Source organism: Arabidopsis lyrata (assembly GCF_000004255.2).
Source record: "Arabidopsis lyrata subsp. lyrata unplaced genomic scaffold ARALYscaffold_8, whole genome shotgun sequence".
NCBI lineage: Eukaryota > Viridiplantae > Streptophyta > Magnoliopsida > Brassicales > Brassicaceae > Arabidopsis > Arabidopsis lyrata.
Genome location: NW_003302548.1, coordinates 22,586,369 through 22,718,069, shown reverse-complemented (window position 1 = coordinate 22,718,069; position 131,701 = coordinate 22,586,369). Strand labels below are relative to the sequence as shown.

General features: G+C 35.6%; 30 protein-coding genes, 3 long non-coding RNA genes, 2 other non-coding genes and 1 pseudogene across 54 annotated transcripts in view; 23 read left to right on the top strand and 13 right to left on the bottom strand.

The window, feature by feature from the left end:
• LOC9302826 (oxygen-evolving enhancer protein 1-1, chloroplastic) overlaps positions 1–1,127 on the top strand; it is a 1,720-nt gene extending 593 nt beyond the window's left edge. Inside the window, exons 2-3 of the mRNA XM_002866708.2 lie at positions 125–418; positions 511–1,127. Of these exons, the coding sequence (XP_002866754.1) occupies positions 125–418; positions 511–972 (756 nt within the window). The 3' untranslated portion in view covers positions 973–1,127. The remainder of the gene's footprint in view (positions 1–124; positions 419–510) is intronic.
• A 1,897-nt stretch (positions 1,128–3,024) lies between these two features.
• LOC9302825 lies at positions 3,025–4,289 on the top strand. Its single transcript, XM_021021879.1, has one exon. It carries the CDS (start codon positions 3,589–3,591, stop codon positions 4,057–4,059), a length of 471 nt encoding a protein of 156 aa, XP_020877538.1. The 5' UTR covers positions 3,025–3,588; the 3' UTR covers positions 4,060–4,289.
• Positions 4,290–4,923: 634 nt separating this feature from the next.
• LOC9301134 (STS14 protein) lies at positions 4,924–5,698 on the top strand. The gene has a single exon (XM_021012096.1). The coding sequence runs from the start codon at positions 4,924–4,926 to the stop codon at positions 5,641–5,643; it is 720 nt and encodes a 239-aa protein (XP_020867755.1). The 3' UTR covers positions 5,644–5,698.
• Positions 5,699–5,839: 141 nt separating this feature from the next.
• LOC9301133 lies at positions 5,840–10,774 on the bottom strand. Of its 7 annotated transcripts, none has more exons than XM_021012054.1 (13): positions 10,440–10,774; positions 10,176–10,269; positions 9,381–9,423; positions 9,111–9,288; positions 8,710–8,791; positions 8,225–8,296; positions 8,015–8,140; positions 7,101–7,909; positions 6,874–6,973; positions 6,725–6,784; positions 6,555–6,641; positions 6,346–6,471; positions 5,840–6,261 (listed from the first exon to the last, which is right to left on the bottom strand). In XM_021012054.1, the coding sequence occupies exons 2-13, from the start codon at positions 10,227–10,229 to the stop codon at positions 5,959–5,961; spliced, it is 2,040 nt and encodes a 679-aa protein (XP_020867713.1). In that variant the 5' UTR covers positions 10,230–10,269; positions 10,440–10,774; the 3' UTR covers positions 5,840–5,958. The 7 variants fall into 7 exon arrangements, with proteins under 7 accessions (XP_020867713.1, XP_020867707.1, XP_020867730.1 ...); XM_021012048.1 differs by having other exon boundaries at positions 10,176–10,262; XM_021012071.1 differs by having other exon boundaries at positions 9,381–10,096; positions 10,176–10,774.
• Positions 10,775–12,436: 1,662 nt separating this feature from the next.
• Positions 12,437–13,212, bottom strand: LOC9302824. The gene has a single exon (XM_002865011.2). The coding sequence runs from the start codon at positions 13,028–13,030 to the stop codon at positions 12,725–12,727; it is 306 nt and encodes a 101-aa protein (XP_002865057.1). The 5' UTR covers positions 13,031–13,212; the 3' UTR covers positions 12,437–12,724.
• Positions 13,213–13,527: 315 nt separating this feature from the next.
• On the top strand, positions 13,528–16,953 carry LOC9302823 (protein DA1-related 7). Its single transcript, XM_021016216.1, is given in 12 exon segments — positions 13,528–14,211; positions 14,283–14,356; positions 14,358–14,509; positions 14,512–14,827; positions 14,921–15,041; positions 15,162–15,239; positions 15,365–15,481; positions 15,598–15,810; positions 15,895–15,957; positions 16,046–16,164; positions 16,249–16,307; positions 16,408–16,953. Coding segments are annotated over 12 exon segments (1,371 nt in total). The 5' UTR covers positions 13,528–14,157; the 3' UTR covers positions 16,413–16,953.
• A 687-nt stretch (positions 16,954–17,640) lies between these two features.
• Positions 17,641–21,793, top strand: LOC9302822 (protein DA1-related 6). 6 transcript variants are annotated; one of them, XM_021036041.1, is made up of 12 exons: positions 17,975–18,201; positions 18,523–18,606; positions 18,702–19,657; positions 19,748–19,880; positions 19,981–20,049; positions 20,129–20,230; positions 20,365–20,577; positions 20,661–20,726; positions 20,816–20,934; positions 21,034–21,092; positions 21,192–21,353; positions 21,445–21,793. In XM_021036041.1, the coding sequence occupies exons 2-12, from the start codon at positions 18,565–18,567 to the stop codon at positions 21,462–21,464; spliced, it is 1,941 nt and encodes a 646-aa protein (XP_020891700.1). In that variant the 5' UTR covers positions 17,975–18,201; positions 18,523–18,564; the 3' UTR covers positions 21,465–21,793. The 6 variants fall into 6 exon arrangements, with proteins under 6 accessions (XP_020891680.1, XP_020891700.1, XP_020891688.1 ...); XM_021036021.1 differs by lacking the exon at positions 17,975–18,201 and adding an exon at positions 17,641–17,962 and having other exon boundaries at positions 21,192–21,793; XM_021036029.1 differs by having other exon boundaries at positions 20,673–20,726; positions 21,192–21,793.
• A 147-nt stretch (positions 21,794–21,940) lies between these two features.
• LOC9302821 (pentatricopeptide repeat-containing protein At5g66631) lies at positions 21,941–24,145 on the top strand. The gene has a single exon (XM_002866703.2). The coding sequence runs from the start codon at positions 22,016–22,018 to the stop codon at positions 23,999–24,001; it is 1,986 nt and encodes a 661-aa protein (XP_002866749.1). The 5' UTR covers positions 21,941–22,015; the 3' UTR covers positions 24,002–24,145.
• A 994-nt stretch (positions 24,146–25,139) lies between these two features.
• LOC9302820 (protein DA1-related 3) lies at positions 25,140–27,768 on the top strand. 2 transcript variants are annotated; one of them, XM_021015688.1, is made up of 10 exons: positions 25,140–25,216; positions 25,316–25,481; positions 25,596–25,882; positions 25,964–26,066; positions 26,141–26,218; positions 26,308–26,427; positions 26,513–26,725; positions 26,808–26,870; positions 27,001–27,178; positions 27,262–27,768. In XM_021015688.1, the coding sequence occupies exons 2-10, from the start codon at positions 25,440–25,442 to the stop codon at positions 27,615–27,617; spliced, it is 1,440 nt and encodes a 479-aa protein (XP_020871347.1). In that variant the 5' UTR covers positions 25,140–25,216; positions 25,316–25,439; the 3' UTR covers positions 27,618–27,768. The 2 variants fall into 2 exon arrangements, with proteins under 2 accessions (XP_020871347.1, XP_002866748.2); XM_002866702.2 differs by having other exon boundaries at positions 25,192–25,481; positions 25,973–26,066.
• A 1,985-nt stretch (positions 27,769–29,753) lies between these two features.
• Positions 29,754–32,189, top strand: LOC9301132 (annotated as a pseudogene).
• A 340-nt stretch (positions 32,190–32,529) lies between these two features.
• LOC9301131 (calcium uniporter protein 3, mitochondrial) lies at positions 32,530–33,884 on the bottom strand. Of its 2 annotated transcripts, XM_021015908.1 has the most exons (3): positions 33,221–33,872; positions 32,681–33,123; positions 32,566–32,646 (listed from the first exon to the last, which is right to left on the bottom strand). In XM_021015908.1, exons 1-2 carry the CDS (start codon positions 33,746–33,748, stop codon positions 32,689–32,691), a joined length of 963 nt encoding a protein of 320 aa, XP_020871567.1. In that variant the 5' UTR covers positions 33,749–33,872; the 3' UTR covers positions 32,566–32,646; positions 32,681–32,688. The 2 variants fall into 2 exon arrangements, with proteins under 2 accessions (XP_020871566.1, XP_020871567.1); XM_021015907.1 differs by having other exon boundaries at positions 32,530–33,123; positions 33,221–33,884.
• Positions 33,885–37,626: 3,742 nt separating this feature from the next.
• On the bottom strand, positions 37,627–39,455 carry LOC9301130 (UPF0496 protein At5g66660). The gene has a single exon (XM_002865009.2). The coding sequence runs from the start codon at positions 39,061–39,063 to the stop codon at positions 37,861–37,863; it is 1,203 nt and encodes a 400-aa protein (XP_002865055.2). The 5' UTR covers positions 39,064–39,455; the 3' UTR covers positions 37,627–37,860.
• Positions 39,456–40,054: 599 nt separating this feature from the next.
• LOC9301129 (UPF0496 protein At5g66670) lies at positions 40,055–42,029 on the bottom strand. 2 transcript variants are annotated; one of them, XM_021027654.1, is made up of 2 exons: positions 41,781–42,029; positions 40,055–41,648 (listed from the first exon to the last, which is right to left on the bottom strand). In XM_021027654.1, the coding sequence occupies exon 2, from the start codon at positions 41,619–41,621 to the stop codon at positions 40,392–40,394; it is 1,230 nt and encodes a 409-aa protein (XP_020883313.1). In that variant the 5' UTR covers positions 41,622–41,648; positions 41,781–42,029; the 3' UTR covers positions 40,055–40,391. The 2 variants fall into 2 exon arrangements, with proteins under 2 accessions (XP_020883313.1, XP_002865054.1); XM_002865008.2 differs by having other exon boundaries at positions 40,055–41,643.
• An 88-nt stretch (positions 42,030–42,117) lies between these two features.
• LOC9301128 (UPF0496 protein At5g66675) lies at positions 42,118–44,059 on the bottom strand. The gene is made up of 2 exons (XM_021027647.1): positions 42,400–44,059; positions 42,118–42,318 (listed from the first exon to the last, which is right to left on the bottom strand). Exons 1-2 carry the CDS (start codon positions 43,611–43,613, stop codon positions 42,297–42,299), a joined length of 1,236 nt encoding a protein of 411 aa, XP_020883306.1. The 5' UTR covers positions 43,614–44,059; the 3' UTR covers positions 42,118–42,296.
• A 577-nt stretch (positions 44,060–44,636) lies between these two features.
• Positions 44,637–47,699, bottom strand: LOC9302819 (dolichyl-diphosphooligosaccharide--protein glycosyltransferase 48 kDa subunit). The gene is made up of 13 exons (XM_002865006.2): positions 47,337–47,699; positions 47,117–47,253; positions 46,904–47,029; positions 46,690–46,743; positions 46,442–46,555; positions 46,228–46,283; positions 46,103–46,144; positions 45,879–45,954; positions 45,639–45,710; positions 45,427–45,552; positions 45,173–45,277; positions 45,009–45,092; positions 44,637–44,889 (listed from the first exon to the last, which is right to left on the bottom strand). Exons 1-13 carry the CDS (start codon positions 47,608–47,610, stop codon positions 44,842–44,844), a joined length of 1,314 nt encoding a protein of 437 aa, XP_002865052.1. The 5' UTR covers positions 47,611–47,699; the 3' UTR covers positions 44,637–44,841.
• A 7,395-nt stretch (positions 47,700–55,094) lies between these two features.
• Positions 55,095–56,941, top strand: LOC9302818 (UDP-glycosyltransferase 72E3). The gene has a single exon (XM_002866700.2). It carries the CDS (start codon positions 55,381–55,383, stop codon positions 56,824–56,826), a length of 1,446 nt encoding a protein of 481 aa, XP_002866746.1. The 5' UTR covers positions 55,095–55,380; the 3' UTR covers positions 56,827–56,941.
• Positions 56,942–59,399: 2,458 nt separating this feature from the next.
• Positions 59,400–60,077, bottom strand: LOC110225863. The gene is made up of 2 exons (XR_002330016.1): positions 59,949–60,077; positions 59,400–59,573 (listed from the first exon to the last, which is right to left on the bottom strand). It is a non-coding gene; the product is annotated as an uncharacterized LOC110225863 (long non-coding RNA).
• An 8,491-nt stretch (positions 60,078–68,568) lies between these two features.
• On the top strand, positions 68,569–70,582 carry LOC9302817 (homeobox-leucine zipper protein ATHB-53). The gene is made up of 2 exons (XM_002866699.2): positions 68,569–69,431; positions 70,216–70,582. The coding sequence occupies exons 1-2, from the start codon at positions 68,967–68,969 to the stop codon at positions 70,444–70,446; spliced, it is 696 nt and encodes a 231-aa protein (XP_002866745.1). The 5' UTR covers positions 68,569–68,966; the 3' UTR covers positions 70,447–70,582.
• A 522-nt stretch (positions 70,583–71,104) lies between these two features.
• LOC9301127 (serine/threonine-protein kinase HT1) lies at positions 71,105–73,465 on the top strand. The gene is made up of 6 exons (XM_021011046.1): positions 71,105–71,535; positions 72,054–72,189; positions 72,326–72,521; positions 72,608–72,729; positions 72,819–72,974; positions 73,044–73,465. The coding sequence occupies exons 1-6, from the start codon at positions 71,267–71,269 to the stop codon at positions 73,383–73,385; spliced, it is 1,221 nt and encodes a 406-aa protein (XP_020866705.1). The 5' UTR covers positions 71,105–71,266; the 3' UTR covers positions 73,386–73,465.
• A 153-nt stretch (positions 73,466–73,618) lies between these two features.
• Positions 73,619–75,858, bottom strand: LOC9301126 (probable protein phosphatase 2C 80). 2 transcript variants are annotated; one of them, XM_002865005.2, is made up of 5 exons: positions 75,606–75,858; positions 74,909–75,402; positions 74,519–74,828; positions 74,278–74,427; positions 73,619–74,147 (listed from the first exon to the last, which is right to left on the bottom strand). In XM_002865005.2, the coding sequence occupies exons 2-5, from the start codon at positions 75,400–75,402 to the stop codon at positions 73,860–73,862; spliced, it is 1,242 nt and encodes a 413-aa protein (XP_002865051.1). In that variant the 5' UTR covers positions 75,606–75,858; the 3' UTR covers positions 73,619–73,859. The 2 variants fall into 2 exon arrangements, with proteins under 2 accessions (XP_002865051.1, XP_020866696.1); XM_021011037.1 differs by having other exon boundaries at positions 74,519–74,819; positions 75,606–75,797.
• A 763-nt stretch (positions 75,859–76,621) lies between these two features.
• Positions 76,622–79,428, bottom strand: LOC9302816 (protein indeterminate-domain 1). Its single transcript, XM_021034263.1, has 4 exons — positions 78,772–79,428; positions 78,271–78,667; positions 77,916–78,190; positions 76,622–77,595 (listed from the first exon to the last, which is right to left on the bottom strand). Exons 1-4 carry the CDS (start codon positions 78,893–78,895, stop codon positions 76,901–76,903), a joined length of 1,491 nt encoding a protein of 496 aa, XP_020889922.1. The 5' UTR covers positions 78,896–79,428; the 3' UTR covers positions 76,622–76,900.
• A 221-nt stretch (positions 79,429–79,649) lies between these two features.
• Positions 79,650–81,110, top strand: LOC110228243. Its single transcript, XR_002331810.1, has 2 exons — positions 79,650–80,279; positions 80,692–81,110. It is a non-coding gene; the product is annotated as an uncharacterized LOC110228243 (long non-coding RNA).
• A 1,880-nt stretch (positions 81,111–82,990) lies between these two features.
• Positions 82,991–85,935, top strand: LOC9302815. Its single transcript, XM_002866697.2, has 3 exons — positions 82,991–84,559; positions 84,810–85,151; positions 85,238–85,935. Exons 1-3 carry the CDS (start codon positions 84,272–84,274, stop codon positions 85,718–85,720), a joined length of 1,113 nt encoding a protein of 370 aa, XP_002866743.2. The 5' UTR covers positions 82,991–84,271; the 3' UTR covers positions 85,721–85,935.
• Positions 85,936–92,068: 6,133 nt separating this feature from the next.
• LOC9302814 (ATP-dependent DNA helicase DDM1) lies at positions 92,069–96,444 on the top strand. Its single transcript, XM_021028122.1, has 16 exons — positions 92,069–92,352; positions 92,545–92,623; positions 92,834–93,100; positions 93,202–93,288; positions 93,405–93,751; positions 93,835–94,024; positions 94,110–94,285; positions 94,419–94,485; positions 94,564–94,753; positions 94,822–94,917; positions 94,995–95,089; positions 95,164–95,283; positions 95,375–95,494; positions 95,576–95,674; positions 95,765–95,869; positions 95,960–96,444. Exons 1-16 carry the CDS (start codon positions 92,321–92,323, stop codon positions 96,182–96,184), a joined length of 2,295 nt encoding a protein of 764 aa, XP_020883781.1. The 5' UTR covers positions 92,069–92,320; the 3' UTR covers positions 96,185–96,444.
• Positions 96,445–96,613: 169 nt separating this feature from the next.
• On the bottom strand, positions 96,614–96,685 carry TRNAE-UUC. Its single transcript has one exon. It is a non-coding gene; the product is annotated as a tRNA-Glu (tRNA).
• Positions 96,686–96,945: 260 nt separating this feature from the next.
• Positions 96,946–100,893, top strand: LOC9302813 (succinate dehydrogenase [ubiquinone] flavoprotein subunit 1, mitochondrial). The gene is made up of 15 exons (XM_021028129.1): positions 96,946–97,221; positions 97,424–97,591; positions 97,681–97,768; positions 97,891–98,037; positions 98,117–98,257; positions 98,451–98,536; positions 98,612–98,704; positions 98,801–98,864; positions 98,965–99,108; positions 99,246–99,433; positions 99,536–99,710; positions 99,799–99,969; positions 100,068–100,137; positions 100,234–100,354; positions 100,432–100,893. Exons 1-15 carry the CDS (start codon positions 97,114–97,116, stop codon positions 100,570–100,572), a joined length of 1,905 nt encoding a protein of 634 aa, XP_020883788.1. The 5' UTR covers positions 96,946–97,113; the 3' UTR covers positions 100,573–100,893.
• A 3,118-nt stretch (positions 100,894–104,011) lies between these two features.
• On the top strand, positions 104,012–104,978 carry LOC9302812 (probable carboxylesterase SOBER1-like). Its single transcript, XM_021015480.1, has 4 exons — positions 104,012–104,064; positions 104,331–104,452; positions 104,550–104,657; positions 104,781–104,978. Exons 1-4 carry the CDS (start codon positions 104,049–104,051, stop codon positions 104,784–104,786), a joined length of 252 nt encoding a protein of 83 aa, XP_020871139.1. The 5' UTR covers positions 104,012–104,048; the 3' UTR covers positions 104,787–104,978.
• Positions 104,979–106,236: 1,258 nt separating this feature from the next.
• Positions 106,237–108,716, top strand: LOC9302811 (scarecrow-like protein 4). Its single transcript, XM_021027546.1, has one exon. It carries the CDS (start codon positions 106,621–106,623, stop codon positions 108,370–108,372), a length of 1,752 nt encoding a protein of 583 aa, XP_020883205.1. The 5' UTR covers positions 106,237–106,620; the 3' UTR covers positions 108,373–108,716.
• A 665-nt stretch (positions 108,717–109,381) lies between these two features.
• On the top strand, positions 109,382–110,237 carry LOC9302810. The gene is made up of 3 exons (XM_021027554.1): positions 109,382–109,637; positions 109,739–109,863; positions 109,971–110,237. Exons 1-3 carry the CDS (start codon positions 109,471–109,473, stop codon positions 110,042–110,044), a joined length of 366 nt encoding a protein of 121 aa, XP_020883213.1. The 5' UTR covers positions 109,382–109,470; the 3' UTR covers positions 110,045–110,237.
• A 104-nt stretch (positions 110,238–110,341) lies between these two features.
• LOC9302809 (wall-associated receptor kinase-like 21) lies at positions 110,342–113,038 on the top strand. 2 transcript variants are annotated; one of them, XM_021027536.1, is made up of 3 exons: positions 110,342–111,560; positions 111,677–111,721; positions 111,827–113,038. In XM_021027536.1, the coding sequence occupies exons 1-3, from the start codon at positions 110,852–110,854 to the stop codon at positions 112,906–112,908; spliced, it is 1,836 nt and encodes a 611-aa protein (XP_020883195.1). In that variant the 5' UTR covers positions 110,342–110,851; the 3' UTR covers positions 112,909–113,038. The 2 variants fall into 2 exon arrangements, with proteins under 2 accessions (XP_020883195.1, XP_002866737.1); XM_002866691.2 differs by having other exon boundaries at positions 111,824–113,038.
• Positions 113,039–113,454: 416 nt separating this feature from the next.
• Positions 113,455–116,327, top strand: LOC110227809. The gene is made up of 3 exons (XR_002331494.1): positions 113,455–113,794; positions 114,022–114,105; positions 115,861–116,327. It is a non-coding gene; the product is annotated as an uncharacterized LOC110227809 (long non-coding RNA).
• Positions 116,328–119,526: 3,199 nt separating this feature from the next.
• On the top strand, positions 119,527–120,525 carry LOC9301125. Its single transcript, XM_021010473.1, has 2 exons — positions 119,527–120,180; positions 120,295–120,525. The coding sequence occupies exons 1-2, from the start codon at positions 119,710–119,712 to the stop codon at positions 120,349–120,351; spliced, it is 528 nt and encodes a 175-aa protein (XP_020866132.1). The 5' UTR covers positions 119,527–119,709; the 3' UTR covers positions 120,352–120,525.
• A 468-nt stretch (positions 120,526–120,993) lies between these two features.
• Positions 120,994–124,599, bottom strand: LOC9302808. Of its 4 annotated transcripts, none has more exons than XM_021010451.1 (11): positions 124,089–124,599; positions 123,915–124,007; positions 123,696–123,776; positions 123,453–123,562; positions 123,240–123,375; positions 123,047–123,145; positions 122,771–122,858; positions 122,115–122,659; positions 121,800–121,997; positions 121,363–121,704; positions 120,994–121,260 (listed from the first exon to the last, which is right to left on the bottom strand). In XM_021010451.1, exons 1-11 carry the CDS (start codon positions 124,401–124,403, stop codon positions 121,168–121,170), a joined length of 2,100 nt encoding a protein of 699 aa, XP_020866110.1. In that variant the 5' UTR covers positions 124,404–124,599; the 3' UTR covers positions 120,994–121,167. The 4 variants fall into 4 exon arrangements, with proteins under 4 accessions (XP_020866110.1, XP_020866114.1, XP_020866125.1 ...); XM_021010455.1 differs by having other exon boundaries at positions 122,115–122,641; positions 124,089–124,538; XM_021010466.1 differs by lacking the exon at positions 124,089–124,599 and having other exon boundaries at positions 123,453–123,607; positions 123,696–123,772; positions 123,915–124,006.
• A 662-nt stretch (positions 124,600–125,261) lies between these two features.
• On the top strand, positions 125,262–125,935 carry LOC9302807. Its single transcript, XM_002866689.2, has one exon. The coding sequence runs from the start codon at positions 125,502–125,504 to the stop codon at positions 125,817–125,819; it is 318 nt and encodes a 105-aa protein (XP_002866735.1). The 5' UTR covers positions 125,262–125,501; the 3' UTR covers positions 125,820–125,935.
• Positions 125,936–128,916: 2,981 nt separating this feature from the next.
• On the top strand, positions 128,917–130,199 carry LOC9302806. The gene has a single exon (XM_021015631.1). The coding sequence runs from the start codon at positions 129,804–129,806 to the stop codon at positions 130,107–130,109; it is 306 nt and encodes a 101-aa protein (XP_020871290.1). The 5' UTR covers positions 128,917–129,803; the 3' UTR covers positions 130,110–130,199.
• A 786-nt stretch (positions 130,200–130,985) lies between these two features.
• Positions 130,986–131,056, bottom strand: TRNAG-GCC. Its single transcript has one exon. It is a non-coding gene; the product is annotated as a tRNA-Gly (tRNA).
• Positions 131,057–131,701: the final 645 nt, after the last annotated feature.

Sequence of the window (131,701 nt, the reverse complement as noted above, 5' to 3'; positions counted from 1 at the left end):
ACTGAGAACAGAACAACTAAACCAATAACAGATACGGATTAGCACTATTCCAGTTCTTGTTATCGTTGATTCAATCTTATTGGATCAACTGATTTAGAGTTGTTTGTTTCTCGTGTAATGAAAGGGAGCAAGTGCAGAGGGAGCTCCAAAGAGACTGACCTACGATGAGATTCAGAGCAAGACATACATGGAAGTGAAAGGAACTGGAACGGCTAACCAGTGCCCAACTATTGACGGTGGCTCTGAGACATTCTCGTTCAAGCCAGGAAAGTACGCAGGCAAGAAGTTCTGCTTCGAGCCTACTTCCTTCACCGTCAAGGCAGACAGTGTAAGCAAGAACGCTCCTCCTGAGTTCCAGAACACCAAGCTCATGACCCGTCTCACCTACACCCTTGACGAGATCGAAGGACCCTTTGAGGTTTGATTTCGCGTCTTTGATTCTACCGCAAGAAACAGTCTGCTTAGGGTTAGGGTTTGTGATTGATCGTCTCTTTAATTTGTTTTGAGCAGGTTGCTTCAGACGGAAGCGTTAATTTCAAGGAAGAAGATGGAATCGACTACGCTGCAGTCACAGTCCAGCTTCCAGGAGGTGAGCGTGTGCCATTCCTCTTTACAGTCAAACAGCTTGACGCCTCAGGCAAACCAGACAGCTTCACCGGAAAATTCTTGGTTCCATCGTACCGTGGCTCTTCCTTCTTGGACCCAAAGGGTCGTGGTGGATCCACAGGATATGACAACGCTGTGGCATTGCCAGCTGGAGGCAGAGGAGACGAGGAGGAGCTTGTAAAGGAGAACGTGAAGAACACGGCAGCTTCGGTGGGAGAGATCACTCTGAAAGTGACAAAGAGCAAGCCGGAGACAGGAGAGGTGATCGGAGTGTTCGAGAGTCTTCAGCCGTCAGATACTGACTTGGGTGCTAAGGTACCAAAGGATGTGAAGATCCAAGGGGTGTGGTATGGTCAACTTGAGTGATCATGTTATTATATTTCTGTTGATTGTGTTTGATGATAATGACAACATCTTTTGATGCTTTCTTCGTTTATCTCTCCTATAAAAAATGCACATGCCTAAGATATTGAATTTTCTGTATATTCATGTCCTTCATCGTAAAAACAGTACCAATTTTAACCTTATGGTCTACGATGAGAAAAAACATAAATTTGTTCGTCGCGAACAAAATTTATTTTGGTTAAGAGTGTATTGGAAATTTGTGAAGCACATGTTAAGCAGTTGAGGTGAGTCTCTTTGTGAAGCTGATGATGAGTTTAAACTCAATAAAACCGAACCGATTTTGTTGTATATATAGGTTAGTATATTTTATTTTGTAACCAAATTTAGTCCAATTCGAACCAAGTCAAATTTTTCATAAACAAAAAACAACCCAAAAAGGATAAATTTTTTTATTTCTTGTCTTCTTTTTTGTGTGTACAAAATCTAGTTACTTATATAGATATTTTAAAGCTTTCTGAAAATCAAATCGAAAACTAAACCAAATTTCGTGTGAAACATAAAAACGACCCTAAGTATGAAATGCACATCCCTAAGAACCTTATTTTTTGGCATCTCATCCCTAAGAAGTAATTAAGAACCTGTAATTGTTGATTAGTTGATAGTTGATAGTTAATAGTACAGTCTACATTATATAATGATTGGGCTTTCAAAACATGTTATCAGTACCCAACATGATGGGCTATTGGGCTTTCTTGTTGGTAGTCAAATTCAAAATTTTAGTTTGTATCCAATCGGTTGAAAAAGTTGTTTTCAGTTTGTGTTGTTCATTTTATATATGAACGTAGTAGTTATGTCATATATGCATCGAGTGGCCAATAGCAAGTGGAAATAATGTTTTATTTCTTTAGAATAGTTTAGTCTAATCATCTTGCTCATTACGCTGTATTTAATGTGCATGGGGGTGTGAATATTAAACAAAACTGTGTTTAATTTAACTTATAAATTAAATATATATTGGTCTGCGTTTGGTCTTACATCTCGAAACATGAAAGAACACAGACAATTACGTTGGCATGGGACACAGCACATAACAACTGCAGATCGCAGACAGATTCTCTCTTAAGTATCAAACCATATATTAAACCACTGGCATTAGTATATAATTAGTCAGATTATTTTAGCACATAAAATTCTATTTTATATGTTAGAGAGATCGGATTCATCGCAATGTATAGTACAGATCTTACATTCACTCGGCAAAAATTTCCAGATCTTGTAGCAGCAGATTGTATGAGCGTGTGTTAGTACTACCTAATCACATGTTCGAAATCTAAAATCACCATTGTTTTGTAGCAAATTATTTTCCATTGTAACGGATAATCGTTCAATTCATTTTTAAAAAATATTGCCTCGTGCTCAAAATGGTAGTATATATCGTAAGCAAAATTGTATTATTGTCTTGTCTAATTTCACCTCATGGAATAACTATCGTTGTCCTTACATGTTTTTGTCATTAGTCCTTACCGTGGAAGATTAATATCCACTAGACCTGACGAACCATTATATAAATATTCAAATAAAATGGTTATAGGAACTTGGGACAAGTTTTTACGAATGTAAAAACAAAAGATACATCAGACAATATCAAGTTTAAAAATTAAAAACTGCCATCCGTAAATTAGACCTCAGTGGGAGACGTGGGTGATTTCAGTCCCACAAAAACATAGGGTTTCTTTGGGTGTATGTGTGAATGAATAAATTTGGTTTGAGCTACTCTATATTCAGAAAGTATAAAGTGGTAGGGAAATTAGATATTTACTTGTCGACCACTTAAAAAGATATTTTACTTTATATCGTATAAGCAATATTAATATAGCAAATGATATTTTAAAAGTGATCAGTCCCATTAAACACAAAAAGAAAGACGAAACTCGTATAACGAAAATACAATACAAAAATATCGTAAACACAATACAAAAATCAAATTCTATACAGCTTTTTGCATACCGTCCAAATCCACCACAAAAATATTAGTAGTATAATTTAGAGACTCAATAATTTTGGAGGTTTACATAATAAATGCCACATTCATGCAAAAATAAAAAGTAATAATAAAAAACGTCAAGGTAGGTGACTCTTGTATCTACCAAAAGGGTCCAAAAAGAATCTAAAGGGACCCAATCACACATGCCAGCCTGAGCAGTCCCAATTGTTTTCACGTGAGATCTAACCCACCGGTGACGCTAAACCTCCGGCCAACTCAATCTTGTCTGCTTGCCGGTCATGCCTCTGTCTGCCACGTGGCCCCCTCCTCCTTCACAAGTCACCACCTATGCTCCTTCCCTCTCTCATTCTTCGCCACGTTCTCTCTCCTTATTTCCCGAATTACCCTTCACGTAACCCACCATGCGCTGTCATGTTTAGTTGTTATCACTACACGACACTTCCGACGTGGACTTAGATTCTCGATGCTGTCTTCTTCTGCTCTCTTCTCCTTCCTTTCGTATATATAAACTCGTCATAAGGTCGTCTCTTTCAATTCATCAAGATCTCTCTATCTTACAACTCTTAAGAATAAACTTAAACTCACGAGTCAAGTCAATAGAGTTTAACGTTTTCAAAGACACATAAACAAAAATGGGAGCGTGCGTTTCACGTGAATCTTTGAGGAGCGATTCAGCGAAGCTTATACTGCTCGACGGTACTTTACAAGAGTTCTCATCTCCGGTCAAAGTTTGGCAGATTTTGCAAAAGAACCCTACGAGTTTCGTCTGTAACTCAGACGAAATGGACTTCGACGACGCAGTTTCAGCTGTCGCTGGCAACGAAGAGCTCCGATCAGGGCAGCTTTACTTTGTTTTACCTCTGACGTGGCTCAATCATCCGCTACGGGCGGAGGAAATGGCGGCCTTGGCTGTTAAAGCTAGTTTGGCGTTGACCAAGAGCGGCGGCGTTGGTTGGGTTTCCTGTGACGAAGATGTAGCGATATCGGAAAATACTTACCAAAAGAAAAACATCGTCGGAGTTAAGTCGAACGGTGGTGGCGGAAGAGGTTGTGGTAAAGGGAAGAGGCGATTCACGGCTAATTTGAGCACGATCGCCGAGTAGGGTCAATTTAGTCATTTTCAGAAAAAAATTCGACCGACGTATAAATTGTAATTAGAAATGTTTGACTTTCTTGTTTTTTTTTTTTTTTGGAGAAAAAATTATCCAGTAGATTTTTTTTATTACTCAGTATTTGAGAAATGGGCACGAGGATGAAGATATTCCGTTGATGTGATTCCAATCTTAATAACGATGCAATTTCGTAGCTATATGAATCCTTTCATGCGTAATGATCCATCTTCTTGTTAATTTTATAATCTTTACAATTTCATACCCTTTGTGTTTTAACCTAGATTTGGTCGGATATAATCGACCGATCCAATCCACCAAAGTTAAATCTAAAAATGATAAGGGCTGTTTTGCAAAATGACAAATATGGTGTAACAATTTTTATTTAAGAAACAAGATATGGATTAATCAAATGATCAGATATGCTTTGATGAAGTTGTGGTCCATTCTTACTTCTCTTCTGCATATTTATCACATGAGTTTCTTCTGGTCATCTTATGCATTCGGGACTATAGCACAAAAATACAACGTGACAACAAAAACAACCGAGTAAAAACTAGCTATAAAGACAACAAGATTTCAAATTCTCTGTTGCCACTGATAGTGAAAATCCTTTTTAATTTTTCTTTAGGGGGTTGCATTTGCACCGCGTTAAAAACCCCAATAATACAAGAGAAAGCAAAGACATGATTGGATATTCTTCGATTATGATGTCGAACAACATCAATAATTAACACTTGTATAGTTTGGCAAGAGATGAGGTAAAGAGAGCTGGACCCATTGGCCCTATAAGCATTAATGGGTCTGTCACATGCAACACAGACAACTTGAGAGTGGATCAATCAACATTCACGTGCCATGATCCTCTCTTCCTCTTATTTTGTCTCCTTCCAGAGTTCCACCGATCCATATCTTTCTCCATTATACATCTCTAGTTATCTCCCTTTAACATATAGTTTTTTTTTATATACCTTTAATGACTATATAAACCGAACACTGATCTTTTTCAGGTTGCGAATAAACAAACCAAGAATGGCTTTAACCCATCACATCATCTTCGTGGCACTTCTTGTCATCTCCGTCAGAGCCGTCTCTTCTGCTGCGAAACTGGAACCCAAACAAACCGTCCCTACTTCTCCGGCAATCTCTACGGCGGCTAAAGCTTTCACGGATGCGCACAACAAGGCCAGAGCCATGGTTGGTGTTTCACCACTAGTTTGGAGCCAGACGCTAGAAGCTGCTGCGAGTCGGCTGGCTCGTTACCAGAGGAACCAGAAGAAGTGTGAGTTCGCGAGTCTTAACCCTGGGAAATACGGAGCGAACCAGCTTTGGGCTAAAGGCTTAGTAGCCGTGACACCGTCTCTTGCGGTGGAGACTTGGGTGAAGGAGAAACCTTTCTACAACTACAAGTCAGACACGTGTGCTGTGAACCACACGTGCGGGGTCTATAAACAAGTCGTGTGGAGAAACTCTAAAGAGCTCGGATGTGCTCAAGCCACGTGTACGAAAGAGTCAACGGTTTTGACCATTTGTTTTTACAATCCTCCGGGAAATATAATTGGCCAAAAGCCTTACTAAGCAAATTGGATTCAATAATCAAAGGCTTTAAATAAAAAGAGAATTATATGTCTTCTTTTTTTTGCTAATAGTTTGGTAAGATTCAGTTTTGGAATTATAAATCGAATATTATTATGCTATGATCTGATTGATGTTAAGCTGTGAATTAATGCCAAGTAACTGTGAGGAGACAGGATCCAATGATCTCTCTTCCATATCAGAGAGACAGAAACAACATTATCATAATCAGAAAGTGGGGACATGGACAGCGATATCTTATATATACACACACACTCTCACTCTCTTATATATATATATATGAATCCTTGAATAATTTCATTTGGCAGCTTCTCTAAGAATAAGATATCTAAATGTAAAGCTGTGAGGGATCCAATCAATAGGCTTGCGTGGTTTACTACTAGATTGACATCTCTTTAGACATTTCCTTGAAGATTCCGGTATACTCCGGTTAACCATCTCTGTTAAACCCGTAGGACATAAACCTGAGTCTTTTGAAAACGTTTCCACAAGCTTTGGCAATAGGATTCTCTGCTTGTGTATGCTTAAGTTCATTCTTATGTATTCTTCTTTCGACGTTTCAAGCTCTTGCTGGATTCTTTTTGGTGTATATACACGAACCTGTTTGAAACAAATAAGCAGAGACTTTAAGTTTTATTTGGCATTTCAGGATTTAAGGGTTTCACAGAGATCATTGGTAAGTACCGCGGGATCGGAGTGGCTGCCTGAAGTAAGTGCAAAGTGTAGGAGAGGCTCAGGATGATCGATTGCGTAAGCTAATCTTCCATCTCCTGCTTTGAATTTTCTCGAAGCAAATAGTAGTCTAAGCCACTAAGAAAAATGAAAAGAAGATTTTGTTTACTTTTATGCTCTGAGGAGAAGCCTTTAAGAGTTTCATGACTTCTCTTGTGTACCTGTCCAGGATGAGACATTTTGCATCCAAGAATCGAACTTTGTATAGCTTCCGCGCTAACTGTGTATCCACCAACATTATATGCAGCCTGGAAAAATGCAAAAGCACGATAATTTCAGAATCTAAAAATGATGGTTCATGTGTATTCTCCTTGCAAGAGATGTTTGTTACCTTGAGTAGCAGTAAGACTCTCTTCACATTGTTCTGTGGAATCCCATAAGCTAAAAAAGCCTAAAAGATATTCAAAGAAATTTTGATAAGAAACCAACATTGTAGGCGTAAAGAAATTGAGATTAGTTAATGAAAGCAATAGATTTTACATGCATCACAAGTGCATTGTGCACATTTATCCAAAACGCTAGCTTCTCTTCATGTTTCAACTTCCTTGGATCGACTTCCTCCAATCTACTAATTAGTGACCTGCAAGAGTTTAAACATTTCAAGATTGTGCAATCGACCCCAATTCACTTCCAATCAAATTCCACCCTCATGTGTAACAACAACTCAAATGTCCAAAAGGACCAGCTTTAGTCTCAAGGCGACTCACTTGAAGTTTTGCAGAAGATCTTCGACCTCACTGGCTTTTTTGGCGTCTCTGTAAATGCAAAGCACTTCAACAATGCTGCTGTAAGGTCCACTGAAGTTTTTTTCTCCTTCTACATGGAAAGAGTTGTCTAACTGAACATCAAAAAAGGAGTTGTTTCCGAATCCAGGGCTCGATGTATCGTATTGGTCAGAGGGCGAAAATGCACTCGATGATAAAGATGAGTTTGGAGACGAAAGCCCGCGATGTAGTACAGTAGGTGGCTCTGCAAGCTTGCAGTATATTTCTGACATACACTTGACCATTCCTTCAGATAACTTGTTGGGTGTTTCTGGAACATGATCCGAGATTCGGGTGCCAAGATGTTCAGCTAGACTGATTAGAATTTCTCCATTCTGCACATACAGCGGTTGGGAGTGACAAGAGCGGATGGCTTTACTCCAAGAATCTTCTGGAGAAGCTTTTCTACTCTCAAATGCCGAACGTTGAGAGTGGCTACGACGAAAATTGGGGTCCATCTGGTCTTGGTCAACCGCAGGAATCTCTGTTTTCTTTGATTGATTTTGATTATCATCAAGCAGAGGATCTGTGTGTTGATTTGTTTTCGAGGGGGTATCATCATCTTCAGAAAAATCTAGCCGCCTTCTAGGGGTTGTAACAGGAGGAGATTTGGGCTTCTTGCTCTCTGAATTTGGAGATACAGAAGAGATTTGCTGCTCAAAGGCTTTTCTATATAACGAAAGAAGATACTGTTCCAAATGTATAACTTCCATCTCCAACACCGCAACATCTTTGATTAAATCAGTAGCTGTCTGAAGAGGAAATCAACGCCAAGAAGGCAAGAACGCATCCATATAAGGAACAAAGCTCATTTAAAAAAAAAACATATTCAATTTTGGGAAACGTAAGTAACTGACCTTAGGCATGGCAATGTGGTTTGTTTCAGTCAGTACGTAAGAAGAGGCTGTTCGATAACTTAACGCTTTCTCTAATGCACAACGAATCTTAAACTGATCTTCTAATCTTGTCTCGAGCTGCGTAATCTATAATTCCAATCACAAGATAAGATGATTGAGCCTAACCAACCAAACAAGGACATGAACCAAGTAAAAAACCATACACATTACCTCTTGCTTCAATGAAGTTTCGGTGTTTGAATTATATTGATTACGCTTTGATTCATTTGAACGCCCCATGTCCTAAACCAAGTCAGACAAAATCCATAAACGATAATCTGTCTCAGAAGAGGTTTAATATGAAAATAGAAACAGCTTTGGGCTCACTTCATTTCATTTATAAGAGAGATTAGTATCTAATAATGTGATACCAGAAAGGAAATTCTTTTGAAAAATATAAGACAAATAAGAAGGATACAAAGAAGTATAGCGAAGCATATGTGTAAAAGGCTTTGCACAAAAAAGATGCAAAGAAAAAAGCAGCTTGGGGAAAAATAGAGAGAAAAAGATACTAATTAGTCAAAAAAACAGAAAGATAAATCCAAGAAGGCAAGAGAATCATGTCTCAGCGTCTTAGGCTGTTCTTTAACAAATACCAATACACTTTATCTCAACTTTAACATGTAAAAAAAGCAAAAAGAGATGATCGTACTCACCAGCTTCATTCGTTGAGAGGCTTCATGAGAACTGTTTGAGGTTTTATCTCCCTCAACTCTTTTCTTTTCTGGAAAGCTGGCACTGTTCAGAAACAGCATTTACAAAGAAAGAATCACTCTTAAATCCAATTTGTATCAGACAAAAATTATAAATCGTTAACTCTTCACCCACTACACTAACATATTTAAAAGTTTTAACAGACTCATTATTTTGTTCAGGACCACAAAAAACTGTAACAACAGAAGATCTGGATGATTTTGCAACCATAACTCTCAATATTCCAGTTTCTACCTAAACCCATCGCAGCAAGGGAATCCATTGACAGACAATAGAGACACATTGAGAAGTCTACAAGTTTAGAAGTAGTTGTTAATAACGAACAATAGAGTGGACATTTTACCTCTTTGAACGCTTGTGATTTTGGACAATTCTCAAATCCAACATTCCACCACCTACTCCAAATCCCATTTGTCCACAAAAGGAGCTGACTATTTTCTCCTTAGCAAAAGAGATACAGTAGATGCTTGAAGAGATTGTAGCAACAATTAGTGTCACCAATCCAAAAAGCAGAGCTGCTGCTAGAAACCCATTACAAAAAGCTTGAGCTTTAAGGGGAGATAGATTGAAAAGTTAGGGACTTTAGAAGAAAAGGCAAGTGAATCTTCTTCACCTGTGAGAGGCCAACGGAAACTATAAACTTGCGAATCTTCAATCTTTTTAGCAATAAAGGAGGAAGCTTTTAACATTAAAAAGTGACAAAAGAAGCGTGGTGGGTTCAATTGAAGAAAAAAAAGTTAGCTATGGCTCATGTTTTCATGGAAATGGTAGTGAGAAAAAGAGAGGCGACTCGTGTCAAAAGACCAGTCACCAATGTGTGTACACGACCCCACGAGTCGTCGTCAAATTCTCAACCAAATCGGCCAAAAAAAGAGAGAGAGAGCTAGAAATCTACATAGATGGTCAAAATCAAAATAGACAAAGTGACAAAAGTGTTTTTGCCTTTAAAATAAAAAGTTACTGTGGTGCTTATGGTGACCAAACTAGTTAGAAATTAATTAAACTAAACTATATACTATATTCATGGGTATTAAAAATAATACCCTGTTTTTATAGATTAGCTGATGGTCTATTCAATATTAATTGAGTTTTAACAACTAAAGATAGATGATAATAAGGAAGAAAAGAATATAAAAGTGTCTACAAAAAGTAGAAAAAAAGGAATATTAATTTGATGAGTTTAGAGATTTCTTCAGCTTGTTGGGAAGCAAGTCAGAGTTGTTGACCGTCCCTCTAACTTCTCCACAGTTCTTGAATCACATGGCCCCATTGGCACGAAACTATCTTCTTATCTTACTTAATCATCAACTTATTCATACTTTTAGTTCTCTATTCAATTATACAAAACTTCAACTGAATCATCAATTCTTTTCCAGTCAAATTTGATTGAGTAGATAAAAATATTTACCTCAGCAGTCATAAGATAGGAGATGGGACTACAGTGAGACATTTCAACGAACATATTGTCTGCAATAAACCCGTGAACCCATAGTCTCTCAATCCTGAAAAGCCAAAAATCACCGCTACAATAACATTAAATAAATTCTACCCGAAACCAAGGACATCGTCGAATGCATCCAACACATCATCAAAAGAAAGAAAGTGATAAAATTCCAAATGTAAATCGCTCAACAGAGATAAAGAAGATGGAAGAAGACAGAAAAATACTGACCTCAAAAGAAATGAAAGTAAAAAAAGGGTTAAAAAGGAAACATCAAATTTTTGGAAAGATGATATCTTTTGGGTTCTTGTGACTTGTCTTTCTTTCTCTCTCTTGTGTTTTTTTTTTGGAGAGAAAAATTAGACAAATGCGATGTCCGGAGAATTTGTTTGTGTGTAAGAAGTGGACTTTCGTTTGTCAAAGAATCCACACGAGAAAACTAAAATGGCATTATAAAATTGTAAATGTGAAAGCTTAAAGTTTTTTTTTTTCTCCGAAGATCAATGCATAAAAAAAGGTGTGGGACCATCCAGGTCTTCTCTATAATGTCGTCATGCTTCAACTAGTCGTTATAGAAAAAAAGAACTACAACGTTACGTATCAGATCCGATTTTAGTTTTGAAATCTTTAATTTTTGGAATAATTAGATTGTATACCCTAAATTTTATTGGAAATTTGAAATGTATACTATAATTTTTACCAATTTGAGATGTATCTTATTCTTTGTTCAAAATGACATTTTTGTCCTTAATTAATAACTAAAGAAAATGAAAATAAAATCATTTGATTAGTTAGTTTTTACAAATATTATTTAAAATTCAAAATTAAACTGTTCATATTAAAAAATTATATGCTCAAAATTATTTTTTATTATTTTGTGAAAATGTTAGATAATGATGAAACTAATCTAATAATTATGATATAAATTTTGACTTTTAATCATATAATAAAATTATCTAGATTTTGGGTTGATGTAGTAAATATTTTGGATAATGATTGGTTTAATATTAACTACGAATTTTAATTATATATAATTCAAAAATATTTTTTTAGATTTTTTTATAGTTAATATTTTTGAGATATATAATATATATATGCACTATATTTATTTTAAATTTATTATGAATATAAATTATATAATTTAAAATTAATTCCAAAATAAATTATTAATTTAAATACTATAACTAAAAATAATTATCTCATTGGACTGTATATGAATATTTGCGATTGTTAAGTTTGGTGAGTTAAGAGGAGACAGTAAGAGATTATGGTAACAAACAAAGAGAGTATTGGTAATGGTAAACTAACATATACGTACCTTGTTTTTGGAGCTTATCACTAATCGCCTCGAATTCTGAATAACGTCGGACATATATATTCACAATATCCGAGATATGTTTATCTTAGCCACAGATTTAAGAAATGCGATTGTTTTAAAACTTTTGTCGGATTGATATACTTTTCATTGTGGATTAGTCCTAAGAAAAAACAAAATAAGGGTTTTGAAGTCAGAAGGCCTTCCGTGCTAGGCCTTTTGGGTCTTGTATAATCCATTGTCAGAATTCAAGCCTCATTTACTCAATTCTCCACAGAACAAAAAAAGCCTACCCTCCGCACTCCGCAGTGTTCATTTCAAATTTTACAAGAGAACTAATAAACTATAATCCCAAAAACCTTACACTAATATTTTTCAAATTTTACTATTTTTTTTTTTTAAATGCAAAAATTTCAGTTATTTAAGTTTTTTTATTGCTTTCTTGTTTTTCTCTTGGGTTGGAGATTGCTTTTGAAGTTTGCTTTTACATTCCAACTGAAACTTTGTGATAGTGTTTATGACTCGTTTATCTAAGATTTCTATATACTATCATCACAAATTCACATAGATTTTATTATGCTGCGCCATTGTCATAGTTTCATAAGAATACTCAATAACCAAAGAATCACTGTCAGTACGATTTATCTACTCATTGATCGCGATAGACCAACCTAACCAGTACACGTCTCATTCTATCCTTTTCACTTGTATATTTATAATCTTAATAAAAAGTTGATTGTATCCTTAGAATATTATTCTCATTTTTTCGTAATATTTGATGGCAATGTATGTATATAGAATTAAACATGAGTCAGCTCTCTCAAAAATAAAATACATTACAACAATATAAAGAATTCTTTTTTGAAGAAAGTTTCTGAGAATTCGACTGTTACATGATTAACTAACCTTTATGATAAACAAAATATTCATAACTTCTCATTGGACTCATAAACAAATTTTAAAAACTTTCACGCCAAAGGAAACAGAACAGCTACATTCCGTCTGTCAATTCTCGAAAGTCTATGCAATCAACAAAAGAGAAATACACATTTGATCGAATCCAAAATACGAACGTGATATTCGAATTTAGTATGGTAAAACTTATACAAAGAGTTCGAAATTATTCCAAAGGCAAAGTGAAGATAGATTGAAATTACGTTATAAAGGAAAGAAAATGGAAATTATCGTACATAGAGAAACATTAGACATGGAAGCAAGAGAACAAGAGCCTGAGACAAGACTTGAGCGAGTTTCCAAGTGACTCAGTCGTCTTCTTCATCTTCATGTTCATGACCTTCTTGTTCTTGAACCACTTCCTCTGTTTCTTGGCCGACAAGATTTCTTCATCATCGTAGCTTTTGAACGTGTAGCTTCTGAGATATTTCTGTCTGTTGGATCTATAAACCTCGGGACTTATGAATCTAACGTAATCTCCAGGTGATTGAAAAGGTGCGTCGTTTGCACTCATCTCTACTCTGTTTGCGTTTTGAACATCTTTGATCATCATTTTTTGACTTTTTGTGAATGTACTATATATTTTTTGTCCGACGACGATCTCTATTAAGTCTCTCTACCTTTATATATCGTGGCCTGTTGAAAAAGAAAATGATTATAAACTGTCTTTAGCCTGTTTCAAATAAAGAAAAAAAAGTCCTTTTGAAGATTGAATTAGTAGTAGTCACTGTGTTGTTAATACGACTTTGTAAAAGTTGGTACAGCGTAGGATAATGTTTTAATTCCATTTTATTCGTTTTTATTATTTGACCACACGTGGAGGTGTAAATGTGGGTTTATTCAAGAGAGCCATACGTCACTCAACAACGTTAAGTCGCCGACACACATTTGATATGGGCTAATGGGCCTAGGCCCATTTTGCTCTATCATATTGGGATCGTCACGAAAAGCTGAAGAATTACGAGAAGTGCCACTGAGAAATGAATGTGGTTACGCCACGTGGCAAAAACCACAAGTGTTTATGACTTTCTTCTCCATGTGCCTGCGCTCACTCCTTTTTCTCAATCTTTCCTCATTTGCTCACTCACATTCTCCACTTGTGGAACTCTGGCGAAGTCTCCAACTGAATTAAAGAAAAGGAAAGAGAGTTTTGTGCAGCAACGAAACCCCAAAAGCCATGGCCTTGGAACCTTCTGAGTCATTCATTCACACGACGATTTTTGGGTCACTATTTATCTTCTTTACTTGTTACTTTCACTTGATCCTTTTTTTTTTTTTTTTTTCCTACGCGTCGTTAGTTGTGAAAGTGGAGAGCTTTAGATTAATTCCCACAGTAAAAGCTTCCAATTTTAATTCTCATAGCGAATTTTCACCACAGGTCAACCTCAAATTTGGGGAATTCTAGATTTTTTACTCGTCTATTTTCGTCTGTATCTGATGATGTGCTAATTCACCGATATCGGTTTACCAATTTGATTCTTTAAGTAGAGAAGATGACCATTTTTTTTTTTTTTTTTTTCTGTTTGGTGCTGTAAAACTCACTAAGCTTAGATTAACTTTCACGCATTCTGCCTTTGCTTGGTCAAGTCGATGTGTTAGTGACTTTTTGGTGGTTTTTTCTTCTTCTTTTTATTTTATGATAAAGGTTGGGCAGATTGGTGAAGAAGTTGGTTTCAGAGGATGTGGTGTCTGTCCTGCTTTCAACGTCCTTCCACTAAACATGATCCCTCTCAGGTAATTTTGTTTATTTGGCTCTCTCTTGGTTTCATGAAGATTGCTTAACTTTTGGAGTCTGAAACTTGCAGGATTGTTTTGAAGCAGAAACTAATATTGTTACAGCTATTTCACTGTATGAAGATGTCATTTTACGTCAGAGAAGATGATCAGATTGAATGGGCCATTCAAGATAGCTTCAAGCCCCAAGAAACTACTAGTTGTCGTCAGCGTCAGCGAGAGGAGGACGATCAGATAGCGCGTGGTCTGCAATACGTGGAAGAAACTGAGCTTGATAAATCTGTGGTGGACGAAGAGGATAGCAGCTTTCTAAGATTGTTGACGAGAGTTTGAAAGAGAAAGGCAAAAGAAAGCAGCAATCTGGAGATGATCAAGTGGAAATTGACGAACAACATGCTCTAATTGTTCAGGAGAGTCTATACATGGTGGAGCCTCCTCCTCGACTTGAAGAAGATAAAAACATGCCCCCAATACCTCCGCTGAATGAAGATGAGCAGCTTCAGAAGGTTATTTGGGAAAGTTCCAAGGGTAAGGGCCAAATAGAGCATTCCAAAGATCCAGTGGAAGAAGATGAAATTCTTCCAAGGCCATATCTCAACGTGAACCATCCTCGTAGGTAACAAGTGTTTGTCTGTTGATTTGGCGGTTTCCTTGCATGCTTTGTTACAAGATAGAAATGTCCTGACCTGGTTAAGATTATTTCACTTAGCATATGTCGTGGCTGCAACTCTGCGATTGAATATGGAAGATCTGTTAATGCCTTGGGTGTTAATTGGCATCCTGAATGTTTCTGTTGTCTTTATTGCGACAAACCAATCGCTATGCACGAGGTTTGAAACCATATATGAAAGCCTCCTTATTTTTTATAATATTGAATAGCACTTTAATATACTAATTGAGTTGCTGATTATAATTCCTGATGCAACATCTAATTCCTGAGTACTCCTTAGCTTTTAAACACAAAAGGGAGGTGTCATATAACCTGCTACAAGCAGCGTCACCCAAACTGCTATGTCTGCAAAAAGAAGGTAACTTCCCATTGGGGTCTATGAGTTGAAAGTTAAAGAATTGGTATCTTATAACAGTGTACGACTTATGTATTATCTGTTGTAATTTTCCTGGCAATGATGGATCTTAATGTAATTGTATTCAGTTTCCTTCAACCGAGGAAGGTAGAGAGTATAAACAACATTCCTTCTGGAAAGAAAAGTACTGCCCTTTTCATGAAGTTGATGGAACTCCCAAGTGTTGCAGTTGTGAAAGATTAGAGGTGGGTTTACTTTCACTTAACAAAATGAAATTTGGCAAATGAGCATGGATAAAGAATCAACCGCCATTTCAAAAGAAGAAAGAAAACAGTAAAGCTTTTTTTTTTTTTGTTTGCAGCCCTGGGGAACGAAGTATGTAATGCTTACTGACAATTGGTGGCTATGCGTAAAATGTATGGAATGCGCAGTTATGGATACTTATGAATGCCAACCTTTGCAATTTGAAATCCGTGAATTCTTCGAAAGCCTAAACATGAAGGTTGAGAAAGAATTTCCTCTTCTTTTGGTGGAGAAAGAAGCGCTGAATAAAGCTGAGGTGCAAGAAAAGATAGTGTGTACATTTCCTAAACTTAACATTTCCTTATCTCTCCATCTCTCTTTCACTCATACGTTTTGTAAGTTTCAAAACAAGCAGGACAATCAGCATGGGACGGTAACCAGAGGTATTTGCTTGTCTGAAGAGCAGACTGTCAATAATGTACGAGCTTATATTGGGTAACACTTACTTCAGACTATAACGAAATTGGGATTCATGACTGTAACTCTACTCTGGTCCACATATACAGGTCTTAAAAAGGCCAAACATGGGGCCGAACAACGAGCTAGTGGGCATGGTTACAGAATCTCAAAGGGTTATTGGTGGTTGTGAGGTCATTGCAATTCTTATCATTTATGGACTGCCTAGGTACTATATGATCTCTTAAGCTCATCGCATACTACTAGGTACTCTCGCACGTATAGACTAAATCAAATTTCTCTTCATACACAGGTTACTAACTGGATATATCTTGGCTCATGAGATGATGCATGCTTGGCTAAGACTCAACGGTACTTAGTGGTCAAGAATCTATTTTGTATTCGCCAAGAGACATTGAGAAACCTCTCAAAGTAAAGTCTTTTTTTTTAAAAAAAATTGGTCTGATCACAGGTTAAAGGAATCTGAAGAAGGAATATGCCAAGTGCTAGGCCACATGTGGTTGGAGTCACAGACATACTCCACTTCTGCAGCTGCATCATCAGCTTCTTCTTCTTCTTCGAGCACTCCAGCTGCTAGTGCAACAAAAAAAGGTGCTCAATCTGATTACGAGAAGAAACTGGTGGAGTTTGCAAGAATCAGATAGAAACAGACGATTCACCGGTCTACGGTGTTGGATTCAAGAAAGTTAACCAGATGGTCTCAGACTCCAGCCTCCATAAAATCTTGAAAAGTATTCAACATTCGAAGAAACCAGATTCAAATCTTTGAAGCAGCTAATATAGGACACATCGAAACATACCCCTCTTGTCTATAAACATATATATACAAACGCACGATACGAAGTACATTTTATGGAAGCTGGATACAAAGAGTTCATGTCTATAAACTTATGAGTTATGTCTGGTTTTTATTTTTGGATCCAAGGTACAATTATGTCTTTTTAAAGAAAAGACTTTAATAGGAAAATAGACATGACCAATTGACCATGTCCAATTATATGACTTTCTATTATCAGCACAATATCATTTCATAGTACAATTATGACAAAGTAGACATCGCATTTTGTTATTTAAGTTTTAATATCGGAAAACTATGTTTAACACTGTTCATTCACTTTTTTTTTTTTTTTCTTAATTTTATTTAATATCATTGTCATTTTCACAAAATTTACCCTTTTACTTATTAATCATATAGTTGATGTGGAAGCCTCCTTGGCCCATTGTTTGAACAAGGGTTAATTAATGCTTCTACACCCAGAGGTCTGGGGTTCGAGTCCCAGATACTGCGATTTATTAATAAATTTGCAGATTATTAGAGGCAAGTGTGCAGGAGATCTCCAGCGATGTACAATTATAGCCGTTCGCCAGGATTCTACGCAGAGGGGAAGTGTCCATCAAGAGCATAAAGAAGGAGGTGAGTATGAAGAAGAATGTGAAGAAGGTGTCGTCTGTCGTGGATCTAGTAAGGGTCAGAAGGAATTGTCCGTTGTAGAATCGTCTCTTAATTTTATTTAATATCATTGTCATTTTCACAAAATTAACCCTTTTACTTATTAATCATATAGTTGATTTATCATAATTCTTATTGGATTGTTGTTGACAAGAAAATTATTCGATTGGATATCTGGCATAACTGAGTTAAAACGGCAACGTTTCAAGAGGGAGGGAAACCACAGATTAAAATCGTCTCGAAAGACTGTACAATTACGAAATTGCCACCGTGAAATGTGCTTGCGGCACGTGTACAGAAACAGCTGGTCGTTGGCTTGACCACAAAAGTAAAAGTGTGTTGTGTGTTTCTCTTTCTTCTCCACACGCCTACTACTTTCTTCTCTTCAAAGACCAATTCAACACAGTAGCAGCTCAATGGTCTTTCGAAACTTCTGGAAATTCTGGTGGAAGATCTCGCGAACTTTCCACTTGAGGAAAAGAAACGGAAACCGCTTTGGGCTGCAACGAGACCCAAAAGCCATGGCCTCTGATTACTATTGATGAAGGGGTTTAGGGTAAGTGTTGACTTTTTTTAATAATTATCTCAATTTTGGTTCGAGTCGTTAGTTATTAAATTTGACGGCTTGAAAAAAGAATATCCTTGGTAAAAAGCTTCATCCATCATTAATGTGTCGTTCAGAACCGTGTCTGCACTAAAAATTGGGGAATTTTTAGAAAAACCCATGTGAACACTTTTTATCATTATAGTCTCTGCATTCTACTTTCTGCTCTTGGCGATTCTAATTCGTCCAAGGTTAGATCATGTCCCGTTTCAGATATTTTCAATCGCCTCTAGACATAGATTTTTCTTTCCTTTGTTTCATACTAAGCTGTGTTTCAGGTTGTTATGTCTGTCTTGTTCTGTATCTAATGCCCATGTCTTAACTCACTATGATGATCGTCAACATGTTTCCTAACTATGCTTTGAACTTTCTTAACCTAGATTTCGTTTGTTTGACTAAAGTCCAGGCATTTTGCCTTTGCTTCATGTAGATTGAGATGTTTGGCTTGGACAAGTGAATCTTTTGATGTTCTCTTGATTCTTAGGGGTTCTCAATGATTGATTCATTTGCAGGGAAAAGGTCGGCCTGATCGGTGAAAAAGTTGGTTTCAGAAGATGTGGTGCGTCCCCTGCTGCTTCAAACCCTCCACTTCTGAGGTAAATATGATATGTTTGGTTGTTTCTTTTGTCTCAGCCAAGTTTGTCTTTTTCCCTTTCTAGACTTTTAACTTTTGGCGTCTGAAAACCTGTAGGATCGTTTTGATCCAGAAACTAGTCACGTCATACAAGTTTCACAGCATGAAGCTGATATTCAAAGAGCCAAACAGCTTTCTTTGGCCAATTATGAAGCTCAACAGCTTGATTTGGCCACTCATGAAGCTCAACAGCTTGATTTGGCCATTCAAGAAATCTCTCGTCAAGAGGAGGAAGAGGAAAGAAGGCGCACCAGAGAGTTAGAAAATGATGCGCAGATAGCAAATGCTCTTCAAGACGAAGAAAGAGAAAGGCTGATCAATAAGAAAACTGCATTGGAAGATGAAGAAGACGAGCAGCTTGCTAAGATTCTTGAAGCTGAACAGCTTGATTTGGCCATTCAAGAATCCTCTCGTCTTCTTCAAGAGGAGGAAGAGGAAAGAAGGCGCACCAGAGAGTTAGAAACTGATGCTCAGATAGCAAATGCTCTTCAAGACGAGGAAAGAGAAAGGCTGATCAATAAGAAAACTGCATTGGAAGACGAAGAAAACGAGCAGCTTGCCAAGACTCTTGAGGAGAGTTTAAAGGAGAACAGCAGAAGAAAACTGTTTGAAGAACAAGTGAAGAAGGATGAACAGCTTGCTCTGATTGTTCAGGAGAGTCTGAACATGGAAGAGTATCCTACTCAAATTGAAGAATATAAAAGTATTTCTCCTAGAGCTCCGTCGGATGTAGATAAGCAGTTTAATAAGGCTGTTAAGGAGAGTTTAAAGGACAAAGGCAAAAGAAAGCAATTTGAAGACGAACGAGTGCAGAATGATAAACAGCATGCTCTGATGGTTCAGGTAGAGTCTCCTCCTCGACTTGAAGAAAATAACAACATTTCCACTAGAGCTCCTGTGGATGAAGATGTACAGCGGGTTTGGGAGAGTTTCAAGAGGAATGGTCAAATAGAGCAATCCAAAGATGAGGTGGAAGAAGATGGAAAGCTCCCAATGGTGAATCCCCCTCCTAGGTAAGCTTATGCGTCCATTATTAGTTTTCTTGTGTTCTTTATCGCAACTTATAGATATGTCCTGACCTGTTTATGATGTTTCACTTGTAGCGTGCGTGGTGGTTGCAACTCGGTGATCGAGCATGGAAGATCTGTGAATGTCTCGGGTGCTCTTTTGCATCCTGAATGTTTAGTTTGTGATGCTTGCAACAAACCAATTGCTATCCAGGAGATTAAAAACTATGTACGAAGAATTACTTTTGAAATTGCTTGGTATCTTAATTTACTCCTAGACTTATCATTTGTTTCTGAATCCAAAACTTAAATTCTTGATAATTCCTTAGGTTTCTAACTCAAGAGGCAAATTTCACAAATCCTGTTATAACCGGTACTGCTATATCTGCAAAGGGAAGGTATACATGAGTACTGGTTTCTCTGTTGGTACTTTTCATGGTGAGGCTTGAATGTAAATGTAATATTTTATTCTTTCAGGTCAGAAGAAATTTTGGTAAACATCCGTTCTGGGAGGAATTATACTGCCTTGCTCATGAAACTGACGGAACCCACAAGTGTTGCAGTTGCGAACGGTTAGAGGTGAGTTTTAACCTTTAAGAAAACACAGCAAAGGGGAATGAGATGAGATAAAGAATCAACCAACATACCCAAAAAAGGAAGAGGCTGTAATCCCACAGGTTAGTTCTTATGATCTTGACTAATTTTCTTTGCAGCCTCAGGGAACGAACTTTGTAACGCTTGGTGATGGTCGATTTCTATGCTTGGAGTGTATGGATTCTGCCGTTATGGATTCTGATGAATGCCAGCCTCTGCATTTTGACATGCGTGATTTCTTCGAAGGCTTAAACATGAAGATTGAGAAAGAATTTCCTTTTCTTTTGGTGGAAAAACAAGCGCTGAATAAAGCTGAGAAGGAAGAGAAAATAGTGAGTACATTTCCTACTTGAAACTTCCATCTTTCCCTCTCTCTCTCTCTTTTCCTCATATGTTTTGTAAGTTTTTACACAAGCAGGACTACCAGTATGAGGTGGTCACCAGAGGTATTTGCCTGTCTGAAGCACAGACTGTCGATAGTGTAAGAGTTTATATTGGATAATGCTTACTCCAGACTAAAGAGTAAATTGGAATTTATGACTATAACTCTGGTCTGATCCACATTTACAGGTCTCACAAAGGCCAATCATGGGGCCGAACAACAAGCTAATAGGCATGGCTACAGAACCTCAAAGGGTAACTCGTGAGTGCGAGGTCACTGCGATTCTCATCCTATATGGACTTCCTAGGTACTGTTACATCTCTCCCACCTCATCTCCACCTGAGTACTCTCTCGGCTCAAATCAAATCTATGTTTGCTCAAATAAAAAATCTATGTTGAAACACAGGTTACTAACAGGATATATCTTGGCTCATGAGATGATGCATGCTTATCTTAGGCTCAATGGTACGTAACTAGTCAAATATCCAACATTTGTAACAATGATGATGATCATGACCAAGAAACGTGAGGGATAGGTCTCTAAGCGTTTTGGTTTGATTACAGGACATAGGAACCTGAACAATATTTTGGAAGAAGGACTATGCCAAGTGCTAGGTCACTTGTGGTTGGAGTCTCAGACATACGCCACTGCTGATGCCACGGCAGATGCATCATCAGCTTCTTCTTCTTCCCGCACTCCTCCAGCTGCTAGTGCGTCAAAGAAAGGTGAGTGGTCTGACTTCGAGAAGAAACTGGTGGAGTTTTGCAAGAATCAGATAGAAACCGATGATTCACCTGTCTACGGTGTCGGATTCAGGACAGTTAACGAGATGGTGACAAATTCCAGCCTTCAGGAAACCCTCAAAGAGATTCTTCGCCGGGGTTGAAGACGATCCCAGATTCAAATTTTTGAATTTGCCATACAAGACACGTCGACACATACATACCATATACATATATACACAGACAGAAGTATCACTTTTTTTCGGCGTTTCCTTCTTTTGGTGTGTTCTTTTATTTATTTTGGGATTGCTGCTTCTTTGTTATGTGTGTAAGCTCTTTGTTATTCAATTTCCCGTAAAGTTGGAACCTTTAGAGGAGGATCTTGCGTTAAGCAGCTTTTCGGATTCAGTTCTTGCGGTGGTCCATTCCCCGCTAAAACTAAAGCAAGTGTCTTTCTTTTCCGGTAATTTTCATACGGAAATCGTTTTATACAGTCAAATCTTTCATTGTCATTTTGGTCTTTGGGCAATCCAATTCATTTCTTTGTGTCGTTTCGTTAAAGCACACCACATGTTCGACCATTTGTCCCAACCACGATATTCTTCATAACCATTTGGTTTCTTAATTCCTTTTTCATTTCATTTAGATTGTCACTGTAATTTCAGATGTTTTCTCTCATCTTCTCGAACCCTGTCAAGCCTTTTAACTCTGTGATTATCTATCAAATTCGATTCTTTTCCCGTGACCCATTCCCCAACAAAGTCCAACACTACCTTTACCGAGCAAACCTCATCGACTCTATCCGTCTCAGCCTCCGCTCCACAACAACCTCAGACCCGACGCTTCCTTCTCTTCTAGACCACCGTCTTCTCGACTCCTTTGTCGTCAAGAACGCTTTACGCTCATCTCCTTCCGTCGCTTCTGCTTGGTCTATCTTCAAAACTCTTAGAGGAAAAAAACCTCACTTTTCTTTTGAAACTGAGACACTTCACGCTTTTGCCACTGTTCTTGCAAAGTTTCAGCGATCTTCGGAGCTTAACTCTCTTATTGGACTTGTCAATGCTGGGAAATTCGGCCAAGTTCATTTCAGCTTCATGAATCTCATGAACTTGTACGCGACTGCTGGTGATTTCGACTCGGTTCTTAAGACGTGGGACGAGTATAGATGCTCAGGAGAGGAGAAGAAAGGCTGCACTGAGTCTTATAACATTGTTATGCAAGTTTACATGACTTTAGGTAAAGATTCTGAGGCTGTTCAGACTTTTGATCAGATTACCAACCAAGGAGGGATTCCGAATTCAAGAACATTCACGATTATGATTGAGCATCTTGTGAAATTGGGGAACCTTGATGCAGCCATGAAGGTTTTTGAGACATTGCCTTTGATGAGGATTACGCGGACTCTGAAGCATTATTCGGTTTTAGTTGAAGCGTTTGTCAATGCGCAACGGTTTGGTGAAGTTAAGACTCTGCTTGCTGAGATGAAAGCTGATGGGAAGTTTCCAAGTAGACGCATGCTTGAGCCTCTGAAACTCATGAGGGAGGCTGGTTTTGAACAAGAAACAGAGGAGTTCTTGAGAGAAATGTTGCCAGATGAGAGAATTAAGGATATTTCTATTTATTCTATGGATAATCCCAGTGATAGCGAAGAAGAAGGAGATGAGCACAATGATAACGTTAATGAAGGTCAGGTTAAATTGAAGCCATGGCTGGATCCAAAAGCATTAGCAACTTCGTTAAAGAAATGGAGCTCTGATGCAGTCACTGCTTTGGAAGAAGCTAACTTTGTCTGGACAAATCTACTGGTCTGCAAGATGCTAAGAAACTTCAGATCACCTGAAACAGCATGGAGTTTCTTCTGCTGGGTGGCGATTCAACCCGGGTTCACCCACGATGCCTATACGATTGAGAGAATGATGGCTATGTTAGCACGCAATGGCCAAGTTGAACTGGTCGATAAGCTCATCTCGAAAGTGAGAATGGAAGGGATCAAATTACCATTCAGCACCATCAGACTAATCATTGATCTCTACGGAATTTCAAAGAAACCGGACGCAGCCATCAAGGTTTTCCGCCAAGACAGAACTCTCTGCGGTTCGATATCGGATTTCAACCTCATGCTGTTGTACTCATCCCTCTTGAGAACATTAACAAAGTGCAAGAGAAACGCAGAAGCTTTGGAAACGCTAGAAGATATGATTTTGACGGGAGTTTCTCCTGATATCCAGACGTTCTCTGGTCTGATGTATCACTTTGCATTGCAGGGAGAGATTCAGACAGTTGAGAGACTTTTCTCAATGGTGAGACAGATCGGTCTTGACCCTGATCCTTACATGTTAAAGCTTCTTGTTCAAGCGTATTGCAGATGCGAAAGATCAGTGCTTGCTTACAGAGTGTTCCAAGACATGAAAGATTCGAATCTGATGCCAGACAAAGAGACGAAAGAGCTGCTTGTCAAGAGTTTGTGGAGAGAAGAGAAGCGAAAAGAGGCTGCTGCGGTTGAAGAGAGCTACGAGGAAGAGAATAATAACAAGAATAGTAGTAACGTTTTGCGTTTGGCGTTGAAGGGTCATGTGTGGACCATTAGTTCTACAGACATTTCCCGAGTCTACAATCTCTACCGCGATTGTGTTCTGAAAACTTCGACTTAACAAGAACAACATTTCTATGTTTTGTTTTAATTGGGCCCAATGATCGTTAAAGGCCCATAGAGTCTGTTGCTAATATATATGGTAAATAATGGGTCTCATCCATTCAAACAATCAAACTAGTCAAGCAAGAATATTTTTAGTCAAGCAAGAATATACGACCGTGCCTCACACGCTCTCATTTCTTTTAGATCGTTGTCCGTTGATAGTTACTTTTTCGTCAGTATTCGGACTCTGACTATGAGAACCACGTGGATGGACCCATTCAGATTGGTGTAACATTTTTTTTTATCATTTCTTAGGATCATACTAAGTTAATAACAAGAATCATAAATTCATTGGCAATATTTACCATAACATATAATTGGCAAATCATTTGTTTTTTAATAGTCAACACCTTCTATACTGTATATAGAAGTCTGCAACTGAATTTACAGTATAAATTAATTTTTCTTTTGTTTGAAACCTTAGAAGATTATCTAAAATCTAGTAAACCTAAACCGATCCAGGGATTAGGTTCGAAATAAATAAAATAAAAACAATCGTCATCTCAAAAGAAAAATACTATACTAAGCCTACTTTAACACAAAAAAAATACTATACTAAGCCTAAAAGTGAAAAAATCGCACCTAGCGGCTAGCACTAACATATAAAAAAAACAAAAAACATTTTCCTATATTACCAAATGTTGAAAGCACATGGCAGGCAGCTATAATATTATATTATTATTAATTGACGTTGACCACTAGACCATCTAAATGAAATGGGATGAATTTACGCGGTACCTAATAAAAACCCAAAAAAAAAAGTGCACAATCCTTTTCTATTTCTCCAACTTTACAAAATTAATTATTATAATACAAACAACATGTCAATTATATTATTTCTATATACAATAGTTTACGGTCTCCTCTGTAAAATATATTCATTAGGGTAGCCAAAAGCAAATATTTTTAACTCAGAAAATTTCATTTTTTAAGCTCAAAAACTGTGTAAATTTCGCATATCTACTTTTACATAAGAAAGCTTTACTAGTTTACTGATATGATACTTTAGGATTATACTGATGTGACTGACATTCTATTTGATTTTATATCCTACGGCCTGACAAATCTGAAACTCAGTACCTTCTCCGCAAATGTTGTGCTTTGTTTAACATTTTTATAATACAGGTTTTCTTTTCTTTCCCCTTATAAGAAAAGCTAGGCCACTAGTGCGGTATTCTCCCTCCTCTCTGCTCCCCTAGTATCTGTCTCTGTCTCTCCCTCTCGCGATTCATTCAAACATGAAAGCAAATTGGCTCTAATAATATTTCAGGAAATTTCTTAAACATTTCATTGAAACTTTGGCGAAGTTTCCATTTAGAGTAGAGCAAAGAGCTAGATTTGGTGTTTCTTTGGCATTTTTCCCCCTTGAACGGTGAAGAAGTGAGTTCCAAATTATGTGGTGGTGCTTCTCCTGCTTCAAACATGATCCATCTAAGGTTCTTAGATTCGATTTGTTTGCTTATATTACAAGTTTTTTTATTTGAAAAGCGTGGTCCATTTTGCTTTCTAGGCTTATGTATAACTTTTAATTGGCAAGCTGAAACCTACAGGATCCTTTAAATACCGCCTTGGAAATTTCACGGTATGAAGAAGAAGATCGCATGGTACGCCGGAAAATACAAGAAGAGGCTGAAAAGATTGAGATTGAAAGGGTAAAGGAAGAAAGTCTGAAGCAAGCTAAGCAGGAGGAGGAAAAGAGAAGATCAGAAGAGTTGAACAAGGAGCAAGGCAAAAGAAAGCAAGAGAACGATGATCAGCTTTCGAACACTTCTAAAGATAAGGGACAAATCAATCATTCCAAAGATGATGTGGAAAAAGTTGTGAATCCTCCTCCTAGGTAAAGCTATATGTCCCACACTATATTTTTGTATTTAGAGATTTTTGGCTCAAATCAAATATTGTTTTATTTTACTTGTAGCATATGCAGAATTGATGGAAAATCTGTGATTGAAGATGGAATTTCTGTCAATCCTCGATCTTTATGTTGCTTTCATTGCCACAGACCATTTGCTCTGCACGAGGTTTAAAACCATATACCAATTTTAAATTGATTGTTGCATACTCCTTTTGTCTTCTGATGTATATAACTTGTTAGATTTTAAAGAAGGGAAGGTTTCACATAGATTGCTACAAAGAGTACCGTAATCGCAACTGCTATGTCTGCCAACAAAAGGTAAATAAATTCTCATTAGTTGGTTTTACGCGTTGTAGTAAAGTGAAAAGAATTGGTCTGTATGACTGTAAAATGTGATCTTCTTTCAGATTCCTTTTAATACGGAAGGTATAAGAGAGTACAATGAGCATTCGTTCTGGAAGGAGAAATACTGTCCTCGTCATGACGATGATGGAACTGCCAAGTGTTGCAGCTGTGAAAGATTAGAGGTACTAATATTTGATCGAGTTTAGTAATAACATACATATATAGAAGAAAAGCCTTGTGGTTTTTTGACTTGTTAATTATTTGCAGCCTAGGGGAACGAACTATGTAATGCTTGGTGACTTTCGGTGGCTATGTCTAGAATGTATGGGATCAGCGGTTATGGATACTAACGAAGTACAGCCTTTGCACTTTGAAATCCGTGAATTCTTCGAAGGCTTGTTCTTCAAGGTTGACAAAGAATTTTCTCTTCTTCTTGTTGAGAAACAAGCGCTGAATAAAGCTGAGGAAGAAGAGAAGATTGTGAGTAGAAAAACACATCCCTCACTTTGTAACTCCCCATCTTCTTCTTTAATTTTTTTCTCAAATATTTCAATACAAACAGGACTACCATCGTGCAGCCGTAACCAGAGGTCTTTGCATGTCTGAAGAGCAAATTGTCCCAAGTGTAAGGCCATTATAATGAATTGGCAATGAGTGAATTGGTTCATATCTTCTATATATAAATATATATATATTACTGACTCCATTTCATTTCCAATGTGAAATGTCTAACTATATTTTCCACTTATATACAGATAATAGAGGGGCCAAGGATGGGGCCGGACAATCAGCTAATAACAGACATAGTTACAGAGTCTCAAAAAGTGAGTGGATGCGAGGTTACTGGGATTCTCATCATATATGGACTTCCTAGGTTATTAACAGGATATATCTTGGCTCACGAGATGATGCATGCTTGGCTTAGACTCAATGGTACGTATTAACTATGATTTCTCATCACCAAGAGACATGGAAAGACCTCTCTAGATCTCTTTTTTGTGTGATTTTGATCGCAGGTTATAGGAATCTTAAGTTAGAGCTTGAAGAAGGATTGTGCCAAGCGTTAGGCCTCAGGTGGTTGGAGTCTCAGACATTTGCATCTACTGATGCTGCTGCTTCTGTCGCTTCTTCTTCTTCTTCCCCTGCTCCTCCAGCGGCTACCACGTCAAAGAAAAGCAGTGACGACTGGTCTATTTTCGAGAACAAGTTCGTAGACTTTTGCATGAATCAGATCAAAGAAGATGATTCACCGGTCTACGGTCTCGGATTCAAACAAGTTTACGAGATGATGGTCTCAAATAACTACAGCATTAAGGATACCCTTAAAGAGATCGTTAGCGCTTCCAATACTACACCAGATTCAACGTTTTGAATCAGCCATATATTATACCAATTACGTACCAACAATAATTTCTGGAGAAAAAGAAAATCATAACAATAAATTGATTCCCAGATGTTAAGAAAAAAAGAGAGAAAGAATTCCCCGTCAACAAATAAAACCATATATATGCATTTATCTCCAATATATTAAATATTATACATGCACCAAAATTTTAAAACTAATATGTTATTCATGTGAAATGGGGTTTATGATAAATAAATGAGGTTCCTTTTTTTTGTTTTTTTTTTTTAGTGGCAGATTTTTAATATTGGTTAAAAAATTATACGGCCGTTTTTCGTAGTTGTCGGCCGACATTTAGACCATATGAAAACCTATCACAAGGACAACAACAAAAATGGAGAAATGTAAGACCATGGTCGCGCGACCAATCAGGAGATGCCATGTCATATGATACTGATATCAAAAGTATCACAAGACTGATACTGATCATCATGTCTATTCTAATTGTTTTGTCCATATAAAAATAATTTATGGGCTTGTGATACTCTAAAAATATCACCTATGTACATGGTCTAAGATTTACAAAAAGTTTTGGCTCGGAAATTGAAATGTCTTAACAAGTTGTGTAGGAAAAGAAAAAAGTTGGACCAGAAAAGAACTTGACAAGGTTGATTACTTGATTCATGAAGAGAGCGACAGTTTGGACGACTAAGTATGAGAGATTAAGTGGAATGTTTTAAATGATTTATTATACTGTTTCTTTCATAAAGTATAACATTAATAATTTCAAAGTTTAATATACATATTAACACTTTAAACATGTAAAATATAATTATCTTAAAATACTGTATATTATTACACATATCACATATGTACATTTAATATTGTGAGAAATAAAATAAGACATATCAGCTATTAAAAATTTAAAACTAATGAACATATATACTAGGGAATATATATACACACTAGAATATTTATTTTAAAGTAGAAAGGAAAACGTACTACCTAAATTTATTATTCAAGGTTTAAGTCGTTTGACAGGTAAAACAAGAAAGATTGTAAAAAGAGAATGAAATTAGCTGATTGTTTTGTTCAAAAGGAGAAACTGAGAAGAAGCTCATACAAAAAAAAAAAAAAAAAAAAAAAAAAAAAAACTGAGAAGAAGAAAAATGTACAACATTTGTTTCATTTTATAAGATGTTTACACATATTTTGTTTCATTAATTTAATTTTTCCATGTTTTTATGCATTATTTAATATAATTTAATGTGTTGGGCCTATTGGTATATTGCAGTCTTTTTCATATTGGTTGATCTATTTTAAATTTGATATTGAATAATGTTTAATGTAAAAATAAATAAAATTACTTCATTAATGTAATTCTTAAACTTTATGCTTTAAAAAACCAATCGCATCACACAGACGTCAACAGTCAACCTCTTTTTTTTTTCTTTTTTTTTTTATTGAATGGTTTACCAAGAACTTATGAAAAATCAAACACTTATTGAATCATTATCCATTCGACTTATTGAAAGGTTTTGATTTCCTGAATATTTGAAAAAAATTCTTAATTAACCCTGATATTTATCAATTTGAAATGAAAAAAACTAACAAAATTATAGTTTTCATGTTAGTGGATATATGTTTGAGGCATGATAAATGTTATATTCTTTTCTGTATATTTGCTCGTTTTAGATAGGCAATTCCAATCTTAATTGTATTCAAACCATTTGATTGGTGGACCAAAAATAAAAAAACATTTGATTGGAAATTTTGTCTATACAAAGTACACGGCAACGTTTTAAAAGAGCGGGAAAAGTCGAGGTCACAATCGGCTCTCGCCACATGGCCGAAGCAGCTAAGAGCATGTGCAGTCTCAAATATATTATTCTAATACATATGATTTAATTTAGTTATTTATTTTAATTTTAAATTATAAAAAAATTGAAAACCAATTATATGCTGACAAGTGTAAAAGTAGTCTCTCAAAAAGTTCTCAAATGTTCTCAGATGAAAATCGATTCTCGTTTCTCCCTCCCACTTTTTATTACTTTTTAATTTTTTATTAGTGAGAACCCATGTAAGAACTATGCACTGCACATGCTCTAAAGTGCTGAACCAACCGCTAGTGTTTTCCTCTATATCTCTCTCTCTCTGACTCTCAATATCTGAAAAACCTCACTTAAAACTGTTACCAAGGAAAGAGCTTTTGGTATTCTTTTTTTGTGTATCATAGATGATAAAACTTCATCACTGATCCCCAGATTGGAGAAGAAAGAAAGTGAGTTTCCAAACATGATCCATCTAAGGTTAACTATTAGATTAGATTGTTTTGCTTATGATTATAAAAGTTTTAAGTTGAAGAGCCTAGCTAGTCCATTTTGCTTGCTAGACTTTTTTAACATTGGCGATCTTAAACCTGTCAGGATGCATGATATCAAAACCGCCAAGGAAGTTTCAATGCATGAAGAAGAAGATCGCAGGGCACGTGAAAAAATTGAGATTGCTAAGGCTAAGAAAGAAAGTTTGAAGCTAGCTGAGCAAGAGAAGGAAATTAGAAGATTAGAAAAGTCAAAGAGAAAAGGCAAAACTAAGCAAGTGGAGGAGGATAAGGGAAAAGTTAAGCCTTGCCAAGATCATGTGGAGGAAAAAGATGTGAATCCTCCTCCTAGGTAATTAAAAAGCTTAATTATGTGCATATGCAATTGTGTATTTTTAATTTATTTACATGAACTTGTAGCATATGCCGTGGTTGCAACTATGCGATTGAAGATGGAATATATGCCAATGCTTTTGGTGTTCTTTGGCATCCTTTGTGTTTATCCCTTCATGGTCAACAACCAATTGCTAGGAGCGAGGTTTAAAACCATATACCAATTTGAAGTTGATTGCTACTAATTTGATTGAATTCCTCCTTTGACTTAATATGTTTATTTTGTTTTCTTCTCATGTTAAACTCTTTAGATTCCAAACTGCTATGTCTGTGAAAAGAAGGTAAGCTATTGAGTCCTATGAAATGAAAGCAAAGTTAAAGACTTAGTATCTCTATGAGACTTGTGGATGTAAATGTAACTGTATAATTTTTCTTTCAGATTTCTTTAACTTCGGAAGGTAGAAAGTTCAATGTGCATCCGTTCTGGAAGGAAAAATACTGTTTTAGTCATGATGATGATGGAACTCCCAAGTGTTGCAGCTGTGAAAGATTAGAGGTACTTATCAACAAAATAGAAGAGCTCTTCTGGTTTTGTTTTGACTTGTAATGGTTTTTTGCAGTCTTGTGGAACAAAATATGTAAACCTTGAAGATGGTCGACGGCTATGTCGAGAATGTACGGAATGCGCGGTTATGGATACTGTTGAATGCCATCATTTACATTTGGAAATCCGTGAATTCTTCGAATGCTTAAACATGAAGATCGAGAAACAATTTCCTCTTCTTCTTTAATCAAAGACTCACAATTCCAACAGAAAGAAGCGCTTAACAAAGCTGAAAAGGAAGAGAAGATTGTGAGTTATACATTTCCTGATCTCTCTTTATTTCACTCATATGTGTTGTAAGTTTCAATTAACACAAGCAGGACAATCATTATGGGATGGCTACCAGAGGTATTTGCCTGTCTGAAGAGCAGATGGTCACAAGTGTAAGACATTAAATAAGGTCAAAATGATACTTCTAGGGAGTGAAACTAGATTGGACTTTAAACTCTGTTTCACATATACAGGTCTCAAAAATTAAAAGGCAAAGGATGGGGCCGAACAAACAGCTAGTATTAGAGATAGTTCCAAAGTCTCAAATGGTTCTTCGAAAGTGCGAGGTCACTGCAATTCTCATCTTATATGGACTTCCTAGGTACTCTTAGTACCTCATCATCTAGCACTTTCTTGAGTCTTGGACCCAATAGGCTAAATCAAATCTATCTTCACAAACAGGTTCCTAACAGGATATATCTTGGCTCATGAGATGATGCATGCGTGGCTTAGACTCAACGGTAAGTAATGGTCAAATAAGAATTTACCCAATTTGTAGTAGCGATGAGGAGAGGTCTCAAAGTCATTTTGGTTTGGTCACAGGTTATAGGAATCTAGATATGGTTCTCGAAGAAGGATTATGCCAAGTGTTAGGCCACATGTGGTTAGAGCCTCAGACATACGCCAATCCTGATATAGCAGCAGCAGCTTCTTCTTCTCGCACTCTTCCAGCTACAACCACATCAAAGAAAGGTGAGCCATCTGAATATGAGAAACGGCTCGTGAAGTTTTGCAAGGATCAGATATATAGAAACAGATGAATCACCAGTCTACGGTGACAGGTTTAGGAAAGTTAACAAGATGATGGCCTCAAATCATTACAGCCTTAAAGATACACTGAAAGAGATCGTTAGCATTTCCAAGACTACAGCATAATTCAAAGTTTTGAATCACTATACCAATTATACACACATACCCGTATACGTATTTTTATATACACATACTTGATTTGGTGTAAACACTGCTTCTTCTTCTGTTCTAATGCTCTTTGTTCCTATGTTCAACACTTTAACAGTCTTGCGTGTTATACAAGTGTATTTTTCGTTGGATTTATAATTTCTTGCTGTTGACGCAACCCTAGCGTTCTTTCGTTAATTTGGTGATTGTTCTTCCTACAATAAAACCTATATTTCGTATTTTTTTGTGAATAGTTGGAAATAAGTGTGTTCCAACTGTATTGTCCATGCTTTTTAGTTTTGTAACAGAAACTTGTTTTTTTTTTCTCTTAGGTGGGCTACAAGCCTACAACGTGTGAACAAAAATTTATTACGTATCTCTATCCATTTTTAATTAAGTTTGCGATCCACACGGCTAGCACATTTGTGTACATTCATACATTTATTCATAGTAGAAGTCAACTGATCCAAAAAAAAATTTTACTTTGGAAATATTATTCACTTTAATTGTTGGTTTAGTAATAATAATTGTCATGCTTTGGAAATATTATTCACTATAAGCATGACAAGACTTTTTTTTTATCCCTCTAAAACTAATTTATTCTCTACGAAAATTGTAGTCGTTTATACATTTAATTAGTATCCGATTTAGGAAAAAGAAGAAGAAAAGAATTACGATCAACAACGACCAGATTTAGTAAAGTCTGGACGATGCATCTTCTGTAACTTGGTATAGCGATCGATATCGAAATCAAGCATTTTAATCAAACGTTTCTGCTTCGTCTCGAACCGGCTTTTGTAAAACCCTTCAAAGGAAGGTTCCTTTGAAGTTCGGAGGAAGAAGGCGTAACCAGCCATGAAGTAAGTCGAAGTTACGTAGAAGCATATGGGTTCCATCACGTCCCACGACAGTTCCCAAAACGTCAGCCTAAAAAATCCAATTGTTTGGGCCATAATTAGGCCTAATCCGGCCCATAATTCTTTTCGAACCAGATCATTGGCTCTTTTGTCGATATCTGATTTTATAATCTCAAGTTGTTCGAACTCTTGTCTTGTCGCGGCGTCGAGAGTGGGTTCGAGTGTCGGGATCAGACCAGCCATGGCGCTTGTTAGCTGTAGTCATATAAAGGAAAAAACAAAATTAGATCACGAATGCTAAATTTGAACAACAGTGGTAATTAAATTTGTAATGCATGTATAGTTTAATTACCTCTTCAGGTTTAAGGCAGACGAATTTTCCCAAAACGATGACGTTTCCAGCTTCGTCAAGCATATTCGCGACCCGGTTACCTTGTTCAGGATCCGAACTGTTTTCCCCGCAGACCCGAACAAACTCCGAATAAGGAACCCAGTTCTTCCCAATCTCTCTCAGCCTCGATTTCACCATCTCCATTTCCGCTGCTCTCATCAGCTTCTTCACGTCTTCCACCGTGACCGCCGGAAAAAACCCCGGTGATGATTTCGCCGGCGAAGGTGGCGGTAACATCTCGTCAAGACGGATACGATTATTATTGGACAAACTCAATTCCCTGAGTTTCTCCATCAAATTACCACCTTTAGGAACTAACTCCGGCGAGAAAAATGCCCTCTTGTGGAGAAATCTGCGGCGGATTCCAGAATCTCCGGCGTCGGGAGGAATGCCGGATTTGGTCGGACGCATTCGGGTAAGACCCGAAATCCTGGAGTAGGTTTTGGAAATGTTGAAGAGACTTTGAACTAGGGATTTCTTCGACGACATCGTCGATCTCTCAAGCTACGGTAGAAATAGAAAGAACAAAAATGAAGAGAAACAAAAAAAATCAAAGAAGAACAAAATTGGTTTGATTTAAGAGACAAAGAACACGCTTTGTATATTGGTTCGAGATTAAACAGAGAAACTTGAGCTTCCTTTTATATTAGCGTTGTTGGCTCAGATCAACGACGCAACAAACGAGAAGGCTTCTCCGAAACAGCATCCTTATCACGATATTTTGACACGATATTTTAACATAGGCGTTGCTTATCCAATTTCTCATTTATTAAATATGTTAAAACGATTGTTATGATACAGCTAAACAAAGTTAAATATATAATTAACGAGTTTCATAAACGTATGAATACAAGTATAGAACCGTTATTAGTGTAACAATAAACTTTGTTTAATCTGTGAAATTGATGGATGTATAAAAAAAACTATCAATCATTGAAGAAAAATTTCGTTTGCATTTTTAAAACATGTAAAGAAAATAATAATAAATATGGTTATATTGCTACTGCTACATCAAATTTCGAAATTATTTGATGAAAATATAAAATCCACGTTTTATGTGAGTTTTGGGTAACCAATAGGAGTAATTTCTCTCTTTGAGACCACTGAAGCACGATAAATTGGGATTACATCATCAAGTCACGGGAAATACATTATATCGGTCACCTAAATGGTGATGACCGTACACGTGGCAAGCTAAGCTTCCGACGTCATAAGCGACTTGCCACGCATTGCCGTCCGATCTTTTTTGAGAAAAATCTTATTAACACGCGAAGTCTTCCCTAGCCAATCACATCTTCTTCCCATTGCCTTCCATTTTTTGTTAATCATTATTAATTTAGTAGTGATAATGGTTCTCTTTCTCTAGTACTAATTCGTCTAAAACCTTTTTAATTATATCAGTTTGTAAACGCTTTTAATAGTATAAATTTAAGTATGTTATTTATTAAATGTGGTGTTCCATAACACGTAGATTTAGATAAGTGCAAGCATCATCTCTGTATTTTTTTTGTTATTTAAAAAAAAAAGTTCGGTGGATTTATGAGATAAGAGTTCTTTTTCAAATATTAAGCCAATGCGGAATATTTCAGTACTGGATTACGAAGACACGAGAGACCGATTCCTAATTCAACAACAAGTATTGTTCGAGAATCTGCAGTTGTCACAACTTACACAAAATTCTTAGTGGAAGACATTAACGATATGTATATTTAAGAGTTACAGTGTGAATGTTATAATTATCTATATATTGCAGTTTAAATTTGAAAGAGTGTATAAAAAACTAGATTATGAATTGTTGGGTGTTTCTTAAAACCATTTACGATAACCAAGTACTGCCAAATAGTATATATATATCTCTTTTTGGGTTGGCTGATTTTTCAACCCTATACTAATTACAATCTTAACTTTTCAACCCAAACTTTTTGTCTCTGAAAAAACCACCATAAAAAACTTTAATCTCAATAAAATTACACGTACTTTCGGATTTGTTCTTAAAACTACGCCTCCAATTGAACCGATCAGTTAACTGGTAATATCTAATCCGGTTTGATTTACCTAGAATTTTGACCAAAGTTAATCAATTTTGACTCCATTTTAACCCAATTTTGACCCAAAAACAAATATAAAAGAAAACAAATGTCTTCTGTATAAATAAAATTATTATTTTTATTTATTCATTTTTAATAAACAATTAAAAATAATAAATTATAAATTAATTTTACCAAAAAAATAATATACCACAAAATAATATGAAAGTATACCACAAAATAATATGAAAGTATACCACAAAAAAAAATATATAACAAATTTTTGGTCTATACTTTTGTTTATATAACAAAATATACAACAACAAAAATATACCAAAATAGATCACAAAATTATTTTTGTGCTATATTTTGTTATAAAATTTTGGTAATATAACAAAATATACATTTTCTTTTTGGCAATCATTTTCTTATAAATTCATTTTTCTTTTTTAAAACTCAAACGTTGGTCATATCATATATATATATATATTATTGTGTTTTTAGAAAGAAAAATGATTGCCAAAAATAAAATGTATATTTTGAATATCACCACAAATCAAAGTATATAATATCACCACAAATCAAATTCATTTATATATATATATATATAATGAATTTGGTATAATATATATATATATATAATTCAAACGCATTTTTCTTTTTAAAACCACCATATATATATATAAATATATATATATATATATATAACTGACCTTTGAATTTATAAAAAAAAAAACTGAATCTATAAAGAAAAATGAATTTATAAATATCATAATATATACTTTGATTTATGGTGTTTAAGGATATATATAATGAGTTTTGCATATACTTTGAATTTCACAATATACAAAATTCAAAGGTCATATATTATGATTTCCAAAGAAATTATTATTTTATTTTTCTGTAATATTACCAAAAGTATATACCAAAATTTTATTATATAATTCTTTAGAGGTTTATTTTTATATCTTTTTTGATAAAATTAAGTTATAATTTATTATTTTAATTGTTTATAAAAATAAATAAATAAATAAATTTATTTTTAGAGAAAACATTTTTTTCTTTTATAATTGTTTTTGGGTCAAAATTGGGTTAAAATAGAGTCAAAATCGATTAATTTTGGTCAAAATTCTGGATAAGTCAAACCGGATTAAATATTATCGGTTAATTGATCGGTTCAATTGGAGGCATAGTTTTACGAACAAATCCGAAAGTACATGTAATTTTATTGAGATTAAAGTTTTTTTTGGTGGTTTTTTCAGAAGTAAAAAGTTTGGGGTGAAAAACTAATATTGCAACTAGTATAGGGCTGAAAAATCAGCCAACCCTATTTTTTTTTGCCACTTTAACGTAAAACGGACTTATATACAGTATGTACATTGTATTAAGTTTCAGAACAATTTATTAATATTAAAGAATCACAATTAACGAAAAGAAACAATACTATATAAACGGAAAAGGTGGAAGTTAGTAGGTTGAATGAAAAGCATGAAAATGTGTGAGGACTGGACACACGTAAACGAGTCGCCACGTAAATGCAAAAGAGAGTTTCGAATCTGTGAGTGCGTGTGTGTTAGGGAGAGAGTGTCGGGGAGTTGATATCTAAGGAGGGTTTCTTTAGACTTTTAATTAGAGCTACTATACCAAACTCCTCACGAGGCTCCATCTCCTTAATTTCTCGTGGGGTCGTTGTTGTGGTTGTTTTTTGTAATAAACAAATAAATCAATAAAAGATGGTTTGATAAAAATAAATAAAAAGATGGATTCTTTTTACGAAGCTACCTCCCCCAGTTGAATTATATAACATTACCGTTTTTATTCATCCTCCCATGCACTCTCCTTTTCTTGACCGTCAATTTTAATTTCTTGACAATTTACGAAGTAACCGATTTTTTCCATCTTACTTTTTCTGTCCAAATATATTTTTCCTTTTTCGACAAACTTATATTTCCCTCATCGCTATTTTGTAAAAAGTTAAAATTGAAATTACAAGTAGCGCGCTATTCGTAAACTCTCCAAAACCGTATATTCAGAAAGTTATTTTATAAAAGAAAGAAGAAACAAATGTATGGCAAGAAGTATCGAGGTTGTTTCTGCAGATGGAAGGATCACTTAATGTATATACATTTGACATTATTTAATGAGATTCAAAACCAGTACTTGTAATCTACGAATGTTACAAATATATCACCAGATTGACATGTTACGTTGATGTTTAAATTTTGACAATCAACTAAAAATTAAGCTAAGACGGTATGTTCGGTTGAAACTTTTTAATCTACTTGAATTCTTTGTTCGTAAATTTAAAATGTAAGAAACGAAAAAAAAAAACAATAGAAATTAAACAAAACACAAAAATATTTCTTTAATCAATCCTTTTAAATTGGCAACGTTACTTGATAAAGCTATAGTGGGCCTAAAATCCTAACTTCTAAGCCCATAACCATTGATAAAAAAATTAAAAACTCTTTGACTTCGGAGTCTTGCTTGAGTGATAACATTACTCAACCCTAATGTCTTTGAAACGCCACCATTGATGATATTTATAAATTATAACTTCCCTTTTTACGAAACTCAATTAGCGGGTAACCTAAGGATGTGTTCCAGAACTAGAAGTCTTCCCAAAGCAATGAATTTGCAACACTTAGCCGCATTTTCACCAACTTCTTCCATTTTCTCAGTAAACCCATCTACATGCTTCTTGATTCCTTGCATCGCAAGTCTCGTCGCCTCCTCTTCTTCTTCTCTCTCAACAGCAAATTCCACAGTCTCCAGAATCAACGAAACCCTAATTCTCAGTTCATCAACTTCCGATCTTACATTCTTCATCGCTTCATTGTTAACTTGTGCTCTACTCTCCATCAACAAAACCAAACCTCTTTGTCTCTTCACAGCTCTCTCGTACTTTTTCCACATCTGGCTAAACCATTTCCCTGTTATCTCAATCGGTGCGGTCGATCCAGAGGCAACCGCACTCACCACTGGCGGCGCACTCATTGTGGTTGCAACCACTGATAAGACAAGAACAGAGACAAACGCAGTAGCGAAAAACACATTAGACAGCGTCCTCAATGTCTTCACATTCCTCTGTTTCTTATCAAGCTTTTTTCTCTGCTTACGCAACTCCTCTAAAAGCAAAACCTGCTGGTCGTAGACGGAATCGAACTGAGTCACGAACTCGCCATTAAAAGGGTCTCCCATGGCTTTAAACTTATTCAGCTCCTCCAAGGTTTTCGCATACTTCTTCTTCTTGTTATTTTCTCCAAGATCCGTGTCCTCTGACTCTGTCTCGAACTGTTTCACCGCGAACCGAATGATAAGTTGGCTAATTTCTGTTCTCTTGACGCAGTTCTCGACAGTATTGCAGAAATCTAAGGTCTTGGAGGTACTTCTAAAGTAGATATCAACCAAAGACTTAAGATCTTTGTTCTTCCACACATCTTCTCTGCTTTCAATAATGACTCTTACTGCATTTTGGTTTAGTTCAAGCAGAAATCCGTAAACCTCCATGAGTGAGTCTAGGTTCAAAGATTGAGTCTCGGCTCGAGCAGCGAGGGAGGTGATGATTATGTTGGTTCGTTGGTGAAGTGAAGAATCAAAGGATTTGAGGTTGGAGTCTTTCATACAAGCGGATGTGTAAGAACTTAGGTCAGATGAGTATTTAGACCGCATATCTGTCCGGACAGCTTTAACCGGTAAAGTGTTTGGTCCGTTCCTCTTTGAACTGGATTCTCCAGTCATGAGCTCTGGCAAGCATCCACAGAGTTCCATTGACATAATCTGGAGCTAATCTGACTTCAGAAATGCCAAAACCAAAAGGTAAATACAAAGAAAAAACAGAGATTCAAGACATCAGACAAAATATAAACAAAAAGCAAGGATGTAAAACGGATCAAGATGAGCTGGAGTTGAAGAGAAAGAGAAATTACCAAAGCTTGGGTTAGAATCTCGATCAGGACAAGACAGGACATGACAAGAAGAACTTATTTAACTCAACTAAATATCAACAATTACTCGAAAGATGGACACGTCATATGTTTACACGCGTTTTTCTTGTGGAAAAACTAGTCATAATGAATGTACATTTACTTCGACTTTGTTGAGTTAGTTCTTTTTGGATAAAAGGTAGCTTAGTTGAGTAATTCGTTGAAATGTCAAATCAAATTTTATGCAGACTGAAGAAACATTACTCTATATGGAGTTTGAAATTCATTTACAATTGGAAAATGATTAAGGTTCTGTTCGTTTGCCTGTCGCTGGCGACTGAAACCAGCGACAGCGACCAAAAGTTGTTCGTTTGCCTGTCGCTGGTTCAGCGACCAGCGACGGCAATTTTCAGTCGCTGAAATTTTTAGCGACCAGTCGCTGGTTTCAGCGATCAATCGCTGCTTTTGGTCGCTGAACCAGCGACAGTCAAACGAACAATTTAGCGATCAAAAAATATAAATTAAAAAAATCAAAAATAAATTAAATCAAATTAATTTTAAAATATAGCGACTGTTTAGAGCGACAGTCAAACGAACAACACAGCGATAGCCGTTAGCGACAGTCGCCAGCGATAGACAAACGAACAACACATACTGTCGCTGGTCGCTGATCGCTGTCGCTGGTCGCTATCGCTGAATCCAGCGACAGGCAAACGAACAGGGCCTAAGTTGCAAACGCATACGGATTTTCATTTTTCGACTGAGAGAATGAAAAAAACAAAACAAACAGAGAAACAAAACACATAATTCTTATTAATAATGCATTTCTTATTAATAATGCATTTCTTCCTGAAACAACCTCAAAGAAAAAGACTGTCCCTCTTCTTCTGAGTTTCACGTTCCATGGATTTAGGATTAAAGGCTTCAACTACCAATGCCTGCTCCATTTGATAAAAACGCATACGGATTTTCATTTTTCGACTGAGAGAATGAAAAAAACAAAACAAACAGAGAAACAAAACACATAATTTTTTTTTTTTAAACTCCTCAACATCAAGACAACATCACTGAATAAAACTATAGTGGGCCTAAAGTCCCAGCTTAAAAGCCCATAAACAATGATAGAAACTGGTTGACCCCCAAGTCTTGAGTGATCAAACTCCTCAACATCAATGTCTTTTAAACGCCACTGATATTTGTATTTGCAGCTCCTCCTTCTACGATCTGTAAACTAAGGATGTGTCCCAGAACTACAAGTCTCCCCAACGCGATGAGTTTGCTACAATTGGCCGCTCTTTCTCCAACTTCCTCGATTTTTTCAGTAAACCCTTCTACTTTCTTCTTGATTTCTTGCATCGCAAATCTCGTCGCCATTTCATTTTCTTCTCTCTCCACAGCAAAGTCCACTGTCTTCAGAATCGATGAGATCCTTATGCTCAGGTTTTCAACTTCGAATTTTATATTTACCATCGTTACATTGTTAGCTTGCACCCCAAGCTCCATTGTTAAAACCAAACCTCTCTGTCTCTTCACAGCTTTCTCGTACTCCTTCCACATCTTGTTACACCATGTTCCCACAACCTCAATCGGTGTGGTCAATCCAGACGCAACCGCACTCAATACCGGAGGTGCCATCATTGCTGCCGCAACCACCGATAAGACAAATACAGTCACAAACGCAGTCACGAAAACCACATTTGACAATATCCTCCATGTCTTTATATTCCTCTGTTTCTTACCAAGCTTTACTTTCAGCTTACGCAACTCGTCCAGAAGCAAAATCTGCTGCTCGTATACGGACTCGTACTGCGTCACGAACTCGCCATCGAAAGGGTCTCCCATGGCTTTAAACTTGTTCAGCTCCTCCAAGGTTTTTACATACTTCTTCTTCTTACTTTCTCCAAGATCCGTGTCCACCGTTTCTGTCTCGAACTGTTTCACCGCGAATCGAATGATAAGTTGGCTTATTTCTGCTTTCTTGACGCATTTCTCGACGGTATTGCAGAAGTCTAAGGTCTTGGAGGTACTTTTGAAATAGACATCAACCAAAGCCTTAAGATCATTGTTCTTCAAAACGTCTTCTTTGCTTTCAATGATGACTCTTACTGTATCTTGGTTTAGTTCAAGAAGATATCCGTAGACCTCCATGAGTGACTCTAGGTTTAAAGATTGAGTCTTGGCCTGAGCAGCGAGCGAGCTGATGATGCTGTTGGTTCGCTCGTGAAGCGATGAATCAAAAGATTTGAGGGAAGAGTATTTTTTACAAGCGGATGTGTAAGAACTCAGGTCTGATGAGTATAGGGACCGCATATTTGTTTGGACCCTTTTAGCCGGTGAAGTGTTGGTTCCGTTGCTGTTAGGACTGGAGTTTCCTTTCGTGAGCTCCGAAAATAATCCACAGAACACCATTGATATTACTGGTGGAGCTAATCTGACCTTAAAAACACCAAAATCTTAAAGTAAAGTTTTACAAGAAACAGAGTTTTGTCTCTGAAATTCCGAAATCAGACATAAAGCAAGGTGCAAGGATGAATAATGTAATAAACGGATCAAGAAACCGAAACTTACTCGAACTTTTGATAAGAATCTGGCGAGACACAAGCTTTTGAAAATTTTAATCCAAGACGATTACTTCTGTCTCTGACGATTGACTAAAATATATAGCGTCTTGTTCTAAATCCACAGTTAGTCAAACCTCGAAAATGGGCAGGTATATGATTTGGTCTTTTTAATATGTTTTAATGTGGAACAAGCTGTCATAAGAAATGATTTCTTTTTTCGTAGTCTGATTTTTGTGGAGTTTGTTGATATGTCAAAATCAAACTATCAATCAACACACCTTAATCAAGAAGATTGCTCTCTTTTATCGTTGACTAGGTTGTATGTATGATTTATAAAGAGAGGCTAAAATAATCAGTATCGACTTTGAATTTTATTTCCAATTGAGTAATACATTATGCTGTGCTAAACAGATACAGATGTATACAAGAGCTGCTACACATAACATTATATAAGCGCTATGTGACATACCACAGAACCTCTTCTCAATAACCACCGCTTTAATTATACAGCCTATGTTATCCCTCACAATGTGATAGTCTCAATCCTGACCAAAAGAAATGCAAAATGTGAGCCAACGATTCAAACTTTCAACAAACCCAAGAAAAACAAAGAAACCAAAACTTACAAGTTTCCTTGCTCTGAATCTGAACTTGAGGGGAAACTTAGAATGTGCCTTAGAACGATTGTTCTCGCCAATGTGATATTTTTGCTACACTTAGTCGCGTTTTCACCCACTTCCTCGATTCTCTCTGTGAAAACATCAAACTTCTTGCTGATCTCGTGCATCGAAAGCCTCACAGCCACTTCTTCTTCTTTCTCCTTGAGTGCAAAATCAACCTTTTGCATCATCGATTCCATCTCAATCTTCAACTTATCTATAAGGACTCGAATGTTATCCATGTCTTTCATGGTGACATAAGCACCAATCCTCATCGACAGAACAATATCTTTCTGTCCTTTCACTGCCGTTTCATACTTCTTCCAAAGATGATTACACCATTTCCCTATTGACCCAACCGGAACCGCCAACGCAGCTGCAACCGCAGTCACAACTGGCGGTGCAGCCACAGCGGCTGCTACAACAGAGAAGATCAAAACAGAGACAAAGGCAGTCACGAATACCACATTCGAGATTTTCTTCCAGTGCTTTATGTTCTTAAGCTTTTTATCAAGCTTCCTCTTTTGCTTATGAAGTATCTCCAGAAGCATAACCTGCTGCTCGTAAACCGACTCAAACAACATGAAGAAATCTCCATCAAACGGATCAGCAGAAGCCTTAAACTTGTTAAGCTCTTCCAAAGTTTTGGCGTACTTATTAGTAGTACCCGGCTCGACGGATTTGTTGTTCCCTGATGACTCCATCTCAAATTGCTTAAGCGCAAACTGTAAGAGCATTTGGCCTATCCTCGCACGTTTAACACAATTATCAACGGCATTGCAGAAATCTAAGGTCTTGATGCTACTATCAAAATACGCATTGACCAAACATGTCAAATCTTTGTTGTCCCACGCATCTTCTTTGCTTTCAATGATAAACCTAACGACCTCTTGGTTCATTTCGAGAAGACACCCTGAGACTTCAATAAGGGCGTCAAAGGATAAAGACCGAGTTTCGGCACCAGAGGCTAGCGAGCTGATGACTCGGTTGGTGCGTTGGTGAAGAGAGGAATCGAAGGATTGTAAATCGGGATCTTCTCTACAAGCTGACTTGTAAGCAGTAAGATCTGCAGAGTATAAGGAACCCATGTCGGTTCGGATCTGTTGAAGAGGTGGGGGAGTGCTGTTCCTGCTGGAATTTGATTTGTCCTCCATGGTTTTGGAGAAGATTCCAAGAAACATGGACTGTCTCAGGGACGATTAATCAGAACCCCAAAAGATGTTGACTTTTATGACAAACAGAATCCAGAACCGGTGTTTTGAGCCAAAAAAAAAAAAAAAAAAAGACAGGGAAGAACCTACAGAAACAGAAATCGTACTTGATGATCTGAGGAAAATCTGGTCTATAGGAAGCAGAGTGAGAGAATCAAGACAAGAGCTTTCGTTGCAGGAGGCTGGAATTGAAAGTGAGATCGGTATCGGTAAGTACCTGGAAAATCGATGTGGATCCGGAAGAGATAAGATTGAGCTGAAATCGTAGTTACTCTGAGAGTCAAAGAGTGGTGAAGGAGAGGGATTGATTGTGTGGAAGAATTTGATTGTGGAGAGAAACAACTGAGTTGCTTCTTCTGTCTTTGACTTGTCTTCCCATTTGGCATTTTTGTCGCGAGATTGACATGTTCCACACTGTTTCCATTTAGTCAAGTCGCATTTTTTTAAAATCAATTCTCGACTTTATTAACCACTATCAGTTGATTGTATTCATTCACTACTTTCTCTACTATACCATATTTATGCCTATTACGACAACAAAAAATTAAATATTCCTGGGTCAATGTTTCAATTGTTCCTTTCGGCTGCTGGGAATATTGGATTTATGGATTTGTTGTGAACCTATCTGTTTGATTTTGGTTTAGATGCGTGAACTTGAGAAAATGATCATCGAAATTTTGAGTTTTCTAAATGGGTCCTAATTAAAACAAGCCCGTAACAAAACTTTTCCTGGGCATCTCATGCATTTTGGATATTTACACAAAAATCCGAAAGTTAATTACACGATTACAAGAGACCTCCCAATATTTACAATTTTACCCCATTTCTTATAGTTATTTACATATATTACCCTGAAATTGATTTCTTTCCTAATCTTCTTCATTAATCACACAGACATGCCCCATTAATTTATGAGTTTAAAATGGTGACTGGTGACCTGCCTTGGACATACTTGTATATATATCTTGATTACGGGAGAGAGGAGAAAGCAGAAGCAGAGAAAGGGTGTAAAGTTACGTTAACATAAACAATATCTGGGAAACAAAAACAAAAAAGTTGCAACTGTCTGGCTAAATCTAGAAACATGTGAAAACCTTGTTGCCCAACAATATTGGTCTCAAGTTCAAAATTTGTTTTTTCTCATCTAAATATGAAGGTTTGGCTTACTTTATGCGACTTGACAACCATTTAAGGGATTCTACTTATGGTAGAGGTAGACGAAGCTGAATACGAAGAAACCAGCCATCTGTCGTCCAAGAGCAAACGATGAAGTTAAAGATTAGCTCTCTCAGATGTACATGTGTCTGTGTGTGTGTGTGTGTGTGTGTGTGTGATAGAGAGAACATAGAAGGATTTAGGGTTTACCGTAGTAAAGCAGGCTCCATAATAAGGATACGCAGTTGGGATAAATCTCTCATACTCATTGTGTCTGTAAGGCCGCACCGGAATCTGCAAAAGCCCGCATTTTTGGCATCATATGTCTTAGTCTGGAAAATGAGCAAAACTCTAGGAGATAGTTAGTTACTCACCTGCTTCGAAAGAGATAATGTACTGTATCCTAGCTTTTCATATTCAACTTTAAACTGGAATACACCATAGACATCAGGAACCTTGAAAGATGTATGAAACAGACCCTGCAAAGTAGGCAACAAAGCAGGCTGATAACTAGCTTCTAAACAAAGCAGGCTGATAACTAGCTTCTAAAGCTGAAAGCAATTTAAAACAAACAAAGAAAAAAAAAAAGAGATGAGAAGACTCTGCTTTGGAGATCATAATAAGTCACCTTCTTGTCTGTTGACAGGGTTTTCAACACATACGGGCTCATCATGTAAAACTGAACCTGCACATCGTTAGCAACATACGGCTCCCAGCTCTTTCCTGACCACTCATATATCTCTACAGAAAATTCCTGCAATGAACAGCCACATTAAAAGCTTGCCACAGATTCTCACTAGATACCAGGTGATTATCACCTAAGCACGATAAAAAACATACCAGGTCATCCTTTATCCTATATATCGCTGGCTCATCTGTTTCTCCAACCCTATGGTGTACAAGACTACCAGCCTGGACACAGAAGATAAGTGAGGAACGCACCAATGAAGGTAACAGAGAGGTGACTAATTGAACAAACAAGCTATCATCTGATTTATGTATAGGAGTAAGCAATTAATATCTGCATATTTGAAGGTTTAAAGGAGAGAGTAAAACAAGGCAAAATGACTATGCATATACCTTCAGATGGCCCCTTTCGTGGAAGACCCATTTGCTTAGTTCAGTCACAAACTGTTCGTTGCCAGATTTTTCGTATCTAGGGAAGTGTTAGATAAGATCAGTTAATCTTCTTTCAAAAAGTAATGCGACATCAATCATTGACAAAAGAGTCCTTAAATCTTTGTAGCTACGTATCATGCTAACTAAAAGTTTCACTTGATGAACTATGATATGTGTCTACTTACTGGTTCGGACTCCCTGCTTTCTGGACACCAGATCTGATTAACCTGTCTCGTGCAAACCAAACTCTGAATCAGAAACATCCATATGCATGAATTAGTTGGAGGAATACCATCAAACAATTGCTCACCTATCGCTAAACAACTGCAAAGAGCCTGAGATCACAACCCTAGCATTGTTCCTGGCCTGCATTTTTAAAATATGTGAACTCAAGGCAGTGAATGAAAATACATTTCATAAGTGGAGAGCTAATTGCAAACAAAAACATGATAGTTTGCTCAGACTTCACAGGAACATCGAATTATCCAGGGGTATATATAGCTGGTTACAAAAGAGAGACAAACCTGCATGACCGAGACTAGCGAAATTGCAGACCCTGTGAGCTGGGGGGGACTAGACAACTTTGAGCTGGGGTTAGCAGAATAAGCCGAGGGAGAGGCTGAAAGAACTTTCAAAACCTAGGAATGGAGTATGAGGTATAGATTAACAAAAGTTAATTCCCACATCAAGGTATAGTTATTCATATGAAACATTAATTTTGTACTAATCGACATCTACTCAATGCAATAAAAATTTAAGTTCTTCGACTTACCAGATTGTTGGTAGGATTCAACGAATGCGCAACTCCTCTGAAGAGCACGGGAGCCTGTAATTCATAAACCCGAACACAAAATGACCTTAAAAGTCTTACTAATCAGAAACAACCAACACCCCCAGATTTTCGTACATTATCTTAAATCAAAAACCATACAAGAAGTACTTGTGAGTATTAGTCAGATAACTCAGCTAGATAGCATGGAAGTTACCTCAATCTTGGTTTTTCCTAAAATGACATCGGATTTAACTAAATCGTCGGCAGCAATCAAGGTGTGGTCGCCGTCAACATCAGAGACAGAGAAGCTAGTATGATCAATAACCACAGCTGAAGAATCCTAAGGAAACAAATAGCTAATGAATCAAAATCCTAAAGTCGCAATTTGTTCCAACAAGAAGATAATTCCACATTCTGAGAAACCAACCTCATCAAAATCAACCCCACACTCTGTGGCAATACCCCTAATCAAATCAGATGCAGAAGTATCCGCCGATAAGATCAGGTCACGACCGGAATCAATGAAATCAGCAATGGATTTCGAATCCAAGGATCCTCCAAGCCCTACACACAACGAAATGACCAAATCGATATCCAAAATAAAGACAAAATTATCGATCAGGGAGCTCAGAGATCGAAGATCTTACGTTCTGTGGATGGGGCGAAGATGATCAACCCATCGTACAAGTACTGGCCATATCGTTGAAGCGCAAGCTTCGAATCTTCAGCTAACTTGAAATCGAGATCAAATCCACGAGACTTGAGAGTGTTGAAGAAGATAGAATGAGAGGATTTGAGTGATAAATCATCGAGAAGAACAAGAACTCGCCGATCCGTCGGATTATCGACGGAGAAAGAGAAACTAAGCAAAGGAAGAAGGAATAGAGAGATCAACGCGACGGATCTCGAGAGGTTCATCATATTTGGTTCCTAGGGTTTTATCACGGGTGTGAAGTGACTGTGACCACTAGAGAGAGAGAAGAAGAAGAAGCAGACTCGACGATGGTACGTACCATCAGGCGTTGACGATCACGTACTCTCAAACGACACCGTTGCGTGTTGCTCGAAATATTTAAAAGTGGGCCGAAATATAAATCCTTTAGTAGGCTTGAAATTAATGGGCTTACACCAGATTATATTTGGGTCTGGTGGGTTGGGTTTCATGATCTACCACTAGTGCTAAAATTTAGTGATTTAATTTTAACATTCAACCAAATTTTTGGTTGTGGGATCAATCAGTTATCATTTTGGTCACTGAATATGATTTTGCAGTTGTTGATCGGCATTTGATGAATGTTTCCATGATTAGCGGTGACCACCAATTATTATGTTTAACAACTAAAAAAAAGTGTGGCAGAGTTAATCATAATTTTCTTGCAATAGACAACATTTATAGTGGAGCCTGACCGAACATTAGAGCAGTTGCATCATCAGTGTTTATATATGGAGTTGGCTCTGTATTAGCCGTTGGTGTAGATGGCCATGACTTTAATTTGAGACATAAACTGGGACTTTTGTTTGCTGCAAATTTTATAACGAAAAAGAAAATAACAAAATTATTCCTAAGAATATGCTGAAAAATCACCAATCAAAATGAAAAAGGAATAAAAATATTTATTTATACAGTTCCTCTAATATTGGAGGAAAAGTTCGAAAAAATTTCCACTCTTTTACTATAATTTTATTTTTTGTTTCCCTTTCATCTTTCTACTCTCGGACCCAGTATTTTACCCATCTATCTAGATGGCTGGTAACATCAATTATTCAATCTTATGCATTATTATTTATTTTTTTTTTGGGCAAAAATCTTATGCATTATTTATTCTATCATTGTGGCAGGTGATAGAGTGATTGGACCGCGTATCATTGTGACATGTGATGAGTTTATTAAACTTGTTTAATGTAGTCCCTGCTAATTAATGAAAAAATTCTAATAGTAATATCAATTATTCACTTTAGTCAAAAGAAGATAAAAATAGTTTAATTGCGAAACAAAAAGGCCATATATTCTCAAATATGAAGTCGGTCCATTCTAGTCTCTAGACATAACAAATCAGTGATATGATTAAGATCGTTCTTACGTAAAACGCAGATCTACTTTCTTCGTTCCAGCCTTGACTTACCGTTTAACAAGTTGTATATGTTTTGTCTCATTAGAATCACGGGAATAATGTTACGTAATTACCGAGATAGCGTGATAAGAAATTTGATTAAAAACATTGTTTATAACAAGGGCCAAGTTTCAAATCTAATTTTAATTTATGGTTAATTTGATGATTTCCTTCCTTTAGAACCATGAAAAAAGGTCAATCATCTCTATGAAACTTTATTTTAATGTCTTGACTTACTATAATATAAGTTATAGTATTTGTTTTATTAGAGAGCAGGAAGAATATATTGCGTACTGACGGAGATAACAGGAGAAGAAAACAAGATTGACCATATCATATATTAAGCTGAAATTTTCAACAACAAGCGTCCAATTTTGATTCACGATTAATTGGTTGTTTTCTCGGACCGCCATAATTTAGAATAATGTTCTTTAAATGAATCATATTTTACGGCATCCACTGGCCACGGGCCATGACATCCGGTGTGCATTTTAATGGAGTGATCTTGTATTAAAAAACTGCTATTATGATTTACTGATTAGAAGTTATGAATTTCATTTGGATTTTCTTCAAATTATAACCGCTTATAAGTTTATTTTATGATTAGCGAAATGTTTTCCTGTAATTGTATGAGTCAGAATGTCATCGTAAAATATTATTAATAAATATCATCAATATAGTTAAAAATATTATTTAACTTTTTAAAGCTCTATATGTTCACCTAAAATGATAAGTAAAAAACAAAACAAAACAAAAAAATCGTAATGAATCTCATTTTTTTCATCGGTGGTCGTTAAGCCATGTGATGGATTAGTTATCAACGTGAGATATGGGATTAGTTATCAATTAATTGGTTACCAGCAAATCGAATACATGATAAATTGATAATCCATGAATGATGAAGAAAGTTGGGGTAGGTTTGTAAGAAAAAGGAAAGTTTGATAAATAATTTAATTATAAATCTAATTAATGTGTTACTAACTGTTCAAAAAAACAACAAAACATAAATCTTTCCAAATGTGTTATAATGGTGGACAACATTTCTTGTCTACCCAAATTTTTGTATGTCGTTTTGAATTCTTGTCCACAAAAAGTCTGTTGTTTCAAATGTAGACAAGATTTTTTGTCCACCAAATATCTTCCCAATCTGTTGTTTCAAAGGTGGACAACATTTCTTGTCTACCAAAATTTTCGGTTCAAAGTCTTGTCCACCATTATGGCACATTTAGAAAACAAATGTTTTGTGGCAATTTCTTTAAATTTTGCTACAATATATAACACATTAGACCGGGGATGTGCCTTTAGTCAAGTGGTTAAGTCCAGTTGACTCCGCCTTCCCCACCGGAGTTCGACTCCACTAAATCGCGTTATTCCGCGTAGTAGGGATTGGCTATGGATCGGGTCTTGTCGATCCAAAGATGTCAAAAAAAAATATAACACATTAGACCAAAATCCTTTAATTATACATGGGATACAAGCTTATATTTCCATTCCTGTTTATTTAATTAAGTACTTTCATCATAGAATCAAAACACATACTATCTTTCTCTTCTCCTAAAATTTTGTTTTTCAATACTGGTCAATAGTAATTACTGATATGTTTAAAATCAAAATATGAGTGGGCATGTGATCCACCATCTCCAACGTGAGCCCGATCATGTGGTGATTAATTGGTCTTTTACTTTTTTCTATATATTTTTCAAAAGATATATATTCTATCTCTAACAAAGAAAGAGATATATATTTTCAAATACATGAATATCATAATATCGAGTTATGTATAGGACAATTGAGGTGGTACCGTGGTAGCTAGATCTCGCGATGAACCAATAATTATAATATATCAATATTATTGTCGAAAATACATATGATCACAATCACTATACATATGGTTTTGTTTGTTAGTAATTTAGTAATCATATTTAATTGAGTTTAAATTTAATTAAAAAAACTCGTATTTAATTATGTGTGGTGTTATCATCTCTTTACCTTACAAGATGAAAAGTAGAAGAAGATTTTTTAGAACTCGTATTTTTTCACGTCTTTTTTTTTTTTTTTTCTTTTTCCTACTTCACGTTGAGTTCTAAAAAATCTTGTTCCATTTTTCATCTTCTTTTTTTTTTTCCTTTTTTCATCTTGTACATAAACTATTAAAATTACAATACTTATATTCGTATAGCTATATATTCGTTTAACATGGTATTGCTTTATAGTATAAAATTTAATTATTTATTTTTTTGTGAGATGGTCTACATTTGAGTAAATAAACCGTGATTCAACTAAAACTATTAACCTAATTGATTTTATTAGCGTGTTGTTCTTAAAACGTCAATCTTGTTCAAATCCGCTTAATAAGTTGAGAAATTGTTAAAAATGCCCCTTTTTCAATACCCCTTTTCAAAAATGCCCCTTTTGATAGTTTATTTTTAAGTTTGCCCTCTTTTAGTTTTTAATGACCATTTTACCATTATTTGAAATAAAATTAGGTCCACAAAATACAAAATATTTTTTGGCGGGAAAAGTGATCCCGCAATTTTCCCGCCAAAACACTTGTAAAAACCTTTAAAATACATTGTAAAATTTTCCCGTAAAAATTTTTCCCGCCAAAATTTTTTTTTTGTGGGAAAAGTGATTCCGCAATTTTTTTGGCGAACTTTTTTGGCGGGAAAATTTTTAGCGGGTAAAAAATACAAGGTATTTTAAAGGTTTTACAGAGTATTTACAAATGTTTTGTAAGGTTTTACAATGTATTTTAAAAGGTTTTACAAGGTATTTATAAGGTTTTATAAGGTATTTATAACTTGTAAAACCTTATAAAAAACTTGTAAAACCTTATAACTTGTAAAACCTTATAAAATAGCTTGTAAAATCTTATAATATCTTATAAATAAGTTGTAAAACCTTTTAAAATACATTGTAAAACCTTATAAATACCCTGTAAAAAACCTTTAAAATACCTTGTAAATTTTTCCCGCCAAAAATTTAACGCCAAAAAAATTGCGGAATCACTTTTCCCGCAAAAAAAAATTTTTGGCGGGAAATTTTTTTGGCGGGAAAAAATTTTACGGGAAAACTTTACAAGGTATTTTAAAGGTTTTACAAGTGTTTTGGCGGGAAAAATTGCGGGATCACTTTTCCCGCCAAAAATATTTTGTATTTTGTGGACCTAATTTTGTTATATTTTCTTATATATTTTTGATATCTTTTATTAAAAGAAGGGTAATTTAGTCATTTTGTACATAAAAAGGGGTATTTTTAAAAATAGACAGCCAAAGAGGGCATTTTTGAAAAGGGGTATTAAAAAAGGGGCATTTTTGTGAGTCTCCCTAATAAGTTTACATTTTATGTTCTACGTACGTATTAAAAAAAACATTGCGAATATTACTAGTATTTTCTGATAAATATGAGTATATTTAAATTATCCTTTATTATATAAAGCAGAAGTCAGTCGGTAATTGTGGTTGCGACACGTGTCATCCTCAATTTTTAAATATAATTATTTTAGTTTTTAATATTTCTTTATCAATAATTTTTTTATACATAAAAAAAATTATCCACTATCTGATGTCTTTGTTTTCCACGGTCATAAAATGAACTTGCCACTTTCACATATTTTATCAACTGTTTTTCTATAAATCACCACTATATATATTACAATCAATGAATCAATTATAAAAATTGTTCCTCCACGCAACTTCTTCATCCATGAATGTGTAAAAAAAAATTGCGGTTACTAAACCGAAGTTTTTAACCGTCCCCAATCCTTTAACAATTCATGTTTCATCATTATCATTTGTTCAACCCAATCTTTCATCGCATTGGCCGTTTTCTTTCTCCACTAAGAAGGTGATTCATGTTCATCCACTCACCTTCTACAAATTTCTATAGAATCTGATTTTTTTTAGATCTAGCTGTTATTTTTGATTTGTGATTTTGTTTTGTTAATATGATTGCTGGTATGATTGTGATGAAAGAAATAGAGAGTGTCTCGGAGAAAACGGAGAAGAACGTGAATGTTCGGTTTCATGTATTTTTTTATACTATTCTCTCAACACTTGTCTTTGCATCTTTCTTTGATAAAAAATAACTCTGTAATTTATCTATCTTTTTCTAATTCGAATTTATTTTGCAGATTTCCATAGCACACAAAAATCAATTAATAATATATTGTGAAATTAAACTATAGTTGTGGCCTGTATAGCAGGGGCCAAAATACTAGTAGTATATATATGGTGATCTGTGTAGATTATAGGTTTGTAACTAAATTAGTGTAAATGAATTGGAATGGTGGATTCTAAAAGTAAAAACAAAGACTCGGACTGGTCTTTACTCCAGATCTCAATATGGTCATCCATCGTGCTCCTCACTCTGCTCAATCTGTAAAAAAACACAGTCTACTACATACACCGACAATAAGAAGGTTATAATATATTATCTCTTAATTTAAATATGTTTCGTTCCTACAATTTTTTTTAAAAAAATTCAATATGTAACACACTAGATTTGAACCCGCGGTACACCGCGGGGTTATAATTATTTTTAAAAAAATCTAAATATAATTATTTTTGTTTATTAATATAGAGTATACTATAATATTTCGACCTATTTTATAAATGTACCATCCATATGTCTATATTAATAGTTTTGAGTATATTAATTGTGTTTTAGGTTTAAATGGTATATCTATATATACACTTAAACGACATTTGGCTTTCTTCTTCTTCTTGCCTCAGTTTAGGAGAAAGATTTTTCTTGCGGTACACCGCGGAGCTATTATTTTTTTAAAAAAAAATTCCTTCCTTAAACTTCCAAATCTAGATTTTATCCCGCGGTACACCGCGGGTCGATTTTTTTATAACTAAAAAATTATTTTGCAAAATTTTAAGTTGTATTTGTTTTGTTAATATTGTTTATTTTGTTTAGTGTTTCTGATTTTATAATTAAATTTTGATTTTTAATTCTAGGATTTCATCCATAGTATATTGTTTAATATTAATATTGATCTAAACCCGTTGCACCATATAACCCCGTCCCGTAAAATTAAACATCATTTATTATTTTTTTGAATAATATTTTTATCCACTACGGGTCGCAGGTTCATGCGAATAAGCCCGTAGAGAGTTGCGGGTTTGCGGGTCGACCCGCCAAAAGAGAAGCTATCTTTTGAAACTCTTTGTTTTGTTTAGAGTTTTAAGAAAATATCCCTAAAAAATAATTTTCATTATATAAAAAAAAAAGTAGAAGAAATTGTAGTATCAACATTCTCGATTTTTACATCACTCGTTACAATTATTATTATTTTTTTGCAGATAAAAATCAGAAGTTAACTAAGTCGAGATTTTTAAAAAGATTGAGTAGAGATTTTTGGTAAATTGTTGAGAACATATTTGATTTCAAAATCTTTACTTAAATAAAATAAATTTAAATAATTAATGCTAATGGCATATCATTGTAAATACTTCTCAACTTCAGGATTTATTTGCTAATTGTGATCCAAAAATGTATATATAGATTTGTTGAGTTAGGAAAATCATACTAATAACGATATATTTTGATATTAAAGGTTTTCTACAACCATATTTTCTGCAGAATCGCGTTTTGGATTTATTTATCGCAAAAATTTACAAAGTTAATATATAGCAAAAAAAAAGAAGGAATATCATTATGTAAATTTTCAGCTAAGTTAGATAAATCATTATGCCTTTTCTTCATAATTATTTTATTTAGTTCCATGATTTCACGAAATTCCGTAATGTTTATACTAAAAAAATCGACTTATACAATTAATCTCATAATCCAAGTATAAATTAATGTTGAGCCATTTCTTGGCAAATTAAACAGTGTGTACTCTGTAATTTTGCTCAAGCATCTTTACCGCATCTCTGCATATTTAATTAATATCACTAATCGTCATTTAGTATTTCCGTAAGACCATGTGCGCACCCTTAATTAACTAAAGCATACAATTCACACGCAAACCAAACAGGTTGGTTAAACTGTATAATAGCAATGTGGTATCACTAATTAGGGACTCCACTTCTTCTAGAATGCTTCCACACCACTTCTTTCACTTAATAAGTATTTTTAAATCCTAGTCAAATTTTAATTACTTATTTAGAAAATTAAGAAAACTTAAAAACTAAATATATGATTCAAGAATGTTTAATTTTTGTCTCTATCATAAACTTGCCTAGTTTATAAGGTAAATATTTTAAAGAAAAATTAGTATATATAGTATAGAAATTGAACTTATTATAAATTAAAACATTAGGTATAGACGGTAACCTAAATGCTATAAAAACTACAATTTAACCTCTATATTTAGCCATTTTGTTAAAATATTAGATTACACATACAGTATATATATTTATACATACATAGACATATATTTAATTTATTTGTTTGTTTTATCACCTAATACAACTATTAAACTACAATTTCTGGCTTGCGTCAATATTTCAATATACAAATAGTTATAAAAAGTGGCTATAAATAACTAAGTAACCCATATGCAACGACCATAGAAACACATCACAAAAACAAAAACAAATAGCTAACTGAAGAAGAAGAAGCAGTAGTGATGCATATCGCAAAACCACACGCCGCCATGTTTTCCAGCCCCGGAATGGGCCATGTCATCCCGGTGATCGAGCTCGCTAAGCGTCTCTCCGCTAATCACGGCTTCCACGTCACCGTCTTCGTCCTCGAAACCGACGCAGCCTCCGCTCAGTCCAAGTTCCTAAACTCAACCGGCGTCGACATCGTCAACCTTCCATCGCCGGACATTTCTGGTTTGGTGGACCCCGACGACCATGTGGTGACCAAGATCGGAGTCATTATGCGTGAAGCAGTTCCAGCCCTCCGATCCAAGATCGCTTCCATGCATCAAAAGCCAACGGCTCTGATCATTGACTTGTTTGGCACAGATGCGTTATGTCTCGGAACAGAATTAAACATGTTGACTTATTTGTTCATTGCTTCCAACGCGCGTTATCTCGGAGTTTCGATATATTATCCAACTTTGGACAAAGATATCAAAGAAGAGCACACCGTGCAAAGAAAACCGCTCGCTGTACCGGGGTGCGAACCGGTGAAATTCGAAGATACTATGGATGCATATCTGGTTCCGGACGAACCGGTGTACCGGGATTTGGTTCGTCACTGTCTGGCTTACCCAAAGGCTGATGGAATTTTGGTGAATACATGGGAAGAGATGGAGCCCAAATCATTGAAGTCCCTTCAAGACCCAAAGCTTTTGGGCCGGGTCGCTCGTGTACCGGTTTATCCGGTCGGTCCGTTATGCAGACCAATACAATCATCCAAGACCGATCACCCGGTTTTTGATTGGCTAAACGAACAACCAAACGAGTCCGTTCTCTACATCTCCTTCGGGAGTGGTGGTTCTCTAACGGCTAAACAGTTAACTGAATTGGCGTGGGGGCTCGAGCATAGCCAGCAACGGTTCGTGTGGGTGGTTCGACCACCGGTCGACGGCTCGTCTTGCAGTGAGTATTTCTCGGCTAACGGCGGTGAAACCAAAGACAACACACCAGAGTATCTACCGGAAGGGTTCGTGACTCGTACTTGCGATAGAGGTTTTGTGATCCCATCATGGGCACCGCAAGCTGAAATCCTGGCCCATCAGGCCGTTGGTGGGTTTTTGACCCATTGTGGTTGGAGCTCGACGTTGGAAAGCGTCCTTGGCGGCGTTCCGATGATCGCGTGGCCGCTTTTCGCCGAGCAGAATATGAATGCGGCGTTGCTTAGCGACGAACTGGGAATCGCCGTCAGAGTGGATGATCCAAAGGAGGCGATTTCTAGGTCGAAGATTGAGGCGATGGTGAGGAAGGTTATGGCTGAGAAGGAAGGTGAGGAGATGAGAAGGAAAGTGAAGAAGTTGAGAGACACGGCGGAGATGTCACTGAGCATTGACGGTGGTGGTTCGGCGCACGAGTCGCTTTGCAGAGTCACGAAGGAGTGTCAACGGTTTTTGGAACGTGTCAGGGAATTGGCACGTGGTGCTTAGAAATGGTTACCGTTTTGTACCTCTTGGTGGATGAATTACGTGTCGTTTCTTAACTAGTGTATTTTCCATTGTAATAGAATAATCGATGTTGTGTAATAAAATGATGTTTTTGATATTTCTCAACTAATTTTCCAATGTAATATTGAATAATCGGTGTTGTTGTAATGGAAACAAAAAAAACATTTTGTACAATATTAATCAATATTAGACTACAGAAAAAAACTATGTTACAACTTAATCACAAGACAAATAAATTAGTCTTCTTTCTATAAACCGGTGTTCCGAATGCAAGACTTGATCCTACTCTCCGAAAACATGATTATGGGTTTGATCAGTTGAACGACCGACTCGGGGAAAAGATGAGATAAAATATTGATGTGAAAGAAAAAGCAAAAAAGACGAGACAAAATTTTCCATCGTTATATTTAAATAAGAATAAAACGACGTTAGATGATTCATAACTATTAATTAGTCAATCACAATTTAACAATCAACTCGACAACGATGTTGTAATCTGACTAATCATTTGTATTAAATCACATCTGGCTGACCTTCTAGATGCAATCATACAACAGTAATAAAATTACCCAAAAGAACGGTGTTTTGTCATATTTTATTCGGTTTTTATTTAATATAACTCACTAATTGCTTTTTATTGGAGCACAAAACCAGAAGAAACAAAAATCTACATCGTTTCGACGTGACATTTCCTCTACCTCGCTGATTTTTCTGTTACACTGGAAGCATAACTTTTAGGTATCAAATAAATTAAATTATCTTAATTTATTATGATAGATACCAGACTCACTTGGATTATTATGCACTGTCCACGATATATATAGCCAAATTTATGAGTTTTATATCAGATGCCAATTGCATGATCTGCATCATATATATTTCTCGCTATGAATATTATTTTCAGTCTGTGATTATTCGAGTTATACACTGCATCATCATCCCCGCCCGAAATTCAGGTTTATCATCTTCAAATCCAAAAGAAAATGTGTAAATTTAAATTGATAGGATAAGACTGTGTGGTTTGATATTACTAGATCGTGTATCCGCGCGTTGCGCGCACGGATTTAATTCAAAATTTTCATTTTTTGTATATAAATATAACCAATTGAATTTTAGAAGATTTTACTTTATCTATGTGCATTATATTTTTAAAGTAGTAAAAAGTTTCTCACACTTTTCACTAAATTTTATTTCGTTATCTTCTATGATTCACTCGTAGTCTCCTGACATCTACTCTTTTTTCTCCTTAGATCGTATCTATTTCTCTGGGGAGATGTTTGTCATCAGGTTTCTTCGACCAAGTTTTGGTGCATCTAAAATTGCTTCATAGACACAAAATCTCACATATGGACTCATTCCTATTCATAAACATAGGTTTCAGCGTGAAATTTTGCACTTTATCTTGACTATCTGAAAAATACACAATTCTCTTTCTACATATATAATTTAACATATATTATGATTGAAAATAGTATTCTTAATGTTGATTTTGCTAAAATGTGACACTTACGAACTTATATAAATTATTCTAATTTTAAAATTCATTTATTCAAAAAACTCTTCAATCTACCGTTACTATTCTAATTTTCAAATAGCATTCTCAGATATTATTATTACACTGTTTTATTATTCTATAAGATTAGTTTAGTTTTATTTTTGATGTTTAGGATAGTTTTTTGCTTAATTTCAAATCACCTTAGTTTTTTTTAATCTATGTTAATTTCCTAAACACTGATTAATATTTATTTTTATTTTTTAAGTATTCATTTAAAAAAGAAACAAAGAACCAGTTTTTAATTTAGAAAACATTAATAATATAGAAAAAATATTAATTTAACTATTTATATTATATTATAATGAGAAATAATAATATGTTCTCGATCCTTCATATTTTTGAATCGGTACTCAAATTTTAAATGCCTATTTTTCAGAAATGAACTTTTTATTTTAATTAAAAACCTTTAAATTTGGTATTTTTAAACTCTTATTTCTTTACTCTACTAAATAATTGTAACACTTATAAATATTTGTTGTACCACTAAAATATATGATAAGTTTCTTTTTTTACTATCTCTAACTATTTTAAAACATTTACTCATTATATATTAAAATATAATTATCTATTCAAAATTTTCAAATTTTCAGTTGTCTATTAAATTTTTTCTTTTTTCATAATATTTAATTTAATTTTTGTCAAATATTGTTTTAGTTTAATGTGTGAATTAATTTTAATTTTATAGTTTTTTGTTTTAATAAATAAAATATGTGGAACCCACAAAAAAAGAAAATATGATGACATAGATGATGATGTGGACACCCTAGATGAAGAGAGAACTCTCTAATTATATATATAGATTTACAGTTATTAAATTTGATAAAACTTATTTATTTTACAGAAATTTGATTAGATTATAGTTTCTATAATTATGAAAACTATACTTAAAAAAATTACAGTCATAAAAATAAAAATATATTTTATGTAAGAAACTAAGAGCAACAGTAAAACAAGGTCTTCATAAAGTTGATTTTTTGGTGAGAATTACTTCTAGAACTTCTAATATAAAATTTGGGTGTGACTGGTAAAGGAACGTACGGATTTTCTACATCCTTTCAAACATGATTACATGATTTCCATGGGCTTAACCCAATGGTCCATATTTGGGCCCAACTGTTGTTATCATACTTAGATCTGATCATTCTGCACGAAAATTGAAAGACATACAATTCACCTTTTTTTTTTTTCCTCTAAATTTATTATTTATTACAAATTATGAGAACTGTTACATAGATGATTCTACAACGGACAATTTCTTCCGACCTTTATTAGATCCACGACCTCTTTCACCTTCTTCACCTCCTTCACCTCCTTCTTCATGCTCATCTCCTTCACCTCTTTCTTCATGGACACTTCCTTCTCTGTGTGGAATCCAGGCGAACGGCTATAATTGTACATCGCTGGAGATCTCCTACACACTTGCCTCCAATAATCTGCAAATTTATTAATAAATTGCAGTATCTGGGACTCGAACCCAGACCTCTAGGTGTATAAGCATTAATGAACCCTTAGTCAACCAATGGACCAAGGGAGCTTCCACACAATTCACCATTTAATTATTATATTTATATTTTTTTCTTGCAGCTGCATTTGTAAATCATATTTCCCTTTACAAGATAGTTCCCCACTTCTTTTTTTGTTTTTTTTTTCTAGCCACTTCTTTGCACACAAAAGAGAAAGAAAAGGAAAGTTCCCTAAAACTTTACTTTACAGTCTAATGTAAATCGGTTCTGTTCTGTTCCAAACTGGTTACAAACCTCTATAAGAGATTGATAAACCGACTCTGTAAATTGCTATGGTTACATAATCTATTGCGCGACATAAAAATTGATCTGCCTGTGCTAACTAAAAATATTATCGGTATCGGACCACGTTATCAAACAAAGAAATACACGTAGAACTCAAATAAAGCCCACTCCAATGTTGCTGGATCTAAAACAGCTTCATTTTATTCTGACAAGGTTTCTTGGTGATAGCTAGAATCAAATGTAGCCGCCATAGCACGACAGTTGTTATTACATTATCCCCCAAGTAAAGCAATTTGTTATAAATAACAATTAAATTAAATCGTTTTTGTGAGTTTATGATTAACACTAGTTGGTTTCATGTGCTTAAAGTTGGTCCATGTACCATATTTTGTAGATACAGTTCGTAATAATGTATGTTACATATACAAGCGGACGATGGGGATCCACGTGACCTATCCATTTTCGTACGTTTTATATTGTATTTAAATGGTGAATGTTTATAATTATCATCTATATTAATATTAGAATCTTTACTGATTAATATCTTAATAACCACAAAGTAAAGAGCACTTTAATTTTTGTTAATGGTGTTTTCAGCTTTTAGCTTTACGGCAATCGACAACGTTTCAAAAAATTTGAGTTCCATTAAAATGAAAAAATGTTAGTATTATACTGAAATGTAACTTAAACAAAATATTAGTTTAGATATTGCAAATATACTAGAAGTAGAAACCGACTAATAATTCTAAGCAGTAGCCAGTAGGTTTGGCTAACTTTCAGATTTTTACTAAGACTCGGTTATTTATTTGATAATTTGGACCAATATCAGTCCAAAAAAGCATCCCTTAGGCTTTGGTTTACGAGAAATCTACAATGGGGATTACTTAATCACTAAACAACCCCCTAAATGGTGGCGTTAGTTAGGGGTCACTACTGGTCAATCTTAGCTAGTCCTCATAACAGAGGTTTAAATTAGCTATAGTGACATTCTGACATTCGAATTATTTTGTATCCATCTAAATTTATGTAGCTAATGTGTGCTGTTAGTCGTATATATAAATGTCAAAAAAGAAATAAAGTATGCTTGACAAAAAAAAAAAAATCAAAAAGTGTTATAAAATCATGATTTGGATCTAAACTAAGTCCAGCTACTTTAGTCGTTACATATCCCAAACATTGAAGATAGAATTTTAGACTGAATCTCTTGCACCATATTTTGGATTTAGGATAAGTTGTCCATTTTCTGCAGTAGCAAAGACTCTTCTTACTCCTAAAGTTTATTATTGCTAATCAGGCGCCAGCCCAGTCAGAATATAATACGATAATTAGAGTACGAATTTGTTGATTAATTAAAGTAAGCAAAAACGTATGGAATCTTTCTACCCAATTATCTATCTGTTAACGCGAAGCACTTGGAGAGTTGGAAGTAGGGGAAACAAGGAAGGCAGATGTTGGGATAAACATGACATTTAATTCTTTTAATCATTTTGCTTTAAGTGATAACTAATTCGGATTAGTTTATTGAAAAGACCATTATTATACAGTTAAAAAGGACAAATAAATCGTAAGCCCCAACTCAAAAGCATATGAGAAAAGGAATCTATCCCGTGTCATATGCGCATCTTCCTTCACATATTACACTTTTAATTATTTATAAACATAAGATAAAAAATCCCAATTACTATATCGTAAATACTAACGACTGTGTTAATTTTGTCGTTACTTTTTCAAACTAGGGTTTGACATTGGTGCTTGGGTTTGAATCCCCATCTCACATTAATTACCACTTTTGTCTTTTGTCTTGAATCCCATATTAAGACAATACTTAGTAAACAAACCTACGCAAACTCCAATTCTTATCTATATATGTGTTCGTATATATATAGGACCATAGGTTTAAAGTTAAAAGGATACATACGTTACACATGTCATTAAATAAACTCAAATTAGCCACATCTATCAACTTAAAGTCTATATAAGACTATACATATCGCTTAATGGTTAAGACTTAAGAGAATACAATGTCAAGCTGGTGCATGTCTCTCCTTTTTGTTTTTAGGTTTTAGTTTTTTTTTTTTTTTTTTTTTTTTGGTTTTGTCTTTTATTCCGGTGCTCTTCGTTTTGTGCTTTTATTTATAAGCGATCAACTTTGGTGTGACAATGATGTAAGAAACATGCTTTTATCCAATGCGATTGACAATTAACATTAAAAAATGTACTGAAATTTCTTCGTTGCACGGTAGTTAATGCATATTTGCTATATAGCAGAAAAAAAAAATCAGAGGATATGATGCATGGAAAGGCTGGAGAATAAATTATCACCAACCATACGTTCTTTTTAGATATTGTGGATATGTGCATAGCAACCGGAGATTTAGCTAAGTTTTGACCAAATTAAAACAATTTCCATCACAATAAGAAAGAAAAAGAATCAAACAATGGTAACTAAGTAGTGCCTTTTTTTTTCTCTCTCTCTTTTTAATTTAGTTAAACTTTATGGATGTTGAATTGATAGAAATAAAAGTCAACTATCTCTTTAGACTACAGTAGAAGACTTTAGTCTGGAAGAACTTAGTTAAGTAAAACCATTCTTATTGGGAGGTCTTTAGCTTAGTTCTTAGCTCATGAGTGATTAAAATTAAAGGTTGAAATATTGATTTTACTAAGGAATGGTTCTTAGTTAAGAGCAAAAAATTGGCTTAAGAGCAAAAAATTGGTTTAAGAACCAAAACTAAGGCCTCCCCAATAATGTTGCTCTAAAATCCTTCCGTATCAAAGAAAAAACAGAGCTATATATAACGTTAATTCCTCGGAAATGTACGCTCTGTATTCATTTGTATTTTATACATGCTATAGTTAATTAATTTCACTTTTAAGTTTTAACTATAGATGAAAGATATACTCTATAAAAAGAATATAACAAGACATAATAACTACTGATCAATACTAATAAGAATTCATATCAGAAAATATTTTAAAACCGAAACAGTAATTATTTGGATGACTCAAAGAAGAGAGAATCTGCGGGGAGGTAGAGAGAGAGAGGCCCGAAGAAGGAGGGAAGGTGAGAGGACACGTGGCAAAAGGAGAAGTGTGGTCCAAAGAAAAAGGAAAAACAGGGAGACGACACGTAACCCAATCACAAAAGCATTCCCATGTGACCTCTCTTCACTCATTCACTTGCGTGGAACTTGTCTTTGTCACCACTTTCTCTTCCTTCGTCATTATTCTTTCACTGCTTTTTTACCATTTAAATATACTGTCTTTGTTCCTAATAGTTTGATGTTTTGGGTTTTCACACATATTAAGAACTTAATTATTATTTAATAATTTTAATACTTTTTAAAATCTTAAATATTTTTAATAATTATCATCCAATAGTAGTATAAGAAAGTTAATGATTTATAATCATTACATCTTAAAATTTACAATTTATTAATATAACTCAACAAAAATAAAATAAAAATACTAGAAAATCATTCTTTGTAAAACAAACAACAAATGCTAGAACTTACAAAAAAAAAAAAAAAACAAATGCTAGAACATCAATTTTTTAGGAACAGAAGGAGTATTCATTTTCTTTTTCCTTCTTTTTTTTTCTAAAAAATATAGTCATTTTTCTTTTGTGCAACAAAACCAAACTTCCAAAATAATTTTAATTTCAAATTTACATAAGATAGTTGGTTTCGAGTCTTTTACACATTATAAGTTATAACCATATTGTTATGTACATGTTCCTACCAGAAATAGCAAGTACCGGTTTTCATTACCAATTAAGAACAGTGCCGGCTCTCCCCATGTGCGGGGAGTGCTCATGCACAGGATCCAAAATTTTTTAGTCTTTTTTTTTCAACTAAATTTATTAAAATTAGGGTCCAAATTTTTTTTATTATATCTATACTAGTATAATCACAGCACTTTTTGTGACGGGTGGGTAAAAAAGCTTTCGGGTATATCGGATATCCGACCCATTTTAAAAATTCCTTCACAAAAAATTTGTTGGGTCGGGTTATATTTAACCCAACTCATACACCGGATATTCCATATTTAATAATTTAGATTTTTAGAAGATTTGATTAAGATTTATAATTATGATTCTCCTATCATCTTTGTTTGATTTGTTTTTAACTGTTTTGAATCATCATATAATACATAAAGTAAAAAAAACAAATCAATTTTTTTTCTGCATATACTGTGATTCGAAATTTTAAAAACGAAAATATAATATAATACATATAATACATATATTATCTAATTGACGAAAATGTGTGTTCAACGTTCTACATCGATTAAAATATTTAGACAATGATTCAGAATCATATTACAAATAAGAACATTAATAAAATAAATGAGTTTTTTGGCGGGATGGGTTTGGCGGGACGGGTTTTTGAATCAACAATAATAAAAAGATTAAAATAGCATTAATCCGCCGCTTCAATACGGATTTAATCCTTTTTTTTAATACAAATCACAGGACGAGTTAAGAAATTACGGAACGGATTATATTTCGGAAATGATTTATATGGCGGACGAATTTGAATCAATATTTATATACCGCTTTAATACGGGTTAAATCCTCAGTTTATTAATAATTATCTCGTGGACTCGTGGTATACCGTTACTTAATAACAATTGTAAACTACAATATAAATAAATATGTTATAAAGAGATACAATTTACAAAATATTTCTATACTAACTTTAAAATTAAATCATCCCACGGTATACCGCGAGTTAAAATCTAGTATATACATAAGAAATTAGGACCAATTGTTTTTTTCAGCTTATGATTCTTAGTTTTTTTGAACCGGCCCGGATTAAGAAATACGATCGATTTGAGATATATATATATAAACTGCACTACTAGCTTAGGTCCATCAAATTTGAGGATGTGACGACGCTAGAAGAGACAAAATGATGGCCATACACCATTTCTAATTTTACATAATATACATGTCCAATGGAAAATAGCTTTAGTATTTGTGAGTTGTATGATGTGTCTTCCTCCAATAGTGGGGGACATATATACAACTAAAAAAAGCTTTTATTGTTTTCATGTTCTGATTGGGTGACGAAGAATCATGTTTAAATTACCTGAAAATTTCTGATAATCCGTATTCAAATTATTCATTTGTTGTAAAGATGCAGTGCCGGCTCAAATAGGGGGCTAGGAGTCCAATTCCGTGTTCCAATAATTAAAAGGCCCATTTTAATTTTTTTTAATAAAAATATTAAAATTTTAAATTACAACATAAAAATAAAATTTAGAAGGGCCCATAAATTTTTTTATTATTGTTTTTAGTTTTAATACTTAACTTTTTAATAAAAATATCATACAATTTTTTTATATAACACAAAGAACACAAAAAAAAAAATTCTAAGGGCCTAAATGTTTTTTTTGCCTTAGAGCCTATAATACTGTTGAGCCGGCACTGTAAAGATGGACCTTCTTTTATTTGTCATCAAAACATTGGTTTTTAAATCTATTCCATTCGGTCTAACTGAGTAACTAACATCAATAATAAGAGATTAATCTCTTACTAGCCCTAGGCATAAAAACCGAACCCGAAAAACTGAACCGAACCGAACCAAAAATATCCGAAATTTTTGGTTTTGGATATTGCTAAATAATCGAATGGTTCTCTTCTCAACTATCCATGGATATCGGTTATTAACCGAACCGAACCGATATCCATGGATGTCCATTTTAAACCAAACACATCTGACTAAAGAGGCCTATCTTCGATTATTTTGTCTTCGATTCAGTGTTTCATTTTTTTCTAGATTTATATCGAGAGAGAACAAAAATACATGTTGTATGCTCTGTTTTCTAAAATGAAAAAGAGAAGAGATAATAGATTCTTGTTAATTATTATTGTAACTTTGTGTGTGTGAGTGTGACTACGTGAGTGTCATTGTAATAATTAATATTTGGTTAGAATAAATTCTTGTTAATTGTTATGTGTTAGTGTGTGTGAGTGTGACTGTGTGTGATTGTGTCACAGGAAAAGAAGAATGGAAGATCAACTCAAGGACTTGAAGATGCTTGTAGAATCTAATAATCTATACTCTAATCTCTCTCTTTTTCTCTCTTTCTCAATCTTTTTTTAACTTGATTATTTTGTTGCGGTTTCAACTTTTAAGTCTCTCATTTTTTGGATTTGCAACTTGAATTATTGCATTTTTAAGCTTTTGGTTCATATTAGCATACATTATTAGTATTACAATTTGTTTTTATTCGAGTAATGGTTCGGTTATTTGGATAGTATGGTTATTTGGTGGGTAAATATCCGAACCGAACCATACCTAAAAGTATTTCGGTTATCTTAGGGTTCTCTTCTCAAGTATCCAAACCGAACCGAAAACAGTTCGGTTCTCTTATGGTTCCTAAGTGCCTAGAACTGAATAACCGAATAACCAAATAACCGAACCGAACCGAACCGAACAACCGAACGCCCAGGGCTATCTCTTACCTTCAAGTCGTTTTATGATTATTTTTTTTAATATAGAGTTACGTGAAACAATTTGACACTTTGATTCCAAATTATTATTTTTCTTCCTTTTTGGTTTTCAACCTGCAACGAACGTCCCAGTAGATAAGTTGAATTTTATCCTCGTCCGGTCGTCCCTATTCGAAGACCACGTGAACATCACGTGCATAGCCGTCACTCAATGTCGGAATATAATTTTTTTTCTTTTTCTGTGAATTATTTAGTCCTTCCTAATTATATACCTTCCCATGATTCGTGTTCATTGCCTACACATTACTCTCTTTCTCTCTCTTTTACGCACCCAAAAAAGGCACACCATATAACCTTATTTATCAAGTGACCGTTTTTTAGATGAAAAGTGAATACTACTATATTTTTCCAACGAAATATACTATTTTAAACCAATCAGTCGTCATATCAATTTTTTTTTTTTTTTATCAATTCTGTATATATGTTTTTTTTTCTCCCTACATATTTGTATCCTTTTAGACAAGCTAGGTTTGAGCACCTTACAAATCAAAAGCACGGCATTATAGAAACCACCCCTCTACTATTAAGCCTTCAACAAATTTAATATAATTATAAGGTTCGAATGGTGGTAAAGGATATTGCAGAAAATGATGGAAAAAACGAAAGCAATATGGTTATGACAGAAGAAATTGAACAAAAGATGTTGAACAAGCATAATAAAATTAATAACATGACATGTTTTCAACTCATTTTATTAGTTATTTTGTGCAAGTGTGGTATTTTTATTTTGCTTTAAATATGCATTCCAAATTCATGTGAATGAAGGCGTGAAAGCTTTAATCTTTGCTGCTTATGTCCAATCTTTAATTATTCCACCACACCATTCATGACCTCAAATGTACTAGAAGAATTGTAGGTACTTTTGGTTTTTGGTACGAAGTAAATAAAGAAGCCATGAAAGTGTTTATGTGTGTGCTCCTTATGGCCAATCTTTATTCTCCCTGTTGTCATGTCTCGAACTTGGAACCTTAACTTTCTTCTTCAAGAAATTACATAAGTTCAACTATAACAGGCGTATAATATATTTCTCATACACCAAAATATGACCTTAGTCTCATAGACCTTCAACGTATACGTACGTCGGTGATACAATGATACGTAAGTTATCTTGTGTCTACACATTACATGATAACCTGATACAAAAAGAAGGGTTTAAAATGTTTCGTATAACTTACGAAGCAGGCTATGTTCAATTAATCGCATGGTGGAATATATAATAACAATGTTGAAGAAGACAAAATAGAGTACAATGTTTAAATATAAAGAAAGAAAACTCGGGAAGATTCGTGGTTATAGACTCCTAATCACTAGTGTAAAATAATAATCAATAGGAAAGATGGGAAAAGGAGGAGCACACTGCTTTTCAAAGGAAAATGAGTGGTCTCGAGCTCCGAAAACAAAGAAAAAATAACCTATAAAATTGACTAATTAACAGTAAAAACTAAAATAACCAAAGACAAAGACAGTTTATATTATATAGTTTGGAAAAATAAATTAAATTAAACATATATACCCAATAGTTATCCACAGATGATCGGATCGCTTGTTTACTACTTACTTCAAAATTTGGTCGTCTTCGGGATCCACACCACGTCTCTTGTCCAGAATTGTCCTCACCCACCAAATTTTTATGTTTAATTACTTTATTTATTACCAAAACGTAAATTCTTCTTTACATAAAAGCTCTTAAAAATATTTGAAAAAAAAAAGAGAAGATCTTGAATATTTTGTAATTATAACCAACATACATTTTTCTTAAAAAAAGTTAAAATAAAACTTTTGAACATCTAAACGTTTTCCATCATATATATATGTATATATATCTTGCCTTAGCAAAAATATTTGTATTTCTAGTTGGATAAATTATTTTATAATTTAAATCAAGTGAAACAAAATGTTCTCCACTTCTTACAACATTTGTACATTGTGCTACCAACTAGAGAAGAAGTTATATCTAGAAGAAATGTAACCATATAAGTGTATTCTCTTTTAGGGTAAGTACATCCCATTAAACATAAAAATTATATGTATATTCAATCCGTATCATACATGCATACCACACAATCAATGATTCTTTTATTCAATTTACTTCTTTTTACATAAAGATAAATGGCATAAGTGTAAATAAAGGGAAATACGACCCACGAATAAGGGTCACAGTCGTTGAGCTTATAAAAAGCATCTCATAGGACTCAACCTCACCAAAGTCATATCCTATTGCATCACTCTCCTTTAAACACAGTCAGAGAAAAACAGCAACTCTTGTCTGAAAAACTAGAGAGAGCGACAGAGAGAGAAAATGGATCATGGTAGGTTAATGGATGATCAAATGATGCTAGGCTCTCAAGTGTACCCCTACACGACCCAGACCCAAAATTCACACTGCATCATCGTTAACCAGATCGATGGATCATCATCAGGCGAAGGATCAAAACCGGTGAAGCGGAGGAGGAAGAGGAGGAGCAAAGGTTCATCAGCCACCAACGAAGAAGACGTGGCAGAGATCGGAGGGATGTTGAGGAAGAGGAAGTTGACCGATGAGCAAGTGCACATGCTCGAATATAGCTTCGGGAACGAGCACAAGCTAGAGTCAGGAAGGAAGGAGAAGATCGCCGGAGAGTTAGGTCTTGACCCGAGACAGGTGGCTGTTTGGTTCCAGAACCGCCGTGCACGGTGGAAGAACAAGAAACTCGAGGAAGAGTACGCCAAACTCAAGAACCACCACGACACCGTCGTCCTCGGCCAATGTCAACTCGAGTCTCAGGTATAACTTTTATGTTTTTTTTCGTTATAAAACGGAGTAAATTCAGTGATGTTTTTTTTTTGTTTGCCGAATTTCATGGTGCCTGTTTTTTTAAAAAAGATGAATAATTTTATCCGTTATTGGATATATGTGAATTACGTATAACTACTTTTTATAACTACATATAGTTTATTCGTCAATTAGTATATTTTTCAGTATTTATTACACATGTAAAATGTAGTTGAATCGAATTTTACAACTAGTAAAAATCCGGGAGCTAGCTAAAGTGACTTGTTGGGAGGGTTCCTATAATTAAAATAGTCAATTAGACAGACGAAGGGACCACACCAAAAATATAATAAAGTGGGATATTTCGTCATCTCATTCTTCTTATCCACCATTTTAAAAAACAGTTCCGTCCGTACAATATCAGTTGGGCTCATGAGTGGCCCATTTGCAGTTGCCCACTCAGATAATGCCACGTAAAACCTTCTCTGCATTTGGGCTGACATGCCAGAAAATATCCTCGTTTCTATTTCATGTATGAATAATACAATTAATTTATCTAACTTTTTTTTTTTTTTTTCACATTAACTTGCATGGTATTAAAACAGTTTATTTCACTGAACTTTCTTAAAGTAATATCTGAGGAAGAAAGTGATGTTGATAGTAAAAATACAACATTTTTTAATTACTGTCTTATATTTGTTACTATGTACTAAACAAGAGTTTTATTTCTGCATTTCTTTCTTTACATAGTGATTAACAGTGGTACTAACAATTGATATGTCTTTTACTTTTGTAGATATTGAAACTAAAAGAACAATTGAGTGAAGCTCAAAGTGAAATTCGAAAACTCTCGGAACGACTTGAAGAAATGCCAACCAACAGTTCAAGTTCATCGCTTTCTGTTGAAGCCAACGATGCACCGACTGATTTCGAGCTTGCCCCGGAAACTAATTATACCATCCCATTCTATATGTTAGATAATAATTATTTACAAAGCATGGAGTATTGGGATGGTTTGTATGTATGATTTTATCAACTAAAATGTCTCGTGTTTTATGGATGTTATTATATAAGTAATGTAGAAATAGGTGTTTGGTGAAACGGTTGTAAATGTGTCGCGCGTTTTCAGTATTTATTTTAATATATTACTTTGTTTATCACTACTTCTTATTAGTTCCATATATATATATATAAATCTTGACCAAAAAACAACTGGTAACATATATATTCATATTTGCTAATATGTAATGAAGAGATTATTCATGTACCGTATACCACTAGTTAGTTACCAAATAGTTGTTATATATATCCAGCTGAAATAGAAAACTCTTGATTTCATTACTTATATAGGTTGTTCAAGAATTTATTAAAAATCCTGCATAGATAAAGTTCCTTTTTTTGTCAACACCAAATAAAGGTGTGTTATCAAAGATGGAGGTAGACCGAAATTTATTAGAACTAAAAATTAAAGGACTAAGATATATTTATGTAATCTAGCAGTACATTCATGTTAATTTATCAAATAAATCACGGTGTAAAGGATCAGAAAAAACCTACCACACTCATTTTAGTTTTTTTCCTTCGTAAATATTTATTTTGGTCAACAATTTTTCATCTTTTAAGTTTTATTAATAACACAGGCATAAAAATCAAATGGGTTTGAATTTGTTATTTTATTTCGTAGACGATATTTCTCTTCTTTTCCCTCCCGTTCCACATCCAGAGCCCTTTTTGAAAAATATGAGTTTTCAGAAAAGACCTCGTAAGTTTATAGAGTTTACAGAAACACCCCAAAGATTTCGGGTGTATAAATAAGCAGCGTCGTCTTCATCGGTCACTAGAGAAAAATGAGAGCTCGCGGGTATCAACGAGCTCCGTCAATGGAGGAACCAACGGAGATTCCGACGGATAAGACGCTTCATCCAAATTACCCATTTCTGATGTCCTCACATGGTCTCAAGTCCTTTGAATCGGACGACGACGACGACGACTCAAACCTCGAGTCCAACGATCAATTCGCTTTCAGTATCAGCACAGACTTGCTTGTCGATGTCAAAGACGTATCCATAGAGGAAGTAATCGGCGAAGGTTCATCTTCTATAGTCTACAAAGGATTGTGGGTTTCTCAATTCCTAATTTGAAATTGCTTCTCTTGATTTTGTTTGATGAAAAAAATCATCTTGATTTCAGTATTTATTTGCTTTCTCTCATCGTTTTAGATTTCAGGATTGAATTTTGGGTTTAACCTTGAAATGTTAGGGTCTCCGGAAAGATGGTTTCTTTGTGATTTGTGTTAACCTGTGACAGTCTTGAAGGACAAGGGTTTTGTCACTCTTAGGTTTCTTTCAAAATTCGATCAAGTTTTTCTCAAATGTTAGGAGCAAGTGTTTATGTAGTCTAAGCTCTACTGTTTCCTACACAATGCCTCCAACTTTTTAAAATGAAAGGATAAATCTTACAGAGAAACCATAAATTACACTCTCAATCTGTTACATACGAAGGGAGTTTATGAGGTTTATAGTAAGTGCTCCATGAGAATGTTTGAATGAGTAATCTTTGTATTGTGGCATAGTTGTTATTGATTTTTGGAATTTGCATTTGGGCTAAAGAACATTTCTCTATCGATGATTATAGGTTCATGAGATTTATCCCTGTGTCTGTGAAGATATTCCAGCCTAAAAGAACATCTGCTGTAAGCATTGAGCAGAAGAAGAAGTTTCAAAGAGAGGTTTTGCTGCTTTCCAAGTTTAAACATGAAAACATTGTGCAGGTAATATGGAGTATAAGACCTTTTGATGTTTGATTGTTTTCATATGTTAGCCTTATCCAGTAGGTCGTCATTGGTAGTCTCCTAATGTTTTGTTAGTAGTTGAGATCCAAAGTTGATGAGATCCTTTTGATGACAGTTCATTGGGGCGTGCATAGAACCAAAGTTGATGATAATTACTGAACTCATGGAAGGCAATACTCTTCAGAAGTTTATGCTGAGTACTCGTCCAAAGCCTCTTGATCTGAAGCTCTCGATTAGCTTTGCATTGGATATTGCTCGGGGAATGGAGTTCTTGAATGCAAATGGCATCATTCACCGCGATTTGAAACCAAGTACAATTATTCATTTAGTTAAAACTGAGATATCACGAAATGAGGAATCAAGATTTGTGAATTGAGGAAGATTGGTCTTTGTGCAGGTAATATGCTCTTAACAGGTGATCAGAAACGTGTAAAGTTGGCTGATTTTGGACTTGCTAGAGAGGAGACTAAAGGTTTCATGACATGTGAGGCTGGTACATACAGATGGATGGCTCCAGAGGTGGGTGTTTCAAGTTTCTTGACACTTGATTAGATTTAATATCTTTTCTTGGTTTGACATGACGTTTGTTTATTTGCTTGTTTTCTCAGTTATTCAGCTATGACCCGCTTCAAATTGGCGAAAAGAAACACTACGATCATAAGGTGGACGTTTACAGTTTCGCCATTGTTTTCTGGGAGTTACTTACCAACAAAACCCCATTCAAAGGAAAGAACAACATCTTTGTAGCTTATGCTGCCAGCAAAGTAAGTAATCCATAATTTAAACGCAAAATCACATGAACATGGATTGATCAAGTATTTTAATTTCTGCAGAACCAGAGACCAAGTGTGGAAAATCTTCCAGAAGGAGTTGCTTCTATCCTGCAATCATGCTGGGCAGAGGATCCTGACGCTCGTCCTGAGTTTAAAGAGATTACAGTTTCACTAACAAACTTGCTCAGAAGCTTAAGCTCAGACACTGATGCCACTTCATCCAATAGCAAAACCAATATAGCTACCGAGGATTCAACAAGCAGTCTGGTTCAAGAACGTGTTGTCTGTGATTGTCCCGGACTAAAGATGACCAAGACGAAGAAGCTGAAGAAGAAGACGAATAAAGTGATGAATATGATCGTTCCTTTTCTCAGGATCTTCAAAAGTTGTATGTCCAAGTGATGGAAGTAGAAACTCTGGTAAAAGATAAAAGGTATAGCAATACGAACTTGTCAGAGTAAAACGAAAAATGGTTTGGCTTCTTCGTTTTTTGTTCTTTTTGGTTTGGTATTTTCAACAGAAATTGTTGAAAAATAGTACGCCAACAAATTAGTGTCTGGAATCGAAGAATACGTGCGGTATAAATAATAGCTGATCATCATAATCTACTTTATAAGACATGATTATTCAGACAATTTTTTTTTGTGCATTTTCACCTAAATAGACACAATTATATCAATTTTATACAGTATTTACGGATCGACGTATCATAACGATAGCTAAACTATATTTTGATTCCGTGAAAATACGTGACACATAAATTGACATGACCGTAACAAAATTTAAAACCAAAAACAACAAAAAAGAAAGAAAAAAAAAGGTATCGTCAGATTTTGGCGGGATTGGACTGTTTAAACAGAAGATCAGTTTGGTCTCTTAAGATGAGTTGACGTAAGAAACGACGACAGTGATGTCATCAAGCTTTCCTCCGTAATACCTGTAGCCAGCCTCCTGAGCTGCAGTCGCGAAAGGGCTCTGCCGTTTTTTGTCGACTGCTCTCTGACGTGCCAAATCTGCAATCTTCTGAGCTGTAGCTTTCGGGTCTAAACCAGCCCTCACCGAACTAACCACCACTCCGGTGATCTCTTCATTGTATAGATTATCATACACACCGTCAGTTCCAGCGACAATCACATCTCCAGACTCAACATCTATTGTAAATACCTGATTCATACACCCACCAGTTTTAGAGCGTGTTCAATTCGTATAACCCGAACAGAAACCGAAATCAGAAATGTGTACTAAAAATGCTCTTATTAAGCTATATGAGGATGAATAAGCGTTTGAAACTGACCTGACCGGAGCTAGGGACATCGGCACTGTTTCCACTCTCTAATTGATAAGTGAAGTTGAACCCATGCTGCTGAACAGGAGACTGAAACACCGTGGTTCCCTCTCTAACCACCGTGAATCCACTGTCTCCGAGATTAATCGCGTGTAATCCCTTGCACAAGGAGAGTAAACACTTTTCAACAGAAGGTACCGAGAAATACAGTTTTTGTTATCCACTAGCAAAACTTTGTGAACTAACTAACCTTATCTGTTAAAGCGATGATACAAGCCGTGGAGGAGCCTTTGGCTCTGGTTTGAGAATGTGCTTTCTCTAGCACCAATAACGGGTCGATAGAAGAACCTTTATGCTGTTCTTGAATCGCTGATACTGAATAAGACATAAGCTCACGCGAAAACAGTCCGGCATTAACACCAACCTCTGCCCAACCGCCAACTCCATCTGCAACTCCAATAGCTTGTTCTTCATCGCAGATAAAGTGAGCGTCTTCTCCACCTGTAGCTTCCTTTTCAGGATGTGGGAGATAACATGACCCCGACACTAGCCTGAGACTCCTAGTCAAAAATCAAAACATTGAAATCAATTGTTATTTCCCCGGTAACAAAAAAGAATTAGAAAGTGTAAATGAACTTACTTAAGTGATGTAGTAGTTGGTGGTGACTCTTGAGAACCACCGTTAAGAGAAGACAGCTCATGAGCCGGTCCAACCGAGAAACAAGCCATAGGAGATGTATGAACACTCTTAGTCAATGTCCCAAAGAGTGCCCGACTCTTTTCGAGCAACTCAATGGCAGAATAGTGACAAACCAATCGATTCTTCGTGATTCCCACTCTCTTCCCAAGTCTCATACTAGCTACAGGACAATTAATGGTGAAGCTACCACCACTAGAACGCTTCGTAGTGAAGTCTAAGCCATTTGAACAAGTTGTAACCAAATCATCCAAGCAAGCGTCTCCAAACACTGGCAAAGAACCAGAAGCAGCCATGGCTTGACGAAACCGAGAGCTATCAGAAAACAATCTCCTTTCACCGGAATTGGAGAAGAAGCTCTTACTTTTACCAGCAACAATTCTTTGAAACCCAAATTGAGAAACAGGGTTTAATCTCGAGAGAGCAGTCGCTGACATCTGAATCAACAGTTAAAAAAAAAACCATAAATTCAAACTATAGTTATTACACTAACAACACAGAAATCAAGCATGAATCTTAAAACTTATAATCAATAAAAGGAAAGGTTTGTACCAAAATTGAAACGAAGCTACACAAAAATCAACGAGCCCTTAAAACAATACCCAATTCAAAATACTTGAGAGAAGAGATGAATTATTACCGGATTCTTCACTCTTCAGGGACTTTTTCCGTCTTCTTCTTCGCCGGAATTAGGTTTCGAGAAAAGAGGGAGGAAGACGAAAGGAATATAATATAAAAACCTCTAGTTTTCCGCTACCTACCTGCAGGCAGCTGCGAGCTCCTCCGTAAAATTCATTAGCCGATGAGGGCAAAATCGGAAATTTGACTTGCTTGTTCGTGTTCAGTTTTCGATGTCGAAAATTCTTAGCTAATCGCCGCACAATTAAAATATAAAATAAATAATAATTTAGTGGACTTGGACCTTATATTTAAGGCCCAATAGTAATAAGCTTGTGGACTTGAGTAGTCTTCAGCATAATGAGCTTAAAATATCTATGGCCCATTAATAAACATTTCACAATCCACCCTAATAGTAGGCTTCTCACTTCTTGCTTAGTGTACACAGATTTCAAACCAATTTTAATATAACAAACTACACAAATAATCATCCTTTTTTTGGTTAAGAAAACAATCATTGCTTGAATCCAAGTATATCGATTTAAAGTCACTAATCTTCTTAGTTAGTAGTGATTTCTGTTTACCTTGTCACTATATAGATTTAGAGTACGGTAAATATGATGTGGGTAAATTATTTTGCTCTCCAAAAGAAAATAAGAGACATAATAGTGACTTTTTGGGTAGAATTGTCATGATAATATCATCACTATAATGGACCTACGTAGCGATTGAAACATCAAAAATCCAAAATATTTGGTCGATTCTCCAATCAAATCACTAGTCAAGTCGATTGGTATTATTTCAAATTATCTGGCCCAAATTAGACTATTTTTAGTTATGTAAGTTTTTAGACAAATTTCACCACCTTCCAAAAAATTATAGCTTTTGGGAGAAGTCAAGTCAATCTCATCTACGAATTGTTCCCATTAATGCAAAATTCGATATAGCGTTTTAAGACAGCAAGCAACACACAGTAGAAACAATTCAAACCCCATTGATTGTTTTCACATGGAACTTTTGGTAAAGACATCAGCAGTATTAGACCAAAATTTGTAACCATCTGAAATAATAATTTGGTCGTTTATGTCACAACCCCGAATTCAAATTATCTCTCAAAGTACAACATCATCACAAAAAAAAAAAAAAAACAATATATTTTTGTAGTTGTCTGGGAGATTTATGTACTTGAGAGAAAACCCACATTGGGAATAAAACTAAAGCTTTCACTAAAACAGATACCAAAAGATCTAAAACCTGATACAAACTTGATAAACTATATACTACACTGTTCTACTACGTTCATGCCTTATGTCTCTCTTACGAACTTCTTCCAATGTCTTTGCTTGAAAACTCCCCCGATCCAAACAGATCTATTCCACCGCCGCCACCTATAGAAGTTAACAGAGCAGACAATCCGCCTCCGGTATTACCGCCATTACCAACAGCTCTTCCTAATCCGAGAAAGTCGAGTGTCGTCTGTTTCGGACCAAACACCGACGAATTCCCCATCATGAGCTCTTTCAGACCTGATCCGCTACCACCACTGCTACAAGGTAGTCCAAGTCCAAGACCAGGAGCTAATGACAACGCATCGTGATTGCTGAGTTCCATTGATGAAGAAGTAGTTGAAACTATGCCTAACCCGCGAAGCAACGAACCTCCTGATCCCGTGGAACCCATTTGGGCAGCTTTCTGGAGCAATGCGGTAGCTGACATTGCCGGTTGAGGAGGAAGAGGAGTTAGGAAATGTGGCGGATCTTGTATTGTTGGTCCGAACAAAGAAGGATTCGTCGAGAGACGGAGAGAGATGGGTTCCAAGGAGGAAGATGGTGCAAATAGACTTGGAGAAGCGGTTGAGGAAGCATATAAACTAGGCGAAGCTGTTGATGATACAAACAAGCCTGCGTATTTACTGTGATCGTTGCTTAGATCGGATGAGCTAACATTGAAACCGATCGTTCTTGAAGCTTCCTCGATAATGACTTCAGGGTGATTGTTGTTTTCTGGAGATTCTACAAACAAAAAAAAAAGTGTGATGATGAGTCGTGGGCATAAACTTTGATGCTTTAGATCTAATTATAAAATATAAATTATGGGCTTATAACTATGGAAGACGAAGAACACTTATTTAACAGACAAGTTCGACGATCAGAAATATAACGGCGCTACAGACAAAACCAACTAAACTCCAAGATCACCGACCAGTTTACATATAGAGTTTTTAAAGAGTTATTGGTTCGGTTAGAGAATTGAGAAATTGTTACATGTAGCGACAAAACTTAATCCAATATTGCCAAATTTTCCAATCAAGCAGGTAGTTTGGATTATGTACCTGGAGAATTCTGAATCGGCAAAACCGAGGAAGATATGATTTTGACAGGCTCAGACTCAACCGAAATAGCTGGTGCCGGAGCTAAAGCAACAGATGGCGGAGAAGAAGGCGGTAGCGACGGAGAAGATTCAACAACGGGTGGAGATTTCTGCTCAATTTCAGGATTCTTCCTTTTGACAGTTTCTGGATAAAGTTTCTTGCTTTGAGTATGATTCTTCGCACTCTCTTCAGCCAACGCATCACAGAAAGCTCTATGCGTTATAAAGCTATCTCTCCTGCAACAAAACCCAATCCGCAAGTTAGTAAAATCCATAAGAAAGATCAAATCTTTTAGAGGGTTTAACAAAAATCGCACCTGGAAAATAGAGTTCCACAATCGCATTTATACTCCTTAGTGCCACAAATCTTCGAGTGAGCTTTCCAATCAGATTGAACAGCATACTTCTTAGAACATTTCTCACACTTGAATTTCTTCTCACCGTGTTTCCGACAAAAGTGTTTCTTGATTCCCGTAAGATCTCCAAGAGCACGTGACGGGTCATGATGAACACAGCCAGAAACAGGACAAACATAAACCTTCTTCCTCACTTCTTTACTCGATCTCTGTCTAAGTTTCCATGGAAGATTGTGACCACGACGATGAAGCTGAAGATTCTGGTCACGTTGAAAACCTTTGTTACAGATTTCGCAAACGAATCGATTCGTTGCCATAAGTGTTTTAGGTGACAAAGCTATCACTTCCGCGTCTGGATCTAAAATTTATATCCCCCAAAAAAGACAAAACAATCAGTGAAACAACTAAAAACAAATAAATTGCAAAATCAAAAACAAAAGTTTGGATTTTGGAAAAAGTTACCAGGCATTCCGGGAAGATTCCGTTTCTTCTTCCCGACGGATTTGGGAGTTTGATTTTGGTTTCCGGTCGATGAGACGCTTGCATCGCCGGAAACTGTAGAGGAATTATCTAAATCAACCGGCATGTGTAAAAAAGATACTAAATTCAATCTTTTTTCCCCCTTCACAAAAAAAAAAAAGAAGCAAATCTCAGCTCAGCTCAATCTAGGGTTTATCATCATCCTCCTCTGTTTAGTCTCTCTCTCTCTCTCTCTCTTCTTCAGCTACCAGTCAATCTGCTTTTCGTAAAAATCTCTTTTTTTTCCCCTTTCCGCCACCAAACTTTTCTGATAACTCTCTCTCTGACCTCTCTCTCCCTTCTTCTTCAAAAAAGAAATCAACTCTTCAATACCCAAGAGATCCCATAATCATTTAACCCAGCCTCTCTTCTCCACACGCTTCTTTTATCAACCGATCAGATCCAACGGCTGAGATTCCACCGGAGATGAGTTATCCTTACTACTTCCGGCTTGTTTCTCTCTGAAGAATCACCGAAGATAAATAAGGCGGCTTGTGTGAGAGACTTTGTGTGAAAGCTTCAATTTTTTTTTTCTTTGGCTTGTCCAAGAAAAAGGAGCCTTCTCCTTCTCTTCTCTCTCTCTCGAGACAATTATACTATTTTTTTCTTCTCAACTTTTCACCATTTTTTTATTATTTTAAATGTTTTTAACCAGCATTTTTTAAAAATTAATTGTGTCTGTCGACTTTCAACTTTCAAGTTCCAAGTATCTAAAATCGGAAAAACGGTCTATTTCCCCACGAGAAGTATCGCATCATAACAGATAGAGCCCATTCTTTGACCTCGGTCCATATCTCCATGAAATCAAAGTTATATTCCTATTTCTCCCCGAATCGAAAGTTCTATAGCTAAATGTCCCCGAATCTGGGTTATATCGGTTTGTGCTTTAAACCCAAAGTAAACCGTATACCAAACCACTAATATTTGATTCTCAACTGAATTTAAACATGACCCAGCCGTAAATGCTCCGATATCATCTTCTTCTTCACCGGATTCTTCAAACAACAAAAACAATCTTGAAAAATTTGATATCAAAATTACAAAAGCTCATTGGAGAAATTCATTGTAATTAACCAATAATCAAATTCGATGGTAATAAACTTACAACATCCTCTCCCTATAGCCACCAAATCATATCAGTTAAATCGCCGGAATTCGTAATCGACAACGACTGCAATCCTCCACATAAAGCTACGCCGTCGAACCTCCATTCTGTCCTAGTGTCAATGTTCTTAGCTTCTTGCATTTAGAATTCTATGCCTCTAAAGCTACACCACTATGCTTCACATCACATCCTTCACTATGTCAAGAACCAGCTCCTCTAGATTCGGTAAAACTGAGAAAACCTCGATTAGCATCTCCGCCGTGACAGCACAATCTCCAGCTTCTTCACTCGTTTTCTTCTTCAACAATGTTGACATTCTCACATCCACTCATCTCTAACCATCAAGGTTAGATCTCTCCCTTTTCTCTCTTTATATTTCTTGTTCTTGTTTTGTTTCTCTTTACATACATAAACGATTTGATCTTTAAGAAAAAAGAGAGATTTTCTTTAATGGTCTACATTTTACTAAACTTGGATACTCTTCTTACAAAACACACACACATACATATAGTGGAGTGGTTTTTCTCCACTAGACCATACTTTAAGACTTATGACAACCACTCTATTATGTTGGAATTCCAACTCCTTAATTCACTCTTACACGACACCTTAGACTAATACAACATAACACTTTCCTTTGTTGACTTTACTTTTTCCATTTTGTTGTTTTGTTTAACAACTTCTTCTTCTTCCTTCGATGCTTCTTCCTCTGTTCTTCATCTTCTTTTTCTCATGGATTCTTCTTTTCTCTTTTGTAGGTTCAATCAAGGATACAATTCCAACAAACAACCTCCGGATCTCCGACGGCGTCTTCTTCCCACACAAACGACGGCGGTCTCAACAAACGTAAGATTATCTCAAACAAGATCAGATCGTTGGAGAAACTTATGCCATGGGAAAGAAAAATGAGTTTAGCAATGATTCTAAAAGAATCGAATTTGATTACAGGTCGAGATGGTGTTGATGGGATATGCTCTCATTTTTTTAATTTGATTGAATGTGGTCTTGATTGTTTTAAAAAGTAGTGAATTTGCTTTACATTTTGATTTGAATCATCAAGATCCACCTTTGTGTTGATTTGATTTGTTAATTACGGACAAATTTGTGTCTATGATGTGGCTCTGTTTGTGGTTTACCATTGGGGTTTCGGCACTATGAAGCTAAATTTTTTTTTTTACCAGCTCTATGAACCGAAGCGGGTAAAATCGGGTTTATTCCGGTTATAATTAGGTTTACTTGGTTTGTTTATCAGTTTTGTATATAATAAACCGATTAAACCCAGCTATGTGGGGTTTTAGATCTCGAACTTTTGACTCGGGGACATTTAGCTATAGAACTTTCGATTCGGGGAGAAATAGGAATACAACTTTGATTTCATGGAGATATGGACCGAGGTCAAAGAATGGGCTCTATCTGTTATGATGCGATACTTCTCGTGGGGAAATAGACCGTTTTTCCTCTAAAATCTGAATTTTGGACTCCCATGCAAATAATTAAATTAGAATAATCTTTTGATTTTAAAATTGAAAACGGTGTAAAAAGGTTAAAGGCACCAAACAAGACGAGTAAAAAGATATTGTAATAATTTTTTCACCTTTTTATGGAAAAGATTATATCATAGACGATGGTGTGTACTGAGAAAAATCAAAAATGGCATGTGAATATATGCAGTACCGAATGAATGCAATATCAGGTTTTTATTATTTTTCTAATGTACATACGTGTTACGTAATCAACTGATCAAGTAATTTATTAATATCGTCGATGGCCACAAAATTTCTAGAAATTAAAATTTTTATTTTATGTCATTGTTTACTACATAGATTTTTCTTTTAAGCTAAAATACCTATTTTGTCAAAAGATATTTCCATGTTTGGTTTAAGATTGGGTTTAGTATTTCCAAAGTTAATATAGGTAGCTTAGCTTAGGAACATATAAAATGTATCTTATAACAAAAAAAAAAATTATAAGAAAACGCGTGAGTCGGAAAATTATTTTACTGTCACTGGCCTTAGACGGGGACAAAGGAGAGTATTTACTTACCGTCGCGTTGTCGGACAATTTACCAAATTTTGTTGTTGAACGAATAACAATTTTACTGTGGGAATTTGTCGTGTAGCAATATGTTCGAAATCGCAATTTGTTTTCTTCTTTGTGGGTCTTTCTGGTTACCGAAACTATATAACCCAATTTAATGCAGTGTTCGTCTGTTTTTGCTGACTTTGACCTTTTTTTGGTATTATTCGTTCAGCTTTTGTTTAACGTTTTCATGCCTTGTAGGCATCTGAGATGCTCAGATTCTGACACGTGTCCTTTGTTATCTGAATTTGCATCCGTTGGATAAACATGACGATGACAGGTGGATGAAAAAGTAACACTAACCAGCTTGGATTTCTGCGTAATGTTACACCGCCACTCTCCTTAATTTTTTCCTTCTTAATTAAAATTTTTGTAAACGACAAATATATTATTACTATACGACTGACTTAAGATTACCTTTAAATATTAATTTGCATTAAGACGAGATTAAATTCGAATTTGTAAAAAGCTACTCCGTTTCGTTTTACTTGTCGTTTTAGAGTTAAAATTTTGTTTCATAATAGTTATCGTTTTAGGTTTTCGATGCAAATGTTTGGTAAAAATTTTAGTTTTATCCCTACTGTTTTAATGTTTCGGCCAATAAATTTTTTTATAAAATATATTAATAAAGGGTAAAACAGAAAATTTAATGTTTTTCTTAATTTGTGTGAGAAACCCTTAAACGATAACTAAAACGAAACGGAGGGAATAGTACACAGTAATGTTCGTTTTATACAAAATATGCCATAAAAACTAGCATTTGACTTTACAAGCATTGAAATTAATTAATTTTGGGGCCCCTTTATAATGGCTTTTCTTGTTAGTTTCAAAGGAAGAATTATTTTAGGCTGAGATGGGTCCCTCCATAAACTCACTATTCTGCCAGCATACAAATTCCTTAACATATGGTCCAAATAACAGTTCCAACCACTAGTATCCAATAATAATCTAAACAAAATTATCATTTTTTTTTTCCTGATAGTCTTGTATTTGTTTGTTCAGTGAGAGCTTAATACGTATATTAGTTGTAACTAAATACTTTGACTCTCTTTATCCGAAGTCCGTCCGAACACATTGATTATGTTTATTAAATCCGAACAACGCAATGATCTTTTTGGGCCGAATTATTCGTATTTTTAACCTAAGTCCAACCATATTTTAAGGGCTTTCTGTTTATTTTTGCATGTAAAATTTAAAATGTTTGCAAATAACCAAATATTGTATGAATGTAATTATTATTTTTCTGTTTTCACGTTATTTTTGAAATTGCTATTGCGTGTGATATTTGGGTTGGACCAATTATTGAAAAGGACAAGGCTGACTCTGGTTTTCAATGAGTAGTCCCCATGGGAGTTATGTATCATTTACCACACATTATTTATTTCAGTAGTATGTGTTTTTTATTTGATCTTTTATCTACGGAAATAAATGGTTCAAATTGTTTGTCTAAAAATGTACCCATGAATAGCTTGTGGTTTCACACAATTGTAGGAAACAAATAAATACTTGTAATGAGAATAATGTTATTAATTTATCATACGAATCCTATAGAAAAGGGCGGCCAAAGACCAAAACAAATGAATTTAAAATATGAAAATGATGGAATGACTGATTTTTATTTAAAGACCAATACTACACTAAAATTTTATAAAACGAATCCTAAAGAAGAGGGCAACCCAAGACCACGCAAATCAGTCTAAAAACATAAAAATTTCCAATAACTTAAAAACATGTGCATTAAACTGAGTTATATATATTTTCCATAATTTGGAATTTTACATGGAAATTTTACCTAATGACTAATGAGCACCAATATCATTTAGTCACTTTTTTCCCTTTTCAAAATTATTCGGATCCATGCATGCGATGCTGTATAACTATGTTCATCTTACTTGTCTCTATGTTACACCTTCAACGTCTTATATAGGGAATTAGGGATTGTTGTCAAGAACACAATGCTAATTAAGGAGTAAGGACGATTATGGCTTCTCGAAAAATTAGAGAAGAACTAAATAGTCTGAAACTAAAATAGCCTAAAACAAAGGAGAACCACAAATAGAAATCGGAAGACCTTAAAGAACAATTATACGAGAATGGAACAAATTTTGGAATCATCAATATACCAAAAAGAAAAAAAAGGTTACATGAATCACAGTCGTGCTGACAATCTTCGAACCATTTGTGGGTTTCATACAATCGATCACCAATAGAACAAAAGAGAAACAGAGGAACAGAAAGAACAGAAGGAGTGGGAAGTGTATGAGGAAGCTGTGTCCGAACATAGACAAGGACGATGGTTTGGAGACGGTGTTGGAAGTTCCGATACCGGAGGAGATGTTTTCCGGTATGGGCAACAACGTTGCGCTTAGGTGGCAAAATATGATGACGTGGATGAAAGCTCAAACGTCTGATAAATGGTCGCAACCGCTTATCGCCGCTCGTATCAATGAGCTCCGGTTTCTTCTCTACCTCGTTGGCTCGCCTCTTATACCTCTCCAGGTTCAAGTCGGTCATTCTGTTCATAAGCCCGTCAAAGATTGCTCCATTGTAAGTAACTCAAAATCAATCCTTATGAAAACATAATTAACGAACATGTTGAAAATATGATTCCTCTGTTTCTTGTATCCTTTACTACGATTAAAACCCAAAAAAGTCATTAATCAGCTTCGTAATAATTCAACTTAAAGTTGTTAATACATGTGTTGTACTCTACATTACATTAATTTATTCATCAGACACAGAGTACTCAACTTCAGTTTCAATGTTTTACGTTTTTTTCGTATGCATACGATTGCAGCAAGCTTCAACGGCGAAATACATTGTCCAGCAGTACATAGCAGCGACGGGAGGACCAGCGGCGTTAAACGCCGTGAACAGCATGTGTGTCACGGGACAAGTGAAGATGACGGCGTCGGAGTTTCATCAAGGAGATGAATCCGGCGTGAATCTTAAGAGCAACGACGAAATGGGTGGTTTCGTTTTGTGGCAAAAAGATCCAGATCTTTGGTGTTTGGAGCTCGTCGTCTCCGGTTGTAAAGTGATATGTGGAAGCAACGGTCGGCTTTCATGGCGACATTCCTCTAACCAGCAAACTCCTGCGTCCACCGGAACGCCAAGACCTCTCCGCCGGTTTTTACAGGTACAGATCCGGTTATTATATTTTTTGATGTAATACCCGGTTATCGAAATGTTGAACCGGTGGTTTATTTATTGTTGACTAATAAGGGGTTAGATCCTCGTTCGACGGCGAATCTGTTTCTTGACGCAACGTGCATCGGAGAGAAGATAATCAACGGTGAGGATTGCTTTATCTTGAAACTGGAGACGAGTCCGGCGGTTCGAGAAGCTCAAAGCGGTCCGAATTTTGAGATAATTCATCACACGATTTGGGGTTATTTCAGTCAAAGATCGGGACTTTTAATTCAATTCGAAGATTCGCGACTTCTGAGAATGAGGACCAAGGAAGACGACGATGTTTTCTGGGAGACTAGTGCTGAGTCGGTGATGGATGATTACCGATACGTTGACAATGTGAACATCGCTCACGGCGGGAAAACGTCGGTTACGGTTTTCCGGTACGGTGAAGCGTCGGCGAATCATCGGAGACAGATGACGGAGAAGTGGAGGATAGAAGAAGTTGATTTTAATGTTTGGGGACTCTCGGTTGATCATTTTCTTCCTCCGGCTAATTTGCAGATTGAAAAATGATTTAGCTTTTTATTAATATTTTGTTTTTGTCATTCGTTTTCGCCGATATCACAACTTTTTGACAAATATCATCAACTCACTCGGTGCAATTTTGACAATTTTTGTATTGAAATTTGCAATTTTTTACTACTCTACTGGATCGGACCCGTTGTGGTATAGTTTAAAAATGTATGGACGATAGCAATAGAACATATGAACATTTAAGTTTTGTTTTAGTGTGGTGACTATTTATTACCATACGTAAGTTTTTGTGATGCGAAAAGCCAATTTTTTTGTGGGAAAAAGTACAGAGGATTCACAATTATCATAGAATGCTGAGTTAGTTTTTGAGTCAAAAATCATTTTCTATCCAAAATGGTGACTATTTATTACTAGAAGTAAGTTTTAAGGTGTGACCGTGACGAGTCAATTCTTTTGTAGGACAAAACGATTTTTTTTTAAAGACAAAATGGAGCGAATTATCACAATCACCACAAAATGCTTCGAGTTAGTAACCATGACAAAAAAAAAGCATTTTTCTTTCCTAAATGGTGACTATTTATTACAAGAAGTAAGTTTTTGTGGTGTGACAAGTCAATTATTTTGTAGGACGAAACATTTTTTTTGTGAGACAAAATGGGGCATATTGTCACAAATCACATAATGACCTATTGGGAGTTAGTTTCCACGACAAAATGCGTTTTTCTATCTTAAATGGTGACTATTTTTTATTAGAAGTAAGTTTTTATGGTATGACAAGTCAATTTTTTTTTAAGACGCTCTTTTTGTGGGACAAAATGGGACGGATTGTATTAATGTATATAGTTCATTAGTATAGAGTTTTATATATGTTATGCTTTACTTAGCTTAATTGGAGTCTGTATAGGATGGTTAAGTCTGGTTTAGAGGCTTTGGTTTAGGCCTGATCAATTGTATATAAACCCACAATTGTACATTTTACTTCAATTAATGAGAATGAGATTATTTACTAATATGGTATCAGAGCGTAAACAAATCTCTCTCTAACAACTTTTCACGGCCATTTTCGCCGGAAAAGTTTGTTCTCCGTCGCTTCTGCTCAAATCCGATTCCGATCTTCGCTGTAGACCTTTTGCGACTTCCTCTCTTCCGATTCCTCGTCAGATCGAGCTCGATTTTAGCTTCTTTTGCTCTTTTTCAGCTCGTTGTTGGCTCTAATGGGAAAACGAAAGACGACCTCGAAGTATCGCGCATCTACACCAGATCCGCCGGAAATTAGCTCTCCGATCTCCAATACCAAGACTCGTAGCTCATCGCCGATGCGTGTTGCCGCTGGATCCACACATCAGCCAATCGCTACTCGATCTCGGTCTTCCTCTACTCCGTTTACGGTTTCGGACTCTCCGGATAACATTCACAGTCCTTTTCATCTTCATAGCTCCGATCATCCAGGTTTAGTTCTCGTTCCTGATCTCTTAGATGGAACCAACTATGGAACTTGGATTGTAGCGATAACGACTAGTATCGAAGCTAAGAATAAGTTTGGATTTGTGGATGGATCTATTGTTCGACCTGCTGAAGATGATCCTTACTACTTTATTTGGAAGAGATGTAATAGCATGGTTAAGTCATGGTTGCTGAATAGTGTATCGAAGCAGATCTACTCTAGCATTTTGTACTTTGCGACTGCAACAGAAATCTGGAAAGATCTACACACTCGATTTCACAAATCAAATCTTCCACGGCTTTACAAATTGCGTCAACAGATTCATTCACTTCGTCAAGGTAGTATGGATTTGTCTACATATCATACTAAGACTCAGTCTCTATGGGAAGAACTCTCCAGTCTTCAGGTTAATGCAAGGAGTGTTGAAGATTTGTTAGCTGAAAGAGAAACCAATCGTGTTATTGATTTCCTGATGGGACTCAATAATACCTATGACACAGTTCTAAGTCAAATTTTGATGAAGAAGAGTCTGCCTACTCTGTCTGAGGTTTATAATCTGCTAGACCAAGATGACTCTCAGAGGTCAGCCTGTGTTCCTACTGGTGCTCTAGATTCATCAGCTTTTCAAGTCTCACAGCAGTCTACTCAGAGCTTCCCTTCTGGTAATTACCAATTTCAGAGAAAAGATAAACCTATCTGTACTTTCTGTGGTAAGACAGGACATGTCATGGACAAATGCTACAAAAAGAATGGATATCCAGTTGGTCATCCTCGTTTTAAGTTCTCAAGATCTCCTTCTGCAGCAAACGTCACAGCTGATGGTATTGTTGAGGTTCCTGCAGTTGCTGATAATGTCAAGCTGAGTGATGATCTTTCCACAGAACAAATGCAGAAGATAGTTTCCTTTCTCAACACCAAAATCCATAGCTCTACTATCACACCTGAAGTTCATGCTGTTTCAGTGTCTTCCTTGCCTTCTTCCTCTTCCACTGGCCCAACACCTGGTACCTTTTATCCTTCTATCATTTGTTCTTTTACCAGTGTTGATAGGCCTTATACTTGTTCTACAAATAGCAATATCATAGCTATTAATGCTTGGGTTATAGACACAGGAGCCACTAACCATATCTGCCATGATAAATCTTCCTTCTCCACTTTCAAAACTATTGAAAACACCAATGTCAATCTTCCTAATGGTGGTCTAGTGAGCATTGTTGGAATAGGAACTGTTCATTTGGGTAGACATTTAGTGCTTCATGATGTTCTTTTCATTCCCCAATTCAAATTCAATCTTCTTAGTGTCAGTTGTCTAACTAAGTCTATGGGTTGTAAAATCTGGTTTGATGAAACTTCTTGTGTCCTTCAGGATCCTTCTCGGGACTTAATGATTGACTTGGGTAGACAGGTGGCTAATCTCTATTTTCTGGATATTCAATCCATTGATCTGCCTATAAATAAGGATTCTATGGTAGCAGCCTCTGTCATTTCTCATGATCTCTGGCACAAACGGTTAGATCACCCTTCTTTTTATAAACTTCAGTCTCTTTCTACTCTTTTACAGTTTAAAAAAGAACCAAAAATCCAAAAAGATTTTCATTGTAAAACTTGCCATTTGGCTAAACAAAAACATATTCCTTTTATTTCTCATCAAAATATTTGTAAGACTCCTTTTGAATTAGTTCATATAGATACTTGGGGTCCCTTCTCTACTCCCACTCATGATGGTTTTAAGTATTTCTTAACCATTGTTGATGATCATTCTAGGGCTACTTGGGTGTATCTAATGAAAAATAAATCTGATGTCTTACACTTATTTCCTGCTTTCCTTAGCATGGTAGAAACTCAATTTGAGACTAGAGTTAAGGGGGTTAGATCTGACAATGCTCACGAATTCAATTTCACTCAGTTATACCAATCTAAAGGCATCATTTCTTATCATTCATGTCCTGAAACCCCACAGCAGAATTCTGTTGTAGAAAGAAAGCATCAGCACATTCTTAATGTTGCTAGATCTCTTCTATTTCAGTCACATCTCCCTCTCTCTTATTGGGGAGATTGTATTCTTTCTGTTGTGCATCTCATTAATCGTCTCCCGGCTCCTGTGCTAGAGGATATCAGTCCTTTTGAGGTTTTAACAAAGAAAACTCCTAACTATGCTGAATTGAGAGTTCTAGGATGTCTTTGTTATGCATCAACCTCTCCCAAGAATAGACTTAAGTTTGATCCCCGAGCTCGTGCATGTGTTTTCCTTGGTTATCCTTCCGGATACAAAGGATATAAACTACTTGACTTGGAAACTAATGATATTTTCATTTCCAGACATGTAGTTTTTCATGAGGAGCTCTTTCCTTTTGCTAAGCTTGGTCTTTCACAAGAATCTAAAAATTTCTTTCCTGACCTTCTTAGTACTTCTCCTATGTCTCCTATTATATCTGCTGAGGATACTTCTATATCCTCATCTTCCATAGAAACTATGCCTTCTGCTAGTTCTATAGATGTCCCTGAACCTTCTGTTCAAACATCACATAGGAGAATTAAAAAACCAGCTTACCTTCAAGATTACTACTGTCATTCAGTAGGATCTTCAACCATACATGAAATTGCTGAATTCCTTTCTTATGATAAAGTGTCAGCGCTTTATCTTTCATTCTTGGTTTCCATAGACAAAACAAAAGAACCCTCTACCTACACTGAAGCAAAATAAATTCTTGTGTGGCGTGGAGCTATGAATGATGAAGTTGGTGCTTTGGAAACTACCCATACATGGGAAATCTGCAGCCTACCTCCTGATAAAAAGCCAATTGGTTGTAAGTGGATTTTTAAGATCAAATACAACTCTGATGGAAGCATAGAGAGGTATAAGGCTAGGTTGGTTGCTAAAGGCTACACTCAACAAGAAGGAATTGACTTTAATGATACTTTTTCACCAGTCTGCAAACTTACATCTGTGAAGCTCATCCTTGCTGTTTCTGCCATTTATGGGTTTACTCTCCATCAATTAGATATCTCTAATGCTTTCTTGAATGGGGACCTTGATGAGGAAATATATATGAAGCTTCCTCTTGGATATGCAGCAAAACAGGGGGACTCTCTTCCACCCAATGCTGTTTGCAGATTGAAGAAATCTTTATATGGCTTGAAGCAAGCCTCTCGACAGTGGTTCTTAAAGTTCTCTGTCACTCTTACTGGTTTGGGTTTCATTCAATCCCATTCTGATCATACATGTTTTCTCAAAATCACCACTGAACTCTTCTTTTGTGTTTTGGTGTATAATGATGACATTATTATTGCTAGCAATAATGATGCTGCAGTAGCTAATTTGAAGTCTCAGCTCAAGAACTGTTTCAAGCTCCGTGATCTTGGTCCTCTCAAATATTTTCTTGGTCTTGAAATTGCTAGATCTGCTGCTGGCATTCATGTTTGTCAAAGAAAATATGCTTTGGATCTTTTGGATGAAACAGGTCTATTGGGCTGCAAACCTTCAAGTATACCCATGGATCCTAGTGTCAAGCTTTCCAAAGATTCTGGTGGAGATCTTGTTGATGCTAAGTCTTACAGACGTCTTATTGGTAGACTGATGTATCTCCAAATCACACGGCCTGACATCACCTTTGCAGTCATCAAACTCAGTCAGTTCTCTAAAGCTCCTAGACATGCTCACCAAAAGGCAGTCTACAAGATTTTACACTATATCAAAGGGACTATTGGCCAAGGTTTGTTTTACTCTTCTAAAGCTGAACTTCAACTTCAAGTATTTGCAGATGCAGATTGGGAATCTTGCCTAGATACAAGACGCTCTACCAATGGTTACTGCATGTTCTTGGGCTCTTCTCTCATTTCTTGGAAATCTAAGAAGCAGCAAGTGGTCTCCAAGTCTTCTGCAGAAGCTGAATACAGAGCCTTGTCTTTTGCAACAGATGAATTGGTATGGCTTAATCATTTCTTCAAAGAACTCCGCATACCACTCAGTAAGCCAACTCCGCTATTCTGTGACAACACTGCTGCCATCCACATTGCCAATAACTCTGTGTTTCACGAACGCACCAAACACATAGAATCCGACTGTCACAGTGTGCGTGAAAGGTTGGTTGCAGGTTTGTTTAAATTGCTTCACATCAATACTCATCTTCAACTTGCAGATCCTTTCACAAAACCGCTTTATCCATCCCTCTTCAGACAAATGCTAAGCAAGATGGGTCTCCTTAATATCTTTGCCCCATCTTGAGGGGGACTATTAATGTATATAGTTCATTAGTATAGAGTTTTATATATGTTATGCTTTACTTAGCTTAATTGGAGTCTGTATAGGATGGTTAAGTCTGGTTTAGAGGCTTTGGTTTAGGCCTGGTCAATTGTATATAAACCCACAATTGTACATTTTACTTCAATTAATGAGAATGAGATTATTTACTAATAGATTGTCACAATTACCGCAAAATGCCTTGATATGAGTTAGTTTCCACGACAAAATAAGTTATAGGAAGGTCATGGATACTATGAAGGGCGTAGGCGTTTAAGCCATTACGAGTAGTACAAGCGTGCTGAGACCGACCATTATAGTCAGTACGGGGACCGTTAGGCGTTATGATTGAGTTCGAATACCGTAATGACGATCACGACTACAAACAGTCTGAGCGATCAAAATAACGTGAATATTAATCTGATATCAGATAATGTTTTTATTTTCTCCATAGCGATAACAATAAATATCACAATCTGGTGTATGATGAAACTTGTATGAATCTCTTGCCTACCTGTTACAAAACCATTTACCGTTTTAGCTTAAAAGCTTTTGAAATGTTAACCTCTACATTAATGTACGAAAAAACTAGGTGTTAATTAATATTATCACTACTTAATGCCCATACATGTTTTTTTTTTTTTTTTTTAATTTTTAGTTTAATAATACGATCTTATATCCTTTTTTTTTTTTTTTTTTTGAACAAATACGATCTTATGTCCAAAATCGTAAAAAAGGGGAAAATTTGTAGGGGTAAAACAGCCATTTCGAGCTTCCCGCCCATGGGCGCGACTCCCGATTTAATAAACAATTAGAAAAAGGCGTAAATGTGAGAGTGTGTCTTTTCATTATACCCTCGTTTTTGAATTTGCTCTCCAAAAGCGACGGAGACTGTTCAGCTCGGTGGTTTCTCCCGCCGTTTGGGTTTTTCTTACCGGAATTTCCTTCTCCTTCGATGGTTAGTCTGCGCTCCAAAAAAATCACTCAGTAAGTCTCTCACCTTTCCTTTTCGTTTCTTTATTCCCGGCGATTTTCTGGGTCCTTAACGCTCTCGAAATCGCTCGCTGTTCTTGGGTTTTTCTTTGTTGGTTCCCTCTCTGCGTAATTTTGCCTGTCGCGTTTTGGATTATATTCTCTGATGATTTACCATTTCCCGATTTTGGATTTTTGAACTCCTAGGGCTTCGGAAATGGTCAGCGACGGGAAAACGGAGAAAGATGCGTCTGGTGATTCACCCACTTCTGTTCTCAACGAAGAGGTTTGTTCTGGGTTTTACTATTTCCCCTTCGTAGTTTGGTTGCTTGGTGAGACCTTTGAATAATAATAATTAGAAAAAGTTTAGTTTGCTCTTTTTCCCTTTTTCTTCTTTTAGGAATCTGAAACTTTGTGTGTTACTCTTTTGATCTGGGTTTTCTGTAAATGGGTATTACTTTCACTACTTGATTTTGTCCTTTTTCTGGATGTGAAGGAAAACTGTAAGGAGAAAAGTGTTACTGTTGTAGAGGAAGAGATACTTTTAGCCAAAAATGGAGATTCATCTCTTATTTCTGAAGCCATGGCTCAGGAGGAAGAGAAGCTGCTCAAAATTCGGGAAGATGAAGAGAAAGCTAACAATGCTGGATCTGCTGTTGCTCCTGATTTGAATGAAACTCAGTTTACTAAACTCGATGAGCTCTTGACGCAAACTCAGCTCTACTCTGAGTTTCTCCTTGAGAAAATGGAGGATATCACCATTGTAATCTTCTTTATTTCCTTCTTCTTTTTGGTTTCTCACTTTTGGAATGGGAGTAATTTTTCTTATTTTTGACTACTTGTGGGTGAAATTTGTTTTGCTAGAATGGGATAGAAGGTGAGAGCCAAAAAGCTGAGCCCGAGAAGACTGGTCGTGGACGCAAAAGAAAGGCTGCTTCTCAGTACAACAATGTTGGTTCCATATATAATTTTCATCTACTATGCATGATCTTGTATATATTGTTTTTTCTGCTTGTTTGGGAGAGTAACTTACTTGGATGTTGTTGGATTCTTTTTTCTTCAATCAGACTAAGGCTAAGAGAGCGGTTGCTGCTATGATTTCAAGATCTAAAGAAGATGGTGACTCCACCAACTCAGATCTGACAGAGGAAGAAAGAGTCATGAAAGAGCAGGGTGAACTATGTCCTCTTCTCACTGGTGGACAGTTAAAGTCTTATCAGCTTAAAGGTGTCAAATGGCTAATATCATTGTGGCAGAATGGTTTGAATGGAATCTTAGCTGATCAAATGGGACTTGGAAAGACAATTCAAACGATTGGTTTCTTATCACATCTGAAAGGAAATGGGTTGGACGGTCCATATCTAGTCATAGCTCCACTGTCTACACTTTCAAATTGGTTCAATGAGATTGCTAGGTACTACTCTCTTGACCATTTGTGCTTGTATAGATGCAACGCTTTGGGGTTTCTGTTGAAAGTTTTCTTCCCTTGTTGATTAGGTTCACGCCTTCCATCAATGCTATCATCTACCATGGGGATAAAAAACAAAGGGATGAGCTCAGGAGAAAGCACATGCCCAAAACTGTTGGTTCGAAGTTCCCTATAGTTATTACTTCATATGAGGTTGCTATGAATGATGCTAAAAGAAATCTGCGGCACTATCCATGGAAATATGTTGTGATTGATGAGGTAATTTTCGAGATTGGCTAATGTACTAGGCTTTGAAGATCAAGATGATCCTTCTAACTGATACTTTTGTTCTTGTATATTATAGGGCCACAGGTTGAAAAACCACAAGTGTAAATTGCTGAGGGAACTAAAACACTTGAAGATGGATAACAAACTTCTGCTGACAGGAACACCTCTGCAAAATAATTTGTCTGAGCTTTGGTCACTGTTGAATTTTATTCTGCCAGACATCTTTACATCGCATGATGAATTTGAATCATGGTACAAACATGGTCCTTTTCTACTATTATCGCTAACTAGTCTTTCTGTTTTTTTTTCATATGTTAAAATTAGTAGCAGCTTTTTGACATTCATTCCTTTCTAAGTATCTAACTGATAAAATGAGTCTCTACAGGTTTGATTTTTCTGAAAAGAACAAAAACGAAGCAACCAAGGAAGAAGAAGAGAAAAGAAGAGCTCAAGTATGAACAATTATATCAATTTTACTAGATTTCTTTGATTGTATCTATGTCTCATGCGAAGAGTACATTTTTGTCTAGGTTGTTTCCAAACTTCATGGTATACTACGACCATTCATCCTTCGAAGAATGAAATGTGATGTTGAGCTCTCGCTTCCGCGGAAAAAGGAGATTATAATGTATGCTACAATGACTGATCATCAGAAAAAGTTCCAGGAACATCTCGTGAATCACACGTTGGAAGCACATCTTGGAGAGAATGCTATCCGAGGTACTTGATCTTCTTTATGTTTGATTATGTTATTTTCTGCATTGCTTTGTTCATCCCTTTTACTTCAGGTCAAGGCTGGAAGGGAAAGCTTAACAACCTGATGGTTCAACTTCGGAAGAACTGCAACCATCCTGACCTTCTCCAGGGGCAAATAGATGGTTCATGTATGTCATCGTCTTTTAAGAAACGTAAGAAAAACTTCTGTTTTACTGATCTGTCTAATTGTTTCATTTCGTGACAGATCTCTACCCTCCTGTTGAAGAAATTGTTGGACAGTGTGGTAAATTCCGCTTATTGGAGAGATTACTTGTTCGGTTATTTGCCAATAATCACAAAGTATGTTTCACAAACCCATGGCTCGTAACTCATTTCCCTTTGAGAACTACTCTGATCCATTTGCTGATGACCAGGTCCTAATCTTCTCCCAATGGACGAAACTCTTGGACATAATGGATTACTACTTCAGTGAGAAGGGATTTGAGGTTTGCAGAATCGATGGCAATGTGAAGCTGGATGAACGGAGAAGACAGGTTTCACCTGTGCTTCTGCTTTGCTTTGCTTTTAAGCAATATTCTGACCAAATATTATAACCATAAGGTCTCTCTCTCTACCTTGAAACAGATCAAAGATTTCAGTGATGAGAAGAGCAGCTGTAGTATCTTTCTCCTCAGTACCAGAGCTGGAGGACTCGGAATCAATCTTACTGCTGCTGATACATGCATCCTCTACGACAGCGACTGGGTAATCAAATCAGTTAATTTTCTTTGAAGGAATTTCTTTCTCTTTCATGTAGTCTCAAACTGTGTTTTGTCTGATCTTCAGAACCCTCAAATGGACTTGCAAGCCATGGACAGATGCCACAGAATCGGGCAGACGAAACCTGTTCATGTTTATAGGCTCTCAACGGCTCAGTCGGTAGAGGTAAAACTCTTTGTTGTTCATATCAAACTATGTTAACTCCAAACCAATGAGATTGTTGCCTCATGAGATTGGTTTATGACACTTGCACAGACTCGGGTTTTGAAACGAGCGTACAGTAAGCTCAAGCTGGAACATGTGGTTATTGGCAAAGGGCAGTTTCATCAAGAACGTGCCAAGTCTTCAACACCTCTAGAGGTTTAATATATCTCAAAACTCAAATCCTTTTATATACACTTAATAAAAACGTAATCTTCTATTAAAAGCTTGAACCAAACTAACACACAGGAAGAGGACATACTGGCGTTGCTTAAGGAAGATGAAACTGCTGAAGATAAACTGATACAAACCGATATAAGCGATGAGGATCTTGACAGGCTGCTTGACCGGAGTGACCTGACAATTACTGCACCGGGGGAGACGCAAGCTGATGAAGCTTTTCCAGTGAAGGGTCCAGGTTGGGAAGTGGTCCTGCCTAGTTCGGGAGGAATGCTGTCTTCCCTGAACAGTTAGGACCCATTAAGCAACTCATTGAAATCACTTCAGTGTGGTTTTTTCTTTTTTTCCGGAACATGACTCGGTTACTTTTGGCTGGAAGGATTTGATTATTAGAGGGATCGGAAGTAGAGGGCTCGGAAGTTTTTGTAAGTTAAAGAACTCGCTTAATAAAACCCTGAAAACATGAGAGTTAATGGTGATTAGCTCTTAATGTGATGAAAACAATTGGCCCTCTGAATTTTGCAATTGCGGTAATACTATGAGTATTATGCTAATGTTATTGTCCTGTATTTTGAAATTTGGCATTGGGCTATATCTCTCAAACTTGTTGGGTGTTGGGGTCTTATGTTTTGGATTTGGGCTTTGTTAACTTATGATGATTAGGCTCAGTCGGTCGAAATAATTCAAAAAACATGGGTAGAGTAAAAGGATAAGCGCAAAAAGCTCCGATGCCGGGAATCGAACCCGGGTCTCCTGGGTGAAAGCCAGATATCCTAACCGCTGGACGACATCGGATTTGTTGTTAATGATTCTTGTAAATATTGAATAGTTTTCTCGTCTCAGCATCTACTGGACTAAACATGAACACGCGACGCCGACAAGAATAAATGGGGCACCAAACATTTGGGTAAAAGTATTTATAGGGGTATTATTGACAATTTGACCATTACAAGAGCTAATCTTAGGGGGGTTTAGTTAGTAAAGCAAACCGGGTTAGGCGTAAATAGTGTGTGATAATAGGGGTAATTAAGGGAATTTAAGAGAAGTCATCATCGTTTTCCATTTTTCTTATTTTAAGCGCCTCGGTGGCTATCTCTCACTCCGTTCGCGTCTTCCTCTTTAAGGGAACTTCCTCTACGAAAAACTAATTCGTATTCTCTCATTTCTTCTAAGGAGATTTGCATCGAAGAAACTGATTCGCTTGTGGAATCATCAACACGAAGATGTGGCGCTGCGTCTCTCGTGGCTTTCGAGCTCCTTCTTCAAAGACCTCTTCACTCTTTGATGGCGTCTCTGGATCTCGCTTTTCCAGATTCTTCTCCACCGGTTCTGTATGATCTCTCTTCCTTCTCCTTCCGTTTTGTTAATTTTTCCAATTCGATCTTACGTAATTCACGAATCATAGTTTTATCCGCCATTCAAATGCGTTAGCAGTCAAGCAAATTGTTGAAAATTATCCTTCCGTTGATTTTATTCTAAATAGATTTTGATCGATTTGCTTTTTGGTGTTTGTTTTTGTTACCTGTTGAGCAGACCGATACGAGATCCTCTTATACGATAGTTGATCACACCTATGATGCGGTTGTGGTGGGAGCTGGTGGTGCTGGACTTAGGGCGGCGATTGGTTTATCGGAGCATGGATTTAACACCGCTTGCATTACTAAGCTTTTCCCCACAAGGTCACATACTGTTGCTGCTCAGGTATCTTTGGTTACAAATCTCTGTCTATTATAGATTTTTATATGGATTTGTTGTGATTGAGTGTTTATGATTTTGAAAAAATTGTGAAGGGTGGTATTAATGCTGCACTGGGAAATATGTCCGAAGATGACTGGAGATGGCACATGTATGACACTGTCAAAGGAAGTGACTGGCTAGGTATTCTTGGTCTTCCTTTCGTTTCTGTTTCTTTTTTTAGTGAAATTGTTTTGCTTCTTGTAGCTGTTATGTGGTTTATTGAATCGATTAGTGAGTTCTTTCTTGATTTTTTCTTTGTTTAGGTGATCAAGATGCTATCCAGTATATGTGTAGAGAGGCACCAAAAGCAGTCATTGAACTTGAGAATTATGGGCTGCCTTTCTCTCGTACTGAAGAAGGGAAAATTTACCAGCGTGCATTTGGTGGTCAGAGTCTTGACTTTGGAAAAGGTGAGTTTAGTATTGATGTTCTTATTTACTTTGTTTTAATAGGTTTCTCATATTGGCTTTCTTATTATTCTACCATCAGGTGGTCAGGCCTATCGTTGTGCTTGTGCTGCTGATCGGACTGGGCATGCTCTGTTGCATACTCTCTATGGACAAGCTATGAAGCACAACACTCAGTTCTTTGTTGAATACTTCGCCTTGGATTTGCTTATGGCTAGTGATGGTAAGTTAATGACAGTTATTCTGCTTTTACTGTCGCTTCCATTAGCATTTGCCAATTTGGTGGAGGGGTGATGTCACTAGAAATCACAAGTAGTAATTGATTTTATGAGGGGGTTGGATGGCTCTTATTGATCAATTTTAGACTTATGGGAAAGCGATCTGAAGTTAATTCAACATTTCTATCTGATATGCAGGCAGTTGCCAGGGTGTAATTGCACTAAACATGGAAGATGGAACATTGCATCGTTTCCGCTCTTCACAAACAATTTTGGCAACTGGGGTGAGCTAGTTTTTACATGATAAAAATTTTTGCAATAGGGAAAATATACTCACCTGGTGGCTGATGTTTTTCCAGGGGTACGGCAGAGCATACTTCTCTGCAACCTCAGCACATACATGCACAGGAGATGGAAATGCCATGGTTGCACGGGCCGGTCTTCCATTGCAGGTTTCCCACCTGTTTTGTTTTTATTAAAAATGGTGTACGATGTATTTGTCTGTCATTTGTATGCTAATAATCTTTTTGTCTAATAAATATATGCAGGACTTAGAGTTTGTTCAGTTCCATCCAACTGGTATATATGGGGCTGGATGTCTCATCACTGAAGGTTAGTATCTTGTCCTCACATACTCGAATTCGTTTGCAATATAAGGTTTAAGTGTTTTTCACAATTACATCTTTAATGTTTGCACTATATACAATTGTAGGATCTCGAGGTGAAGGAGGTATCCTTAGAAACAGTGAAGGTGAACGTTTTATGGAGCGATATGCTCCTACAGCCAAGGATCTTGCATCAAGAGATGTTGTCTCCAGATCCATGACTATGGAAATCAGGGAAGGTCGTGGTGTAGGTATGCTCCACTGAAAACAAGTTTTAATTTTCGGAGCAAACTCTCATTACGTGATTTCAAGGTGTATCTATGCTTTTGATATTGTGATTCGTCTAGTTTGATTCTCATCCTGGACAACTTTTGCTGATATCTTCCAGGACCGCATAAGGATCATATCTATCTCCATCTGAATCATCTTCCTCCAGAAGTTCTGAAAGAAAGGCTTCCTGGAATCTCTGAGACCGCTGCCATCTTTGCTGGTGTTGATGTTACCAAAGAGCCAATTCCCGTCTTACCCACGGTTCATTATAACATGGGTGGTATCCCAACAAACTACCATGGCGAGGTAAGAAAAGTCTTTTAAGAAACTTTACTGAAATTTGTGTTGAGTGAAGCATGAGATGCATTCGAAGCCTATCACTGAAAGCAATTCTGTTAAATCCTGCAGGTAGTTACCATCAAAGGCGATAATCCAGATGCAGTGGTACCTGGGCTAATGGCTGCTGGAGAGGCAGCTTGTGCATCTGTTCATGGTGCCAACAGGCTTGGTGCAAATTCATTGCTCGACATTGTCGTCTTTGGTCGTGCTTGTGCAAATAGGGTTGCGGAGATAAGCAAACCAGGTTGGTCTTTTTTGAGGATCTCGAGACTGCTATTATTATAAAAGATAAGTCTCTTCTGATCATTTTTTTCTTTATTCGATTGGTGCAGGGGAGAAACAGAAACCTCTTGAGAAGGATGCGGGTGAGAAGACTATTGCATGGCTGGACAGGTTGAGAAACTCAAATGGGTCGCTTCCTACCTCAAGTATCAGATTGAACATGCAGAGAGTTATGCAGAACAACGCAGCTGTGTTCCGCACGCAAGAAACATTGGAAGAAGGTAAACAATTATCAGAATTTGTTCTGCATTTATTTAAAGCTCTCACCTGCAACTGCAAACCATTTTCTTTACCATTTATTACCGTGAAACAATGACAGGTTGTCAGTTGATTGACAAGGCCTGGGAAAGTTTTGGGGATGTCCAGGTGAAAGATCGGAGTATGATATGGTAAGACAGACTTCATTCACATGGCATTGATTATTATACTGTTATAAAATCTGGTGAAACTCTTGTTAATCTTGGAAACTAATGAATAATTTGCAGGAACTCTGATTTGATAGAGACGTTGGAGCTGGAGAACCTTCTGATAAACGCTTCGATAACAATGCATTCAGCGGAAGCACGAAAGGAAAGTAGAGGAGCACATGCTCGGGAAGACTTCACGGTTTGATTCCTTCCTTAGCCTTTCCACATTGATTGATTTATGCCATAATGATGAAACCATAATGAATGTGTATGCAGAAAAGAGAGGATGGAGAATGGATGAAGCATACATTGGGATATTGGGAAGATGAGAAAGTGAGATTGGAGTATAGGCCTGTTCACATGGACACTCTCGACGATGAGATCGACACTTTCCCTCCCAAAGCTCGTGTCTATTGAGTATTGATCGAGCCCATGCTATATTATTTTTATCGGAATAATAATAATAATAATAATCAGGAACCCAAAAAAAAACAAAAAGGGAATTAGGAGAAGACAAAGGAATTTGCTATTTACAGTATGAGCTGATGGAGCACAAAGGAGTGTTCTGAAACTGGGTTTACGTTTTTTCACCAGAAACGATGAAAATAAATTGATAGAAGAGAAAAACCCTACAATTATTATTTTCTTTATCTGTTCCTGATACTGTTAGTCTGTTACATTCTTTGTTACTTGTTGTTATAACGCCTTGGTGACATTCTTGTTTTTTTTCTTCCAAAAGTTATGTTCGAATTGTGTATCGATCGATAAAAGTTATTTTTGCGGTGATAATAATAGGTATCATTAAGTAAACACGAGTACAATTTCGACCATTTGGAAAACAAATTTAGGGTTGCTTTTTCCATAGTAAAAGCTGGGAGTTTTTATTTTTTTGGAATAGCTTTTATTGATTAGAGAGGTACAAATATTTGCGGATCTGAGGGAATTATAAGATTGGTCCGATCGTCGTCGCTGGATGATAATGTTGGTCTGTAGAAAATGCGTCTCTCTGTTAAAGTCGTCCACTTGCTTATGGCGTATACTAAAAAGTGCTCTTCCACATTATGCAAATTGCAGATACAGTCGGTGAATGTAAATACATAAATGATGTATGATTACGACCTTGAATTAGCTTTGAAACTAGCCCCACATCAATCAATTCGATTTATTATGTAGTTCAATATCACACTAATCAACCGTAAGATATTATATTTATCCGCATGCGTGTGTGTTATTCCTAATTAGAACCAATCGATGACAAAATTAGAAAGCTCCACGACAAATTAAACCAAACCAGTCGACTTCACCAACCAACGTTATCTATTAACCTGCTCATTTCACATTTAACAATTCCAAACCCCATCAATTGTATAATTAATTAATCCCTTTTCGACACAAAAGCTGACTTAGCCAATGCTTAAAACGCAACGTATGAAAGAGAAATCGAGGAACGTCGTTATTAAATCGTCTAAGCTTCATCCAACCTTGTCAATAAAGTAGGGTTTTACTCACTCATCATACACCTTTCTTTTTCTTATCCTTATCTTAAAGTAAAATCTTTTTCATATTTATTTTGACCGGGTAACGGAACTTACGCTTAATGTGGAAAAATTCATATATACTCCCTCCGTATTTTAATAAGTGTCGTTTTAGAATTTTTATTTTTTTGAATTGGATGTCGTTTTCAAATTTCTATACAAAATTTATTACTTTTTAATGTTTTATGATATCATAAAACATTAAAAAGTAAAAAATTTTGCATAGAAATTTGAAAACGACATCTAATTTTTTAAAAAAGAAAATCCTAAAACGACACTTATTAAAATACGGAGGGAGTATAACTCATTAGAATAAAAATTAATTTATTTTAAATAAAAGTGAACCAAATTATAGAGAAATTACCTAAACCACCAGTTTTTATGAAAATATACGAAATCTGAAAAACACTATGAGACTGTATATTATGCAAAAACTGAGAGAGCGAGAGATGTGTATTGGTGTGAAAGAAAAGAAACAGTGAGGTAGTGGTAAGAAGTGGGTCACCAAAGTGAAAGTGAGTGACATTTTGACGTGGAGACAACGGTGCAACCCCAAAAGAGATATTAGTCGAGAGCGAGAGGGTTAAAACATTGTTTTTTCCACTGTCTTCTTTCCCATTCACTTAAAAGAGTAAATATTTATGTATAAAAAGAAAATACTTTAAATATCCAACAACAACAAACTCACATTCGAATTTTTGGTGAACATTGCAGTTAACAGGGCCGGTTATTGGCATGTGCAAGTGATGCATTTGCACCGGGTCCAACAAATTTAAGGTCCAAATTCATAGTTTTTCTATTATTTAATTATTTAATTATGCTGAAATTTTATAAAATATCCATATGTAAAAGTCCCAAAATTTTATTTTAAAAGGTAATATTGAGATCCAAAATTAATAAACAAAAATAACATGTCCAAATAGCTATAAAATACAAAATAATTTATGAAATATAACTTTTTGTAAATATATATATATAAATTTTTTATTAAAAATAGGATTTTTTTTTGTATGGCACCAGGTCTTACCGATGAATGAGCCGGACCTGGCAGTTAATATGGTTGTTATTGCATACATAAGAAAAACTAAAGTCTATATAGGATTCAAATTTTCTAATTATATATGTGAAAAGATGAAAAAGTTGTCAGATTATATTTTGATTATTTTCCCTTCTTGTATCTGTTACTTAATAAAAAGACGCCAGAATATCGTTAAAAACCTTGCAAATTTTACTGTGTTTCTTTTTAGCATTTTTGGATAATTTAAAAAGCGTTTTAAAAGATTGGTTGCTTCAATTGTGCAAGATCGGTCCAATAACAGTTAGAAAGGCCCCACCAGCGATCCCTTTTCCGTGTCATATTAGAAACTTACATATATGGGCTGATCCATGGGCCCATCAGTCACCCGTATACACACTTAAGCAGCAATTTAAGCTTTTAATGAATAAATTTGACAATACAATTTGAGATAATGTCTTATATTAGTTAATTATTTTCGATGCGTCTATATTGTATCATGATGTTAGTGTTAGTAAATATTAACAAGTAATTTGCATTCTTTTTATTTTTTGGTAACCATGAAAATAAGATCATGTATTTAAATGAATAATTTGCACAAAAAAAAAAAAGTATTTAAATGAATAATTAAGGAGGTAGGTGACTCACTGTCACTGAGAGTCCAGAGCAGTTTGTGATGGGAAAGAGATTCAGAGATATCTTTAAGACCATGACCACCAGTGATATTTTTTGAGTATCATTAGCCCATAAAATATTTTATAATGGACCAAACCACTATATTGGGTCTGATACGTATCAGTGTACTGATACTTGTGATACTCAAATTTGTGTGACGTGTCGGTTTTCCATTGGACCATATTTTTTTGGTGAAACAGAGAAAAAAAAATCAATCTCCTCTCAAACTCGCGATCCGTCTCAAACTCGATCTAGAGAAAGAAAAATTCATCTCCTCTGCTGACCATCACCGCGAGCTTGAACTGGAAGCATTTGAATTTGGATTAGGATTTCTCCTCCGTTTTAGTCTCCGTCGGTCTGATTTCGTTGGAAGAATTTGAGGTCGGAGCTAGAGAGGGGATCTATTGAATTCGATGAGAATTGGTGGGATATGGTGATCGTTAAGACAAAAGGTTCCCATGGCGAGATTTCTGGTGGGCTTCTTGTTGCCTTCGCTACTTCTGGCAGGTTGGTTTCTTTCTCTATCTTCTTTACTTTCACTCATTTACTCCTTAACATTGTACCTACTCCACGTTTTCTTATATAGTTGTTCAGTAGATGTTAAGGTTTATGATGTACGAAGAACAAGCTGCTTTAACTGATTAAGGAGTTGGTTTTGTTCTAGAGATATGTTTATGCCATCAAGTAAGTAATTTTGAATGTGGTAGGGATCTTCGAAAGATGAAAGCAGTTTGCTTAAAGCAGTTACAAACGTTCATGCCATTATAGATAAGGAAATTGCAGGAGAAATAAATCCAGAAAATGTGTATATCTGTGGATTTAGCCAAGGAGGTGATCTCTCTCTTTGCATCCCCCGTAGCTACACATTTCATGGATTTACTTACTGATCTAAGACTCTACAATGTGTTGATTTTCTTGCATTGCGACTTCTGACATAAGGTTTTCTGCAGGTGCATTAACCCTGGCTAGTGTTCTTCTTTACCCTAAAGCTCTTGGAGGAGGTTCAGTCTTTAGCGGATGGATTCCATTCAATTCTTCAATCATCAATCAGTTTACCGAAGATGCTAAAAAGGTTATTCATCCGTTTTTCGGTTTCTTGTAAAGGGTAAATGTCGATTTTCATGTCATTGTTTTTCGGGTCTCTGAGTCTCCATAGTTTGCATATGCAGCCACCAATCGTGTGGTCTCATGGCATTGATGACAAGACTGTACTATTTGAAGCTGGTCAAGCAGCTCTTCCTTTTCTTCAACAAGCTGGTATGACTTGTGAATTAAAGGTATGAACTATGAAATAATAATCAAATCAAACACTCATGTTTGATAGTATAACAGAGTAGACAATTCAAATACTGATCACATTGGATCGTATAAAACCAATTGTTGAGTATATGAATATGAAGAAATAAGGAGCTGCAATATTTGGAGTTATGGATCAAACAACGGATGCAGAGCTCTTGGTATTAAAAGGCAACATTGTACTCAAGGTAACTATATCCTAGTGCCTATCAAGATTAGAATAACATCAGCTCATCTCTGGTCTAGTTTCTCTATCATGAAAACCGGTTTTTTGGTTTAAACGTCTTGTTTGGTTATGTAAACTGGTACTTTTGTTAACTACAAACAGTTTGTACTTTGCAATTTGGAAAATTATATGTGAACACTATAATTCTTTTATTTAGTCAACAAATCAAGTGACTACATAACTCGAACTGTGATGTATTTACCAATGGAAAATCTTTTGTCCAAAACAGTAAAATTTCTTGTCAAAAGTATGCAATGTAAAAATTCTTCTGACCAAAACAAAACTTTCATACGTTCACTCAAATTAACAATTGATAATACATCTATGTCGGGTAAATAGCTACCATTGCCATCATATAATTTTCTTACAAATATTTTGAAATGGTGTTTCTGTAATTATACAAAATATTTATAGTAGAAAACAAAGACAAAAAAAATCATATCATAATAAGTCACCATATAAAAACAACCAAAATAATCTATTTTTTTATTAATGATACCGATACCGGTTCACCACTGGAAACAGATTTATTAGCAGTATCATAAAAAATCTCAATTAATAAACAAACATTAAAATTAATACTAAAAAATTCTTAATGATACTCTATGAGTACCAACTATGTGCATGCTCTAAAGATGACAGGAACACTTCAGTATGATGATGTCATCGTAGACAGTGGGTGGACCTCAGCCAGTTGGGTCCCCCGAAAAGAGCGGGATGAGAGATGGGTTTTGGTTTCATTCATTCACTAAAAAATATAGAAGAGAACACTTCTCTCTTCTCAATCTTGATCACTCTTTAAATTTTGAAGGAAACTTTAGGTTAAGTTTCATCTTTAAAATAAGATTTTGTTGAAAATATTGTATAATTTGGAGTAATTAATTAGTGAATAAATATCAAGAAAGATTGACAAAGAAATGAGGGAGTCGTCTATTTGTCTTGTGATGAAGAAGGACCCATAGCTTCGTCATCCTCTCCTCCCACTGACCTTTTATTTCTTTGTTTAGCAAACAATTTTTTTTTAGTATTTGATTATAAAAATGTTTAATTTTTTGTTTTGGCGCGAGAGTATCCGTCAGTGAACAAGTTTATATTGTCACATATCCCAAATGGAGACATTAATATGAACAACCTCGGCGATTATATGTCATATCCGTCTTTCAACTTAACTATTATGATTTTTTTTTATTGCGTCATAAAAGGATTCTGCGTTTTTTTGGGCGCATGGACCCACTAAACATATATACTTCATCTAAAACCCATTATTTTGAACTCGAATTCAGATTTGATTATCACTATAATAACATTCTCTTACATACAAAAACTAATGTGGAAGTATCTTGTACGTATCTCTCTTTCTTGTAGATTATAGTATGATGTATATGCATGACTGGTTGGTTATTGGTCAAGTATGTGGTGTGTTTAATCGGTATTATTACCGTTACAATCTTTAAAAATAACCCAAAAAAAAAAATATAGTAAAGAAAATCAAAGAAAATGAGAGGCCCACAATGAAATCAGACGGTCAGATTTTAATCAAAGCGTTGATCCGCTTTCTAGGGCTGACCTTTCTTTCTTCTTCACTTTACCTCTCTCTCTCTCTCTCTTGAGATCCCGCCGTTTCTCTCTCTCCCTCTCCGTCATCGTCTTCTTCGGTTTTTACAGTGACCGCAACTCTTCAGGCAGATCGCCGGGTAATTAGAGATCTGGGCGTGAGAATGGCTTACATGTGCACTGATAGTGGCAATCTAATGGCTATTGCTCAACAAGTCATCAAACAGAAGCAGCAACAAGAACAACAACAGCAACAACATCATCATCATCATCATCATCATCAAGACCATCAGCTTTTTGGTATCAACCCTTTGTCTCTTAACCCATGGCCCAACACCTCCCTCGCTTTTGGCCTTTCCGGTTCCGCTTTTCCCGACCCGTTTCAAGTTTCCCCCGGCGGAGATTCCAACGATCCTGCCTTTCCTTTTCCTAACTTAGACCACCACCACGCCACATCCGCCGGCGGTGGGTTTAGGCTATCTGATTTCGGCGGCGGAACCGGCGGTGGTGAGTTTGAGTCCGACGAGTGGATGGAGACTCTTATTAGCGGTGGAGACGCTCCTGATTGCGACACGTGGCATAATAATCCCGATTACGTAATCTACGGTCCTGATCCTTTCGATACTTACCCGAGTCGACTCAGTGTCCAACCGTCAGATCTAAACACGTCGAGTCCACTTCCTCATCCTCCGCCGACCTTGTGGCCTCCTTCTTCCCCATTATCGATTCCTCCGCTTCCTCATGAGTCACCAACCAAAGAAGATCCGGAGACTAACGACTCCGAAGACGATGACTTCGACCTAGAACCTCCTCTCCTCAGAGCTATCTACGACTGTGCACGGATCTCAGAATCTGACCCTAACGAAGCTTCAAAGACGCTTGTCCAGATCCGAGAATCTGTATCGGAGCTAGGTGATCCGACGGAGCGAGTGGGCTTTTACTTCACGGAAGCTCTCTCCAACAGACTATCTCCAGATTCGCCGGCGACGTCGTCGTCTTCGTCTACGGAGGATTTAATCTTATCTTATAAAACCCTAAACGACGCATGTCCATACTCCAAATTCGCACATTTGACGGCAAATCAAGCGATTCTAGAAGCAACGGAGAATTCAAACAAGATTCACATCGTCGATTTTGGAATCGTTCAAGGTATTCAATGGCCTGCTCTTCTTCAAGCTCTAGCTACTCGTTCTTCTGGTAAACCCACTCAAATCCGGGTCTCGGGTATACCCGCTCCATCTCTCGGTGATTCTCCGGAACCGTCGTTAATCGCCACCGGAAACCGCCTCCGTGATTTCGCCAAGGTTCTGGATCTGAATTTCGATTTCATCCCAATTCTCACTCCCATACATTTACTAAACGGGTCAAGTTTCCGGGTCGACCCGGATGAAGTACTAGCCGTGAATTTCATGCTTCAGCTCTACAAATTACTCGACGAGACACCGACCATCGTTGACACCGCCCTGAGGCTCGCCAAATCGTTAAACCCGAGGGTCGTCACTCTCGGAGAATACGAAGTGAGCTTAAACCGGGTCGGTTTCGCTAACCGGGTGAAAAACGCTCTTCAATTCTATTCCGCGGTTTTCGAATCTCTTGAAGCGAACTTGGGGCGTGATTCGGAAGAGAGAGTGAGAGTTGAGCGAGAGTTGTTCGGCCGGAGAATCTCGGGTTTGATTGGACCGGAGAAAACCGGAATCCACAGAGAAAGAATGGAAGAGAAAGAGCAATGGCGGGTATTAATGGAGAATGCCGGTTTTGAATCGGTTAAGCTGAGTAATTACGCAGTGAGCCAAGCCAAGATTCTTTTGTGGAATTACAATTACAGCAATTTGTATTCATTTGTTGAATCTAAGCCTGGCTTCATCTCTTTGGCCTGGAACGATTTACCTCTCCTCACTCTTTCTTCTTGGCGATAACCGAACCGATCCGGTATTCTTAGTTTTGTTTTCTTTCCAATGTTATTTTTGGTTAGACAAATATTTAATTGTTAATATACTCCATGGTTTGCTCATAGTGGTAGGTTTTGAATTCTCTGAACCTTATGTGTTTTTTTTGGTAACATCTTTGGATTTGTGAAGTTGGTTTAAACAGCTGCTCTTAGTCTTGTTGTTTTTCTCTTTAGATAATTTAAACTGGTTTGCTTTTTTTCTATGGTGGATAAGTGACCGGTTCTGGTCATTTGTTTAAAGATGTAATTATTTTTTCATAAGATTAGGAAGGTGAAAGCCAATAATATTTGTAACTACTCTTTTATTTGTAATTTTGCTCAGAAAAAGATATGAAATCTTGTATATCTGAACATGGTACAACTTATGAGCCTAAATGTCGTCGATACGTGCAAAGATATAACAAATATCAGAGAGGTGTGTTGAATTTAAGTGTCATTTTCTTTTCACTGTAAAGCAAACTTCATCTTCTTTTGTTTCTTATGTGTCAAAGTTGCCACACTTACTCTATTTGAGTCTTTCAGTGTCAGTCTCAGTCACTGTACTGATTTTTCTTTTTTGTTGAGTGTGCCAATGATGACATCACTCCCACGTCCTCTATCCGTCTGCTTTAATAACGGTCACGTGGCTCCCACTCTTTTTTCTCGATGTCTTTGCGACGAGTTCCGGCCCAACTTACTTGGGCCATTTAGATTTTTTATGGCCCAAATTGCTAAAAGAGGATTTGTCATAGAAGTCTGAACCCTTGCAGTGCTCTACACATGTCGCAGTTCTGACAAACACGTATTCAGCTACTTGCTAAAGTCCCGCCACCTGTCACTAGAGTAACACGAGGCGAACTCTGATCAAGACACCGTCGTACTATTATGTCGGCAGACAGGGACGCTTAATTAAGCTTAATCCTGACGTACTTAATTGCGTTAACTCCACATTAATACATTTGTCACATGACACGTATGATCGTATCATAAACCTATTACCACTTAAAACTTATCGTCTCCTCCTCGTAAGAATAAAACCTACTTGCTCTATAAATTTAAGCTTCAAGAAACCTCCAAAAGCTGAGAAATGATCAACGCGTTAAAGTCCATCCGATCACTGCCCTCGAATACCGTCTATTTCTTCTCACCGCCGTCTCGATTAGGCCGGAAAGTCACTGGAGTTAGTTTTGCCACCGCTTCTGATGATCAGCAAAAGATGGATAAAAAGCCTGAAAACCCAAACGAGAAAACCGGGTTCGTCTCCTCCCCTTATGTGTGTAGTGGTTTCTGATTCGTTAATTTTGATTTGTTTGTTTCTAATGTTTTTTGTTCTCTTCTTAACTTTGATGGAGCAGTGACGTGATGTCGCATTCGTACGGAGAAGGGTACGCAACGAGGTGTGATGAAGAAGGGTTTGGAGGAACCTATGGAGGAAATCAAACACTTCAAAAGGAAAACGAGATCCATGAGAATCACCCTGGTAATCACAATATTTAGTTATCGTAAATACATCTCTTACAATTTAGATGATAACTTTGATTTTTTACGATTCTGTGTGTGTGTGTGAGTCCGTTTTCGTTATTGTAGATTATGACAAAACTCAAGGTAGCGAAGCTAAGGAGAAGGAGAAAGCAAGGAACCAGACACAATCTCACTGTTGAAGAAAAAATGATTTAGTTTGTTGTTCTTATACTTCAATAAATCAGGCTTATGCTCTGTAGTTTGTAGACTTTGGTTTGAGTATTTTAATTGCGTTTTTTGACCCGTAACCTTTACCGGGTTTTTTTTGGGTTATCCTTATGTAACACTCGTTGAATTAGTAGTTTTTGTTGATTATTGAACTTTTTCCCTTGACTGTGTTTTGTTTATTGATGAACAAGAGTCTACGGGTCATTTTTTTTAGTTGGACCGTCGAACAACATTCTTAGAAAACGTCAGCAATGAATATTAGCCCGGTTTCAGACTAATGCTAATAATATTATGTAACTTAAGCTATTGGATCCACATTGTGTTCATAATTTATGTAATTAGTAACATCGTAGATTCTTAGAAGTTGGAATTTCACAGAAGTCCACACTTTTCAACAAGTTTTTAGTTTTGTGTAATGATGATCTGATGTGGATTTAGTACAAAGAAATGAAGAATTGACTTTTATATCCCTGAACACCTATGTATTTTAACAATTTCTTAATGTGATAATAACAAGAGGATTCCAAAGAATTTGTTTATTTGTATCTTATCTGTCGTTGTTATTAGTTGGAAACTGGGGACAATTTCATTTAATCATCGCCTATGATGCATGATTAACGAACGTTGAATCCCAAATGACAACATTGCCCCTTATAAAGAAAGGTCAATTGACATTATGATAAAATGACTAAAAAACCGGAAATGAAGTTGCAGAATTTACAGTCTCTGCCATTGGGACAATCATTCGGGTATCATCATCATTATCCTTCTTTTTCTCCATGGCAGAAACTCGCCCACCGTATCTCGTCTTCGTCTTCTTCTTCACTTTAGCCGTTGCTACACAGACCACCGGTTCGGTTAAGTGCAAGACCGGTTCGCTCAGTTACCCGTTCGGTTTCTCCGACGGTTATCCGATCCGATTCAACTGCTCTGAGATAACCGGAGAGGCCGTGATCGGTGAATTCGCTGTGCAAGAAGTGACAAACACCAACATATACGTCAAAATACCGCCGGTTTGCGAACGCGGGATTGGTAAAATCGAACAGCTCTTCCGGGAAAATTTCGCTCCATCGAAATTACAGAACATAATTCTCGTCCAAGGATGCACGGAACACTCTTTTGATTGTTTAATCCGGAGTAAATTCGTTGAGGATCGGTTAAATATCAGCAGATGTAAATCTCAGGTAAGCTGTTTCAACGGAACAACAACGACGACGATTGCCGATGTGATGAGTATCGGAGACGTTGTCAACGGAAGTGGATGTAAGTATTGGTTCTCTTCGATTTCTCAATCGCAAGTTTCGGTCAATTTGGGTCGACTCAAGCTTGATTGGTGGCTTAAGGGAAGTTGCAGTAACATCACCTGCTCGGAGAACGCAGACTGTGCCAATGTTAAGCTCGCCGACGGGGGACTCGGTCATCGCTGCACTTGTCGCGAAGGATTTAGCGGTAAAGCCTTCACCGTGCCTGGTGGTTGCCACCGATTAGGTTCGTTCCGGTTTTTGACTTTTGTTTTCAAACTTTGACCGACAGACAAAAACCAATGTTACACTGACACGTAGCAAGGAGGAAAAGCTGACTTCTTCTTTACTCTCATGTTTCAGTTCGTAAACGCAAAGGACTACACAAACTCATTGTTCTTGGTACTGGTAAGTAAATTACTAATCCTATTATTCGGTTAAGCATTAATTAGTTCCGGTTTAATGAAGTCTCGAGTAGTTGAATATTGTTTGGTTTTTTTGTTATAACAGCAGGGATTTTGGTTGGAGTTTTAGTAATTGCGGTCTTGATAGTTACATATATCTTCCGGAACAAGCGATCTGCAAGAACATCAATCGCGAATCGCTTACTTTGCGAGCTAGCCGGAAACTCCAGCGTTCCTTTCTACACCTACAAAGAGATTGAGAAAGCTACCGACAGTTTCTCCGACAAGAACATGCTCGGAACCGGAGCGTACGGAACAGTCTACGCAGGCGAATTCCCAAACAGCTCGTGTGTCGCTATAAAACGTCTCAGACACAAAGACACCACAAGCATTGACCAAGTTGTTAACGAGATCAAGCTTCTTTCCTCTGTGAGCCACCCAAACCTAGTCCGTCTCTTAGGTTGTTGCTTTGCAGATGGAGAACCGTTTCTAGTCTACGAGTTCATGCCAAACGGAACGCTTTATCAGCATTTACAACACGAGAGAGGCCAAACACCGCTTTCTTGGCCTCTCCGACTCGCCATAGCGTGTCAAACCGCAAACGCAATAGCACATCTCCACTCTTCAGTAAACCCTCCTATCTACCACCGAGACATCAAATCTAGCAACATCCTCCTTGACCACGAATATAACTCCAAGATCTCTGATTTCGGACTCTCTAGGCTCGGCATGTCCACCGATTTCGAAGCATCTCATATCTCCACGGCTCCACAAGGCACTCCTGGATATGTAGACCCTCAGTATCACCAAGATTTTCAGCTCTCGGACAAGAGTGATGTCTATAGCTTTGGAGTTGTTCTCATTGAAATCATCTCAGGCTTTAAAGTCATAGATTTCACCCGTCCCTACACTGAAGTGAACCTAGCCTCACTTGCGGTTGACAGGATCGGAAAAGGGCGTGTGGTAGATATCATCGATCCCTGCTTAAAAACAGACATCGATCCGAAAATGTTTGCATCTATCCACAACTTAGCCGAATTGGCGTTTCGCTGCTTATCCTTTCACAGAAACATGAGGCCTACAATGATAGAAATTACGGAAGATCTCCAACGGATTAAGCTTATGTACTTTGGTACAGAAACAGATATGAATAGACAAGGATCATCTCAGAGAGTATATATAAAAAAGTAAACACTCGGCAGAGATTAAAAACTTCAACATCTTCAATAATATGAATGATGTGATTCCTACATAGCCAGAATATTCGACTGTTGCATCTATAAACACCTTACATATTTTAACTAGTTAAGCTTTTTCCATATTGTTTTATATGTTAATAATATCAGAACTTGGAAAAAATGTCAAAACAATTAAAGCGTTCGAGCGTAACTGGTAAACGGAAGTGAGACTTAGAATACAAGCATAAAATGCCTCTTGTCTCACTTTTTTTTTTCAGTGTAGAGATACCACAAAATCAAAAGACTTAAAAAATTTAAATAGCGCCATATATAACAAAAACACATCTCATTCTTCATCATCCTCACAAATTAAATAGCAAGTCACGTCAAATAAATTGTTAGGAAGTAAAATGATATATGATTTTTGTAACGGTAACTTTTTATTAGCAATGTGATCAATTTCCTTCTTTTTTTTTATATTTGTGTGAGTGATTTCCTATTTTTTTGATAATAAATATAAAATGGAAATTTCCCTTTTCTTTTTAACAACCTAACGTTTCTCTATATATAGCAAATCAGCTTTTTTGAGAAATCATTATTCATTCTTTCTTTGAAAACAATAATCCACCTTTGTCCTTCTTTTTCTTTTTAGTCTCTGTTTCTTCTTGATCAAGCTCTGTCACCGATCTCGAGAACGTCATAGCTCGATGACCATCCGCACCAAACTGTAACTCATGGTTGAACACACGATCAAAGATCTGCCCACACCGTTCTTATTCTCCGTTTCTTTGTTTTTTGCGTTTCACGATCTCCGGCAAATCATGGAGGATCTCACCGAGAGTCGGAGGTGGTGACGCAAACCATGGATGCATCATATGCGCCGTTGTCACGAGAGCCAGGTTTATTGCTTCTCGCCTAAATTTCTATTTGATCTCTCTGAACTTTGGATTCAAAATTTTTAAAAAGAAAAAAAAGTCTCTATTGACTTTTCTGAATCAGAGGAACTAGGGTTGCTCTTGTAGTTAGCTTTACGAAATTAACCCGACCTATAGTTTTCTAGTCTGTCTCTGTTATCAATTTGTTTCTAAATTAATCAACCTCTTCAGTTTTCTTCTTGTCATTGTAGGTTCCTATCTTAATTAATCAAGATTCGCCGAGACTGTTTTGGTTTCTGTGGAATGATAGAGAGAACACATCATGTTATTGCTTGGTAACGAACTTCTTTCCTCTTCTTTTTTATTTTTTTTAAATGTTTTTTTAGTTTTGATGATTATTTACAACTAAATTTCAACATTTTTCAAAGTTTTTTCTTATACAAAATTTTGATATTTTCTCTTCGGATTTTCAAAAGCTTTTTTTGGGTGTTCTTTTATTATTTTATTATTTTGATACTAAATTTACATAATAATAAATGAAAACTAACCGGATTTTGGATCCCGCATTTGTCGTTAGAGATTCCACAAATTCAACTTGTTTTCATATTATTGTTATGTAGATTTTAGTATTCAAGTTTTTAATTCGGATTTTTAAAAGCTTTTTTTTCTTGTGTTTGATTTTTAAATTTTATTGTTTTGATACTAAATTTACATAATGATAGATGAAAACTAACCGGATTTTGGATCCCGCATTTGTCGTTAGAGATTCCACATATTCAACTTGTTTTCATATCATCGTTTTGTAGATTTTTAGTATTCAAGTTTTTAATTCGGATTTTTAAAAGCTTTTTTCTTGTGTTTATTTATTGAATTTTATTGTTTTGATACTAAATTTACATAATAATATACGAAAACTAACCGGATTTTGGATCCCGCATTTGTCGTTAGAGATTCCACAAATTCTACTTGTTTTCATATCATTAGATTTTAGTATTCAAGTTTTTAATTCGGATTTTAACAATTTTGTTTTTTCCTGTGTTGGTTTTTTCTAAATTTTATTGTTTTGATACTACATTTATATAATGATATATGAAAATTAACCTGATTTTGGATCCTGCATTTGTCGTTAGAGATTTCACAAATTCAACTTGTTTTCATATCATCGTTATATAGATTTTTAGTATTTAAGCTTTCAATTCGGATTTTAAAGGGTTTTTTTTCTTGTATTTTTTTTATAAAAATTTTATTGTTTTGATTTAATTTGAATTTTTAAAAAGTTTTTTTTCCTTGTGTTTGTTATCCTAATTTTATTGTTTTGATACTAAATTTACATAATTATATATGAAAGCTAACCGGATTTTGGATCCCGTATTAGTCGTTAAAGATTCCACAAATTCAACATGTTTCCATATCATCTTTATGTAGATTTTTAAAAAATTGTTCTCTTCGGATTTTGAAAAAATTTCTTTCTTTTGTTTGTTTTCTTTTATTCTAAATTTACATAATGATATATGAATACTAACCAGATTTTGGATCTCTCGTATTAGTCGTTAGAAATTTCACAAATTCAACATGTCGTTATTTTGATTTTTTTTTTAGTATTCAAGTTTTAAATTCGAATTTTTAGATTTTTTAAAAATCAAATTAATAAATATTGATTTGGTAGTAAAATGTTTAACATGTTTTCATGTGATATAAATTTAACATTTTAGCTGAGTTTTAAGGTTTTTCTTACCAAATAATGTTTTAAGTTAATCATTTTAATTTTTAACTAAACAAAATGCTTTCATTTCTAAGAAAAAATGTTAAATTTTTAATATGTCGAAAACAAACCTGATTTATCATCCCGCTTTTTTGTCCATAAAATTCAGTATCATAATTTTAACATGTTTTCACATATTGTGTAATATTGTAATTTTAAAGCTTTGTTAATAGTTATTTTACAAAAAAAGATTTTTAATGTCGAAAACATGTTTTTTTTTCTTTTAACTCAAAACCTTTTGATTATCAAAATATATTTTTATTTCTAAAAGTTTTTTTTTTTTTATGGAATTTCACTGTGAAAACGATGTGGTTGTGTCTTTAAAGAGTTTAAAGGCCAGCAACGGAAAAACCAGTTCAAGCTTTTCATAGAGGTAAAACACGGCAGAGATTAAAAAACGAACGACATGCAAAAATATACTTCTCCGAATAGTACGGGCTAAACTATTGGGCCTTATCAATCCTACAGATCTCCTTCTAACTGGGCTTTGAGAGTTTATATATAGTGTACAGGTTCGTAATAAACTTTTTATTAGTGTTTAAAAAATAATTAATTAGGGAAGGATCGTATTTGGTCAGTGGAAGATACGCAGCACATATTCCAACTAATCATCGACAGCTCATTGCTTCCATTTGTCAGCTTATCCGAAGCCGACCATTTTAAAGACTTTAGTTTTAAATTACTTATCTTATCGGTCGAATTAAGTTCAAACTAATTCTATATTAATTACTGTATTATTTACTCGTTGAAACTACTACTACAGTAGTACTACAAAAATAAAAGATTTTATTATTAGTTGCTTTGTATAATTAAAAATAAAACAATGTAACCCTGCACGTACGCCTCCGTAGTACCCTGTGAACAGCTTTCGATGAATTCATTAGTCATTACATTATCATTTTATGAACAAAAAAGAATACATTATCATGTTTAGTCATATATTTATTATCGTTCAACTATAAACTTAAGAAACATTTTTAAAAAGTAAATTTAAAATATTTTTAGTGGTTATTCATATCTATGCAGTATGTGATATGATTATCATGAGCCACTTATTTTCACCATCTTCCATCCAAATATCATCCACTTTTCAAAATTTAGAAATTTTGTTCAAATGGTAGATGTTTTTTTGGATGGAAAGTCTAAATAAGTGGCTCATGATATTTATTTAAGAATTCAAATAACTTAATAAAATAGTAAAATTTAGTATTTGGACTTATAATTAATTGTCATCTAAATGTGAAATTCCAAGTTATTACAAACAACTTTTTCTCTTTTCTTTGTCCACCAAACTATTAATATCAGAATATATGATTTCATCAATGAATACTTAATAATATTGTTGGATTAATTACCAAAAAGGTCAAATCAATTATTTCGGAATAGTATAAATCTTTGACCAGTCATGCGGACGAGAGCAGGGGGTTCTTTAAAAAACGACACGTGGCATAAACCCATTCGCCACTCATCACCTGAGAAAAGCGTTTTTTTAACCATGTGATTGACTGCACGATATATTCATTAGAGGCCGAGCGAGTGACTTGAAATATTTAACGTAATTAGACCCAAATCTGAAACCTTAACTATGACCAGATGGTTCAGAAAATTAGACCATGATACTAGTTAGATGATTAAATTCACGTCCGCCAAGCATAATTTGTTCGTTCGTCTCTTTATGTATATAAACTTAACACAGTTTACTACTATAGTAAATATGTATACTAATAAGAGTGTGTAAATACTAAATAGAATGAGAGATACAGAAGAAGCACGTGAGGTCAGGCAAAAGGGTCGGCATCGCCAGCTAATAAACGTTTCTTTCCACTGTTGAGTCAAACCACAGTCAATGCAAAAGGGAGATTATGGTTCGTATTTTTTCCCTTCAATTATATACAAGGTTTATATATTTAGTCGAACGCAAAACAACGTAATAAGTATTGTGTGCTAATGCAATTATGGTCTGATTGTGTGTGACCAGTTTAATATTTGTATGCATCCAAACTTCATCACTTGGTATCTTTATTCTAAGATGTTAGAATTCACATATATATATATATATATATATATATATATAGGTACATGGATGCTTTTACGGTTAACCAAATCTTTGGTCGAATTTATTGCATGAGGACATATACGAGAAGAGACACTCTGGCTGTCCCAGAGGCTCAATAATTACGTTTTCTTATAAAATAAAATAAAAAAAAACTATTTGACGAAAATTGTAGAAAAAGGAGTGACGTAGCTTTCAAAGGCATTTCCGTGGAAGAGATGCCATCTCTCCAAATCTGGCTACTATGTCTATGTCTATGACACTTTCCTTTTATATCTTTCCCCCCCTCCTCATTTCTTTTTATATTTTTCTTTTAAGTTTGATCATTTTTTTTTTTTGTCAACTAAGTTTGATCAATTATTATTCAAATTTGAATCTTTTGTTCTGGACCCACAATTGCTTTTATTTACCCAATACTCTTGATATTTTGTTGGTTGCGAACCTTTAGAATTGAAAAAAAAAACTACCCAAGGAGGGATCTTTTCATTAATCACTAGAAAAAAAATTGAAAGTAAATGCAGGTTGACCATTTATATTTTTTCGTAATTAATAACATGTCACCGAATTCTCATTAAATAGACTCATTTCTTTTTGAAAAAAATTAAAAACATTGGAGTAAAACAATACCAGTTCACTACAATAATAGACTTAATAGTAAATAAATAATATATTAAGTTATCTTAAGGAGGCCTCTCGGAATCATCCTAGATGGCCATAAATCCACATAAACTTTATTCTATAGTTGATTTGTTAGACGAGAAGACAACTCTATATAAATATTTTATACTTATCTATGCGTACGTGTGTATTTGTCTTTTTCAAAACAAGAAAAATGTAAGCCAAAACTCTTCGCAACTTCTAAACAGTAATTTTCTAATCTACTAATATAACATGAGTATATTATAAAAATAGGCAGTGTCTTAAAAAAATTTTGTTATTATTTTTTTTCTTTTGACATCACTGCCCTAACTTTGGTTAACATGGTTGTAATTAGTTAGCCTGAAAAAACAAACCACTAGTTACCTTTTGACATGGAAATTAAATCACCATTTTATTTAATTTTAACTATTACATTATGACAAAACATCATGTCATATGTACACGACCTGACATTTTGGCAATGCATATCACTTCCTATTATCCAGATAATAAAAAGCTACAATGAAACAAAAGAAAAATAAAAGTTGCAGTAAAGTGTGTTACCAAACAGGCAAACACTAAAACCAGTTAAACACTAAAAAAAAAAAAAAAAAACCAATTAAACACTTTCTTTTTTTTGACCCAAGAAGAAAAAGAAAAAAAATCTATACAGAAAATGTCATAATACCGAGGATAAAAATACCATATTCGACGATCGAGACTTATAGTATATCCTAATGTTTTATGCTAATGAAAGATACACATAATTATCTCCACAAAAAAAGAAAAAAAAAACAGTTCCATGTGTTTTCAATTTAGCAACTGTATCGGAGCGTGTCTCAGCACAAATTCTTGGGCCTATTTTTGTCCAAATTCCAATAGCCGAACAGCCAATTGACACGTGTATAAGACATCACCATCCCAAGTAATTACTCTCTATTGTACTGTACTCTGTACAGATTGAGTTGATGTTAAATTTCAATATTTGTCCAAACAGTAAATAATATAACTAATCACCTATCAATGAATATTTTCTTTCATAATAAAAATATAAGTAGGGAAAAAAAGATTATAACAACAAAGTTTTTTAAAATTAAAAAAATAGATGGGGATGTGCCTTTAGTCAAGTGGTTAAGTCCACTTGACTCCGCCTTCCCCACCGGAGTTCGACTCCACTAAGTCGCGTTACCCCGCGTGGTAGGGATTGGTTATGGATCGGGCTTTGTCGATCCAAAGATGTCAAAAAAAAAAAAATAAATAAAAAAATAGATATATAGTAATATTATATACTATTTTAGTTATTATGACTTCATCATTGATCCTTTGTGCATAAGAACTAAATGAGTAATTGAGTAGTATATAAATACTGCACAAGGCTCTCTCTGTGCAATTGACTGTCCCTACCAAAATAACTTTTTCTCTCTCTCTCTCTGGAAGTGTCTTTAAAGTGAGTTTATAATTCAACACAAACGAGCTCTGTCTCTAATGGCATGCTTAGAAATGTACAACTCCAATGGTGGTGGTACTCCCATGAGTCCTAGAATCTCTTTCTCTAACGATTTCGTGGAGATTAAGCCTGAGAAGACCAAGACGACGAGATCAAGCCCTCTCTCTAAACAAGAGGGTTCTTCTTCTGATAATTTCGAGTTCTCTGTCTCAAACTACACAATGATGCCAGCTGATGAACTTTTCTCTAAAGGAAAGCTTTTGCCTTTCAAGGAAACCAATCAAGTCCAGAGAACATTGAGAGAAGAGCTTCTCGTTGAAGAAGACGAAGAAGAAGGTCCACGTGATGCTACCAACATCTTCTCTCTCAAGCCACCAATCTTCTCATCATCATCTTCTTCTTCTAAGGGAAGGTGGAAAGGGCTTTTGGGCCTTAAGAGGGCCCATATCGGGTCTAAGAACAATGAGGAACGATTTGTTCATATGATTAACAACAACAAACAATCTCAGGTACTTTCTCTGATTTTGTGAAAACAATCGACTATGGTGTCGATGAAAGTCGTGTAATTTGTTTTATTCCTCTAAAATGCGTTATGTAAAGTATACTTTTTTCGAAATATGTAGGAAGCAATGGGTGGGAGAGAAGGGTCCAGTTGCAGGGAGATGAAGAAGAGTATGTAGAGTTTAAAAACAAAAAAAAAAAAGCTTTCACTTTGTTTATTTATTTAGGAACATGGTTGCTTCCAAATTTATAAATATTTGATTAATGTTAATCGTAGCTGAAAAAGTTACTAAAAAAAGGCACTTATGTATTGTTGACGGAGATGGTTTATTTCATTTAACTCTTTTCCTCTACTCATGTTTCATCGATTCTTCTGAGTTTTTATTTTTCTTTTTGAATATTTAGATCTATCTTTGTCTTTGGAATGGATGTAGTTTTTTTGGGGTTGTACAAAAGAAAAAAAAAAAAGAACAGAGTGTGAGTAGTTCAGAAAATTTAATTTCCAGTTTTAAAAATTGAAGTAATGCATATGTCTTTTGTCTTCGTCTTTATAGATCTCTTGTCTCTGTCCATTTGTTATTAGCTATTATCTATCATTCAACTCCAACCTCTCTCTCGTTGACTGCGTTATCTACTGATTAATATGCATCAGAGATTCAGAAATAAGTCATACAAAAATTACTAGCATTTCTTTAGTTGCACTTTTCCCATATAATGCAGCTAGAAATTTACATGCAATGTGACTGGTTAACATTCATATAAGAAAAGAAAAAGGAAGAATTTTGTTTCTTCTTCTAAAATTGTCACAAAGTAACTAAAAATACAAGAATTCTTCCATCTTCAAATATTGATAAAACTTATTTATTTCTTTTTCACAAGTGTGTCTGTGTAAAGTTAATGTACAAATGCAGAAATGAATAAACCAATGATAACTCATCCAAATTAAAATAAACCGGCCTCAGTTCTACTCGGTCTAGTCTGGTGTGGTTTTAAGTTTAACCAAAGAGTTGCTGAATCACAGCCTCTGCGTCTCCATTGTATTGTGATAGCAGTTGAATTGCATCAGACCTCGGCATCGCCAGAAATTCCTGAAACCATCTCTCTCGTCACTATACTATATAATGTAAGCAAAATCGAAAACAAAAATTAAGAAATTGATCCAAAAGTCATCAGGATCTTGAAAAACGTACCATTACTTTAAGAATCGCACTTTCTTCCCACAAAGCTTCTCTTGGCGAAGTCTGAGTCATCATCATCAAGCTGCTGCTTCCACCATCTTCAGATGTCATGGTGCTTGAAGATGTCGTCGTCACTTGAGAAGACAAGTTGGTGTTGCTATCTTTCTTTGATCTTGATTTGATAGCACGGATCAAATCGGTGTTCACTTCTTTCAAAGAGTCTATCTTCAGGAGATTATTGAACCGGTCTTTACACATCTGAAGCTTGAACCACTCGGTATGCGTGTGGAGCGTCGCTTTTATTATTTTCATAAGCTTCGGTTCTTCGATCCCGAGCCTATTACCGACAGAAACCTTAAAAAGGAATGGCAGAAACAAACACCAGTTGTTTGTTGATCTTTCATCAGACAAAACCAGAAGAAGAGATCAAAACTAAAAAACATTGTTACCTGTAGCATATTTGCCAGATCATTCAAAGGCAGATCTTTCCCAGGTGTGGTTCCGTCGGGTTGGAGTAAAACTAACAAAGTCTCCTTCAATGTCTTCAGTAAAGACTGGTCATTGGCTGCTAAGGGACCTAAGTGAGAGCATGCGACCTTTAGAGCTCCATTGTGATCACCCGCACTCACCAGCTTCAGAAATTCAACCTGTACATTTATTTATATATAAAAACAAGTTTATCCTCCGTTGCCAAACGAAGAAGTTACAAACAATATCTCTCAGGGGAATATACAGAGAGCTTTAAGTTGTTCTTTCACCCTTACCTGCTTAAGATGGAAAAGTAAACCCGGATTTTGTGTGAAAAAATCTGGATCCATGGTGCTGATTTCGTAAACAGCTTCTGCTGCCATCCCTCTGCTAACCAATTCCTTCAGTGCCAAGGCTATCTCATACTTGTCTTCTATAGGGTTTATGCCAGACTCGGACTTGGCAAATGAAAGACGAGGAAGACAATCCATTTCAGCAGTACGCCCACACCATCTTTTGCGTTTATTCCCCTCACTATTCATATGGGATCTAATTCTAAGAAGAGCTCTTGTATTTTCACATTGATTTGACCAGCTAGTGCTGCAATCTTCACAAACGCTGGTTGGTTCGCTGCCATAACGTGTGCCATCGTCACCTCCTTGTTCGCAAGACATGTCAGTGTCAAATGTGAGCGAGCCATCAAGCATAATCTTGTTGCTATAATTCTCAATATCTGAATGTTGACTTGTGTTGAGATCTATTTCCGAAGAACAATCTCTTGATAAGCTGCGGCCCACCTCCGATTGGTTGCGTTTGGCAGGACCTGTGATCATTTGCGTCTCTGATTGAAGATTAGAACGATTAGAAATTCATAAAAGCCAAAAAACAAAAAAAAAAAGTGGTAGAATAAATGAAAAAGGATCTTGAAACTGCCTAGGGGTTGATCACCTACCTGAATCCACAATACCCCTGTATATGCAGTACTCCTTAACAAGTTCATCAAGAACCGAAACATCTAACCGCATCCTGCACAATTCATTCTGCAACATGTGGAAGCAAGAATTAGGCTGCAGTGCAGATATATTAAGTTACACAACAATAATAGTCAGTGAAAATAATATACAACTTAAGCTCAAACTAAAGTGTTGGCAAGAGATCCCATTTAAACAGCGTATAGATGACGAGGATTGAGAATAAAGCAGAAAAAGGTAGGACTGAGGATTGAAACCTGGAATGCCTGGAAAAGGTCACCTTTGGCAAATTTCATGCTATCAACAGCACCTTGTCTAGTGAGCTCAACCGCATGAGCAAGAGCCTGTATGTCCACCTGAAATTTGATATTAAAAATGAGTACAGTGCCAAGATGTAGAAACAATGACATTTCAACTACAAGATGATCAAGAAGCTAACTGCCATGTTACCTCATCAAACGGTGGTACTTCATACATGCTTTCCAGAGGTGGGGCTGGTGCGTCACGTTCCTCCAGGAGCAGTCTATGAGTGAGATCAGAAACTGCGGAGGAAATTCCTTGGTGAAAGCAAAATCCTTTATGTATGCTGGTAAGGTAGAACAAATGATTCATCAGATTAAGCGAAAAAACAATCGATAAAAACAGTGTTGAAAACGAATATACCTTATCAGATATCTTAGTGTCATTGAAAATAGTGGATCATATGCTTGCAAAGAAGCTCTCAAGACAGATGACATCAGTCCAGCCATTTCATACCTTCTTTTCTCTGCCCACTGAAGAACAGAAAGTGCAATTCCTTAAAATCCAAAATACAAATTCTGCATGATGTATAGCAGCAGTTCAAAAAAAAAAAAACATTCTGTGTCCACAAGATCAGAAAATATCCAAAGCAGAAGCATGGCATACCTCGTGGGCTACTGGAGAGGTTTGGTCACTTTTATCATAGATGAGTGCAAGAAGAACATGCTTGAATTCCTCATAAGCTTCCTTGAGATATATATGCAGAGGTCAGAATTTCATAGATTGAGAACTCAGAAACAAGAATCTAGCAAAACAATAAAATATAAAAGAGTGTAGTATGTTACAAAAAAGAGAGAGACAACAAGGGATGGAATATTCCAGTACCGGGTAGGCATCAAGAGCACAGGGAGCAACACAAGTTCTCAAGCAACCAATTGCAGCTTCATGTGTTCCTTTTCTCAACAGCTCAATAAATTTCTTCACAGGAAACAAAAAGATTCTGTTTAAAAATCGATACTCAATTCAAAATTTCCAGCAACCCTAAGAAACCAAATTCACCTGTTTCTGGAGGCGAAATAGAATCCGATGATCATCGAGGACGAAAGGAGCGTGGGAGCGAAGGATGTCGATGGCGGTCTCAATGTCACCGGATTCAATCGAGTTTCGGATCCGGCGAATGATCAATCTGGAGTGATAAGACGAAGAGGAAATAGAAGGAGAGCAAGAAGAAGAAGGAGACGACAATGGAGATGGAGATGAATTGGCGGCGGCGGCGTCGTCTTCAACCAGGTTTTCAGAGCTAACGAAATCGATGATGAGAGCATCAAGCGCTTCCCAATTCACAGGTGTGGAATCCATAGTTGTTTCCCTCATCCTAGGTTCTTCTCTTGTCGGCGACGAGAATCGGCCGGCGCCGCGATCTCAGAGTAGAGAGCTGCGTGTGGGATCGACGATCGCTCTTTGTGAAATTTTGTTTCGTGAGTAGAAGAAAATCCAAACCCACATAACAATTGCCACGTGGCATTTTGAGAGATTGAATTACGGTAATAATATAAGCAAGCGCATTTTTTACTGATGGATTGCAACTGTTAAAATAGAAGCCCAATAACTGATCTTGTTAGGCCTGAAACGGATATATGCAAATACACAACAATTTTTTTTAGGCCTTTAAAATGGTTTATGATTTTTTGTCTATAGTTTGTTGATGATATGGGTCTTAATAGAAAGCCCATTAAGCTAAAGATTTTAAAAGTATTTATGGCAAAAAAGCACAAGAAAAGGGGAAAATATAAACAAAATTAAACGAAAAAAGAAATTAAAGCGGTAATTGGAGAACGCATGGCCTGGCCTCCGAACCGCTAGGGTTTTTTTTTTGATTCGGAGTCTGACCAACTTTAAGGTTGTAAAGCTAATTAAAGCTTCGGCTGTGTCTTTTTGAATGAAAATCTTAATTATTGTTTTACTATTTAATCAAACATATATAATGAATACTGTAGGTATATGATCTTTAATTTTGTTTCCGACACGTAAATGATACAGAATGTTGATTCATTTTATCAAATTTGAGTATGTCTTCTATTTCTCATTCTTGAATTTTCTTATACATAAAAAAACTATATATATATATATATATATATATAATTCAAACGTAATTTAAAATTTTTGATTCCATTCTTTTGCATGTTTTCTTGCACTGAAAAAAAAAAAAAAAAAAATGTTTTCTTGCACTGGTTATGTATTTTAAATAGAATATAATAGCATGCCACCTACTTTGTAATAATCATAATAAACAAAGTCGACTTTCTAGTTTATTGGAAATAATTAAGCAGGTCCAATCTCTATATAAATGCCCCCATAGAAGCAAGTGTTACTTCACATCACCACTCTCAAATATATTCCAAGAGTCCTTAACAGCGATATTAATTAGTTTTTCCTTTTTTTCTGTTTTCTTTTTCTCCCATTTTTCTTCCAATGGAATCGTCTATGGGTCAAAAGAAAACATTGTACGCTTGTATTTTCTTAATGATGGTGTTTTTTCTAGGGTTCAATTGCGGCCATGGACGAACCCTAAAAGTTGATGATAAGATTGATGGTGGTCACGATGATAGCAAGACGATGATGGCATTGGCAAAGCACAATGTTATGATGGTTGATGACAAGACAGTGCAGTTCTCGCCGCCACCACCACCACCATCGCCGTCACAATCGGGAGGTAAAGAGGCTGAAGATTTCAGGCCTACAACCCCGGGCCACAGCCCTGGCATTGGCCATAGTTTATCCCATAATTAATCATTTTCATGCAATTTCACATGTGTATATGTGTTGTGAAGTCATGATTTAATGTTGTTCGTTTTAATTTTTCTTAAACTCGTTTCGTGGAATAAAATGATTTATGTTTTTTTCAAGTCGTGGTTGAGTATAATAAGCAATCATTCGGGACCTACAAAATATACACTTTGTATATGGCCAAAATATACAATAAGAATTGCTAATTTTTATATACACAGTTTACATGCAATATATATAATCCGTGGGTTAATTTTGGATAGCGATAAAGTGACGGCTTTGGTGCTGCTATGATTTGCGAGTATATGTAAGTGACGTTGGTGTTTGATTATTAAGCATGATAATAACCGTTAGGTTGATGGTTGAGAATTGAGTTGTATTAATTATAAATATTGACTTTTTTCTTGTCATCATTATGAATCAATGGCTTCACTCCTTTCAAATTTTCTTTCAGTACTGTTGTTCTTTTTAATTTAGTTATTATCATAAATAGTGTTCGTAGTTCGTACTATACAAAACCCCTTTATTATATATAGCTAATTGTTTCTTAAATACAGAATATAGTTTTCTATGTACAGAATAAATTGAAAATAAAACAAAATGGAAAAGATCTGTGGTCGGAGACTATGTGGTAGGCCCTTCAAACGACTTCCCTGCGTGTGGGAACCAACCAAATTAAAAAATCAACCTTTTCACTTTTCAACATGTCATTATATAGCTGCATATACTTTTTATATGTAGCCCGAATATTCAAAACTATGGAATATCCTTGACGCTAAACACAAGTTTTATTTAAAATACAAACTTTATAAAGCGTTCGAGAAATTCAAATGGAACGTATGTTTCATAAAATTGATAATGAAAAAAAATTCATTTGATAGTTCTTCACTTCTTTTTTGTATGTCCATGCATGTGTTATAGGCTCTTTTTTTTATAAACTGTCATTAACTTATAGTCATAAGAGCATCTATGTAGGTTTAGAACCCCTTATGGGTATTTTAATATTAAAATATTAATATTTTTGTATAACTTAATTAGATACTTTAGTTTAGTTTTAAAACAAAATATTAGCTAACTAAAAAAAGGCAAAGTGTAAGAAAGGTTCTTAACAAGAGTTGATAATATCTTCTCTAAGAATTCCCCCCTCGTTATGTTTGTCACTTTTTATTCTATAAATGGAGGGGGTAACAACATACTCCAATTGAAGATGCTCGAACTACATTTGAATCTATAACACTGTAAATATTTCTGAAAGCAAGTGCTTACGAAGATCGAAATACATATGCATAAATATGTATTTTGATTAGATATAAATAAATATTTTATTTCTCGGTATTTAGGTGAGTCGCATATGATCTATATATAATAATATTTGAGAAGTGTTTTTGCTGATGTGTCGGCCTCACAGCTCTTGTTGAGCCCTTGCTTTTATGTGATTACTTAAATACCCTTTATCACTCTTGATTGTACATGTTTAGATTCCGTTTATTTATCTAAAATTCAGTCGAAACTCTAAACCTATTTGCTAACAAAAACACTTAAGTTAAAGGTAATAATAATTCTATACCTATTTGCTAATAAAAACACTTAAGTTAATAATGACAAATGACAAACGACAAAGAAAGAGTGAGTGGTAGGGAGGAGTTAGTGGTTATGTTGATGGCTTTGACTTGATTCTCCTCCATCACTCACGAACTAACTTTTCTTCTCGCTCGTTTTTGATTAATTTTTGTTAAAAAATTTCTCTTTAAATTAATTTTGAATATTATACTCTTACAAGCATGGCGGCGTTGTCGGACACTTTATAAATAAAGGTTTTAAAATGGACGGACGAACCGTAAAGGAAAACAAGTGTCTATATAAAACTTTCACATGCCGACATTTAATTACTTATCTTATATACTAATAAAAACATAGTCTTAAACGAAATTTTCTCATACTGGTTGAATAGGTTAAAGTGTGATAACACTTCGATTCAAATTTTTTGCATGTGATAGTTTCAACATGATTACTTAAAACATACGATTTGGTTTGATGTAATCAAATGTATTTCAATCTTCTGAAAGAAAAAAGAACGACTTAATTATTTATTACAAGTTGAATTTACCGTTCTTTATACCAAAAAAAACAAAAAAATCGTTTGAAAATAAACAGTGTACGTTTTCATCATATTATGCATTACCAATAGTTAATAATCATCTAGAATACTAATTAAATTCAGAACAAATTAAAATTAAGACTTCAAGAAAATAAATTTCAAACGCCACAAACACTATTATTACACTTATGCATACTTAAAATTAGTCAGATACAAGACTAATTAAAGAATGTGGAAAACGTATAAATCCTTCTGTTTCTTTAAATCTTGCACTGCTTTCTTACGGTCATAAAAATCATAAAACGGTTTCAGAGGCCAAATTAATTTAAATACATAGTATTTATCCTTGTTTGAAAAATCGCTAGGCGCTAGTCGGGCGCTCGGCATGGACCTAGCGATTAATCGGAAAATCGGATTAAAATCGGGGATTAACCGGGGATTAGTTTTAGGGTTATTTTAATATTTTTAAAATATATTAATCCAATATTGTAAAAATTTATGATTGTCCAACTTTTATAATATACTTATATACTTACTTTAGAAGTCAAGAATATGATCATATAACTAGGGAATCTCAGGTTTGATGTCCAAAAAAACCCTAGGGAATCTCAGGTATTGCAATTTCGCAATATATAGCCAACTTTTTTAGAACACGTATTTGAATTAATTTTTTAGCACTATATTTTTTACTGAATAAATGAAGTTATAGCTATAGAAAGTCTCTCTAAAATAAAAATCATGCACATTGCAATAGATTTTGGAAAGAGATATATTCCAATTCCCAACAACCATATCTACATATAAATATATATTATTTCATACTGAAAAATACTAAAAGTTGAAAATGTAAACAAAAAACGGGATTTCTTTCAAGATTTGTACGATTTTTTTTTTTTTTTTTTTTTTTTTTTTTTTTTTTTTTAAACCGATTTGTACGATTTTCTTAAATAAATTATTTAAAAGCTTTTGTATATATATTATCTATGGAGATGGCCAGATGGGAGAGGGTCCTTCTAACATCAGTGCCTTTCTGTGGTTAGGGAAGGGCGGCTTTTGTAGAACTTAATTAGCCTTCGGGAATTTTTAGTATTTCTCCCAATACAATACAAATAAGAAACCATTTTGAATATAATATAACAATTGTTGAATCATGATTGGATCAGAGAACACGTTTTTCTGTTCATGCTTATAAACTTTTTTCTTCTATCTCAATTGATAGCTTCTGAAAAGTATACTATATTCCGTTCATGCTTATAATTAAATATAAACTAACCATGTTTTTTTTAATTTAAATCACCAACCATGTTCTATCACTGGGAAATTAACAAAAATAAAAGAAAAGGACAATACGAGTATGAGTTGGTATATTCAACAATGGAGCACTATGGGAGATTCAGGACCTCTGCTGAAAATCCCACGCCTAGATTTTGTTGAATAAATAATTCTTTGATTTGTTTACTATTACAATTAAAATAACTGCCAAAAAATAAACATATATAAATATAAAGTTGAGTTATATTTTTATGATGATTGAAACCGACGTTTTGATATTATATTTACCTTAAAAGATAACCAATTGACAATTTGAAAACCTCCCTTCTTCAGCTTGGATACATGCCGTCCATATATCGATTGTCTATTATAGCGAATGTTAAATACTATCACCCCTCACTTTTTAATTCACATTATGCATTTTTATAGTTATGAAAATTGATACACGAACGGTCCAAATTAAATCACTGTGCTCATTGTTCCACCCACATTACAATTATAAAAACGATCATCTATCTCTCCGACAAACTTAAAAACATAAGCCAAAGTTGGGTAATCTCTACCTCCCTCTCTCATAAACACTAGACACTATAACCTCACACAGATTTTTTTTTAACATGAAACTCTCAGTTTATATTATTCTTAGTATTCTCTTCATTTCGACGGTATTTTACAAAATACAGTTTACCGAGGCGAGACAGTTGCGGAAAACCAACGATCAAGATCATGATGATCGTCATTTCACAGTCGGGTACACTGATGATTTTGGGCCTACTTCTCCTGGTAACAGTCCAGGCATTGGTCATAAGATGAAGGAGAATGAAGAAAATGTTGAAGGGTATAAAGATGACTTCGAACCTACGACGCCAGGACATAGTCCCGGCGTTGGACATACTGTCAAGAACAATGAGCCTAATTGTTAGAAAAGGTTTCATAGTTTAGCGTACTTCTTCATTGCTTTTGCTAAATTAATATGAAATTTAAAATTATTGTGCAAGTGCAGTTTTAATTTAGCGTACGTACGTGTTTAGTATATGATATGTCACTTGTAATGGGATCGATTAAGCATTATTCCAGATAATTAATAAAATTAATTTCGATCTGTGTTTCACTTCAATTAATTTGACACTTTTATATATATATTAATTATTTTTAATATTTCTAAGTCAAAGAACTTTAGTTTCTTGCATGAGTTTGCTTGTTATAATATACATTGTTGATACTTCGCAGTGAGCTTCTTAATACTTGCCATGTGCAAAAGGAAGAATATCAAAGTACTGAGTACATGAAGACAGGTTTTGACGATTTTTAAAACTATATAAAAAAAGAAAGATAATTTAGTGCTACGTACTTTTGTGTTTGTTTCTTTTCTAATAAAAGTTTGGTGATTAATACTATAGTATAAGAAAATAAAAGCTTAAAGATTTCGAAATTGGGGAGAAGGAAAATAACTTAATTGAGTTCTATTAACTGCACCCTTTTTTTTTCTCCATCACCCATGCGGTTGAAGTTTATGATAAAATCATTGAATTAATTTTAAATAACTATTCTTCTTTCTTGCAATTGGAATGATGAAACAAGTTTCAATAGAATAATTTAAGTTCATCATAATTATTTTGTTGAATAAAAAATGAAGGCAAATTATTAGGTTGAACAGTGTGAGTGAGAAAAGGGCAACGACAAAGCTGGAAGTCTACCAAAATCACTTTTTCACTTTTTAAAGCAAAATCTTGAAAAGCGAATATGCCCAGAGGCCCGGAGTGAACAAAAAGCAGACTACTATTCTACCAAAAAGAAAATGCACCAGCCGGGAATCGAACCCGGGTCTGTACCGTGGCAGGGTACTATTCTACCACTAGACCACTGGTGCTTTTTGACATTTGTCTACATCTATCTAGATGTAGGTAAGATGATACGTAATTTTTTACTCAATCAAACATTTGAAATAATTGATCTTTTAATAAAATTCTTAGTAAACTTATTAAGAGTTTTAATTCGTTGTCAAAATATACTCTTTTTGTTTTTATTTATTTTCTAAAAATGCCACAACTTTTTTCTAGAATTTCAAAAATTTGTGGTATCTTTGAAATTTGCGTACAGAAATCAAATGATAATATGCACATTATGTCAAACTCATGAAGTATTACTATATAATTTATTTAATAGAGTTACAGCAAAATTAGCCTACATATGCATACATACAGCAATAGGCCTGGCCATAAAGCACCGGAACAAGAGATTCATAAGCATGTGCAGTCACAAACACTTATATATTTTATGCCAATTGTCAAATCCTGAATCACGAGATCTCCTGAGAATATGAACAAAATTATGTAAGAAACTTTTAAAAATGTATATAGTTCTTTAGCAAAATAAAATAAAATTTGTATATAGTTAAAAGGACGTAGCTGCTTCATGAATCATAACAGTCTAATAAACGTGCACCTGTTTCTTATACTTTTTAACGAATGACCACATTCACCTCAATTTGGTCTGAACTAGTATGGAGTCCGAG

Excerpts from the sequence above, each read along its gene's own strand:
- LOC9302809 (XM_002866691.2), top strand. The coding sequence starts at position 110,852 with ATGGCAGAAACTCGCCCACCGTATCTCGTCTTCGTCTTCTTCTTCACT. Across the intron at positions 111,561-111,676 it reads TGGTGGTTGCCACCGATTAG|TTCGTAAACGCAAAGGACTA; the intron begins GTTCGTTCCGGT and ends CTCATGTTTCAG. Across the intron at positions 111,722-111,823 it reads ACTCATTGTTCTTGGTACTG|CAGGGATTTTGGTTGGAGTT; the intron begins GTAAGTAAATTA and ends TTGTTATAACAG.
- LOC9301126 (XM_002865005.2), bottom strand. The coding sequence starts at position 75,402 with ATGTCAGCGACTGCTCTCTCGAGATTAAACCCTGTTTCTCAATTTGGG. Across the intron at positions 74,829-74,908 it reads CCAACTACTACATCACTTAA|GAGTCTCAGGCTAGTGTCGG; the intron begins GTAAGTTCATTT and ends ATTTTTGACTAG. Across the intron at positions 74,428-74,518 it reads TCATCGCTTTAACAGATAAG|GGATTACACGCGATTAATCT; the intron begins GTTAGTTAGTTC and ends TCCTTGTGCAAG.
- LOC9301133 (XM_021012054.1), bottom strand. The coding sequence starts at position 10,229 with ATGTTCGTTGAAATGTCTCACTGTAGTCCCATCTCCTATCTTATGACT. Across the intron at positions 9,289-9,380 it reads TTTCCGTTGGCCTCTCACAG|CAGCAGCTCTGCTTTTTGGA; the intron begins GTGAAGAAGATT and ends ATGGGTTTCTAG. Across the intron at positions 6,974-7,100 it reads GATCTTCTGCAAAACTTCAA|GTCACTAATTAGTAGATTGG; the intron begins GTGAGTCGCCTT and ends AAACTCTTGCAG.
- LOC9302817 (XM_002866699.2), top strand. The coding sequence starts at position 68,967 with ATGGATCATGGTAGGTTAATGGATGATCAAATGATGCTAGGCTCTCAA. Across the intron at positions 69,432-70,215 it reads AATGTCAACTCGAGTCTCAG|ATATTGAAACTAAAAGAACA; the intron begins GTATAACTTTTA and ends TTACTTTTGTAG.
- LOC9302807 (XM_002866689.2), top strand. The coding sequence starts at position 125,502 with ATGGAATCGTCTATGGGTCAAAAGAAAACATTGTACGCTTGTATTTTC.
- LOC9302818 (XM_002866700.2), top strand. The coding sequence starts at position 55,381 with ATGCATATCGCAAAACCACACGCCGCCATGTTTTCCAGCCCCGGAATG.
- LOC9301129 (XM_021027654.1), bottom strand. The coding sequence starts at position 41,621 with ATGGTGTTCTGTGGATTATTTTCGGAGCTCACGAAAGGAAACTCCAGT.
- LOC9302814 (XM_021028122.1), top strand. The coding sequence starts at position 92,321 with ATGGTTAGTCTGCGCTCCAAAAAAATCACTCA. Across the intron at positions 94,486-94,563 it reads AAGAGAAAAGAAGAGCTCAA|GTTGTTTCCAAACTTCATGG; the intron begins GTATGAACAATT and ends ATTTTTGTCTAG. Across the intron at positions 95,675-95,764 it reads CAACGGCTCAGTCGGTAGAG|ACTCGGGTTTTGAAACGAGC; the intron begins GTAAAACTCTTT and ends ACACTTGCACAG.
- LOC9302819 (XM_002865006.2), bottom strand. The coding sequence starts at position 47,610 with ATGATGAACCTCTCGAGATCCGTCGCGTTGATCTCTCTATTCCTTCTT. Across the intron at positions 47,030-47,116 it reads GTGGGGTTGATTTTGATGAG|GATTCTTCAGCTGTGGTTAT; the intron begins GTTGGTTTCTCA and ends TTGTTTCCTTAG. Across the intron at positions 46,284-46,441 it reads CGCTAGTCTCGGTCATGCAG|GCCAGGAACAATGCTAGGGT; the intron begins GTTTGTCTCTCT and ends TTAAAAATGCAG.
- LOC9302822 (XM_021036021.1), top strand. The coding sequence starts at position 18,565 with ATGTGGTGCGTCCCCTGCTGCTTCAAACCCTCCACTTCTGAG. Across the intron at positions 20,050-20,128 it reads GCTATATCTGCAAAGGGAAG|GTCAGAAGAAATTTTGGTAA; the intron begins GTATACATGAGT and ends TTATTCTTTCAG. Across the intron at positions 20,935-21,033 it reads ATCCTATATGGACTTCCTAG|GTTACTAACAGGATATATCT; the intron begins GTACTGTTACAT and ends GTTGAAACACAG.
- LOC9301134 (XM_021012096.1), top strand. The coding sequence starts at position 4,924 with ATGATCCTCTCTTCCTCTTATTTTGTCTCCTTCCAGAGTTCCACCGAT.
- LOC9302812 (XM_021015480.1), top strand. Across the intron at positions 104,453-104,549 it reads TTACCGAAGATGCTAAAAAG|CCACCAATCGTGTGGTCTCA; the intron begins GTTATTCATCCG and ends TTGCATATGCAG.
- LOC9302816 (XM_021034263.1), bottom strand. The coding sequence starts at position 78,895 with ATGCCGGTTGATTTAGATAATTCCTCTACAGTTTCCGGCGATGCAAGC. Across the intron at positions 78,668-78,771 it reads GAATCTTCCCGGAATGCCTG|ATCCAGACGCGGAAGTGATA; the intron begins GTAACTTTTTCC and ends TATAAATTTTAG. Across the intron at positions 77,596-77,915 it reads GCCGATTCAGAATTCTCCAG|AATCTCCAGAAAACAACAAT; the intron begins GTACATAATCCA and ends TTTTGTTTGTAG.
- LOC9301130 (XM_002865009.2), bottom strand. The coding sequence starts at position 39,063 with ATGTCAATGGAACTCTGTGGATGCTTGCCAGAGCTCATGACTGGAGAA.
- LOC9302815 (XM_002866697.2), top strand. The coding sequence starts at position 84,272 with ATGAGGAAGCTGTGTCCGAACATAGACAAGGACGATGGTTTGGAGACG. Across the intron at positions 84,560-84,809 it reads CCGTCAAAGATTGCTCCATT|CAAGCTTCAACGGCGAAATA; the intron begins GTAAGTAACTCA and ends ATACGATTGCAG. Across the intron at positions 85,152-85,237 it reads CTCTCCGCCGGTTTTTACAG|GGGTTAGATCCTCGTTCGAC; the intron begins GTACAGATCCGG and ends TTGACTAATAAG.
- LOC9302806 (XM_021015631.1), top strand. The coding sequence starts at position 129,804 with ATGAAACTCTCAGTTTATATTATTCTTAGTATTCTCTTCATTTCGACG.
- LOC9302820 (XM_021015688.1), top strand. The coding sequence starts at position 25,440 with ATGTGGTGGTGCTTCTCCTGCTTCAAACATGATCCATCTAAG. Across the intron at positions 26,726-26,807 it reads CTGAGGAAGAAGAGAAGATT|GACTACCATCGTGCAGCCGT; the intron begins GTGAGTAGAAAA and ends CAATACAAACAG. Across the intron at positions 26,871-27,000 it reads AAGAGCAAATTGTCCCAAGT|ATAATAGAGGGGCCAAGGAT; the intron begins GTAAGGCCATTA and ends ACTTATATACAG.
- LOC9302825 (XM_021021879.1), top strand. The coding sequence starts at position 3,589 with ATGGGAGCGTGCGTTTCACGTGAATCTTTGAGGAGCGATTCAGCGAAG.
- LOC9301128 (XM_021027647.1), bottom strand. The coding sequence starts at position 43,613 with ATGTTTCTTGGAATCTTCTCCAAAACCATGGAGGACAAATCAAATTCC. Across the intron at positions 42,319-42,399 it reads GATTCAGAGCAAGGAAACTT|GATTGAGACTATCACATTGT; the intron begins GTAAGTTTTGGT and ends TCTTTTGGTCAG.
- LOC9302810 (XM_021027554.1), top strand. The coding sequence starts at position 109,471 with ATGATCAACGCGTTAAAGTCCATCCGATCACTGCCCTCGAATACCGTC. Across the intron at positions 109,638-109,738 it reads AACCCAAACGAGAAAACCGG|TGACGTGATGTCGCATTCGT; the intron begins GTTCGTCTCCTC and ends TTGATGGAGCAG. Across the intron at positions 109,864-109,970 it reads GATCCATGAGAATCACCCTG|ATTATGACAAAACTCAAGGT; the intron begins GTAATCACAATA and ends TCGTTATTGTAG.
- LOC9301131 (XM_021015907.1), bottom strand. The coding sequence starts at position 33,748 with ATGTCGTCGAAGAAATCCCTAGTTCAAAGTCTCTTCAACATTTCCAAA. Across the intron at positions 33,124-33,220 it reads TCTGCCTTAAACCTGAAGAG|CTAACAAGCGCCATGGCTGG; the intron begins GTAATTAAACTA and ends ATATGACTACAG.
- LOC9302813 (XM_021028129.1), top strand. The coding sequence starts at position 97,114 with ATGTGGCGCTGCGTCTCTCGTGGCTTTCGAGCTCCTTCTTCAAAGACC. Across the intron at positions 98,537-98,611 it reads AAACAATTTTGGCAACTGGG|GGGTACGGCAGAGCATACTT; the intron begins GTGAGCTAGTTT and ends ATGTTTTTCCAG. Across the intron at positions 100,138-100,233 it reads AAAGATCGGAGTATGATATG|GAACTCTGATTTGATAGAGA; the intron begins GTAAGACAGACT and ends AATAATTTGCAG.
- LOC9302808 (XM_021010451.1), bottom strand. The coding sequence starts at position 124,403 with ATGAGGGAAACAACTATGGATTCCACACCTGTGAATTGGGAAGCGCTT. Across the intron at positions 123,146-123,239 it reads AAGTACCACCGTTTGATGAG|GTGGACATACAGGCTCTTGC; the intron begins GTAACATGGCAG and ends ATCAAATTTCAG. Across the intron at positions 122,660-122,770 it reads CAGGGGTATTGTGGATTCAG|AGACGCAAATGATCACAGGT; the intron begins GTAGGTGATCAA and ends ATCTTCAATCAG.
- LOC9302821 (XM_002866703.2), top strand. The coding sequence starts at position 22,016 with ATGTTTTCTCTCATCTTCTCGAACCCTGTCAAGCCTTTTAACTCTGTG.
- LOC9302811 (XM_021027546.1), top strand. The coding sequence starts at position 106,621 with ATGGCTTACATGTGCACTGATAGTGGCAATCTAATGGCTATTGCTCAA.
- LOC9301127 (XM_021011046.1), top strand. The coding sequence starts at position 71,267 with ATGAGAGCTCGCGGGTATCAACGAGCTCCGTCAATGGAGGAACCAACG. Across the intron at positions 72,522-72,607 it reads TCACCGCGATTTGAAACCAA|GTAATATGCTCTTAACAGGT; the intron begins GTACAATTATTC and ends GTCTTTGTGCAG. Across the intron at positions 72,730-72,818 it reads ACAGATGGATGGCTCCAGAG|TTATTCAGCTATGACCCGCT; the intron begins GTGGGTGTTTCA and ends TTGTTTTCTCAG.
- LOC9302824 (XM_002865011.2), bottom strand. The coding sequence starts at position 13,030 with ATGATGATCAAAGATGTTCAAAACGCAAACAGAGTAGAGATGAGTGCA.
- LOC9301125 (XM_021010473.1), top strand. The coding sequence starts at position 119,710 with ATGGCATGCTTAGAAATGTACAACTCCAATGGTGGTGGTACTCCCATG. Across the intron at positions 120,181-120,294 it reads ACAACAACAAACAATCTCAG|GAAGCAATGGGTGGGAGAGA; the intron begins GTACTTTCTCTG and ends CGAAATATGTAG.